The sequence below is a fragment of the Tachyglossus aculeatus genome, chromosome X1, assembly GCF_015852505.1.
Source record: "Tachyglossus aculeatus isolate mTacAcu1 chromosome X1, mTacAcu1.pri, whole genome shotgun sequence".
Taxonomy (NCBI): Eukaryota; Metazoa; Chordata; class Mammalia; order Monotremata; family Tachyglossidae; genus Tachyglossus; species Tachyglossus aculeatus.
Window position 1 is genome coordinate 84,628,094 of NC_052101.1, and position 107,383 is coordinate 84,735,476.

The 107,383-nt window shown below is 48.0% G+C and overlaps 3 protein-coding genes across 4 annotated transcripts; 2 read left to right on the plus strand and 1 right to left on the minus strand.

Annotated features, from left to right (window-relative positions):
- Positions 1-551: 551 nt before the first annotated feature.
- Positions 552-15,495, plus strand: PLEKHG4 (pleckstrin homology and RhoGEF domain containing G4). Its single transcript, XM_038772718.1, has 21 exons — positions 552-1,685; positions 1,875-2,003; positions 2,253-2,376; positions 2,498-2,594; positions 3,180-3,254; positions 3,446-3,562; positions 3,869-3,967; positions 4,430-4,578; positions 4,827-4,965; positions 7,297-7,410; positions 7,788-7,979; positions 9,378-10,027; positions 10,424-10,670; positions 11,105-11,194; positions 11,334-11,612; positions 12,244-12,414; positions 12,947-13,124; positions 13,419-13,535; positions 13,674-13,910; positions 14,075-14,241; positions 14,555-15,495. Exons 1-21 carry the CDS (start codon positions 617-619, stop codon positions 14,558-14,560), a joined length of 4,446 nt encoding a protein of 1,481 aa, XP_038628646.1. The 5' UTR covers positions 552-616; the 3' UTR covers positions 14,561-15,495.
- A 207-nt stretch (positions 15,496-15,702) lies between these two features.
- Positions 15,703-55,462, minus strand: KCTD19 (potassium channel tetramerization domain containing 19). The gene is made up of 16 exons (XM_038740137.1): positions 55,396-55,462; positions 47,446-47,910; positions 37,447-37,597; positions 36,546-36,737; positions 34,569-34,700; positions 33,445-33,655; positions 31,051-31,211; positions 29,224-29,327; positions 28,630-28,772; positions 22,548-22,631; positions 22,117-22,336; positions 19,036-19,618; positions 18,047-18,277; positions 16,938-17,092; positions 16,321-16,422; positions 15,703-16,023 (listed from the first exon to the last, which is right to left on the minus strand). Exons 1-16 carry the CDS (start codon positions 55,396-55,398, stop codon positions 15,910-15,912), a joined length of 3,051 nt encoding a protein of 1,016 aa, XP_038596065.1. The 5' UTR covers positions 55,399-55,462; the 3' UTR covers positions 15,703-15,909.
- Positions 55,463-55,635: 173 nt separating this feature from the next.
- LRRC36 (leucine rich repeat containing 36) lies at positions 55,636-87,472 on the plus strand. 2 transcript variants are annotated; one of them, XM_038740067.1, is made up of 13 exons: positions 55,636-55,791; positions 56,459-56,586; positions 62,230-62,422; positions 63,355-63,454; positions 67,171-67,253; positions 71,578-71,654; positions 77,474-77,513; positions 79,792-79,922; positions 80,492-80,657; positions 80,956-81,101; positions 83,060-83,183; positions 83,691-83,805; positions 85,366-87,472. In XM_038740067.1, the coding sequence occupies exons 1-13, from the start codon at positions 55,722-55,724 to the stop codon at positions 85,439-85,441; spliced, it is 1,449 nt and encodes a 482-aa protein (XP_038595995.1). In that variant the 5' UTR covers positions 55,636-55,721; the 3' UTR covers positions 85,442-87,472. The 2 variants fall into 2 exon arrangements, with proteins under 2 accessions (XP_038595995.1, XP_038595996.1); XM_038740068.1 differs by having other exon boundaries at positions 80,956-81,092.
- The last annotated feature ends 19,911 nt before the right edge of the window (positions 87,473-107,383 follow it).

A 107,383-nucleotide genomic window follows, 5' to 3' on the forward strand; every position in this document is an offset into this window, starting at 1 on the left:
ATGAAGGCTGGTGGACCTGTGGGTGAGGGAAGGCGGGGGCGGGGAAAGACCAGACCGGGGTCTCACTGGAGCACACGTCAAGTCTGGCTGCTGAGGGTTGACTCCCAGGGATCCTCCCGACTTCCCTGTGCCCAACACCCCATCTGAGAGCTAACCCCCCCCCCCCCATCCTTTCCTCCAGGGTCAGTACCGGGGCCGGCTCTTTGCACACGCCGGCTGGCCACTGTGCCTCGGAGAGCAGGTGGTGGTGCAGCTGGCCTCGCTGGACTGGCGTCTGCTGCGCCCAGGTGATTTCTACCTGCAGTTGGTTCCCTTTCTGCGTCGCCGACCCCGCCTCGTGCTCACTTGCTTGGCACCCAGTGGGCACGGGGCCCGTCAGTTGCCCTTGCCCAAGGCTACGTACTCTGCTGTCTTCACAGGTCCTTGGCTGGGCTCACTCAACGCAGGACAGGCACCAGGGGCAGGAGCCCTGCACTCTTGCCTGCTGGCAGTACCTGATGGGCAGGTGCTACGGGTTCCCTGGGAAGAAGTGCTGAAGCCCTGCTTCTTGGATGAGCCGGGGAGGCACCTGGTAGAGGCACCCAGAGTCTCCCCTGGCACTGCTGCAGGCGCAGTCATGTCCCTTCCTGCCCCTAGTTCCTCCAGCCCCCAGTCTCTCTCAGATGCAGACAGGGACTCTGCCTCAGGGACTCCAAAAAACCCCACCCAACCCCTTCCCAGTTCTGGCCCTGGCCTGGGGAGCCAAAGAGGCTCTAAGGAATCCATCCAGCAAGGGGGCCCCCTGTTATCCACTACCACTGAGACCCCAGCCTCTTCGGTAGACGGCAGAACCGAAATGTCACGGCCTCTGGGAAAGGAGGATGGGTGGGACCCCGAGGGCATCCGGGATGCCGATGCCCCTAGCGCAGGGCCTGTAGGCACCTGTGGCCATGCTTTGGACCGGAGGTTTGCCCTGTGCAGCCTCAGTAATACTGAGAAGAGCCCTGAGGGCAATCTGCCACCCTCAGGAGCAGGCAACGTTGCCCCCACCCACACTATCCCCCCCCGAGGTCTTGAAGCCTCTGCCCATGAGGACTGTGGCCCAGCAGGTCCAGCAGAAGCCCATTCCGGAGCACCCCAAGGGGGCGGGCAGCAGGAACTGTTGGACGTGAACCCCACCAACCCACCCTCTGGGCAGAGAGGCAGCCTCGATCCCAGAGATCCCAACAGATTGTCAGGATCTGGAAGAGTAGCAGAGTTTGGAGAATTGGAGCAGCCCAGCCAGCCTACCCTGGTGATGGCACTGCCCTCAGATGGGGCGGGTGACTCGTCAGGTGAGGGGGCCTTGGGTAGCACAGATCAGCTAGGAAGGGCCTTGCCAACAGCGTGGCAACCACGACACACCGACCCCCAACTGGCCGAACCAAGTAGGCCCCTGGCCCAGAACAGAGAGGAGGACGGGGAGGGGGCCGGACTCCGCCAGCTTGTGGGAGCCCCATCACAGAGAGACTCCAACAGTCCTGGGTGCAAGCAGCAGAGAAGACAGGGCAGCGTGGGTGTGAACCCTGGTAGTGCAGCCCGGGAGTCGGAGAGCCCAGGCATATGTCCCCTGATCCCATCTGGAGCCAGAGGCTGCTCCATCCAACTTCCCAGGAACTTTGAGGATCCAGAGCAGAAGGCAGTGTGTGAAACATCCACTTCCCCAGGTAACGGGGTATAAGGCTGGGCTGTATTTGTTCAGAAATACAAGGACTGCAGAGAGAGGTGGGTGGGGGCAGGAGGCAGGAACAGGGATGGGGCAGAGAGAGGTGGGTTGGGGTAGGAGTTAGGGGCAGGGAAGGGGCTACAGACATAAGTTGGGCCCACAGGGCTGAGCACTTGGAACTCTTCCTCAGGAGCCTGCCCAAGCGGGCCGAGTGAGCAGGCAGAGTTTCCAGTCCCTGACAGCTCCTCCTCAACCGTGTCCATCATGGCCCGGGACCTGCCTGCCGACCTGCTGGCCAGCAGAGTTGCCACTCTGCCAGGTATAGGGAGAGGACTCGGGTGGGATCAGGTGGGCACCAGGACAGTGTGCGCCACAGAGCCTGGAGAAGGGAATGAGGGCAGTGTTTGTATGTGTGTTGGTGGCGGCGGGGGGCAGGGGGGGAGTGGGGGGTTGGGCAATGAGTGGGGATGGGAAGTAGAGAGGGGTTGTGAGAAGGATGGGGAATAGATAGTAGGGTGAATGAGAGATCATGGGAGCAGTAGGGTCATTGAGGGTTGCCTCCCCACAGGGACCCGGGACAAGAGTGGCCGTGCCGTGGTGCTCATCTCTGGGCACAGCCCAGCCTGGAGCAGCCCTCACTGCAGCGCCCATCAACTGGCCCTCCTGCTCCTCTACCTGCACAGCATCCCCAGGTGGTGGCGAGAGGAGGGAGGGCTCCAGGCAGTGTTCAGGAGAGCTGGGAGGGAGGGCCCGTGGGTTGGGGAGGGACAGGGGACGGATCCTCAATCCTCACCCCGCCTTCCTTTGCCCCAGGCCAGAGGTGCAGGAGCTGGGGCTGACTGTGCTGGTGGATGTCCGCCGCCGCTGCCCACCTGGCTCCACCTTCTTTTCTGCACTTGGGCTCCTTCAGGTCAGCCCTACCCAACTCTGCTCCCCTCAGATCTCCAAGCCCCCATTCCCCAATCTCTGCTCTAACACCCTGACCCGCATACTTCCAACTCCCATCCTTCCCCCTGCCCAGGACTCCTGAGCCTCCCTGGCCCCCTGTTTCCAAGCCCCTTGGCCCTTCTTTCTCCTTCACGCCCCTTCTGACCTCCCTAATTGTTCTCCGCCTCTGTCTCGTGAGACTCTGGCTGTCCCTTGAGGTTCTAGGGGTGGGAGCCCAGAGCTGCCGGGTCTGGGTCTTTGCTGAGACTTGGGGTGGTGTTGGACAAGCAGTGGGGCTGGCCTCGCTCCTCCCTCACCCTCTCTAATTCTTTCTGTCCTTGCTGCCGCGGCTGACAGGGTGGGGGTGACATGGAATTTGTTAGGGACTGGTGGGAGTGGGCAGGGATGGGCACTGATGAGGTGGGGGGGTTGGCTGGCAGTTGTGGGCTGGGGCCTGATGAGGAAGTGTAGGGGCCTGGGAGCGGCGGGGCAGACCAGGGGTTGACGGGGTTGAAGCAAAGAGGAGTGGGGAAGAACCAGGGCTGACAAGTGAGGTGCTGTTTTGCAGGAGATGAAAGCTGGCTGTGTGCACAAGGTGCTGCTTCTGGGGGCGATGCAGGGGGACAAGCCCCGTGGCCTGCAGGTACACAGGGAGCAGGGGCTGGGGCCAGGTGTGGGAAGAGGATGGGCATTACGGGATTGGTGCCTAAATATCCACAATGAGGACATTGACCCAGACCTGCCCCCAGGCCCTGGCGCTGGCACTGGCCCGCTGCCACCACCACCACTGCTGCCGCCGCCGGTGCCACCCTTAACTTCTCTCTCCACTTCCAGCTGGAGGTGGTCCCATCCTGCCGGGCCCTGCTCCACTTCATCCCTGGCTCCCAGCTGCCCTTGGAGCTGGATGGGTCCCTCCCCTATGACCACGATGCCTGGCTTCGCTTCCGCACGGTCAGTGGAGGAGGATGGGTGGGAGGGGTGGCCCCTGCTCAAGGCCCACAAGATGTCTTGGGGGGCAATGGGGTGGCAGGCACCCCATCTGTGCCAGGGGATGATGAAAGCCGCTGGGTTCTAGAGGATGTGGAGTGGCAGGGGAGTTGGGGGAAGGTGGAGCTGGGGAATGCTCCTCCTGCCCTTCCGAGCAGACCCCTGCTTGGGCATTCATCAGCCTCAGGGAAGCCCCTGGCCAAGCCCAGGAGGCAGGGAGGGGCGGTGAGGGTTGGGAGGCCCAGCACCTGCTCTGCTCCACATCCCCAGTGCTTGGAGAGCCTGCTGCAGAGCTGCGAGGATGTCTGTGCTCTCCTCCAAAGTACCATCAAGACTGTGGCCGCTGCCCCAGACCCGGAGGGGCCGAGGGTGAGTGTGCCCGTCTGATCCCGCGCCCCCCTCCCTCTCACCCTGCAAGGTGAAGAAGCAGGGAGCAGCCGGGATGGAAACCTTGACCTAGCCTCGACCGAGAGAGCCTAACTAACGGCTCCGGGCTCCTGCTGCCTCGGCAATCTCCCGGGGAGCCGGTTGAGGGAGTGAAATGCCAAGGAGTCCAGGGGAGGAAGCAGTGCTGTGAACCTGGCTGGCCCAGGAGGGAATCTCCAGGCACACTAAAATCTGGCAAGGAAGCTGGGGCTCAGGGACCAGACTGAGCTAGCTGTGGCCACCCTAGGAATGTGGGGTTAAACTGCTCCCCTGCCCCCCACCAAACAAAAGGAGGTCTCCTTCTCTCCAGGGTGCCCTTTACCCCTTCCCTCCGTGCCCCTTGCATATGGTTATCTCAGTAGGCTCGTGTCCATTCTCCCAGCTGGCTCCTCTGTCCATCTCCAGGCAACGGGCCAGCCGCCGTTGGGTCCCCAGGCGCTGATACAGAGAGTGCTGGAAGATCCTCGGCTTGGGCAGCTGCAGAACGAGGGTGGTGCCACATTGGCCCGACTGAAGCGGGGGCATCCCTCTGTAACCCAGAGCCCAGACTACAGGTGGAACACGGGGTGGCACCATACAGTGGGAGGAGGGAATGGAAACATGGGGAGGCACATGGAGGAGGCGTGTGCTTAGTTGGACTTCAGCTTCTCCTCTGGGCCTCACTCTTTGCTCTTCCACCTTCCAAGTTTCTGGGCTTTCCCTGTTCGGTCCCCAGCCTGGGGGCCTCTCTGCTGGGACTGAGTGGTGGGGCCCGGGTTGGGGTCAGGCTTCCCATGAAACGGCCCTGCCTGCTGTGTGCCAGGTCAGCGGTGGACATGGCTACCCAGCTGTATGGCCAGGTGGACGTGCTGCTGCACCAACTAGTTACACTCTGCAATCGACGCCTGCGGGCACTGGAGCTGGCACAGGAGCTTGGAGAGCAGGCAGGCATGTTTGCTGAGGTAGGTTGCCTTCCCCGACAGGGCCCCCTCCTTGGGGTCCTGGCTCAGTTGGCTTCCCCCCAAGAGACTGGACAAACGTCCTGAACACCAGGCCACATACAGGACAGAGCTCTCAGTCGATCGATCAATTAATTAACCAGTGATACTTATTTTTTTAAATGGCATTTGTTAAGTGCTTACTATGTGTCAGGCGCTGGGGTAGATAGAAGCTAATCAGGTTGGACACAGTCCACATCCCGCATGGGGCTCACAATCTTAATTCCCATTTTACAGATGAGGTAACAGGCACAGAGAAGTGAAGTGACTTGCCCAAGATCACCCAGCAGACAAGTGGCAGAGTCAGAATTAGAACCCTGGTCCTCTGACTCACAGAGCCGTGCTCTTTCCACTAGGCCACACTGCTTCTTTTGACCACTTACTGTGTGCAGAGCCCTGTACGAAGCACTTGGAAGAGCCCAGGCGTTGGTAGACACGATCCCCGTTCTAAAGGAGTTTTCAGTGTAGCTGGAACCGGGAGGCAGGGTGGACAAGACCTGGGGCCGGCTGGATGCAGGTTTCTGGCCTGGGCAGTGGGATAGGCCAGGCTGAGGTCTGACCCCTCGCCCCGCCAAAAGGCCACTTGTTCTTCTGGCCTCTCAAGCCCAGAAATGGCTCTCTGGACACCTGGTGGCTCTGCAGGTGAGCAGCTGGGGAGCAGAACCAAGCAACTCCAGGTACAAGAGGCAACTGAATATAAGGACATGTACCTAATTGCTGTGGGGATGGGGTGGGGTGAGTATAAGTGCTTAGGAGGGTAAGGACTCAAGCACATAGGTGATGCAATAGGGAAGATGAGAGGATTAGTCAGGGAAGGCTTTCTGGAGGTGATGTGATTTTAGTAGGACTTTGAAGGACAACAGGCCTGTTCCTGTACTAAAGCCTGCCCTTTGAAATCCTGCCTTTTCTGACTCCTTTATCAGGCAATCAGTAGTGTTTATTGAGTGCTTATTCTGGACAAAGCACCGTACTAAATGCTTGGGAGAGTACAATAGAATTAATAGGCATGAGCTCTGCCCTCAAGGAGCTAGAGTAACCTTCTGGTTGCTGTGGATTTGCTGTGGATTTAAATGCTTTAAATGCCTCTAATCCCAGCTCCACCACTTGTCTGCAGTGGGACTTTAGATGAGTCACTTAACTTCTCTGTGCCTCGGCTACCTCATCTGTAAAATGGGAATTAAGACTGTGGGCCCCATGTGGGACACGGACTGTGTACAATCTGATTAGCTTGCATCTACCTCAGCGTTCGGTACGGCGCCTGGCACATAGATCTTAACAAATCCAGTTTAAAAAAAAGTTCATAGTCGAGGCAGAAGGGAGGGAGAATAGGGTGGGGAGATGAGAGGTTAGTCAGGGAAGACTTCCTGGAGGAGATGTGATTTTAGTAGGGCTTTGAAGGTGGTGAGAGTGGCGGGCTGTCATATATGAAGTGGGAGGGAGTTCCAGGCAGGAGGGAGGGCGTGAACAAGGGGTTGGCAACGAGAGAGATGAGATCGAGGCAGAGAGAGAGTAGGTTGTTAGAGCAGCAAAGTGTGTGGCCTGGATTGTAGTGGGAGAGGAGTGAGATTAGGTAAGAGGAGGAGAGCTAATCGGGTGCTTTAAAGCCAATGGTGAGGAGTTTCTGCTTGACGTGGAGATGGATGGGCAACCTCTGAGGATTTTGGAGGAATGGGGAGACGGCACATTACGATTTTTTAGGAAAATGATCCAAGCAACGGAGTGAAGTATGGACTGGAGGGGGCAGAGGCTGGAGGCAGGGAGGTCAGTCTGATGCAGCAGTCAGGATGGGAGTCTTATGGAGATGGGTGAATGGTTCCATTCCTCAATCCTCCCTCTTGGCTAGTTCCAGTTCTCCCCCAACCTCCTTCAAGCCACCTTGCTACTTCCTGTGCCCCTCACTACCCTCACTGAAAAAAGGTAGTGTCCACAGGCCGCTGGACAGATTCCCACTTCTCTGGAGTTGCCTGGTTCTGTTTCCCAGCTGCCCACCTGCAGAGCCACCAGGTGTCCAGGGAGCCATTTTGGGGCTTCAGAGGCCAGAAGAACAAGTGACCTTTTTTTTGGGCGGGGGGGGGGGGGGGGGGAGGCGGTGTCAGACCTCGGCCTGGCCTATCCCATTGCCCAGTCCAGAAACCTGTACCCAAACGGCCCCAGGTGTTGTCCACCCTGTCTCCCTGTTCCACAAGGGCCCGTCCCATTTGCTTCACTGCTCCCCGCTGGGACTCATGGTCCTTCGGCTCCTTGTCCTCCCGCCTGCTCCCCCAGGCCCACCTCAGTTCTCTTGCCTCCCATCAGGTGAGCTCCTGGATAGAGCAGGTGGGCTGGCCGTGGCTGGACAAGCTGCCCAGGGATGAGGAGATGCTGCTGAAAGCCCAGGACACCTTCTGGGAGCTGGACCAGGCTGCTCAGGTAGGGGACAAGGGACCAAACCAAGTCAACAGGGAGGCAGAGGGAAGGGACCCATCAGGTTGGGGGAGGGGACGGGGTAAGGAGGGGGTGAGGAAAGTCCTGGGAGGGAGCAGTGGGGTATAGAGGGCGTTGAAACCCTCGGGTCATGTGGTGAGGTGGGATGGGGGCCGGGCACCGAACAGCAGGTTGGCACTTATCCGAGTGTCTGTCCCTTGGCAGCTGAGTGAGTCCAGCAGGGTAGAGGCCAAAGGGCAGGATGTGGAAGTGGACAGTATACCGGGGCGGGTGCAGGGAGAGGAAAATGTGTGGGTGTAAAGCTCCCCGTGCCCTCATCCTGTCCCTGGCCCTCACCCTTGCCCTCACCCTCTCCCTCACAGAAACACTGTGGCCCAGCTGAGGCAGCCCTGGCCCAACTGTCTAAGTGGGAGACAAGCGAGCTCGGTGAGTTGGGGGCCCCTGGTGCCCGTCTCCTCTCCCTGCGGACTCAGCAGAGTGACTTTATGGGAGCCTTGAATCAGCAAAGGCAGCGACTAGGAGACGCAGTGCGGTTCTTCCACCTCCTGGACTGGGTGAGTGAAGAAGGGACCTAGGACTGGGCCCACCCACCCACTCAGTGCCCAGAGCCCACCTCACCCTGGGGATATGCAGTAGGTCCAGGGAAAGAGAGGGGCACAAGTAACTGTGGCTCAGTCTTTGGTGCCTGGCCTGTCAAAATCTCCCTCTGGATCCGAGCCCTTTCCCCACTTCCCCTCTCGCCAGTCTGCTATTGGAATGCTAAAGAGGCAATTCCACCCTGTGCCTGCCCCTTCCAGCCCTTCTCCTCCCCTATTCACATGGCGTGGACACACTCCTCAGTCCCCTCCCATTGGGCCTCTCAGCTCCCTGAGTCCCATAGTGCTGCTGCCTGCCACCTGCTAGGTGGGCAGCTATTCTGCCAATCCCTCCAGCCTGACCACCCCTTTCTGTTCGGTGAGTATTCTCGAGATGACAGAGTAGCCACTCTGGCAGGCAGAGATTGAGCACTGTGCCTTAGGGTGGGGAGGGTGTCTGGCATCCCTTGGGTGCTGGCTTTTGCGGGTCTAGAGAGGCCCTGTCGGGGGTGATGATGATAATAACAATACTACTAATAATAGTTGTGGTGTTTATTAAGCGCTTACTCTGTACTGAGCTCCGGTATAGATACAAGATTATTAAGGTCCCATATGGGACTCACAGTCTGAGTAGGAGGGAGAACAGGCATTTAGGGTGTTTAGGGGAGGCCCGAAGAAGGGAGTTCCTGCCGCCTCCTCTCCCAGTTCAACCTGCCCTCCCTTCCTTCCCCCTGCCTCCTTCCCCCTTAGGGCCCAGGGCATGGGAGAGACTCACATGCCTCTCCATCTAGGACCGGTTCAGAAGCCCCGAACAGCCAATGGCTTCAGAGTGTGGGAGAAGTGGGGGCAAGCTGGAGGGGATCAGAGAATGGGGCTAGGGCAGCAGGACATAGTGTTGGGCTGATAGTTGGCCCCTGTCTTCAAAGGGTTGGGGGTAATGATAGTAATAATGATTGCATTTATTAAGTGCTTACTATGTGCAAAGTACTGTTCTAAGCGCTGGGGAGGTTACAAGGTGATCAGGTTGTCCCACAGGGGGCGCTCACTCTTAATCCCCATTTTACAGATGAGGGAACTGAGGCACAGAGAAGTTAAGTGACTTGCCCAAGATCACACAGCTGACAATTGGCGGAGCTGGGATTCGAACCCATGAACTCTAAAGCCCGTGCTCTTTCCACTGAGCCACGCTGGTAGACCATGGGAGGGAGCCGTAATGACGGGTGTCCCTCTCTGTCTCCGGGCCTCTCCACCTTTCAGTTGGCAGTGGGACATGGGGCTTGGAGGGTGCGGGTGTAGGGAGAGGGGAGGGAAGGGAAGGATGAGGGTTCCCCCCAGAATCCAGACCCACCCATGATGCCCACCTCTCTGGCATTGCAGGCACTGGCATGGGCACAGGAGGGCCAGAGGGCCCTTGCCGGGCTCAGCGGAGAGGATCCTGGATCTACATCTGAGCTGTTAGCTGGGCAGGGTGCCCAGTGCCCCACCCCTGGCCCAGCTCACTTCCATGAGATGAAAGCACTGGCTGGCCAGCTGGGTTCTGGGCATGCCCTCCAGCAGTGCCATGTTGCCTGGACAAAGTGCCAGGACACCCAGGTGGCACTGGAGGCTGCACTCAAAGCCCAGCAGGTCGTGCCCAAGAGTGACGGGCCCCATGGGGATCCGCACAGTACCAGCGGTGGTGGCGGCAGCAGCAGCAGCAGCAGCAACAGCTCTATGGGCTCCATTTCCTGCCTCCTGGGTGGGGAGGGCAAGGAGAGCCAGTTCACTGGCTCAGCTGGGGTTCCATGGTGCCCAGGGAAATTGCCCTTAAAGAAGACACAGAGCTTCGATCTGGCACTGAGGGAGAAGCCCCAGGGCAGATGTCATCGGACCTTGAGTGAGCCTGTCCATCACGGCAACGTGGGGGTCGCCATCCGGGGGTTGGAGGTCAGCACCACCTGGCTGGCCCATCCACCCCCCTCTGAGCCTCCTGACACCAACAGAGCACCCCCCGGGGGCACCACTTCCAAGACCAAGAACCCTGGCAGGTAAAATTGGCATCAGAACAATGTGAGACTGCGGATTTCCGCCTGGCGGGGGGGGGGGAGGGGTGGGCAGGAAGCGGTTTGGTTTGGTTTGAACCGGGTCCTGGATCTTGCTGGGTTCTGGGAGGGCCAAGTGATCCACCCCGGGACCGAGGACCCTACCGAGAGTGGGCCCGATCCTCTAGGCGGGAGCTGCAGGCGGGACAGCCACTGAGCTCAGGGAGGGAAATGGTAAGCCAAGGACTTACCGGCTCATCACTTCCATCACCTGGTGGTGCACTGGCCCTCAGACCCCTGTGGCCCCATACTCCTGGTTGCCCCTTTGCCCCCTGTTCTCCAGTGTCCTCCAAGGGTCCCCATGCCCACCTGTCCTCTCTGTGTACCTCTGTCCCTGCCTAGGCTTCAGCTGATTCTGGAGGAGATGGTGGCAACAGAACGGGAGTATGTGTCAGCCCTGGAGTACACGGTGCGGAATTATGTACCCGAACTGGAGCGGCCAGACTTGCCCCAGCCACTGCGGGGCCAGCGTGCCCGCCTCTTTGGCAATCTGGAGAAACTGAGCGATTTCCACCGCCACTTCTTCCTGCGGGAGCTGGAGAGCTGTGCTCAGCATCCCCTACGAGTTGCCAATGCCTTCCTGCGTCATGTAAGGCCCCTCCCCTGTCTCCCCCTTAGCCTGTCCTCCCTTGGGCCCAACCCAGCACTCAGGACCCTCTGCACATTGCCCGTGTTTTCTGTGCTGCCTAAGGGCTCCATCTTGACTCTGCCCAGCAGTCAATCCTAGCTGGGCATCACCCTTCTTTCTTGCACCCTGTGAGCGTGCCAGCATGTCCCATCTCACCCCAGGCAACCATCTGGCGACTTCTGACCTTCCCCACCCACCCCACCACTCCTTTCACTTCCTCTCCCCCTTCCCCTCCCTGATTCCCCCTTCCCCTCCCTGATTCCCCCTTCCCCAACTACCCCGGCCACAACCTCCACCCCAACCTCTGCACTCTTCCTCTTTCCATCAACAGTTGGGATGAGGGGGGTGGTTGAGGTGGCAACCCAGGGTCTCACCCTGTCCATCTGTGTCCACAGTGGGAGCAGTTTGGGATGTATGCACTATACACCAAGAACAAACCCAAGTCAGATGTGCTGATGGCCAGTCACGGCAATGCCTTCTTCAAGGTACCTTTGCCTGGCGGGGAGGGTGGCTGGGGGTGGGGGTCGGATGGGGCGGGTTCTGGAGCATTGTGGGGCGAGGAGGGGGTGGGGGCGCATCCTCCAGCACCCTAACTCTCTCGGTAACTTTCCGCCCCATCCCCAGAAAAAGCAGCAACAGCTCGGGGACCGCTTGGACTTGGCCTCTTACCTGTTGAAGCCAATTCAACGCATGAGCAAGTACGCGCTGCTGTTGAGAGAGCTGGCCCGGGCCTGCGGAGAGGGACGAGCGCAGGGGCTGGAGCCAGAGGCAGGGGCAGGGCCCAAGTCCATCTGGGGATGCAAGGATAAACTGGCCGCTCTGCAGGCTGCCCATGACCTCGTCCGATTCCAGTTACGTCATGGCAATGACCTTCTGGCTATGGATGCCATCAGTGGCTGTGACGTGAGTCACTGGGAGAGGGGGAGAGGGAGGGAGGAAGGGAGAGGAAGGAAGGGAAGGAGGGAGGGAGGGAGGAAGGGTAAACAAGCACCATCAGCAGCATGATGGCAAAGACCAGGATGGGCCCACTGTCCCTGGGATGGTTCCAGCTGAGGTGCTCAGGCCCCCGAGCACCCGGAGAAGATGGGCTCCCTCGGGACGGACCAGCCTGTGACACAGGATTGTACCTCAGGGACGGAAATATGCTCCTGTGGTGTTGAAAACCCATCAACTTTCCAATCTGGTCTTGGCAGATTCCTTGGCCCTCTCGGGCATCTCTCTGTGCCCAAGTACTCTGGAGCATTCTTGAGCCTTTAGAACAACCACCAAGATCCCTGGGGAATCCCCAGACTGCTTCGTCTCCCTAAAGCCCTTGTTTGGGCCCTGGATGCCGAACAGTCTGGATTTACGGGGTCTGCTGGATACCCCCAGGGCAGGGGGTGTGACCTGAGGTAGGCCAACTCTGACTTGAACCCAGCAGTTCAGGCAGGATTGGCCTCTTTCCTGGCCCTGGTGGGGTCGGGGGGGAGAGGGTGGTCAGGGCAGTGATGGCTGTAGGCCTATGGCTGACCACCCCTGGGCCCGGCCCCGGCAGGTGAACCTGAAAGAGCAGGGGCAGCTGCTGCGCCAGGATGAGTTCACCATCTGGGGGGGCCGCCGGAAGTGCCAACGTCGGGTCTTCCTCTTTGAGGAGCTCGTGCTCTTTAGCAAACCACGCCGCGCCCCAGCGGGCACCGAAGCCTTTGCCTACAAGCGTTCTTTCAAGGTGAGAACCTTCCAGCCCTAGTCCTGTCTTGGCGTTCCTGACCCAAACAATCAATCAATCGTATTTATGGAGTGCTTACTGTGTGCAAAGCACTGTGTTAAGCACTTGGGAAAGTACAATATAACAATATAACAGACACATTCCCTGCCCACAATGGGCTTACAGTTTAGGGCCCAAGACCCTGCCCCCACCTCTGGCTAGGCCCTTCATAATAACCACTGTGGCATTTGGTCGGTGCTTACCATGGGCCAAGCACTGGACTAAGCCCTGGGATAGAAGCAAGTAGTTCAGGCATAGGCCTTGTCCTACCTGGGACTCTCAAGCTAAGTGGGGAGGGGGAACAGGTATTTTTACCCCCATGATACAGATGAGGAAACAGGCCCAGGGAAGTTCAGTGACTTGTCCAAAATCACACAGCAGCCCAAGTGATGGAGCCAGGATGAGAACCCAGATCTCCGCCTCTGTCCCTGTACTCTGTCCCTTGAGATTCCATCTCTAACCTCTGCTCTCCCCCGCCATCTTACCCCTACAGACGGCCGACATTGGTCTGACAGAGAGCGCGGGGGACAGCGGCCTGCGCTTCGAAATCTGGTTCCGCCGCCGCAAAGCCAGCGACACATTTGTGCTGCAGGCAGCCAGTGCCGACATCAAGCAGGCCTGGACCACGGACATCTCCAGTCTCCTCTGGAGGCAGGCTGTCCGCAACAAAGGTACCCGCTTCCCCATCAATCAGTCAATCAATCAGTCAGTCGATCAGTGGTATTTACTGAGTATTTACTCTGTGCAGAGCACAGGACTAAGCGCCTGGAAGAGTGCTGGAGAGTCAGTAGACCCATTCCCTGTCCTCAAGGAGCCTTCTTCCTTTCCCTGCCACCTTCAGTGAAGGCCCCTAAATTCCACACACACCACGTTTCCCTCTTTGAGCCCGAAGCCCTGAATCCTCAACAGGCCTAGTGCAGGCACTCCCAGCCTAGCCCCAAGCCAGCCCCTTCCTCCTCCCCCAGAGCTGCGAATGGCCGAGATGGTGTCCATGGGCGTGGGAAACAAGCCCTTCCTGGACATCACACCCAGCGAGGCGGCCATCTGTGACCGGTCTGTAGACTACATCATGAAGGGCCGAGGTGAGGGGGAGTTGGTGGGCTAAGATCAGTGAGCAGAGGAGGAAACAAGAGAGCCTTCTTCCCCTCCTCCTGCCCTCCGCTCTCTGCCTCCTGCCCACCCAATAGGGCCTGAACTGTTGGGTACTGTATCATTTCCAGGTGCACGGACAAGGGCATCCATTGCAGTGTCCCTGTTTGATCACTCCAGCCCTTACCCGGGAGCCCCATCCTCTCTGCCCACCAGTCCATCCTCGTGCTCCCTCCTGGGGCCCCTTAACCTCCATCTGAGTGGAGACCCTGCCCTCCTGGCCCTCGGGCGTCCCCTCTGCTCCGCTGCCTGCCTGGAGGAGGATGAGATGGAGCCTGCGACAGAGATTGGCGGCCAGCCCTCCCTGAGTGTGTACCTCTGGGAGCGGGGAGTGGGAAGTGGTCGGGGGAGGAATTATGGGGAATAGGCTGGGAGTTGGGGGTGGGGGGGAAAGGCGTGGAGCCAGCCTGTGCCCACGTTGACCTCAAATCTCTCCACTTTGCTCTCCTCCACCCTCCCGCCCCCCGCCCAGCTCTTGAGGGCTTTGAGATTTCATCCCAGTCCCCATCGGCCAGTGGCTCCACTGGCTCTGAGAGCAGCTGTGTGCCTGGCCTGCCCTTGGGCAGCAGCTGTGAGGAGCAGCTGACTTCCCAGCCAGAGAGCAGATCTTCCTGCAGCCACAGCCAGTACATCTCTGCGGTGAGAATCCCCAGGCTGCCCTCTCCGGGCGCTTCTCCCCCTTCCCAGTCCCAGACTCCCCTGCTCCAGGCCCTCCCCCCTCACCTCGGCCCCCGCTTTCTCCAGGGCCTCGGAGCTCCATCGGGGACTCCTTAACAAGGGCCAGGTCCCTTGCCAGGCCCAGGGACCCCGGGAACACCCATCGTTGTTCCTGGGGGACACTGCAAGAAGCCAACCTGGCTCCTATATGAGGGCTGCTGGTGGAGAACGCAGAGGGAGGGATTGGGGATGGAGGCCAAGGGTGTGGTCGTGACAGTGCCTGGGGCTGTTGCAGGTGTGAACTTGGCCTCTGCTGGCTTAAATGGGAATCCTGGGTCCTGGCTGCCGGTGGCCTTGCAGAAAGGAGACCCCTCCCAAGATCTGCTCTGCTGTGGGGGCAGAGTGTCCCAGCCTAGGAAAGGTGCCCACTCCCCTCTGATTTCCCTGCCCTAGGGCAAAATGTTTCTCCACTGCTTGTTCGCTGTTGCCCTTGGTTATCCTGTTTTGATGTCCTGTTTTTGATGTTTTGAGCAGCCAGGTGGCCCCGGAGCTCCGTCCCTGCTGGGGAGGGTCCATTTCACTGTCACCGAGTATGGGGAGGGAAGGGGGAAGGGAGAGGGAGAGGCCAAACTTGTGAGCCCTGCCCTGGGACCAAAGACGTGTGCTGGACAAGTTGGGGGAATGAGAGCTCCCCAGGTCAGAGAGCCTGTCCATCAGTCAATAGGCAGGCAGAGAAGTCCAGCCCCACCTCTACTTAGAGCAGAAGAGAAGGGTATTGAGTTTCTAAGTGGGGCAGGGAACAGCTTACACAGAGTAGTCAGTGGCATTGGGCAGCTGGCCAGGGTCTGGTTGGCTGACAGACCCTTCTCCCTGCTGACCTGGTCAGTTCTTGCCCCACCCCGGGAAGGGAGGCGCAGCCTTACCTCTGGGTCCTAGCTTAAGCCCGCACTCTGTGATACAGCCTTCCCTCCCAGTCCCACTCCCACTCCCAAAGAATCCGGTTCCTGCCCTGCCCAGGTTTCTTAGTGCTCCTGGGGGACCCCTTCCCACAGTGTTTCTTTTTTTTTTCGTGGTGCATTACCATTCCATTTTCTTTGCCTCTTCCTCCCTCTGGAAGGAAAGGAAGAGAAGGGTGGAGTTGCCGAGGGGGGTTCCGGGTAAGCGGAAGGGCCAGGATGAGGCTACTGTTCCTTCTGGGTTCCTGGGGGCCTTCTTCCTCGACCTATCTTGCCCTGATAGGGTCTGTTTGGGCGAAGGAGCCCGGCAATAAATGTTTTTTTTTTCTCCTTGGACAAGATGTGTTTCAGACTGATCCTTCTCTCTAGAGGTTAGGGGTGGGAGAGAGGAGGGGTGGGGGGAGGGGCGAAGGGGGTCTCTCACTCGTGCTCTTGCTTTCATATTTTATTCATGAAAATAGGACAGAGAGGATCAGGCACACACCCATCTTCCCCAGCGGAGTTAAAGCACTCTTAAAGCAGTTGAAATCTTTAGAATATAGTCCAAAGGGTTACAAGTTCCAACACGACTAAAAGAGTTAAAACATAGCTCGGTTACAGTTCAGTTATGGCAGTCAAAAGCATACAGCCTAAGCAGTTAAAATTGTGAAAACAATTCAAACTCACTTAAACAGTTAAAACAATCCCTGGGCGCTTACATCTCCAGAACATCCTTATTGAGGTTGGTGTGGGAGACAATGTGGGCCAGCCCCTTCTTGATGAGTAGATTAATGCAGCGGCTGTACTTCTGGGCCAATGGCAGCGTTAGCTGAAAGACCAGGGATCACCCCCCCACCCCCGTCAGTACCCCGGTATCCACAGGTACTCCCTGGTTACTCGGGTAGAGGGTGGGCTCAGTGCTGTGGCCCAGAGCCCCAGTTCCTCTCCCCGGATGTACAGTGATGGTCTGAATCCTCGGCCGTAGGCTGGGCTGGTCCAGGCCTGCTTCCCTTCCCCTCCCTCAACCAGACCAGTCCTAAGGCTGGTTTGTTCTGTCTTGGGGCTGGGGCAATGCTTGACTTCCCCCTCCCACACCACCCCAAACCCAACCCCTAGGGTCCCTCACCTCCACCCATCTGTGCAGATGCTCCTGAGTCGTCTTGTCATTCCGGAAGCCAGGAATGGTCAGCAGATTGGTCACAAATTGTTTGGTGGTGATATGCAGGGTCTGATGAATAAACTACAGGTCGGTACTGAGTCTGGCCTAGAGCAGTTGCTCTGGGGCCTGCCCTACTCTGAGGACACGCCTTCTGCAGAACCAACCACCCAAGGACTGTTAGAAAGCAGCAGATCTGATGAGATTGACCTGGCAGCTTGAATGGCTCAAGAAACATGAGGTTACTCAGGCAAGTGCTCCCAGAGCAGCAGCAGCAGGGCAGTTAGCCAAACTCCCATCCAGGTGTCCCCAACCCAGCAGGGCCCTCTAGTCACCTCCCTTAGAGGGCCTTGTTTCTCATGTCTCCCCCCACACCACTCCTTCCCCATCCCAATGGGTTATTCTTGCTCTCTGTGGGTGAAAGAGATGGAGAAGATGGGAGGGTGTGTTGGTTGCAGGGGGTGGTGGGGGGTTTGTCCTATCCTTTGGGTTCCAGTCCTGGAGTGCCTCCTGGTGTTGTGGGCAACATCTCCCAACCTGTGCTAGCAGAAGCCCTGGGGCAGCAGGCGGGGGCAGCTCTCACTTACCCAGACCTGGTGGGTCAGGACCACCACCTTGGTGGTGATCATTTTGGGGTCCCTCTTCCGGATGGACTCCAGGATGATGTCAGTCAGGAAATGGTGGCACATACGGGCATAGAATATCTCCTCTCGGGACAGAGAGAGATTCAGGAAAACTACCTCTGCAGAAAGGAACCAGGTCCTATGAGCTAGCTCCAAGTCTATGACCCAGTTGCTGCCCCCCAAGACACTAAATAGTCTAGGGTCCCTCTGGTACACTATTTCCATGTCGTGTCCTAGAGAGAGCCCTTGGAAGGGCTCTTCATATCCGACAGACAATTACTCTCCCCCACTTCAAAACCTTATTGAAAACACATCTCCTCCAAGAGGTCTTCCCTGACTAAGCATTCATTCATTCATTCATTCATTCGTATTTATTGAGCACTTACTGTGTGCAGAGCACTGTACTAAGCGCTTGGAAAGTACAATTTGGCAACAGAAAGAGGCAATGGCTACCCAACAACGGGCTCACAGTCTAGAAGGGGGGTTAGGGTTAGCATTAGAAGAGTGAAGTGTGCCGGCTGGGTCGTAGTGGGAGAGTAGTGAGGTGAGGTAGGAGGGGGCAAGGTGACTGAGTGCTTTGAAGCTGATCCCATTCCCTTCTGCGCTGCCTCGACTTGCTCCCTTTATTCATCCCCCCGCCCCCAGCCCCACAGCACTTCTGTACATATCTGTAATTTTATTTATTTATATTAGTGTCTGTCTCCTCCTCTAGACTGTAAGTTCGTTGTGGGCAGGGAATGTGTCTGTTATATTGTTGTACTGTCCCCAGCACACAGCGCTCAATAAATAAATACGATTGACTGACTGACTGACTGACTGACTGACTGACAATGGGATGCCTGCCAGGAAAGAGACTGTGGAATTCTCCCCACCCACTCCCCACTGCTCCAGCCTGCTCTCTGTTTGGAAGATGGATTCAGGGTGGGTACAGCTCACCTCCCCCTGCCCCTTAGTGTGTCTCCAGGGTAGTCAAAGCTGTAAGTCTAGGGAGACTGGATCCTCACAGGCTTTGGTGGCTTTGAGAGCCTCAGGACGCTGCCTGGAGCAAACCACCCCGAAGCCCGAGCTCAAACCTTTGGACGGAGTCTCAGTCATGGTTGGGATCAGCAGGGGGCTGTAGATGATGCTCTCTTCATAGGCCGTGGGGTAACCATCATTCCCCATTACTGGGGGGTGGCTCACTTTGAGGACAGCTCCCAACTTTAGTCCAACTGCTGCTGCAGGGACAGATATTTTTGCAATAGGAAAGAGAAGACTTGGACGTTGTCTTGGACTTCTGGCGGAAGGCTGGTCTCTCGCTAAACCTTTTCAGGGAGAGAGGGTGGAGTGAGAAAGCTTGTGCTGTACTCTGGCAGGAAGCCCAAACCCCTAGGGTGTGTTTGAAGCCCAAGATCAAGGCTGGGTTATGGGGAACAGAATGGGAAAGTTGAACAGAGAGGGGCAGGAAGCGGAGTAGATGAAGGGGGGCGATTTTCTGGAGATGAGAGTCAGAAGAAGGGATGAGAGAGTGGGAGAGTTTCCTTGCCGGGGCCCTGCCACCACACAATCATCTCCACACTGACCACATGAAAAGGGCTTCTTTTGGCAGGTGCTTAAGATTTATCTGCCAATTTAAATGGCTCCCGGGATGAGAAGTGGAAAGAGCATGGGCCTGTGAGCCAAGGGCCCTGGGTTCTAATCGCAGCTCCGCCACATGTGTGCCGTGTAACCTTGGGCAAGCCACTTCATTTCTCTGGGCTTCGGTTTCCTCATCTGTAAAATGGGAATTCAATACCTGAGCTCCCTCAGCTTTAGACTGTGAGCCCCAGGTGGGACAGGGAGAGTGTCCAATCTGATGAGTGTCCAATCTCCCCAGCATTTAGTACAGTGCTTGGCATTATTATTTTATTATTGTTGTTATTGTTGTTAGCCCAGAGGCCCTGGTACAGAAGACGGGGGAGAATTGAGGCCATGCTTTCCCTAGCTTCCCAGGAGGCAACCTCACAGTACAGTGCTCTGCACCCAGTAAACACTTAATAAATACTCTGACTACTAAGTGGGACTGCTTGCAGTGAATACTCACATTTCTCAAAAGGCTTCTGCCTCCCCAAGAATGTCAGAGGGATGGAACTTATCCCAGGGAACTTGGGATTGAATTTCTGCTCCAGGCCATTGGCTTGGAAACCAGTCTTGAATAAGGGTGCGGGCATCTCTGGGGTAGCGGGTTGGGTCGTCCAAGGCATAGCAGTCAGTTTCGGTTGGTAGGCCACCCCAAGCATGGGAGTGAGGTTCATAGTCACCCCTGCTGGGGCAGTGCTCACAGGCGTGATCAGCCTCTGAAGGTTCCATTGTTCGTTGTTGGCCATGCCCCAATCTCTGACCAGGGTGACAATTTTCTGCATGGGAGTAGTGAATACAGTTTGGCTAGGGAACCCCTGGGGGACGTTGCTTCTTCTGTAATCCTTGAGGGGAGGAGCCAGGCGGAGCCAGTCCTGAGGAGCAGCATACAGTCTTGAGTATGGGGGGCACAAGTCAAAGGCGTAGTTTCTGGTCAGGTCCACAGATATAAAACTGGTAGATGGCTCATCCTCCTGGGGAATCACCACCCGGTGACTGAAGCTGGTCGAGAACTTGTCCGGGAGGTCCACAGGCACACGGGCTGTGGGCTGGAATGGAGAACATCCATCCATCCTAATCCTCCTTGAGCTCTCACCTGCCTGAGACACTGTGGACCACCCCTTTCTCCTGGAGACTTTATCCAACCTTGGCTTCACTGACCCTGCCTGCCCTCTCCTGGTTCTCTTCATTCATTCATTCAATCGTATTTATTGAACACTTACTATGTGCCGAGCACGGTACTAAGCACTTGAGAGAGTACAATAAAACAGAGTTGGTACACTTATCCTTCTCGGCCTCCTTAGCGGGCTCCTCTTCTGCCTCTCACCCTCTGACAGTGGGGCTTCCTCAAGGCTCATCTCTGGGCCCCCTTCTATCCTCCATCTACACCCACTCCCTTAGAGAACTAATTGGCTCCCATGACTTCAACTAACATCTTTATGTAGATGATTCTCCAATTTACCTCTCCAGCCCTGACCTCTCTCCTTCAACTGGACTCTCACATTTCCTCCTGCCTTCAGGACATCTCTACCTTGATGTTCCACTGACAACCCAAATTAACCCATGTTCAAAACAGAACTCCTTATCTTCCCAAGTAACTCCTGTTCTCCCCTGTTTTTCCTATCATTGTAGACAGCACCACCATCCTCCCTATCTCACCGGCCCATAACCCTGGCAATAGACTCCACTCATCTCTCTCGTATAACCCACATATTCAATCTGTTATCAAATCCTGTCAGGGCTACCTTCACAACATTGCTAAAATCTGCCCTTTCCACTGCTACTCTGCTGATCCAAGCATCTATCATATTCCACCTTAAAAACAATAATAATAATAATTGGGGTATTTGTTAAGCACTTACTACATGCCAAGCACTGTTCTAAGCGCTCAGGGAAATACAAGGTAATCAGGTTAGACACAGTCCTTGTCCCTGATGGGGCTAACAGTCTTGATCCTCATTTTACAGATGAGGTACTTGAGGCCCAGAGAAGTTAAGTGACTTGCCCAAGGTCACACAGCAGACATGCGGCAGAGCTGGGATTAGAACCCACAAACTCTTTCTCCCAGGCCTGTGCTCTTTCCAGTAGGCATGCTGCTTCTCTAGACTTTAGTGATTTCACCTTGACTACTCCATCCGCCTCCTCCCTGACCTCCCTGCCTCTTGTCTCGTCCCACTCCATCCATACTTCACTCCGCTGCCCAGATCATTTTTCTAAAAAAAAAAACGTTCAGTTCACATCTCCCCACTCCTCAAGAACCTCCAGTGGTTGCCCATCCACCTTCGCATGAAACAGGAACTCCTTACCATTGGCTTTAAGGCACTCAAACAGCTTGCCCCCACCTACTTCATCTCGCCAATCTCCTACTACAGCCCAGTCCTCACACTTCACTCCTCAAGAGCCAGCTTACTCACTGTGCCCCGATCTCCTCTTTATCCCTGCTGACCCTTTTACCGTGTCCTCCCTCTGGCCTGGAACTCCTGCTCCTTCATACCCAATAGCCGATCACTCTTCCCATCTTCAAAGCCTTATTACGGTCACATCTCCTCCAAGAAGCCTTCCCTGATTAAGCCCTCTTTCCCCAACTCCCTCTCCTTTTTGGGTCAGCTGTACCCTTTAAGCACTTGATATTCACCCCACCCTCAGCCCAAAGCACTTATGTACACATGGGCAGGGAACATGTCTACCAATTCTGTATTGTGCTCTCCTAAGCAGGTAGTACAGTGCTCCGCACACAGTAAGCGCTCAATAAATACCACTGATCAACTCATCCGTAATTTATTTCTATTAATGTCTGTCTCCCCCTCTGGACTGTAAGCTCATTGCGGAAAGGGAATGTGTCTACCAACTCTGTTGAACTGAATGTATTCTCCCAAGCAGTTGGTACGGTGCTTTGCAGACAGTAAGTTCTCAATAAATACCATTGATTGATCGATACAAAAGCTGTGCCAGTTTCCCATCTCCTGTTTATGTCTGGCCCCCTGGCTTGTTTTGACTCCAGCTAGTCCCACAGCCCCAGGAGCTGCTGCCCCTCACCCACCCCAACTCTATAGCTCATCTCTGATTCCTGGACCTTCAGTAGTGCTTCGGAGGCAAGCAGAGTTGGAATCCCTAGGGGTACTAAGACCAGTCACTTTAGAACATCACTGTCAAGGGTCAGAGAGGCCAGACCCTTCCTCTAATATCAGTCAGGTACCATGGATGCTGTCCAGGAATCAAGAATCACTACCTCTCAGGGTGGGGTCAGGAAGCCCGGGGGACTAGTTGTATTTTTATGGGGGCCCTCCATGGAAGGAGACAGCCCTTGGCGCTTAGCATTTGGCCTGCTAGATTTCTCAGCCTAGCTCTCCTCTACCCAGGGGCACTCTCTCTCCCTCTCCCCTTCATTTCTTCCCCTCCCTCCCTCATTCCTTCTCCTCCTTCCTCTTCCCCTTCCTTCCTTCCTCTTCTCCTTCCTTCCTTCCTTCCTCTTCCCCTCCTTCCCTCCCTCCCTTCTTCCCCACCCTCTCCACCCCCACAGCATAGATCTGGTTGGGCCAGGGCTTACCACTTTAAATTCATGAAACTCTTCTTGCAGGTCCTTCAGCTGACTTCTGTTGACAGATGCTGCTGCTGCTGCTGCTGCTGCTGCTGCTGCTGCTTCAGCTGCTGCTACTGTTGCTCTTTCCCCCAGTTCCTTCTCTGAGACCTCCAGTCTGAAAGACTTGGCTGGATTCAGCAAGGCAACAGGGACTTCCAGGCCCTGAGCCTGAGGCTTCGGCTGGTATCTAGAAGTGGTCCTCAGTTTCAGGATGTAAGGAAGAAGAACTCTGAGAGCACCTCCCCCACCCCGACCCTCACTGACAGAGATAGAGAGCAGGTCTTGGATTTTAGAAAACGCGCCTGGAAACATAAAAACGCTTAGGCCAGCGCCTGGCCTTGAATGTCTAACCTCAGTTGGCTGTGAACCCCCTCATTAGTATGTCTGGATTCCCTCACCTTTCGTCTTCAAACTTAGCCATAGCATCCATCAGGGCAGCGATTTTGAACTCCTTAACCTCTTGGCAGAAGAGTGGCCACTCTCTGTGAACAACAAAACAACCTCTAAACTGGGAAGGCCCACAACCAGTGCAAGGTGGGCTTTCCCGGGGTGGACTGGGGAGTCAGATGGGGTATAGCAAGGCATGAACGCTGAACACTAGGTTTTGGATCATACCTCCATGCCTGCACCAGGCAAGTCGGGGACATGAGAGTGGATGCCAGCGGGATGCCTAAATAGTTGCTTTAGGGTGAGCTATTATTATTATTAGTAGTAGTAGTATTGATATTATGGCATATGTTCAACACTTCCTGTGTGTCAAGCACTGTTTTAAGCACTGGGGTAGAAACAAGTTAATCAGGTCAGACGCAGTCCCTGTCCCACACAGGACTTACAGTCTAAATGGGAAGGAGAACAGACATTGAATCCCCATTTTACAGATGAGGAAATAGAGGCCCTGAGAAGTGCAGTGACTTGTCCAAGGTCACACAGCGGACAACCGGCAGAACCGGGATGAGAACCCAGGTCTTCTGACTCCTAGGCCTGGGCTCTTTTCACTAGGCCATGCTGATCTCCGATGAGAAAACTCATTGAGAACTAAAAGCCCTAATTTCAAATCCTCCCATCATTAGCAGGTTCCTGAATGAGTGGCTACTCCAAGGGGTCTTCCCCATCTAAGTCCTCATTTCCTCTTCTTCCACTCCCTTCTGCATCACCCTTGCACTTGGATTTGCACCCTTTATTCAGTATATTAATATAATAATAATGGTGTTTGTTAAGCACTTATGTCAAAGCACTGTTCTAAGAGCTGGGGGGATACAAAGTGATCAGGTTGCCCCATGTGGGGCTCTCAGTCTTCATCCCCATTTTACAGATGAGGTAACTGAGGCACAGAGAAGTTAAGTGACTTGCCCAAAGTCACACAGCTGACAAGTGGCTGAGCGGGGATTAGAACCCATGACCTCTGACTTCCAAGCCCGGGCTCTTTTCATTGAGCCCTGTTGCTTCTAGTAATATCTAGAAGCATTTTATTATATTAGAAATAATTTATAATATCTGTCTCCCCTTCTAAACTGTAAGCTCGTTGTAGGCAGGGAACATTTTTACCAACTTGGTTATATTCCACTCTCCCAAGCACTTAGTACAGTGCACTGCACACAGTCAGTGCTCAGTAAGTCTGATTGATTGATTGGTGCCCCAGTGTCCACTTGACTCCTCATAACCATCCAATTAAGAGCTCTAAACCCAACCCTGGAAAGACCTCTGAAAATATGACTCTGAACCTGTCAGAACCCAGTTAGAGTAGCACACATTGTAGACATACCATGGGACCAAGAGGAAAAGCAGAGATCAGTTATGTCTTGGTGCTGCTCCTTGCACTTGTCTCTTTTTTTTTAATGGCATTTGATAAGCGCTTACTCTGTGTCAAGCACTGTTTTTAGCACTGGGGTAGATATGAGTTTATCGGGCCAGGCACAGTCCCTGTCCCGCAGGGGCTCACACTCTAAGTAGGAGGAAGAATGGATATTTAACCCTCATTTCACAGTTGAGGAAAATGAGGCACGGAGAAGTTAAGTGACTTGTGCGGCTTAGCGCGTGGCTCAGCGGCAAGAGCATGGGCTTGGGAGTCATGGGTTCTAATCCCGGCTCCGCCACATGTCTGCTGTGTGACCTTGGGCAAGTCACTTAGCTTCTCTGAGCCTCAGTTACCTCATCTGTAAAATGGGGATTAAGACTGTAAGCCCCCCGTGGGACAACTTGATTGTCTTGTATCTACCCTAGTGCTTAGAACAGTGTTTTGCACGTAGTAAGTACTTAACAAATGCCATCATTATTATAGAGAAGCAGCGTGGCTCAGTGGAAAGGGCACGGGCTTTGAAGTCAGAGGTCGTGGGTTCAAATCCCAGCTCTGCCAATTGTCAGCTGGGTGACTTTGGGCAAGTCACTTAACTTCTCTGGGCCTCAGTGACCTCATCTGTAAAATGGGGATTAAGACTGTGAGCCCCCCGTGGGACAACCTGACCACCTTGTAACCTCCCCAGCGCTTAGAACAGTGCTTTGCACATAGTAAGTGCTTAATAAATGTTATTATTATTATTATTATTATTGTCCAAGGTCACACAGCAGGCAAGAGGCAGGGCTAGGATTAGAACCCAGGTCCTCTGGCTCCCAGGCCTATGCTTTAACCACTAGGCCACGCTTTATCCACTTTATCCACTAGGCCACATTGCTTCCTCTCTGTGAATGCCTCTGGGTAATAATAATAATAATAATGATAGTATTTGTTAAGTACCTACTATGTGTCAAGCACTGTTCTAAACCCTGAGGTAGATACAATCTAATCCAGTTGGACACAGTCCCTGTCCCGCATGGGGCTCACGTGGCTCAGTGGAAAGAGCCCGGGCTTTGGAGTCAGAGGCCATGGGTTCAAATCCCGGCTCCGCCAGTTGTCAGCCGTGTGACTCTGGGCAAGTCACTTCACTTCTCTGGGCCTCAGTTCCCTCATCTGTAAAATGGGGACTAAGACTGTGAGCCTCCCGTGGGACAACCTGATCACCTTGTAACCTCCCCAGCGCTTAGAACAGTGCTTTGCACATAGTAAGCGCTTAATAAATGCCATTATTATTATTATTATTAATCCCCATTTTACAGATTAGGTAGTTGAGGCACAGAGAAGTGAAGTGACTTGCCCAAGATCACATAGCAGACAAGTGGCAAAACCGGGATTAGAATCCAGGTCCTTCTGAATACCAAGCCCATGCCTCTATCCACTAAGCCATTATGCTTCCGTGGGCCTCAGTGTGATTGATTTAAAACCGAACTGTGATTCCAGGAGCATCCGGTCAACGATCTTCTTCAGTGATCAGTCCAAGAGGAGTCTGGCGAGGACCTTGCTGTCAATGGAGATTAAGGTCTCAATCTGATTTTTCAGCTTTCTTTTTGAAGATTAGACTGGTAGCCCCTTTGAGAAGCTCTTGAATGTCTGTTTATTGTTGTTTTGTACTCTCCCAAGTTCTTAGTACAGTGCTCTGCACACAGTAAATGCTCAATAAATACGATTCAATGAATGAATAGAAAGAGCTTGTGTAAGTGTGGAAACAAGGTGTGCCTGCCATACTTTGAGATCTTAGGAGGTATGCTATCAGGTCTAGGTACTCTGCCATTTTTCATGGCTCAGGCTGCTGTGGTGACTTTCTCAATAGGACAAGTGCTGTGTCTTTCTTCGCCTATTGGAAAGTTGCCTGTGTTTTGAAGGACCTCAATCAATAGTAGATGTGTGTTGAGGAGATTACTGAAATGGCAACAACACTGCCGTTCCCCTCTCTTCAAGATTTCCTCCTTGAATCTGCCCTTTCCCCTCCATCCAAACGGCTACTATGCTGATCCAAGAACTTATCATTGCCCTCCTTGACTACTGCATCAGCCTTCTTACTGACCTCCCTGTCTCCTGTCGTTTCCCACACCAGTTCTGACTTCAAACCACTGTTTGGATCATTTTTCTACAAATCAATTCAGCCTGTATCTCCCCAACTCCTCGTGAACCTCCAGTGGTTGCCCAGCCACTTCCACATCAAACAGAAACTCCTTACCATTGGCTCTAAGGCACTCTATCACCTCTGGCTGATCTCCTGTGACAACCCAGCCCACACGCTTCACTCTTCTAACACCGACCTACTCATCTATCTCACAATCGACCCCTTAACCATGTCCCTCCTCGGGCCTGAAACTTCCTCCCCCTTTGACATCCCACCACCTGACGTGGATGTTCTGGACCATGTCCAACCCAATTTCCTTGTACCCACCCTAGCGCTTAGTACAGTGCCTGGCACATAGTAAGCGCTTAACAAATACCATAATTATTATCATTATTATCATCAACTCAATTTGCATGTCAATGAGGCAAGTTTCTGCAAATCTGACATGTTTAGGAGTCATGGGATGCTGCAAGATATTGTTGGTTCAGGAATTGTTTAGCAGTAAGTAGACTTTTTATCTCCAACTCATTGTTATCAAACCAGCCTTGGTGACTTCGCTTGACCATGCCCAGTGTCTCAATGACTTGGTGGGCAGCTTGTCTATTTGTTGTTCCCACTGAGGACTGTGGTTGGAGTTTCATGTGCCCAGTGGGCTATTACTAAGACTGCTGCAGAGCTCCTTGCAGATGTTGCCTTTCTCTAGGAGTTTAACATTTAGCTGTTTTTGGCAATTTGGAGGCCACGTTTCAAAGACAGAATCAGACGCCAGTCAATCCAACCCTCTGCTCCACGTATAAGTGCTGGTATACCAGTTTGGGGAAGCTTTGCCAATTTCCGTCACATTTTCAAGGTATTGAAGACACTCCTGAGCAAACAACTAAGAAAGCTGTTCCCTCTAGACTGAAAGTTTGTTTTGGGCAGGAAACGTGTCTACCAACTCTGTGGTATTGTACTCTCCTAAGTGTGGGCAGAAAATGTGTCTGTTATATCATTGTGTTGTAATCTCCTAAGTACTTAGTACAGTGCCCTGCACACAGCAAGTGCTAAATAATTATGATTGATTGCTTAGTACAGTGCTCTGCACACAGTAAGTGCTCAATACATACCATTGATTGACTGAACTGGGGGAACAATTTAATTCAGAAATAGATAATGCAGGTGTCAACTAGTTAGATGCCTCTCAGAGGAATCACGGTCCACCAAGGACCTCATTGAATTTCGATAATCCAGTGCACGTTGTATAAGATGCCGAAAGGGATGCAGAAGTAGTTATGATTTCTCCACCACTATTAGAATCTTGGGATTAAAAAGTCTTCATCAATATTCAAGACAGCAGAGGAACTTAGAAATACGATTGAAGAGGACCTTATACAGTCCTTTCTACTTAGTCTGTGAGGCCCCTGTGGGTCAGGGACTGTGTCCAACCCAATGATCTTGCATCTCACCCAGCACTTACTTCAGTACTTGGCATATAGTAAGTGCTAAACAAGTCCTATTATTATTATTATGATTTATAATAATAATGCCATTATTATTAATAGTAATGGAGAGGAGTACAGAAGTGCCCAAGGGTGTTCAGAAGGAGTTTGCCTGCTACAAGGTGCTTTAAGAAGAAATGAAGAATGCTGCTGTTCTACCTAAATCTGACAAATTCTTCACTGAAGTAAAAAGCCACAGCCAACATAACAAGCTACTTCTGCTGCCTCCAGCTAAGACTCACAATCATAGTCTAACTCTTCATGTGTTTAATATTGTGATGCTGTTTTGAAAGGTTAGTGATCTTATCATTACAGTAAATAACACATAAAGGAGTTTCATATTACTTCTTCAAAAGCTCTGGAATGGACCCTAATTTATAGCAGCTTAAGCGTACGGGAAAAGGCAGCCCACAGTACAAACACATTTTCAAGGAACATAATCCAGTTGTAGCAGAAGGAGGATATGCCTGAAATCCAATTGACCTAGTCATTTATGTTTCCATTTATTCAATCTCTCCAGAATTTTGTTGTTACCCATCATAGCTACGATTTTTCTCTTGCTCCCAATGTAAATATATAATTTGTTTCTGCCCATCTCCACCTCAGGCTCTAGGCTTCTGGAGGGCAGGGACTATGATGTCCATGGCTATTCTGCTCTCCCAAGCACCTAGTACAGTGCTCTTCACACAGCAGGCAGTGAAGAAATCCCACTGAATGAATGAAATAATATAATGATGGCATTTATTAAGTGCTTACTATGCACAAAGCACTGTTCTAAGTGCTGGGGAAGTTACAAGGTGATCAGGTTGTCCCACGGGGGGCTCACAGTCTTAATCCCCATTTTACAGATGAGGGAACTAAGGCACAGGGAAGTTAAGTGACTTGCCCAAAGTCACACAGCTGACAAGTGGCGGAGCCGGGGTTTGAACCCATTACCTCTGACTCCAAAGCCCGTGTTCTTTCCACTGAGCCATGCTGCTTCTCCCAAATTCAAATAACAGCCCTACATTCCCATTTCCCTTAGGTGCATTAGGGAGTTTGGTTCTGGTACAGGAAGCTTCCCTCCCATTCAGTCCCTTGGGGCTTACCTAAATTTCGGTGGTAAGAGTAGTTTGCCAAGTCTGAGGAAGTTGAGGATATGTCTGAAAATTAGACCATCTCCATGGACGAAGAGACTCTTTCCAAACATAATCCAGTGCACCTTCTTGGAGTTGGTCAGCATTTCTGGATACTTGATGGGGAGAACCCAAAAGGCTTAAGTAGTACCCTCAGGACAAATCTTTGTACCTCCCCTCTCTTGGCCCAGATCGCAGGATCTCTGATCTACCAGAGGGCTTATACCTCATCCGGGCCCTGGGTATTCAAACCCAACTGAGGCTGGCCAGTAAGGTCGTGTGAGCAGGAAATGTGTCTGTTTATTGCTATAGTGTACTCTCCCAAGCGCTTAGTACAGTGCTCTGCACAGAGTAAGTGCTCAATAAATACAATTGAATGAATGAACCTCCCCACTCCCAGGGACCAGTCTGGCTATGGGGAAGCGCTTAGCCCAGTGCTCTGCCCACAGAAAGTGCTCAATAAATATGCTTGATTGATTGACATGGCCCCATGTCACTTTGTATGGTTCTTGGGAAGCAGCCCCAGAAGAGAGAGGGAAAAACTTTCCGGCCCCCAAACAGCAGTACCTTCAGCAAGGTCTGCAGCGATGTCTCATACCAGTAGTTTCCTACGTAAACCTTCACAATCTGGTGAATTGAATAGACCGTGATCTCGGCCTTCCAAGTGCTGGCTGAAGAAAACCAGACAGACAGAGATGTCACCACACCACAAGTAGCAGTGGGAACTAAGCAAGAATCTTGGACTTACAAGTTCACCTTAAGACTCAATATGTTATTAGACAGAGTGGACTGCTGGCTCCCTTGATAATAACAATGATAATAGTAATCGAGGTATTTTTTAAGTGCTTACTATGTGCCAGGCACTGTACTAAGTGCTGAAGTAGATACGAGGTAATCGGGTTGTACACGGTCCCTGTCCCACACAGGGTTCACAGTCTTAATCCCCATTTTACCGATGAGGTAACTGAGGCACAGAGAAGTGAAGTGACTTGCCCAAGGTCACACAGCAAACAAGTGGCAGAGCCGGGATTCGAGCCCAGGTTCTTTTGATTCCCAGGCCCCTGCTCGATCCACTAAGCCATGCTGCAGAGCCCCAGGCCCCTCGTGCCGTTACAAAAAGCTCCTGCTCTCCAGGACCTGACTTTCAGTTTAACCGGTTAAGGGGGAAAAACCCATTGTAGGAACTCTGAAGGAAAAGGTCACTGGGCTCAGGATGCTTGGTTCCCCTAGGGCTTCCTCTCCCAGAAGCAACCTGCCTTGGTCCAGAAAGAATCAAACTGACCTCATTATTAGCAGCTCCCTCTGGTCCATACTTGCTTCCTTGCGTTACAGGTTTCTCAAAAAACCATTTAAGTTGGAGCTCACTGTGGCCAGAGAATGTGTCTGTCGTGTTGTACTATCCCGAATGCTTAGTACAGCGCTCTGCACACAGTTAGTGCTCAGTAAATACAGCTGATTGATTGATTTTAGTGAATGCGATCTGGATGGCAATCTGAAGTCATAGACTCTTTCCAGAGTTGCCAAAGGGGTGAAGGGGTGGAGATGAAAGCTGGAGAATGGGATCATTTCTGGGAGAATGGCGACATAGAATTCTGGGCTGTAAAAGCCCTTCAGGATGGACCTGTCCCTAGTTCATCCAAGGCCAAGAGTAGGTGGTGGGGTTGAGGGGAGAGTAGGAGAGGGGAAGCAGAGTGGAAGGGGCAGGGGGGAAGGAGTCTTTTTTAATATTAAAGATATTCAGGAATGGATATTCCACTCCTCCCTGGATAACTTGTTACAAATCCACTATCTCTTGCTCTGTCCTCAGTGGAAACAATGGCAGCTCACCCTCCTCTATATATTTGATGACTCCTGTGCTCTATCGGCTGCAGTCTGGATTAGCCGAACTACCTGGGATGACCACAGTTAGGTCTCGGACTGAAATTTGTGAGCAAGTTTCACCTGGAGCTTTTCTTTAGCTAGAGGAAAGGTATGGCCAGGACTGGCTGTGTAAGAGGAGTTGATGTGGGTACATTTCATATAGCCTACAGATGACCTAAATAATTCACGAATATGGGGTCATTTGGGGTTAGGTTCCCAGGGCTCTGAGGATAGAGTATCAGCTCTCAGGGGGCAGAGCATGGGCTCAGGTAGGACAAACAGATGTGGAGAATGATCTTGTGGGGGACCCAAATTCCAGGTCCAAAGGTTTGCTAATTGTGATCCAAAGCTGTTAGAGTATGGACCGAATCTGGGGCACCTTAGCTCTCCAATTGAGAAAAGGCCATAGTAGGGAACTCAGTTTCTGATTTGCACACCCTTGCACTCCACCTTTTCTCCCCCACCCTCTCCTCCTTAGCTTCCACCCTCCTTGGACGTTTGCTGACACATCTTGCTGACACTTTGTTGACTTACGGATCTCCTTGCAGAGAGGCTCAGCCTTGGACTCGAGATAGGTTTTCAGAGCCATTTTCATGTTCCCATACAAGATGCTTTCGGTTTCCAAGAAGGAGCACAGATGGCGAAGCTCTGTAATGGACTCAGTCAGGGGCATCCTGGAGATTCCCAGCCAATTCCTAGCCAAGATGACATGAGAGATCCAATCATGGAGATCTATTTACTCCTGCCAAAACTCTGTCTGACCGCGCCTGTTCCAGGGCTGGGAATGTGTTGGAGTGGCTCTGGCTGAGTTCTGATTCCATGCTCACACAAGTTGGAAACTGGGGGCTAAGACCAAGCCCCCTCCTTTGAGAGCTGGGTTGTGTCTCCCCAAGATGATCACCTGTAATTAGCTAATTGCCAAGCTCTAATTATTCCTGTCAGGCAGGGACCACCTTGCCTGTTTGAAGAACGATTCCTGGGAGAAAGGGCACTGCACAACACCCTTGATACCCTTGTGCGCTGGGGTCGTGTCTACCACCTCTATGGTACTGTACACTCCCAAGCGCTTAGTACAGTGCTCTGCACACAGTGAGCGATCAATAAATGTCATTGATTGGTTGTCTGGGGGCCAGGGGAGATACAGGCACCAAGACAAGATGTTTTGACCCTCCTTTGATTATTTTCATTTGATTTGATTATTTTCTCACCAACTTCTCCCTCTCCCCACTGCACCCTATTCAGCAAAAGTGTTCCAGATAGGCTCCTCTGTCAAATAGGAGGAGTGATGTGCTCCCTAGCCTGGATCTCCCGGGTCCAAGGGAGGGACGGGCAATCACTGCTTCAGGTTCCTGTTTACTGATGGCCTCTGGAGTGAGGACTGATCTGTTCTCCGTGCTCAGTGAGACCTCAGTGACTAGGTGAATTTGCATACTGAGGATGAAACTCACCAAACTACCCAGAGGCAAACCGGGGGCTTGTGGAGGGGGCAAACTGGGGTCTGGAACCCACCTAATTACTAAACTTGTTCCCTTAGATCTGGGTTCTAGTTTCTTGTTGTTTTTTCTGCTTATGTCTAATACTGTGACCTCGGGCTAGTCTTTAGCTATTCCTGCCTCAGTTTCCCCACTATAAATGCCTGAATCTTCCTACTGCCCAGGGAAGTTGTGAGAACAAATGAGATCACAGATGCCAAAGCGTTGGGAGGTTTAGGGAGGAAGAGACTTCATAAGCTAGAGCAAGGACTGGCAACTTTTTTGTGCAGAAGGATCAAAGAAAACCGAAAACTTCGAACAGTTGGTGTGGAGCGAGCCAACCATACAACTGAAATGCAAGTTAACATAGCTTACGTCATGGTAATGTGATAATGGTAATAATAATAATGAAAAATGTTAATTTAAAGTTCATATTGAATTTTCATTGCTATTTTCTAATGAGACTTTGGCCGCTGCATTGTTTGAACCGCGTTGCCCTTCATCCCACATGCTGGTGGTTTGAAATGCTTCTTCCTCCCTCTCCCACCACCATACCGAGCCCCCTCCAGCCCCGCCTCCAGCCCCATGCAATTCCTGTCTGTGCCCTAGCCATCAACAGCAACATCAGTGGTTTGAAATGCCTCACCCCACCCAGCTCACCCTCCTGGCTCCAGAACTACATTTGGTTCTGAGAAGCACCAGATATGGCTCATGAGCTACTGTAGGTGGGTGACCCCTGAGCTAGGGCAATAGGATGAAGAGGAGTTGGTACAGGCAAAACCTTGTCAGAAGAGCAAGAAAGATTAGCCCAGGGAGTAAATTTCAGGACTTGGAGCATCAGGAGGTTGAGATTAGGGACCCAAGACACCTGCCTACTAATCCTGTCCTCCCTGTGTGGACAAACCAGACTCCCCTCCAAGGGCTTGGCCAGCAGAATAACAATAATAATAATAATAATGGCATTTATTAAGCGCTTACTATGTGCAAAGCACTGTTCTAAGCGCTGGGGAAGATTACAAGGTGATCAGGTTGTCCCACGGGGGGCTCAGAGTCTTCATCCCCATTTTACAGATGAGGTAACTGGGGCTCAGAGAAGTTAAATGACTTGCCCAAGGTCACACAGCAGACATGTGGTGGAGTCGGGATTCGAACCCATGACCTCTGACTCCAAAGCCCGAGCTCTTTCCACTGAGCCGCGCTGCTTCTCCACTGCCCCGACACCTGGTCCTAAGACAGTGTGGTGGAAAAGTGGCAGCAGACCCAGGGTGAAACAGGCAAAGAAGTAGGGACCTGGATGGGACTGGAGGAAGGGGCCTCTGCGGTCTGGGGGGTGGGAAGGGGGTCTTTTTGCGGGGCCCACAGGATCCTGACTTTAGAAGAGAAGCATGACACTGCTTTCCCCATCCTCCTTCTTCCTCATTTCCCCTTCTCCATCTCATTCCTCCAGGGAACCTACCTGACATGCTCGAAGAGCATCCCATTGCCATCAATGAACAGTTTGCTCCCATCTAAGTTGCCCTCAATATGGAGCTGTCCTAGTGCTGAATCCGGGTACTTGACCAGCAGGGCAAGGGTCATTTCAAACAGGGATTTCTTGGAAACAGAACCAGTAACACGCTTAGTCCTCTTCGTTTGCAGGAGAGGGGAGGTACTTGAGGAGTGGTTACCTACATAGGAGGAAAAGGCAAGGTCTCAGCGTCGCGTTCTGAGGCTTTCGTGTGAGCACCCGCCTATCACATTGTTATATTGTACTCTCCCAAGTGCTTAGTACAGTGCTCTGCACACAGAAGGCACTTAATAAGTATGATTTACTGACTGACTGACTGATTGGAGCAAATGAATTATTGATACCTCTGTATGATTAGAGAGATGATTAGAGAGACGATGTTAGGGTGTCTACTCAGATCTGGCTGTTCTCAAAAATGACTTAACCTAGTTTGAGAAGTGCCTCTGGGAGGCCAAGACCTTGGGGAAGGAATTCGCTTCCTTCCCCAGGGGAGACTGAGGCTCAGAAATGATGTCCAATGGGGCAAAAATCTGGCCCATCACCTGCAGCCCAACACAGCCTTAGAGCCTGCTGGGATCAACTGGGGACAGGAAAGGTCAAAGATCACAGGAAAGGGCCAAAAGAAAAGGAAATGAGTTCCAGGAATGTAAGGCTGGGGCGGGGAAGGGTGAGGGGGCAGAGAGACAGGAAATATCCTGGGAGAGATTGACCCTCTGCTCCCATTTCAGCGGCTGCCCCCACAAAGGAAAGCTGGGCTGGGAAAGTTAGGTCTGTCACTGGACTCAGAGGCCTTAGCATAGAGTTGAAACGGGCCATCAAGCCCAACTTTCTCCCAAGTGTCTTTTCTCAGTCACCATCCAGCTCGAGCTCCCCTCTGATGTCCTTACTGTTCACAACTCTGGATTCTATTTTCTTTTAGTGAACTTCAACTCCGTGTGTCACCAACTGCTTTAGGAAATAGGCCTAACTATTTTGTGAGGTGCCTGCGGATTGTTTGTGTTCTGTGTGGGGTCAAATCTTTCTGCAGTCATCACACTTCACAGGAGGCGGAACGTTGGTACTCACATACATACCCACAGTCATCTTGTATAGCTTCACTGCTTCACTCAGCTCAGGGAAATCGAAAGTTTTCGCTTCTGATTCTAAAGCAGTCATGTTTTTGAAACGACTTGGCAACAAAATCCTCTCTGAGCGGAGAAAGTTCGCTTGGAAAATAAAGGGGAAATAGCAGCTGATTAAGAGGACTGTGCCTTGGCCGTGGTCCATTCATATCCTTACAGTTGCCTTTCTTCTCCTTTATCTTTGGCCAACCCCACACTTGGAAGTCCCTGAATCAGAGGTCTGGTGAGCTTGAGGAAAGGGAGTCCTGGGGCCAATCAGAGAAAAGAGGGCCAGGATACGAACCCCTGAAGGGCAGGTGGACCTGAAAGCTGTTCCTGCCTGCCTAGACTCCAGTGTTTTAGGCTGCTAAATAGTCATCAGCTGACTCACATTTCCACAGAGGAGTCAGGTCAAGAGAACGTTTACATAATGAAGAGTGGCCACTTGTCTGCTGTGGGCAAGTCACTTAACTTCTCTGTGCCTCAGTTTCCTCATCTGTAAAATAGGGATTAAATCCTATTTAGACTGTGAGCCCCATGTGAGACAGGGACTGTGTCCAACCTGATTATCTTGTCTCTACCCCAGCGGTTCAGTATCTTGTATATACCCTACTAGCCCTTAACAAATATTACCAATACTGTTGTCATTGTTATTATTATTATTATTATTATTGTTGTTAATATGAATAATATCTGGTGTTTCTTCTCACCAAAGTGTATCCCTGGCATGGAGGAGGAGGAGAAGGAGGAAGCATTGTAGTTAGCCCCCATCCCTGTTCCACTATTGCGAGATACAGTCATTTCTACAATACTATCAGAGACCTGGAAGAATTTCAATAGGTCATTCAGGTTTTTGCTTGTCATCCAGGGCTTGCTTTACTGGGGGGCGGGGGGGGCTGTTTGAGGAGTGTATTTGAGGAATACTTTTGGAAATCTGTTGAGTCTCTTTAAGGCAAAGGGGTTTCACTGTTAATGTTTGCTCTGTCCCATAACTGTTGATTTAGTTCTCTCTTCTGGGATTAACAGCCATTAAGCGCTTAGTACAGTGCTCTGCACACAGTAAGGGCTCAATAAATGCGATTGAACGAATGAACGGCCACTTCCTCCTTCATCCATCTATCCATCATTCCATCGAGAGGGGCTTGGGTGGAACCCCAAAGGTGCCCAAGTATCATCTGAGTGAGATTCTCAAAAACAGATTAGAACTCCCTGTTCCAGCCACCCCTCTGCCTTCTTCCTTAGCTTAGACCACGGGGGAAGTTGTGTGGTTGGGAGGGGAAGTGGGAGAAGAGGAAGGCTCTATCCTGCTCCAAAAATCTCTAGGAAAGGAAATTCTAGACTCTTTCTGTTTGTTGCCTGTGCCGGTGTCTTGCCCTCACATCTAATCTGCAGCAGTTTTCTCCCTTGTCCTCTGAGGATGTGGAAGGCAGCTGTCCCCATTTTACAGGGAGATAAACTGAAGCTAGGAGAAGGGCAGAGGCTTGCCTGAGGTCACACAGCAAGGCGTAGGCAGTCCCAGAAGAGACCTTAGGCCTCTTGATGCCCAGCCTATTGGACTTCATTGACCTCCAGAGACACCTGGGCCCATGACTGACAGCTTCAGCTGTTGACTTTATTCCCAGGCACGAAAGAAACAAGAGGCCAAAATCGTCCTGAGGACACCCAGGATCCCGATGCTCCAAGTCATTTCCAGCTCTGCTGAGCCTTATGCTTCCCATGGCTCTGAGGTGCAGTCCAGCCCCACCGGTCACATTTCCAGACCGGTCCTGCCAGGGGAACAGTTGGGGTGGGGGAAGGAGCTGCTGCCAGCGATTCAGTACCCGAATAAATAACGTGCCACTTCCTATATCTGTGAGAGGACAGTGCAAATGAGCAACTGAGTGTCTCTGATTTGGGAAGTAGGCCAGAAGTCCTCCCTCCCTGCCACTTGCCCAGGAATTTATCACTTACCTAGGAAGCGGAATTCGTTGCGTCTGCACTTAATCAGAACCATGATCTCAGTCATCCACAGTAGGCTTTTCTCAGTCACCAGAGAAGGGTATTTCATCACCAGCTCCAGAGGCAAGAAGCAGTATGGCACTTCTGATTCACTGTCCAATAATGGTTTGTCCAAGAGACCGAAGGGAGCTCTATCATTCCGATCTGAAAGGGAAACCTCACTGATACCAGAGAACTGAATTTCCAAGGTACCTGGGGGGACTCTGAGAGCTTTTTTTAAGAGACTCATCAGAACACCTGCCCTCCAGAGCCAGCACAATGGTGAATGCGAATGCCACGGCCTCAACCCCGCTGGGGATCTCCAGGTCCAGGTGCGGGATGGGAACGGACTGGAAAGAACGGTCGTTGTCACACACTCCCCTTGGAGTCTACCATCTGGGATATTCCAAGGGCCACTGGAATTCATGCAGGGCTGGGAATAAAGGGATCAGCGGGATCCCAGTGGGCCACACCCTCATATTGGCTCCAGGAGGGACAAGGATAGGCGACAGTCTGGTCGCTGGCCAATTGGGTAGCAAGAAGGTGGGGCAAAACTAGTACGAGTGGACAGAGCGGGGTGGGGGCAGGCAGACTTCAGAAAGGAGGGACCAGAGCCTGGCGACTGGAGAATCCCTGTCTTGAACCCAATAGGATTAGCTCAAGAATCAGCAGGGAATGTAAAAGCAGTGAATGCAAAAGGCAGAGTGGCTCCAAGCCAGGGAAGGAGTCACGGGGAGAGAACACTCGGCTTTAGGCCAAGCCAAGTCCCTCAGCACAGGCAGCTCCTTGCAGGTGGGGAATGTGTCTGGTGTATCTTTCGTACTGAAATCACTGAATTCACTAGGCACCCTAGAAATACCATCACTACTGGTACCTGGGAAAATTGGGCTCTTTGGTGAGTGGCTTAATTTCTTGTTGGTACACTTCCCAAATTTCCATAAATTCATGGATGTGCTCTCTGCCACGATGACATCAGAAAACTTCATATTCAGATGGTGATTGCCATCCTTCAAATTCTCAAGTGTCTGTTGGGTAGAGTAGAGGAATAATGACTCCAGCGTTTTACATCCCACTGAGCAATTGCGAAGGCGGAGACGGGGAGCTGGGGAAGTGATTTTGGAGCCACTCGGAAGGGTGTTTTGACATTTTGTTTTGGCCATTCAATACCAATCAGAAACACCAAGGCAACGAGATCGCTGAAAACCACTCATAATTGTATTTACTTTACCCTTTTTGTTTTAAAAAACAAGTTTTGGGATGCTAATTTCTTCTCAAGGATTACTGGGAAACCTCTATCTAGAGCATGGGCTTGGGAGTCAGAGGTCATGGGTTCGAATCCCAGCTCAGCCACTTGTCAGCTGTGTGAACTTGGGCAAGCCACTTAACTTCTCTGTGCCTCAGTTGCCTCATCTGTAAAATGGGGATTAAGACTGTAAGCCCCACGTGGGACAACCTGATCACCTTGTATCCCCCAGCGCTTAGAACGGTGCTTTGCACATAGTAAGTGCTTAACAAATACCATTATTATTATTATTTACAATTTACAGAGAAATTTATCACCATGGCTAATCAGTAATGACTTGAGATTTGTCCAGAGTTTTTGCCCTAAAGAGTCCAAAGCACATTCAGTCGATCAATAAATCACTCCATCAGAAGTATATATTGAGGGCTTTACTCTTTGCAGAGCATTGTATACTATACTAATAGAATTAGTAGGCATGATCCCTGCCCTCAAGAATCTTACAAGCTAGTGGGGGAGACAGATACTAAAAGAAATTGCAGCGAGGAGGAAGCATCAGAATATAAAGGTATGTACAGAAATGTGAGTACCCAAGTGCTTAAGTGATGTGCAAGTGCCAAAGTGGGGGATATAGTGTGGGGAGATGAGAGATAAATCAAAGAAGTTCTCGTGAAGGAGATGTGAGTTCAGAAGGGCTTGAAGACGGAGAGAGCAAGGGGTCTGCTGGATGTGACAGAAAAGGAGTTTCAGGCAGAAGGGAGGGCATGAGCTAGAGGTTCATGGCAGGAGAGGTGAAAATAAAGCACAGGGAGTAGGTTGGTTTTAGAGAAATGAAGCATACAGACTAGGATGCAGGGGGAGAAGAATGAGAATAAGTAGCATGGGCGAAGGCTAATTGAGTGCCATAAAGCCAGTGGTCAGAAGTTTCTGCTTGATGCAGAGATGAATGAGTAACCACTGGAGGTTTTGGGGAAGTGGGCAGACGCACAGTGAATGATGTTTTAGAAAAATGATCCAGGCTACAGGGAGAACCATGAGGAGGTGGATGCAAATTGGAATATGATTAAGTGCCTGGACCAGCGTGGTGGCTGTTCGGATGGAAAAGAAGGGGTGGATTCTGGAAATGTTGTGGAGGAAGGATCGACAGAATTTGATGACAGACTGCATATGGGGGTCGAAAGAGAGGGAGGGGTCGAGGATTATGCCAAGGTTACAGGCTTGAGAGATGGGGGGGATTGGGGTATTATCGACTGTAATGGGAAAGTTAGATGGAGGAGAAGATTTGGTAGGGAGGCTGAGGTGCAGGTGGCACCTTCATGAAGAGGTATCCTGGAGGCAGGAGGAGATGTGAGATTTCAGAGAAGTAGAGAGCTTTGGGCTAGCAGGGTAGATTTGGAAGCCTCTGTGGAAGAGATAGTTGAAACTGTGGGAGGGGATGAACTCCCTCCCCAAGGGAGTGAGTGTAGATTGAGAAGAAAGGGAGAGCCAAAACAAAACCTTGAGGGAGATCTGCATTTAGGAAGTGAGAGGCAGAGGAAGAGCTGGGGAAATAGATGGAGCAGGATCAGCCACAGAGGTAGGAGGAGAACCAGGAGAGGTTCTTTCCTGACCATAACCCATTCATCCTCACTGTGGGCCAGGGAGTGAACTCAGGCATGTCAGTGATGCACTGGTTTAGACCAGGTGGCGAGACTGCAAAGTGGAAAAGGGGCATTTCTGCATTCTATTGGAAAAATCCAATTGGATGGCCTGGCTTACACCCTGACAACCCTTCAATTCTCTGGGCAAGGAGGAGTCTTCCAGCCTTGGGCTCATACCAATTTTTCCCTAGGGAGAGAATTTCTTGTCTGTTTTCTGTGAGAAGCGGTGAGGACTAGAAGAAAAAGCATGACCCTGGAGTCACAGGACCTGGACTCTATTCCTGGCTCTACCCCTTGTCTGCTGTATGACCTTGGGGAAGTCATTTAGACTTCTAGACTAGACTGTGAGCCTGTTGTTGGGTAGGGACCATCTCTATATGTCGCCAACTTGTACTTCCCAAGCGCTTAGTACAGTGCTCTGCACACAGTAAGCACTCAATAAATACGATTGAATGAATGAATTTAAATGATCTCTGCCTCAGTTACTTTGTCTGTAAAATGGGAAGAAAATATATGTTCTCCTTCTTACACTGTGAGCACCATGTGGGCAGGGACTGTGTCTGATCTGCTTGTATTGTATCAGCCCTAGGGCTTACTACAGTGCACGGCACATAGTCATCACTAAACAAACATTATCATCATTGGAGCAGCATGGTCTAATGGAAAGAGCATGGGCCTGGAAAACAAAGAAACTGCAATCTAATCCCAGCTAGGCCGGTTTCCTGCTGCGTGACATTGGGCAGGTCACTTAACTTCTTCGTGCCTCAGTTTCCTCATCTGTAAAAGGAGGATTCAATGCCTGTTCTCCTTCCTACTTGCACTGTGAGTCCCATGTGGAACAGGGACTGTGTCCAACCGGATTAACCTGGGTATTATTCTTATTATTCTTATTATTAGCGTCACCTGCATCTGGGCGCCTCCTCCAGTTATCCGTCTTGTAGGAAAGGCACGAAACCCTCTAGTGGCAAAGGCTTTGAAGTGCATTTTGCATTTTGAGGGAAAGGTGGTGGGGGCCATGAGCAGTTTAGGCAACGAGGGAAGTGACCAAACGCGGAGCTTTGAGCAATATAGTGAGAGAAAATGTGCTGAAGAGCTTTGCACAGGCACTTAGTACAATGCTCTGCACATAGTAAGCACTCAATAAATACCATTGATTGACTGCAACACAGCAAAGGACAGACTTTTTTGCGGACAGCCACACTGTGGCTGGGGCCGTAGGCTCCACCTCGTGTTTTCATTCCCTCCCCATCACTCCACACAACCTCCTAGGGGAACGTCATGGTCAGCAGTGTCTTCTTCTAACACCAAGGACAACTCTATACATACATTTTCCCCAGAGCAACCCACTGAGCTCGAGGAGGGAGGGCGGGCCTGAGCTGAACCAGGTTTGGCCTGGTGAGCATTCCCTTCTGTGCCTCCACCTCTGGTTATCAGCTGGTAACCTCTGGTTATCTGGTTATCAGTTGTACTTCCCAAGCGCTTAGTACAGTGCTCTGCACATAGTAAGCGCTCAATAAATACGATTGATGGTGATGATCAGCTGGGGGCGCCCAGTCGTTCACAGAACTCCTTCCTTATGCGAGGGTCTGGGCCTAAATCCCACCTGTATAGTCTCTCCCAGCACTTAGGGGAAGCAGCGTGGCTCAGTGGAAAGAGCCTGGGCTTTGGAGTCAGAGTTCATGGGTTCGAATCCTGGCTCTGCCAGTTCTCAGCTGTGTGACTTTGGGAAAGTCACTTAACTTCTCTGTGCCTCAGTTACCTCATCTGTAAAATGGGGGTTAAGATTGTGAGCCCCCCGTGGGACAACCTGATCACCTTGTAACCTCCCCAGCGCTTAGAACAGTGCCTTGCACATAGTAAGCGCTTAATAAATGCCATTATTATTATTAGTAGTAGTAGTAGTGCAGTGCTCTGTGCACAGCAAGCACCTAATAAGTAGCATTACTACTACTACGACAACGACTACTATGTGAAGGGGTGAGGGTGCAGTGTGGGCAGATCACCCGTCGGTATTGATGGCAACGGCCTAGACAAGATCTGCTGCCCAGTCAGAGCAGAGAGGCATTCTGTCTTGAAAGAAAGCTGCTCAGGAGCAGGATCTCTGAATCCACACAAAGGGGCCTCTGGCTGTATCCCTGAGGAAGAGTAAGTTTGGTTTCAGTGTTTGAAAAGCCAACCAGTTGAAACAGCTGGGTAACGATCTCTACCTGTTAGGACCCATTGGCTAAAAGGAGGGGTCCTGCCCTAGGCTTGGAAGTAAAACAAACTGGAGTTTTGCTGGACTTGGAAAGACAGGGAGCTCCTCCCTGTTTTACAGGCCTGCAATGGAGACTGCCCTGGATTCTATTTCCAGGAAGATGAATCTTGGAGCAGTCAACAGAAGTACTTGGGTTGATTAGAGTGGTGATGAGAACAGCAAACAAGGCTCACATTGGCTAACTCTCTAGAAGTGATATTAAGTTTCACCTCACTATTCCAAAGGTTGAGTTTTTACATGTCAAATGTTGGTATTTATGAGGGCAAGCAGGCACACTGGTTTGATCCACTGTTGGGATAGCTTACCTCGCTGATTTCTTGCTTCAACCAAGCCCACTCACTTCAATCCTCTAACACCCTCCTGCTCACTGTACCTCAATTTTGTCTATCTTGCCACTGACCTCTGGGATGGAACCCCCACCCCCTTTCATATCCAACAGACCACCTCTCCCCATCTTCAGAACCCTTCTAAAATCACATGTCCTCCGAGAGGCCTTCCGTGACCAAGCCCTCATTTCCCCTGCTCTCTCTCCTTTCTGTGTTGCCCTGGCACTTGGATTTTCACCTCTTATTCACTCCACCCTTAGCCCCACAGCACTTATGTACCTATCTGTCAAGTATTTTCATGTCTTTCTCCCCCTCTAGACTGTAAGCTCCTTGTGGGCAGGAAACGTTTTCCAGCTCTATTGTACTGCCCTCTCCCAAGCACTTAGTCCAGTGGGCATGTAGTAAACATCCAATAAATACCATTGATTGATTGATTGATTGGACTAACCATGTGCAGTATTGGCGGTACCCAGAGCCATTTCAGGGAGGTTCAACCAGCTTTTTTGAACTAGGATCCATATCTCTAATGCCAGCATAAATTTCTCCATGGTGGCCATCCGGCCTTACATCACCATCCTGAGTGCCTCTGGAATATGTAATCCTGCTAATGCCATCCGCTTGTGAGGACCTAGAGGGCCAGGGACTGTGTCTAATTCTCACCTGTGCATTTTTTCCCAGCACTTAGTACAGTGCTCTGCACACAGTAGAAGCTTAATAAATACCATGACTACTATTACTACATGTTCCAGAAATGTTACCACAGTCTACAGACAGTGGCCCCGGGAGTACCCCAGACCGAAAACTTATCAGCTGAGTATAGAGCCACCTTTGTGGAGCTACTTATACACAATGCATTTGGGCTAGTAGTGGGGCAAATGGTTTAAGGCTGCATTACCACGAACTAAATTCAAATCAAGGTAACATTAACTGGAAAAGGGGCTGTAAAGCACAATCCCAGAAATCATGTCATTACCCAACTAGGAGGTGAACGGCAGAAGAAATGTCAAGGTCCAGGAACAAATTGATTCCATGGAGGCTAATCAGCAAAACGCTAGGGTGTGCTGGGGAAGATAAATGAGTCCATGAAGGTAGGGAAAAAGAGCATGTCTTTTAGAAAAGATACTATGGCACTGAATAAATACGTGTCCTTGTTTCCCTGGTCTCCGACTTTTCAGAGAGCCTAACTCTAAGATGAAGGTGAGAGGATCTCTCTTCTGTCTCTAGCCAGCTAAACTCCATCGAACAGAGAAAACCACCACTAAGCAGCCAAAATATTATTCAGGAAATGGAGACAAGACCATTTACTACTGAGAGGGTGATTAGGAAGGGTGTATAGACTTTCGGTGAGATCACTCTATGCTCCTTTTTAAAAGATTTCTTCATCCAAGTTGACAGTGATTCTAATCAGATGGGTCTTAAGTAGGTCTGGCCCCTGACACCCATAGGCCGCTTCCCTGCTGAGAAACAGAAGTTCAGGAACCCAACTCTATTATTACTTGTTAGTGCAGGTAAGTGCACCGTTCACAAAAGAGAGATTTACAATCATTTTGACTTCCAAGAATTCACCGGGAATGAAGGCTGAGTGAAGGGATTGCAAGGCTTTGAAACAGAATCTGATTTTCATCAGACAAACTGCATGGTAGGCAAGAATTTGCATCACTCAAGCAGAGAGGCAGCTGGTCTAAGTGAAGAGAGTACAGGCTTGGGAATCAGCAGACCTTGGTTCTAAGCCCGGTTCCTCCATTGTCCATCTTGGGCAAACCACTGCATTTCTCTGGACCTCATCCATAAAATGGGGGTTAAAATCCTCCTCCCACAGTAACTTAGACTGTGAGCCCCATGTGGGGCAGGGACTGTGTCTAAACAGTTTATCTTGTATCTATCCCAGGGCTTAGTACAGTGCCTGGCACATAGTAAGGACTCAACTAGTACCATTAACAACAACAACAAAAAGCTATGAACTGTCAGAAAAGGAAAAGGGATCTGCTGTAGGTAAATCAAGGGCAATGCATATTGTGTGGTTGGGAAGGAGCTAAAGGACCAAAGCTGGAGGACAGATCTGGCAAACAGATGCAAAGCAGTTGGTGTCTCCCCAGCAGTATTTACACAGGTGCTTGCCAAATGAGAGAGATGCTGCATTTGTTTCAGCAAACATGTTTCAGTTAGGTAGTCCTAACAGCCCAGAGGATTGTTTGGTTGGCAGTAATATCTCATGTTTGTGAAGCAGGATGACCTAGTGGAAAGAGGTTGGGCCTGGGAGTAAGAGAACCTGAGTTCTAGTCCTGGCTCTGTTACTTACCTGCTGTATGACCTTGGGAAAGTCACTTCACTTTTCGCTGCCTCAATTTCCTCATCTGTAAAATGGGGATTCAATGCCTGTTCTCTCTCCTACTTACAGACTGTGAGGCCTGTGTAGGACAGGGACTGTGTCTGACCCGATTATCTTGTATCTACCCCAGCGCTTCTTACAGTGCTTGGCACATAGTAAGCACTTAACAAATGTGATTATGATTATTATTATTATGTTTGGGGCAGATGGGGCCACATGTTTCTGAAAATGTTTCACTGCAAGTGTAAATGTTACTCATCCTTCTGCAAACTATCCAGTGTCCAAAATTATTTATGCAACCGGGGTGGCCCAGGTAGTTTCGAAAAAGTTGCCTTGGCAAAAGACCAGTTGCAGCTGGGACACGTTGATTTAAATGTTTAACAAGACATGGGTGAGACATTTCAGAACTCTGTTTCCCAGGGATGATGAAGCAAAACTGGGCTTTTTTCTGGCTAGCTCTCACTTCTTCTGGACAAGTGTTCAGACAAGAAATGTGGTGAACCCACAAAAAACTGCCTTAAATGGTGATTGTTCATGACTTCTCGAACAACAACAAGAGACTCACCAAGGCCCTGTTGCACTCTACTGAAAACAGGTGATTGCTGACCTGTGGGGGCGGAGCATGGAGGGAGGAGTGTCTTTCTCTCCCTGCTCTACCCAGTAATGGGCCTGGACCAATCACTGACTGCTACGTAGAGCCACAGTTGAAACACCTAAGACAGATAAATGGCGGTCATTTTGAATCGTGAGGAAGTAGCACTGAAGCACCTGGAGCAGGAGCATGCACTGAGGAAAGCACACATTGAGGAAAGGATGCAGAGGAGAAGCAGGAGGGAGAAGCATGCAAAGCAGAATCAGCAGGAGAGCAGCACTCAAAAGCGGTAGCACTTGGAAGCAGCAAGCACGCATTGAGGAAAGCACGCATTGAGGAAAGCACACATTGAGGAAAGCATGCAGCGGAGAAGCAGAAGGGAGAAGCATGCAAAGCAGAATCAGCAAGAGAGCAGCACTTGAAAGCAGTAGCACTTGGAAGCAGCGTTTGGGGCAAGCGGTGTGTGGAGGGGAAGGCTTGCAGCGCCAGTGGCACCTGGAGTGGGAGCACTCATTGAGGAAAGCACACATTGAGGAAAGCATGCAGAGGAGAAGCAGAAGGGAGAAGCATGCAAAGCAGAATCAGCAAGAGAGCAGCACTTGAAAGCAGTAGCACTTGGAGGAAGCGTTTGGGGGAAGCGGTGTGTGGAGGAGAAGGCTTGCAGCAGGAGCACGCATTGAGGAAAGCATGCAGAGGAGAAGCAGAAGGGAGAAGCATGCAAAGCAGAATAAGCAGGAGAGCAGCATTTGAAAGCAGTAGCACTTGGAAGCAGCATTTGGGGGAAGCAGTGTGTGAAGGAGAAGGCTTGCAGCATCAGCGGCACCTGGAGTGGGAGCACGCACTGAGGAAAGCACACATTGAGGAAAGCATGCAGAGGAGAAGCAGAAGGGAGAAGCATGCAAAGCAGAATCAGCAGGAGGGCAACACTCGAAAGCAGTAGAAGGCAGCAGCACACGGAAGCAGCGTTTGGGGGAAGCGGTGTGTGGAGGAGAAGGCTTGCAGCATCAGCCGTCCTTGTTGCCAGGAACTTCTCCCAACCTTCCGACACGGGATCTACTGAAGGGCTCCCTTGACCAGCGGATTGCTATTGGACCCTTGGTGGAGTGGACTGAGTGTGTGTGTGTGTGTGTGTGTGTCACTCCCTTGCACGTTAGTAAAACTAAGTAAACTTTTCAAGGTAACATTGATGGCTGGTGGTCTGGTTTGACTCTATTACATGTCACTGAGGCTTCCCCGGTCCAGGAACGTCCTGGTTGGTACGAGCCTGGGGGACTGGAAGATAGGCTGGAATCTCAACTGGATTGTACAATGATGTGTCAACAGCTTTAAGTGTAATGTAAAGAATTTTCAAGAAAAATTATTGGACCAAATGTGTTAATTAGGGAAGTGGTGATAGAAATGCTTGCCATATTGTTTTCCTGTTCTTACAAGATCTAAATAAGCATTGATCTGTCCCAAGTGATTTCCCATGAAGGAAGTATGGCTGGTTGGTATGGAATGGTGAGCAGAAGAGAGATAGGGAAGCTCTCTTAAGAGAGCTGAGTGAATGAGGCTCTGGCAACTGAAGACTACATCTTCATTTTTTGAGAACTTTACCTGCTTCATGCAGCTCAAATTGTTCTGTGGGGTCATGCCTAAAGGGCCTATTTCCATTTTAGACAAAGGCAATATAAAGTTTTTTTTACGCTAAGCTGCTGAAGTCAATCAATTTTACTTTTTGAGCACTTACTGTAATGTGCTTGGGAGAGTACAATATAATAAAGCTGGGTGACACGTTCTCTGCCCACAGTGATGTTTACAGTCATCTCTGCAGGTCTCTTTAAGACTATTTTATATTCTATGATATAGAACAGAAGAAACTGTTACTATAGGAGCCTCCAGTTTTTCTCTGTTGAGCATGGATATCAGACAATGCAGAAATTCTGCCAATGTGGAATTTTTGCCCTTCCCACTTAATGTCACCAGTGAATGTATTAGGGTAAGAGGGGGATTGTCAGGAGAAACAGGCACAAACCGTTTTATCTGTTACTAAAGTCATGCTCAGTGATGCCTTTAGGATTCTAAGTTACTTGCATTCTGTGCCTGTGTCATTGCATCTGTAACAAAGCATCTTCCTAATCTTTCCACCTAAATCCACCCATAGAGGAAGGGAAAGAAAGGACCTTCAACAAGGTGCTTAGAAGGGGCTGCTGGGTTTTGACAGCTGTTAGACTCTCTCTTTTTATTCAATGGCACTCCTTTCAAGCATTCCTTCTAACACCGCTCTGAGGGATCAGGGCTGTCCTGGACTCTGGCTGGGATCAATAAGGCTTAGAAGAAGGCAGTGGCAAATTATTGCAGATATAATTCTATCCTATGTTTACTATATGCTAAGAACCCTCCCTCTAAACATTTGCACCCTAAAATATTTGTCACACCAACACAGACAGACAAACAAATCTGTCTGGTCAGTAGTTTACCAAGCTATACTTCTAGGGGAGATTCCATACCTGCAGTAAAGGTGTTATCTGTAGTGACTGGGCTTGCTCATGCAGCAGATTCACCTCAGTGTTGCTGATAATGGGGAGTTGGCTGGTGAGCAGATACGCATGCACATATTTAAATATGAATCCATCCCTGTCGATGAATAACTGCTGGTCGTCGGAAAGCATTGCTTCAGATGCCTTTTTCCAAAGGATTGAGTCTGGAAACTGGGCAAGCTTTAGTTTAGGCACAGAAAAAAACCAGCCCCCTATGTTAAAATTCAGTAGGTCTTCGGGTTCCTCTGAAAGATCATCATCTTCATCTGTGAGCAGATCAGCTTCCTTTTGAAGCATTTCACCTAGATTTTCTTCGGGCACTTTGGCTTCCTCTTGAGGCATGCTGGCTTCATCCTGAAGCATTGAAAAATCTTGAGGGATTTCGGCTCCATCATAGGGCATTATGGCTTCATCAAAAGGCACTCTGCCTTCCTCCTAATTGGAAAAGAAGAGATCAGCTCCTGCTGGGCAGGGAATGTGTCTACCAATTTAGTACAGTGTGCCGCACACAGTAGCACTCAATCAATCAATCAGTGGTATTTATTGAACATTTACTATGTGGAGAGCACTGTACTGAATGCTTGGGAGAGTTCAATACAATTGAGTTAGCAGACACATTCCCTGCCCACAATAAGCCCACTGAGGGATCAATAACCTGAAGTACACAGCTAGAGTGAGGAAGTGGGTGGCTCTTCTAAGATCATTTCTCCAAAGTGAATCCACTAAGTCTTTATAAACTCCTTCATGTGCTGCTCATTAAAAATCCACAGTCACCTACTTGGAACTGCATCTCTTTTCCCTCCCTTGAAACGTGGAAAAGGAGGTGGACTATAAATGAAGACAGAGGTCAATGGAGAAGCAGTTAGCGAAGCAGTGTAGTCTAGTGTAGTGTAGTGTGGAAAGACCACAGGCCTGGGAGTCAGAGGAACTGGGTTCTAATCCTACTTGCCTGCTGTGTGACCTTAGGCAAATCACTTCACTTCTCTGTGCCTTAGTTTCCTCATCTGAAAAATGGGGATTTAATACCTGTTCTCCCTGCTGCTTAGACTATAAGCCCCATGAGGGTCAGGGGCTATTTCTGACTGCATTATGTTGTACCTATTACAGTGCTTGGCACATAGTAAACACTTAACAAATGCCTTTATTATTAATACTAATAGCTGTTAAAAAATAGACCAAACCTCTTCAGAGCAAGGAAGGAAGGTGGGGGTGAGAGGACAGACTTCCCTGAGATGTTTAAAGTATTTAAATCAGGGTGGAACCATTTTTTGGAAAGGGTGGGAGAAAGGACTTGGGTGGGGGTGGGAGGCTGAAAGAGGGCAGGCCCTTTTTTCTCCTTAGCACAGCCCTAAGTGGCACTGTCAATGGTCAGTATTCATTCATTCAGTCGTATTTATTGAGCATTTACTTTGTGCAGAGCACTGTACTAAGCACTTGGAAAGTACAATTCAGCAGTAAAAACAACCACAAAAAGGGAATGTGGCAGGAACGGCCAGAAGTGGGAGTGAAGATAGGCTGAAAAACGGAATGAGTTCTAGAACCATGGCATCCCAGAGCTGGCAGGGATGTAGAGAGGTCATCTAGCCCAATCCTTTTGTCTCCAGGCAGGACTGGCCCTCAAACAACTAGGCTATATGGGGTTTTCTTTTTGGTCCCTAGAGATGAGAAGGGGAGGCAATCACACTGCAATGAATTCTTCAAGAGGGCAATTGGATACCTGACTGATCTGCTGGAGGAACTGGTGAGGCACCTGATGCCAAAGAAAATAGACTGCCTGGTGAGTTATCTCTAGTCACTGAACTACATCTACCCTCGCCAACCCTGAAATTCCTCTTCAGACCACAACCTCCTCACCTGCTCTCTTTCCCACACACTCACTCCCTGCGAATCTGTCCTGTTCCCCCACAGAGACTTCTGATCTTTTGATCCCCTCCAGTATTCTACAGTCGTCAATCAATCAATTGTATTTACTGAGCACTTACTGTGTGCAGAGCACTGGACTAAGCGTTTGGGAGAATACAGTGTAACAGAGTTGACAGACACATTTCCTGTCCACAGCGAGTTTATAGTCTCGAGGTGGAGAAAGACATGATATGAATAAATAAATTATGGATATGTACATAAGTGCTGTGGGGTTGAGGGACGGGTGAATTAAGGGTGCAAATCCAAGTGCAAGAGTGACACAGAAGGGAGATGGGAGAAGAGAAAATGAGGGCCTACTAGGGGAAGGTCTTTTATTTATATTAATGTCTCTCTCCCACTCTAGACTGAAAGTTTGTTGTGGGCAGAGAATGTCTGTTGATTGTTGCATCGTACTCTCCCAAGCACCACCCTCTCTACTGAACTCAATTACTTTGCTCCATCACTAAATCCTGTCGGTTTGTCCTTCACAACATCGCTAAAATCTGTCCTTTCCTCTCCTTACAAACTGTTACCATGTTAATCCAATCACTTATCCTATCCCTCCTTGATGACTATATCAGCCTCCTTACTGACCTCCCTGCCTTCTGTCTCTTCCCACTCCAGTCCATACTTTCCTCAGCTGCTTGGATCATTTTTCTACAAAAACATTCAGGCCGTTTCCCTACTCCTCAAGAACCGCCAATAATTGCACATCCACCTCCGCATCCAACTCCTTACCATCGACTTTTTAAAGCACTCAGTCACCTTGCCCTCTCCTATCTCACCTTGCTACTCTCCTACTACAACCCAACCCACACACTTCACTCCTCTAATGTTAGCCTTCTCACTGCATCTTTATCTCATCTATCTTGCTGTTGACTTCTCACCCACGAACTGCCTCTGGCCTGGAACGCCCTCCCTACTCATATCCAATAGACCATTATTCTTCCCCCTTCAAAGCTTCATTGAAGATGCATCTCTTCCAAGGGGCCTTCCCTGACTAAACCCTCTTTTCTTCTTCTTCTACTCCTGTGTTGCCCTGACTTGCTCCCTTTATTCAACTCCCCCTCCCAGGCCCACAGCACTTATGTACAAATCTGTAATTGATTTATTTATATTAATGTCTCTCTCCCCCTCTGGCCTGTAAACTTGCTGCTGGCAGGGAATTTGTCTGTTATACTGTTATACTGTACTCTACCACACACTTGGTACTGTGCTCTTGACACATTAAGCACTCAATACATACCACTGACTTTTAGACTGTGAGCCCACTGTTGGGTAGGGACTGTCTCTATATGTTGCCAACTTGTACTTCCCAAGCGCTTAGTACAGTGCTGTGCACACAGTAAGCGCTCAATAAATACGATTGACTCTTTGATTGATTGAATGACTGACTGTCCCTCCACCAACCTCTTACCACTGATCTGCAACTCTGGATCACCTCTGCTCCTGTGCTCAAGCTGCAGATCGCTGTTGGCAGAAATCCAGACATCTGTCTGTCCTTGTCCCCCTTAAATTCATTCTTACCTGCTTCAATTTTGCCCTCTCCTCTGCCCAACAACAATACTTCTTCCTAACTGACTCCCATTCCCATTGCCCCCGCCAGCTACTCCAGATGTTTAACTCTTTTCTCAAACCTCCTATCCCCCCGTCCCCACCATCTTTCCTCTAATGACCGAGCCTCAAACTTAATTAACAAAATTGAAAATATCAGGCATGATCTCCCTAAAATCTTCCTCATTCCTCTCCAGTACCACCTTCCTCCTCCACCCTCTTCAACTCTACCAATATTCCCAGCAGCATTTCAAGAACTCTCACTTCCTCAGAAAATCTACCCCCTTCACCTGCATTTCTGACCCCATCCCTTCATACTTTATTAAAGCACTCACCCCCTCTCTTCTTCCCCCACTTGACTGCCATTTTCAACAATTCACTTTCCAATGGTTCACCATGTTGAGAAGCAGCATGGTGTAGTGGATAAATCCCGGGCCGGGGAGTCAGAAGGTCATGGGTTCTAATCCTGCCTCCACCACGTGCCTGGTGTGTGACCGTGGGCAAGTCACTTCACTTCTCTGGGCTTCAGTTCTCTCATCTGCAAAATGGAGATTGAGACTGTGAGCCCCTTGTGGGACAGGGACTGTGTCCAATCTGATTTGCTTGTTTCCACCCCAGCCCTTAGTACAGTGTACATAGAAAGTATGTAACAGATGCCACAGTTATTAGTATTATTATTATTGCTCCTTCCCCACTGCTTTCAATCATGCCTATGTATCCCCTAGTTTAAAAAAACAAAAACAAAAAAAACTCCTCTTGACCCCACAGCTCCCTCCAGTAATCATCCCATCTCCCTTCAACCATTCCTCTCCAAACTCCTTGAGAGAGTCGTCTACAACCACTGTCTTCACTTCCTCTCCTCCAATTCTCCCCTTTATCCCCTCCAAACTGGTTTCTGTCCCTTCCACTCCACAGAAACTGTCCTCTCTAAGGTAACTACTGGCCTTCTTGCAATATCTGATAGCCTTTACTCCATCCTAATCTTTCTAGACCTCTCATCTGCCTTCAACACTGTGGACCACCTCCTTCTCCTCAACTTTATCCAGTCTTGGCTTCACTGACACTGTTCTTTCTTGGTTCTCCTACTATCTCTAACTGCTCCTTCTCAGTCTCTTTAGCAGGCTCCTCCTCTGACTCCCATCCTCTGACAGGAGGACGGGAGGGTCCCTCAAGGCTCGGTTCTGGCTCCCCTTCTATTTGCCATCTATACCCACTTCTCCAAGGGAGAACTCCCTTGGAGAACTCTTTCGCTTCCATGGCTTCAACTACCATCTCTATGCAGATGATTCCCAAATCTACATCTCCAGCCCTGACCTCTCTCCCACTCACATTTCCTCCTGATTTCAGGGCATCTCTACCTGGATATCCTGCTGACACCTCAAACTGAACATGTTCAAAACAAAACTCCCTATCTTCCCACCTAAACACCGTCCTTCCCCTGTCTTTCCTATCACTGTAGACAATACCACCCTCCTCTCTATCTCACAAGCCCATAAGCTTGGCATTGTCCTCTACTCCTCTCTCTCTCTCTCTCTCTCTCTCTCTCTCTCTCTCTCTCTCTCTCTCTCTCTCTCTCTCTCCATATTGAATCTGTCACCAAAACCTGTCTGTTCTACCTTCACAACATCACTAAAATCTGCCCTTTCCTCTCCACCCAACTGCTACTACCCTGACCCGAGCACTTATCCTATCCTGTCTTGACTTCTACATTTGCCTCCTCACTGACCTCTCTGTCTCCTGTCTCTCCTTACTACAGTCCATACTTCACTCTACTGACTTTATCGTTTTTCTAAAAAAATGTTTAGTCCATGTTTTCCCACTCCTCAAGAACCTCCAGTGGTTGCCCATCCACCTCCATAACAAACAGAAACTCCTTACCATTGGTTTTAAAGTACTCAATCACCTTGCCCCCTCCTACCTTCCCTTTCGCCCATGTCCTGGCTCTGGCCTGTGACTCTCCCCACCCTGGCCTTCATCTCCGACAGATGATCACCCTCCCCACCTTCAAAGTATTACTAAAAATACATCTCCTCTAACAGATCTTCCTCAACTAAGCTCACATTTTCTTTTCTCCCACTCCCTTCTGCATCACCCTTGCACCTGGATTTTCTATCCTTAATTCATCCTACCTTCAGCTCCACAGCACTTACGTACACGCTCCTTGTTTATTTATATTAATGTGTCTCCTCTAGACAACAGGAAATGTGTCTACCAACTCTGTTATATTGTACTCTCCCAAGCATTTAGTACAGTGGAGAATCTGCTTTTGTGTCAGAGCAGGCTAGTGGGGTTCCTGGAGGGCAGGCCTCTATAATGAGGGGGATCCCTGCCCTAACCACAAACCACATCTAGCGGGCCTGAATGTTAGGGTTTACAGTTCTGGAAATCTGAGGCCCTGCAGCTTGAGACCCTCTCTGAGGAGCCCCTTGCTGGGGGAAAGTGGAGCACACAGTTGAGGAGGCAGCTGTGATTCCAGTGGGAGAGAGTGCTTCATGGATTCCTTTGTCTCTGACCCTTCTCCCCCTTCTAGACTGTGAGCCCGTTGTTGGGTAGGGACCGTCTCTATATGTTGCCAATCTGTACTTCCCAAATGCTTAATATAGTGCTCAATAAATACTACTGAATGAATGAATGAATGGTCTGCACACAGTAAGTGCTCGAACAATTGATTGATTGATTGACTTTGTCCCACAGCACTTATGTACATATCTATAAATTAAATTACATTATTTATATTAATTCTGTCATCTCCTCTAGACTGTAAGCTCATTGTGGGTAGGGAACAAGATAACCAACCTTGTTGGATTGTACTCTCCCAAATAATAACAATAAGAATAGTTATGGTATTTGTTAACTGCTTACTATATGCCAGGCACTATACTAAGCACTGGGGTGGATACAAGCAAATCAGGTTGGACACGGTCCCTGTCCCATGTGAGGCTCACATTCTCAACCCCCATTTTGCAGATGAGGTAACTGAGGCACAGAGAAGTGAAGTGACTTGCCCAAGGTCACACAGCAGACAAGTGACAGAGCCGGGATTAGAGCCCATGTCCTTTGACTTCCAGGCATGTGCTCTATCCACTACACCATGCGAAATGCTCTGCACACAGTAAATGTTCAATAAACACCACTCATGGATTCACCATGGTGTGTCTCTCAGTTTCTCCCTTCTTCTCTATTATGAAGGCCCTACATGCCTAACAAGAGGGTCTTTGTTCCCAAGTTTGCCTTGTTCTGATGTTTCTGTCCCACCTGGACAGTCCCAAGTGGGTTGGGCTTGTTTGAGGAAGGGGTGATTGGACATTGTGGTCATTGTTGAGTTAGTCTGCAGTGCACAATGAGCTCAGCCCCAAGCCTGCCTGAGGAGCAAGCCCAGGACCAAATAATAATAAATAGTATCGTTATTATTGCTATAATTATTATTAATGACAATACCACCACCACTACTACTACAAATAATAATAACATATGATTTTGAAGCAGCATGGCCTAGTGGATAGAGCATGGGTCTGGGAATCAGAAGGACTTGGGTTCTAATACTGGCTCTGCCACTTGTCTGCTATGTGACCTTGGGCAAATCACTTCACTTTTTTTATGGTATTTATTTAGTATTTACTATGTGCCAGGCACTGAACTAAGCCTAGGGTAGATCCAAGATAATCAGGTTAGACACAGTCCATGTCCCACCTGGGGCTCACAGTCTTCAATCCCCATTTTACAGATGAAGGAACTGAGGCCCAGAAGAGTGAAGTGACTATGTTCAACCCGATTATCTCGTATCTACCCCAGAGCTTAGTACAGTGCCTGGCACATAGTAAGCGCTTAACAGATACCATTAAAAGAAATGTGGTATTTGTAAGTGCTTACCATGACCCAAGCGCTGTACTGAAGGTTGGGGTAGCCCTGTTCTACAAGGGTTTCACAGTCTAAGCATGGAGGGAGAACAGTTACTGAATCCCCATTTGACAGATGAGGAAACTGAGGTACAGAGACATGAAGTGATATGCCTAGGGTCACACAGCAGGTAAGTGGCAGCGTCAGAGAGGACCCAGGTCCTCTCACTACCAGGCCTATGCTTTTCCCACTAGACCACACTGCTTCACAGGTCCTGCCCATAGGGCTTGCGTGACCGAAACAGGGGGCAGGCCTTCGGGACCCAGAATCTGACCTGAGGACCAACTATATTCTGGCCCCCGGCAGCCAACCGTGGTTCCTGGAGAAGACAACTGTAGAATTGAAGCTCCCCTGTCAAAGCTGCTCTCTCGAGGGCGGGCACGGAATTTGCCTTCACCTGCACACCGATTTCTCCCGCCCGCAACCTCTCAGGCCCAGGATTCCCACTGCCACCCAATCCCGATGCCCGGATCCGCTGTGGTCCCTGTTAACCTCCCCAGAAGCGGGCCCCAACGCATCCCCTTCTTTATGTCCAGATTGGGGCAGCACCGGGGGTAGGCTCCGTACCATGATCCGGGTTCCTTCGGATTCACGGGGCTGCAAATTAAGGCTACCTCGGTGGGACCGTGATGATCGCGGGCGACGGCCAGAGGGGGATTGAGGAGGGCGAGGAGCCGGGAGAAGGGGCTTGAGGAGGGGGGGAGCGCGAGGGGCCGGGGGGCGGGGCTGACCGTTTGGACCGTTGGAGAGCGCGAGGACCCGGGGTCCGTTAGACGGGTTGGGAAGCGCGGGAATCCGTTTGAGGGCACGAGGCAGCTCGAGATCTGAGGCGAGGTGAGAGACAGAGAGAGGGTGCCACTCGAGGCGTCGGAGGGCACCGACGACCACCCAGAATGGCGGAGATCTGGGACCTGGACGAGGAGGGGCTCCTTCGCTACGGGGCGCTAACCCAGGATGAACGTGGTACGAGGCCGTCGGGGAAGCTGGAGAAAATAAGTGCCCAGGAAAGGGTAACGAGCCCGGGGGTGGGGAGGGAAATACCACAGGAAGGGAACCTTAAATGCCAGTGGGGCGGGCGGGGCTGAGATCCCCCCCCAGAGAAAACAGGCCCAAGAAGGGGAAGCTGGGCCAAGAAAAGCTGTGATCCGCAGCAAGGGACGAGGGAAGATCCCTGATAAAAAATAATAACGGTATCTGTTAAGCATTTACTAGGTGCAAAGCACTGTTCTGAGCCCTGGGGAGGTTACAAGGGGATCAGGTTGCCCCACGGAGTGGGGGGGGGGGGCACAGCCTTAATCCCCATTTTACAGATGAGGGAACTGAGGCACAGAGAAGTTAAGACTTGCCCAAAGTCACACAGTTGACAGTTGGTGGAGCCAGGATTTGAACCCATGACCTCTGACTCCAAAGCCCGGGCCCTTTCCAATGAGCCATGCTGCTTCTCCACGCCTTTCCTTCTTTCTCTCCACGCAGGGGGTTTGGGAGGAGAGGAAAGATAGCCTTTTTCATTTGACTCCGTTATGTACCAGAGGACTGTAGTTGATGGTGAAGACAATAATCCTCTTATTAATGATCTCTTTACAGAATGATGGTGAAGACAATAATCCTCTTATTAATGATCTCTTTACAGAACTGGTGGAGACCCTTTCATTACAGGGATCCTATGCGGGAAAAATCCGCACCATCGGGAATGCCTTCAGACATTTTAAAAGTCTTCGATCGCTAGACCTTTCCAGAAATGTCATCTCTAGCCTGGAGGTAAACTGCATATTTTGACACCAGCCAGGCACATCTGGCCTGGACTCCAAATGTAACTGTTAAATAATTTTCTAGGAGGAAATAAAGTATAGCTAATAGTGGATGGAAGTAGACGGGGGTCTCTGCCTTCTAAGTACAACCAAGCTAAGTAAGGCAGAAACCCAGGTTTGAAAATGCTCAGCCAAAAATTGGGTGTGGTCTCAGAGGTGAGATTTTTTTTCCAGGTAGCTGTTACTTCATTTATTTTATCCCATTTAATGGTAAATTTTCATTAAGGTATTTGTTTCCATGAAGAGGTGAATTTCCAGTAGGAAAGGGAGAGGGTCTGGAAGACAAGGAACTTTTTCCAGGCTTAGGAGTTTGAGAACATGGGAGCGGAAGACAGCAGGCCTGGACAGAGCAGAGGGAATGAGGATTAACTAACATACACAAAGAGTTACATAAACATACACACACACACACACACACACACACACACACACACGCACACACACATATGTTGTGTTCTGTGTATACCAGATGCCATACAAAGGTGGTTCCTCCCACATTTCCCCATTTCCCCCTGAACCTGTCCTGGCACAACCTTTCTCTGCCAACTCACTATGGAAAACTCCCAAAGATACTATCCAGGCCTAACTCGAGGTCTCGGGGAACATTTCCCTAAAATTTGCAATTCACGAAGCATCTGCTCAACTGAGCGATTCCAAATTAATCATAATTATATTTGTTAAGTATTTACTATGTGCCAAGCACTGCACTTAGCGCTGGGGTGATACCAGGTACCTAGGTTGGACACAGTCCCTGTCCCACATGGGGCTTAAAGTGTAAGTAGGAGAGAGAACAGGTATTGAATCCCCATTTTACAGATGAGGGAACTGGGACTCAGAAAAGGTAAGTGACTTACCTGAGGTCACACAGCAGGATTAGAACCCAGGTCCTCTGGCTCCTGGGCCTGTGCTTTTTCCACTTCACCCAAGTCAGCATCTAAATAGCCCCATGACTGCAGTTCTCAGGGTACCAAATAGGTAAGCTTTGAGTGACCAGTTTTTGTTGAGCGCTTACTATGTACAGCATACTGTACTGTACTGTACTCTTGGGAGAGTACAATTAATCAGAATTAGCAGACATATTCCCTGCCCATAACGACCTTACAGTCCATCAGCTTTATTCCCCAGCCTTCATTTAGTTCATAGCCCAGAAAGCTTCCAGGTTGGGGACTAAGACTGTAGCCCCATGTAAGACAGTAACTGTCCAGCCTGATTACCTTGTATCTACTGCAGGCTACAGTGCCTGGCACATAGTCAGTGCTTAACAAATACCATAAACAATGCCTTCTTTGAGTGCTTTTCCTTTAAATCGAGTTTTATAACAAAAAACTGGTCTTAGACCATTGGTTCCGAAAATAGGAGCTGTTGGAATGCTGTTATGGTGCCAGAGGTGAATTGGAGGTGAGTTCCCCCAAATTTAAATGGATTAGGTAAGCAACTTCTTGTCACAATAGCTTAAAAATGTATAGAAACCTTTACTCCAGGTATCAGATCTCTGGAAACTCTTGCTTTTAGCAGATCTGCGTGAATATTTCTTTTTATCAGATGTGAATGTTATTGAGAATTCCTTCATCTCAATGTACAACCAGTAAAGAAGGAAATACAGTGGTATCTTGAAGAGTCGTATGTATATTTGACTAAAGACCTTTATAAATCTCAATGCTGGGTGTGTTTGAGAGAAATAAGAAAGATCATTATAGGTTTCATTAATATCTATATATTGACTTGTAATTGGATTTTTAAGGATTTTTAAAACTATTTTTAACAGCAGAAAATGAAGGATCTGGAACTCCCTCCCCTTTGGTATTCATTCATTCATTCAATCGTATTTATTCATTCATTCATTCAATTGTATTTATTGAGTACTTACTGTGTGCAGAACACTGTACTAAGCGCTTGGGAAGTACAAGTTGGTAACATATAGAGACTGTCCCTACCCGACAGCGGGCTCACAGTCTAGAAGGGGGAGACAGACAACAAAACAAAACATATTAACAAAATAAAATAAATAGAATAGTAAATACGTACAAGTAAAATAGAGTAATAAATACGTACAAACATATATACATATATACAGGTAAATGCCACTGAATGAATGAATTGATTTATTGAGCACTTACTGTGTGCAGAGCACTGTACTAAGTGCTTGGAAAGTACAATTCAGCAATAGAGACATTCCCTGCCCACAACGGGCTTACAGTCTGGAAGAGGGGAGACAGACATCAAAACAAGTAAACAGGCATCAATATAATTAAATAGAATTATAGATATATACACACCAAAACGAGTACACAGGCTTTAATATAAATGAACAGAATTATAGATATGTACATAGATACACAAGTGCTGTGGGGTGGGGGTGCAGCAAAGGGAGCGAATCGGGGTGACGTGGAGGGGAGGGGGAGCTGAGAAAAAAGGGGCTTAGTCTGGAAAGGCCTCTTGGAGGAGGCCTTCAGTAGGGCTTTGAAGGGGGGAAGTGTGATTGGTGGATTTGAGGAGGGAGGGCATTCGAGGCCAGAGATAGGACATGGGCCAGGTGAGAACAAGACACAGTGAGAAGATTAGTACCAGAGGAATGGCCTGTGCAGGCTTAGATGTAGAAGGAGAGAAGGGAGGTGAGGTAAGAGGGGGCAAGGTGATGGAGAGCTGTGAAGCCAGTAGTGAGGAGTTTTTCCATGATACAGAGGTTGATAGGCAACCACTGGAGATTTTTGAGGAGGGGGATGACATGCCCAGAATGTTTCTGTAGAAAGACAATCCTGGCAGCAGAATGAAGTATGAACTGACAGATCACAGACCACCATTTTTCCCATCTTCAAAGCCATACCAGTTGATATTCATCCCCCACCTCACTTATGTACATATCCTTATATTCTTCCATTTCTCCTATCTATAATTTTAATGTCTGCCTCCCCCTCTATACTGTAAGCTCCTTGTGGGCAGGGAATATGTCTACCAACACCATTGTATTGCCCAAGTGCTTAGTAAAGTGCTCTGCACACAGTGAACACTCAATAAATATCATTGATTGATTGACATTAAAATCCATATATAAGAAATTGCAATCAGCACCACTTTTACCCAATTTGCTGTGATCTTCTTTCACTCTTCCATGTTTGCTCATCCTCTACTACCTCCCCTTTCCCCCAACACTCCCACCTCCAGCGACAAAAAAGGAGAAAACCTCCTCCCCAAATGTGACAGCCAGTATGACAGGCAAACAGGAAAGGAAGGAACTACTCCTCTTCCTCTCCCCGTCACTCTTCACACTGAGGACAAAAACACATATGTCAGTATTTTTAAAATAGTTTGAGTCTGTCTCCCAGCTAGATAGCAAACTCCTTGAGGGCAGGGATTGTGTCTTTTATCCCTGTTGTACTCTCAAACACCTAATACAGTGCCCTGCACATAGCAGGCACTCAGTAAATACTATTGATTGATTGATTGATTTTCCCCTTAGATTGTAAGCTCTTTGTGGGCAGGGAACTTGTCTGCCAACTCTGTTGGATTATGCTCTCCCAAGCACTTAGTACAGTGCTCTGCACATAGTAAGTGCTCAATAAATACTGACTGTGTTGATTCCAGTGTACAAACAATGGTATACCCACATAAGATGGCTGAGAGCAAGGCCTTCCCAGGGAAATGTAGGGACCAGGGCAGTTAATCTATTGTGGGTCTTTGTTAAGGGGTGAATTTAAAGAACAGAATTTTCACCTTTAAATCTCCCCCCCCACCCCCAGCCCTCCCACCATTCTGGATGTGTCTTCTTAAGCCTCCCACTCATGACGCTCCCTCCCGCAAGGAGGAATCGAGGAAATGCGGAAGAGAGAGCAAGGGGATGTTTGATCTTGGGCTTGGGTGCCTGACTTCCCACTCTGTCCTCTACCCACATAATGACAGGGGTCTGGAGGCCTGCTCAGTGGCAAGGTTTTGGGGAGGGCCTAGTGTGAAAGGCCCAGGGTGATTGCCCTGATTGGCTCAATCTGGTTGGCCCAGATTTTGGGGGTTCCCCTTAAACCTTGACTTGATTTTGGAGCAGTATGGTACAAGTACAGCAGAACCTCAGTTATTTAGGATCTATAGGATTGAGATCAATCTGAATGTCTGGATATTCTGGGCAGCTGGCATTGCAGTTCTCTCCTGGTTCTCCTACCTCCTTAGAACTTCCTCAGTCTATTTTCACTGGCTCATTTTCTTCTGCCCCTCATCCCCTACCTGTGGGTGTCCCTCAAGGCTATGCTGGGTCCCCTTCTCTTCTCACTTTGTACTAACTCCCTCACAGAGCTCATCTGCTCCAATGCCCTCAACTACCACCTCTACATGTAGGAAAAATAGAAGAGAACTATGTCAGTAAAAGCCAGATTGGTTAGCACTTCCAGGAGTGATAGAGAAGCAGCATGGCTTAGTGGAGAGAACATAGAACAGGGAATTAATCAAGAGGCCTAAAATCTAGTTCTGGTTCTGTCACTTGCCAGAACTTTGGACAAATCACTTGTGTGACTTTGGACAAGTCACTTAACCTCTCTGTGCTTCAGTTTCCTCATCTGTAAAATGGGGATAAAATATTTATTTTCCCTCCCTCTTAAACTGTGAATCTTGCTTGGGACAGAGACAGGATCTGATTATCCTAGCGCTTAGCACAGTGCTTGGCACATAGTAAGGGCTTAGTAAATACCATCATTATCCCTAGTGTCAAAGGCAGCTGAGAGGTCAAGAAAGGTTAGGATAGATTAGCCCATTTAAATTTGACAAGGAGATCTGGGAGAGAGGAGTCTCAGTTGAGGAGCTAGAAACCAGACTGTAGTGGGCCAGGGAAGTTGGAGGAGAGGAAGTGGAGGCAGTTGGGGATTACAACCCTTTTAAGGAGCATGGACAGGGAAGGGAGTGGGGATATGGTGCAATATTTGGAGGGTACAGTGAGATCCAGAGAAGGCTTTTTTTAGTATGGGGGAGACTTGTGTGTGTTTGAAGGCAGAGGGGAAGAAACCATCAGAGAATGAATGATTGAAGATGGTGATTAGGAAGGAAAGAACAAGTGTTTTTAAAAGGTGAGAAGTGATGGGTCAGAGGCAAGATAGAGTATTTTTTGAAAGCAATGGGGAGGAAAGGTCAGGTGGGGTATAATGGCTCGGGATAAGTAGGGAGCAGGAGTCTTGAGATTGGAGATTTCTGGGTAGAGTGAGAGCTGTTTACCTTGCCATTGAAATGGGAATGTTTGCCTTTATTTAAACATCATGGATGCCTCTGAGTTTCAAGTTGAGGTGGATTGATTGATGGATGGATGGATGTGGAGGCATGGTGAGAAACAGGTGTGTTTGCAGTGGGCCGGGGGGATTAGGAGGGAGGTGGGGGTGTGTTCATAAGCATTTCAATATTCCAAGAGGTCACTTTACAAGTATTTTATACCAAGTACACAGCTTTAGGGAATAACAGAAGCTAGTTTATGCAGTATGCCTTGAGGTGGTAAAGAAGTTCAGTGGCAATCGAATATGCTTGGGGGGGTGAAATGCAGCTGAGAAATAAGGCATTTCTACTTCTGTTTCAGAGATGTCTATTCCTTTCCCGCATGTATCTTATGACAGTCTTCTCCTTGCAGGGTATCGAGTATTTATGTTCACTACAAGTCCTGAATTTGTATTACAACAACATTTCTTCGGAAGTGGAGGTGATTCGCCTGCAGAGTTTACCTCTTCTCCAGGAGCTAGATCTGAGACTCAACCCTTTCGTCAATAATGACGCAAACTCTAGGCTCTTTATTGTGAATATGCTACAAACCCTGAAAAAACTAGGTGAGAGAAACATGACCAGTCCTTCCAAAGACTTTTTTTCATTTGCTACCTTAATCCCTGTTGGATGCTTGTCAGGTTTGTGAACTGCCTGGGGATGTTTTGTTTTACCTATTTATCTCTGACATTTGTTAAGTGCTTGCAGTGTGCATGGCACTGTACTAAGCGCTTGGGGAAAGGTACGAGGATAGTGAATGAGACACATTCTGTAGTCCACTGAGGGCTGTTTATTAGAACTTACACAGCCCTTTTATGTTTGCAGGATGTTCTAGTAATCTAATTCATATTTCTTTTTTATGACAAATAATCCTTTAGACGATTAAGTCCTGTTTTTATATTTCCAGTTTGTCCCTGGTTTGATCTCCAGGCTATTTTAGTTTATGGGTCACTGAAGTAGGCAACTCTATGAGCTCCGGGACGAAAAGCAAACATTTTTTCAAACCAGGCTGGGATTACCTTATACTGCTTGTTAAGTAACATGACACTTCATGGTCTTGGGAAGGTGATTGTCTTCCAAGGACAATGAGAAACTGAGACTTGTTTGGGGGGATTTTTTTTTCCCTAAAGGGGGCTGCAATTCATTTCTTCCCTGAGTTTTAGGCCGTTTGACTCTTGGCCCCGACCTCTTTCAGTCATCAACTGATTTGGATGAGGGATCTCGTCAGTTGTTTCCTGCCCTGGGCTCTGCTTTGTTGAGGTGTGGTTGTGCTTTGTGGCAGCTGTTGCCATGACATCTCCTGCAGACTCCTACAGGTTCTGCTTGTCCTAGTGTTAGGTAATAGTAAAGTCTGGATGCTTGTCTCCAACCCCAGCTGCATGGCACGAAGGAAAGGAGATCTGTCTCCTGCTCTCCCTTTTGGGGATTTGCCTTATCCCACTAGTGCTCTCGCTCCATCCGATAACAAACGTGCTCAGGCCCTCTTTTCTGTTTGCAGATGAACAGGAAGTGCTAGAAAATGAACGGAAAGTTGCCAAGCTGCGTTTTATTCAGCTAGGGAACCGAGGAAATGTCCTCTGTGACAAGGACAAGAAAAGGTAAGATGGATCGATAATGTGTTTAGAAGCATCCTGTTTCTGTTCAGGACATGGCAGTAGCAAATTGAATGATGAAGCTGAAGATTCATTCAATCGTATTCAATCCACCCTACTCCACTTCCTAGAGGAACTTTTCACGTAAGATCAGCACTGAAAGGCCCTGTCCTTGGCCTTGATCCTTTTCCTTTAACCCAGAGAATGACTTGGGCTGAAAATCGGATCCATTCTTTATTTTCCTGCCTCCCCAGATGGTTTGTATCTGTCTTAGAGCTAATTGCCCGGAAGCTTCTCTGATGTTCACAGCTGCACCTAGGTCACAATATTGACGTGAAGTATGTTACGCAAGGTACCGACAAACCCTCTTTGTGCTCCTAACTAGAATTCAAATTTCGCCTTTTCCCAATTGGCCTGAAGGGTCCCGTTCACCAGGGCAGGACTGTGAGTTGAGCTTTTTTGTTTATTGTTTTGCTGTGTTACCATGTAAGAGGGAAGAGCAGGAGAAGGGCTTTCCGAAGAAACAAGAAATGAACAGATCCTGGTGCTGCTGACTCAGGTGTGACACCTGAGTGTCGAATTCTTGGTCCAGTTGGTCATCTCCCAGCTCTAGTTTCTGGTTTCCTTCCAGGAATTGCAGCCAACAAGGGGGTGGGGGGTCGCAGGGAGAGGATCACACTCAGGAGCCCCAACATGAACTCCTGAAAATTACACAGCAGTAGAAAAAAGCTGCAGTTAAAGCAGGGCAGAGGGACCTCGTGATTTGGGGTCTGGAAATATGGGTTTCCTGCTGCTGGCTCCCTGAGAGACTTGTTGGCTGCTTTTGTTTTTCCACCGATGAAATGGGAAAAGGACATATTACTTGCCGCATAGGGAGGTTGAAGGACTAATAAACCATGTGTGAAACTCTTTGAAATTCACACAAGGCAGGCTCTTACCATGGTCAGTTTATTCAGATCTTGAATACTTTTAAACTAAAAAGTGATCAAAGTAGAACTGTAATTCTTGGCCTTTACTCTTATATTTGTGGTGTTCACCCATTTTTCTCAAATGCCATGAACATTTCATTTCATGGGAGACTTTAATACCAGTTGAGCAAAGGGCCTGAATATGTGTTAGTACAGCTGGTTACCGTTAGGGTCCTTACACTTCCACTCTATGACTACAATTAAAAAATCCAATTTGTCATAACTTTTAGCAGTTTTAATAAGAATTACAGATTTATATGTAAGAAATCCATTCTGTTTTAGGCTTTAAAACAGCACTTTTTAAAGAGTCCATAAATTAAAAATATCTATTTATCTCTCTCAAGCCAAAGAACCTCTCTCTTTGTTTTCTCTGCTTCAGGAAAATATTTCTATTGCTAATAAATCAAGAGCAGGGACTATAACTAACCCTTTTGGTAATTAATACATATTGAAAAATCATATTTCCCTTCATGATGAACAATATTAATATTTCTTGCTACAATGACTGTCATGGGATTGTTCAGAAAAATGTGATTCTAAGCCACAATGCTTTGATTTGTACATGTTCTAATCGTTAATCAGAATTTGACAACCTGTGAACATAGCCACCACGTCTGTAAGTGTCCAGTTGGTCACAGTCTTCTAGACTGTGAGCCCACTCTTCTAGACTATGAGCCCACTGTTGGGTAGGGACCGTCTCTATATGTTGCCAACTTGTACTTCCTAAGCACTTAATACAGTGCTCTGCACACAGTAAGCACTCTATAAATACGATTGAATGAATGAATGTAAGTACATGCCTCTCCTCACATTTTCTTTTCTTTGCCTTGAGGTTATCAGATAAACTTCATGCAGTCAGAGCAGTTCTAAAGAAATACTCTGAACAAACTTCAAACTTTATCTCTAGTAAACAAGCATGTTAGGATTTTGCAGTTACAGTGTTAATTAAATGCTTAGTGTGAGTGCCTGTTTTTGCCATAAGCTTCCTCTCCTCTTCCTAGTAGTAGCAGCAGCAACCTTTATTGAGCGCTCCCTTGGTGCAGTGCACTGAACTTGGGAAATACAGAATAACAAAAGGGGCATTCCCTGCTGAAAAGGGAGCTTATACTCTGGCATATGGTGTTAATGAAAGATAAACACTGCTTTTTCCTCTGGGTTTCATACAGGTTTTTTTTTTTTTTTAGAATCTGCCTTTATTGTTGGAAAACACTCCAATACTCCAGCAACACCTCTTTTTCTACCTGCTGTGCAAATATCTGGGTGCCCAAAATTAGTTCTAACCCAGCCCAGGACCTCTTGGTGTTGGTCTGTTCCTGAGAGCACAGTCCAGTGATGGAAAGTTTGAAACAATCACCATTCACATTAAGTTTGTTCATTCATTCAATTGTATTTATTGAGCACTTACTGTGTACAGAGCATTGTACTAAGCACTTGGGAAGTACAAGGTGGCAACATGTAGAGACAGTCCCTACCCAACAACAGGTTCACAGTCTAGAAGGGGGAGACAGACAACAAAACATGTGGAGAGGTGTCAAGTTATCCGAATAAATAGAAATAAAGCTAGATGCACATCATTAAGAAAATAAATAGAATAGTAAATATATACAAGTAAAATAAATAGAGTAATAAGTCTGTGCAAACATATATACAGGTGCTGTGGGGAGGGGAAGGAGGTAGGGTGGGAGTGATGGGGAGGAGGACAGGAAAAAGGGGACCCAGTCTGGGAAGGCCTCCTGGAGGAGGTGAGCTCTCAGTAGGTGGCTAAATTGGAGGCTCCTCTGATCTAGAGGATTTGAATTCCTTGCAAAAATTCTTTTTTGCATTTGTCCAATTGGCATGCCACAGCTGGCAGGTCCTGGAACAAAGCTGGTGAGAAATAGGGATGGCCATGTCCTGCACAGACGAAATAGCTTCCAGTCCAGATCTGCCAATAGCTAATCCTATAGTATTCAGCATCAGAGCTCAGATTGTAATTAGGCCAAGTATTCAGCAGCTTAAACTCATTGTGGGCAAGGAATGTACCTACTCTGCTGTATTCTACTCTCCCCAGTGCTTAGTAAAGTGTCCCTCCTACCATAAGTGCTCAATAAATACCATTGGTAATACAGTCGTTGAGTCCTCCACTACTCTAACTAGCACAGCTCTCATAGATTAGAGACTCAAATGCAGGTTTCCCTTGTTTATGGTTTAATTAATCACTCTTCTTTTAATCTCTCTCAGCCTGCACACAGTGAAAGCCTAAAAAAATATTTATTAAAGCAAGACTTTTTTCTGTAGGAATTTATGGTATCTCTGCTAATAGAGGAAATGAAAAGTGCACAGTAGGTGCTCAACAGTCTTCTGAGTAAAAGATTAAACACCTAGGTAGAGCAAGGTAAGTGATGAGAGAGGATTTTTAGAGAGCTGCTCTCCTATGCCACCACTAAAGCTGTTCAGAACTACCTCACCCTTTTTTTCTAAGAAAAAAAGAAAAAAAAAAAGAAAAGGTGCCCTAGGGAATAGGTAGCTAGATACCTGGGTGCTAAATATGGCTTCAATTCTTTCAGGACTTTGATAACTATTCAGACTGTGAGCCCATTGCTGGGTAGGGACCATCTCTATGTGTTGTCGACTTGTACTTTCCAAGCGCTTAGTACAGTGCTCTGCACACAGTAAGTGCTCAATAAATACGATTGAATGAATGAATATTTATTGCTACTGTCGTTTTCTTGTTTCCTGAAAAGCTTTAGTTTTAGTAATGTTTTGTTATTCTAGGGAGAATTCTGGGAAAGATTCTGCAGAGATTGAAAAGTCTTCCTTTGAAGCCGCTTCGGATTCTGATATCAATATTGAAACTAGTAAGATTTCTTTCCATAAAAAGGGTGATCAGAAGGGTGTATATGTGGTTATTAATGGTCTGAAAGTTGTTGACACGTTTCCATCAGATGATAACCAATCAATAGTATTTACTGAACACTTACTGTGGACAGAGAACTGTAATAAGCATGAGAGAGTACAATAAAATGAGGAGACATGTTCTCAGCCCTCAAGAAGTTTGCAATCTAGTGGGGGAAGACAGGTGCAAAAGAATTTACAGATAGGAGGAAAAGCAGAATGAAAAGATGGATATGTGGATGAGAAACTGCTTAAATACAGTATGTAAAGTTGATGTGTACAGAAGTGCTACTGGTGAGGAGGCTGAAACACTAGTCTAGCTGGGCTATGACAAGATCCTTGATTGGGGTGGAGGGAGGGGAAGGAGCAGATCCAGGAAATATTGTGGAGGAGAAAATGGGTTAGCAACACTGAGTAGGGTGAGTGTTGAAAGAGAGGATTCAGGGGTAACACCAGGGCTGTAGGCTTCAGAGCCTGGGAGATTAGGAGTGGTGTCAATTGGGACTGGAGAGTTTGGCAAAGGAGAAAAATTGGAAGGGGAGTTCAGTTCTAGACACATTAAGCTTAAAATGCCAACAGGACATCCATGTGGGAATGTCCTGGGGTGGGGGGTGGGGGGGAAATGTGAGCTTGCAGGGTGGGAGAGAGGAGCAGGAGCAGAGTGGAGGAAGTATGATGTGGAGGTGATCCAGGGTTGGATCTTGGTTGTGGGAGATTGACAGAGGAGTGAAGGAGTTGAGTTGGGTGGGAAGGGTGGTGGTGAGGGGGTGGATTTGTTCATCAAGCATGGGGAGGGTGGGTAAGAATCCAAGTGGGGCCTGATGGCCTGAGATAAGAGCAGGAAGCCTTTGTTAGGGGACAGAACAGTTTTGAGGGAAGGGGGTATGTGGGTGAGGGGGCAGGTTAAGAAGTTGTGGTGTTGGTAAGGTGAAAAATGGCACAGTGACTAGTCATGGTGAGATCCAGTGTATGTGCAGGTTAGTGTGTGGGTGAGCTGGGATGGAGCAGGAGGTTTGTCAAATTGATAAGTGAGAGGAAATGGGCAGTTGTGGCAGGGGGGAGGGATGGTCAAGTCATCTGAAACATTTGCAAGGAGAAGCCCGGAGGATCAGTGTCAGAGAGGAGGAGAAAGAAGGTGAGAAAGGTGTTAAAATCACTCAGGAAAACTGACGCAGGGCCAAGCCAGTTTATAAAATAGGGCTGAGTGATTTTAACATGATTATTATTGGTGCTCTCTTTCTACTGAGGACTGGATTTTCTCCCACGGTGTCAGGATGCATACTGGGAAAGTCTCTCGTTGCACCTAAACCTAGAGTGCATGGAGTTTTGCATCCATTTTGAGGCAGGGATTACATTAGGGTGTAAATTATTGACTTCTTTTCTTAACTGAATTATTGCTTTGAAAAATTCCCTCCATTCGACTAGAAAGTGTTCTAAAGGGCCCAATCAAATTGCCTTTTTGGACAGAGTGCCCATTTCCAGAGGATATGGAAAACCCCAGCTGCTGCCCGGGTCTTGCTCTTCTGAAACACACATTCACATTGCTGCTTTGAAAGGTTTAACAGCTTTGCTTTCCACTGAAAGCCATATTTATGCTGGATCCCTAGGGAGCGCTGCCTGTAAGCAGTGTGGGTAATCAGATATGACTAACAGTTATAAACACTCACTTGCGCTGCCCCAGGCTGACAAGGGATTTACTGGAGAATGGCTCCCTATTAGTCCAGTTGTTTTAAAGTAATATCCTTTCCCCAGTCCTACTCATTAGGCAGCGAAAATGTGCCCACTCACTTATCACCCTTGCAAATGACAAGGAATATACTAACCCACAGGTATATATATATATATATATATATATATATATATATATTGCCAAACAACCCTTTCCTCCTTGCCAGGGGAGGTGGTGCCCAAGAAATCATATAAATGAAATTAGCAAAACATGATACTCACGGCTAAATGCCTAATTTTAAGGCTGATAACCTCTCTGGACCTCAGTTTCCCCATCTGTAAAATGAGAAAAATGATATCTGCCTTCTCAACCTCAAAGGGAGGTTGTGAGTATGACTGAGTTCATCTCTGTGAAAGCATTTGGAATAAGGCTCACTGTATAGGGACAGCCTCTCAAAAAGGAAATCTTAAAAAAACTCTCAGAAACTGTTAACAAGAGTAATAGTGCTAATGAGCTGACATCAGCGTCAGGAAGACCTAAGAGTGTCACTACTCAGTACGTGTTTTGAAATTTTCCACCAAGGAAGAAAGACTGGAGGGACCAAAAGAGGAGAAGGGAGGTCCCGCTACATGACAGAGAATTCCAGCACTTTCTTCCTAAAGGCTTTAGGTTTGGGCCTCACTTCCAAAAGCCAGTAGATATTCCACACCTGCTAGTCTTCTGGCTCTGCAGATTGGCCCACTGAAAATCCCAGGCCAGGCAATTGCATTGCAGCCCTGTCTATTCAAGACTCCAATTAATAGCATGTAGGCCTGGAGGAGATCTCGTGAGTTCATCCAGTCAGTCCAGCCATTGCTCTAAATTATCCCAACACATTTTACTTTTCATTATTTATCCTACTTCTGAAGACTTCTGGAGAAGATCCTTCTTTAACAACTTGTTAATAGTCTTTAACAATCCTCATTTTCTTTTTCTAACATAAATTCCTTGTACAGTATAGCCCATTTTCTCCTTTTCTATCCTAAATGGTCACCATTTGGAAACTTACACCCAGTTCTGCCACAACATGTCTTTTTGTTGCACAACTTGGATAGAACACAATGGAACAGTTCTCTTCTGACTCTCCTCTTACTTTTCTGGCTGATCCTTCTCAGTCTTTTTCACCAGCTTTTCCTCTGCCTCCCACTTCCTAACTGGTCATCCCTCAAGGCTCTCTTCTGGGTTTCCTTCTCATTTCAATTTACACTCCTGCCCTTGAGGAGCCCAACTGATCCCATGGTTTCAACTATCACTTCTCTGTGGATAACTCCCAAATATACCCAATTAGCCATCCCCATCTCTGCAATCATCATCATCAAGATATTCATTGAGCACTAACTGTGTGCAGAGCACTCATTCCTGCATCACCTCCTCCTGCCTCTAGGACATCTAAGCACCCCCTAGCACTCTGTCCATATCTTATATACTTTGTTATTTCCTCCTATCTGTAATTAATTTAGGCTCTTGTCTCCCCCTCTAGATTGTAAGCTCCTGGAGGGCAAGGATCATGTATATTCCATTGTACTCTCAATCAGTCAATTATACTGAGCGCTTACTAGGTGCATATCACTATGCTAAACGGGTGGCAGAGTACCATACAACGGAATTAGCAGACACATTCCCTTCCCATAACAAGCTTAGTACTCTGCATACAACAGGCACCGAATAAATGGTACTGATTGATTGGAAGTATTATACAACCAAAGTCTGCCATAGTATGATCAATCAGTACCATTGATTGATAGCATAATGTGATCCACAGCTGGCACAAGTAGAGTTGGTGGAGGAAGAAACCATTGAGCGCATGCACAGCGCACAGTGTAAGATCTGGTGCTGCTCTGTTTCCCAGTCTCTGCCTCAGCCTAACCATACTGTTCCATACAGTTCTTTGTGTTTTTGCAACTTAACAGTGCTTAAAACAGTAAAGTGACAGTGAGTGGAAAGGATGTAAAGCACCCTGCTGGTAGACATAAATAACAATAATCCAGGAACTTGTATCAAAAGCTGGCAACCATGGTGGTGTCTTTGGAGCATCTACCCCCCAATCTATTAATTCCCATTCAATTAGTAGTAGTTTAATAAAATTTTCCCATAACATGAGGCTCCTTGAGAACACAATACTTCAGTCTAGGGGAAACTCCCTTTACTCTTGTTTTGGAATTTAGCTTGGCTTTAGGGGTCTGCCTTGCTTTTCCTGTGATGTTGCTGTTGTAAGGAGTGAGACAGCATTGGGCCCAGAAGTATTGGGAGGTTTGGGGAAAAGCAGCTGGTTTTAGAGTAAGTACAATAACTGCAGGGAAATGCTCTGTGTTTTGGAAGCCCCTTGCAATCCAAGGAACACCGAGGGCCTCAGAAGCATTATATGTTCAGTGCCATTTGTAGGTCATTTGGGAATTTGTTTTCCTGATGGAGGGGAGTCTGAAAAGGGTGTAGCACTGCCTTAATTATTTGGGTTAAGGCCAATCCACCTGGGCCTCCCCGGGGTGGGGCCTGGGGGAGGGAAAAGAGGTGGTGGTGGTGTGGGGGGGCTATATCTGTTGGCAAATGATGAAGCTGAATAATGCTGTGATTGTTTCCAGGTGTTGATTTCTTGGCTAAGTGCCTTGTAACTGGAAGTTATGGACATGGGGGATTTAAAACCTGTCATCAGGATGGGGTAGGTGCAAGGAATCATTCTCTAACTGTCCATAGTTTTCTGTGATCACTTTCCTTTTAATCCAGAGTCAAGGAGAAGATGTTTCTTTCCCTCACTTACAGAGGAAGAATCAGATGTGTCGTTAAGTATTTTGGATACCCCGGTAAGCAATCCCGTGGAACAGAATTTAGGTGTTTTTAGGAGTTCAGCTAAGATGCTTACCCTTCTTGCTTCTCTGTAATGATCAATCAGATTATTTCTGATTAATAGTGTCATCATCTCATAACTATCAGTGGTAAAGGGGTGGTGAGCTAACGTGGATAAGCAAAATCATCATCAAACATTTTTAAGAGCCCAAAGGATGTGTGCCAAGATCACTTTTTAATTTCAACCTTCTTCCGACCTAATTTAAAATTAGAGCGAGTATTATCAATGGTTCTAATGAGCATTTAAAGGCCTGAAAGGTAGGCAATCAATACATCAATGGTATTTATTGAGCGCTTATTGTGCTCAGAGAACTGTACTAGGCCCTTGGGAGGGTACAGTACAATAGAGTTGGAAGACACAATCCCTGCCCAGGAGGAGCTTATAACTAGAGGATGAGACATACCTTAACACAACATGTATATAAATGCTGTGGGGCTGGGGGTGGAGTGAAATAGTAGTAGTATTTGGGTTGTGCTGTGTTCCCTCAGACAATGATTTTGATACATTGATATATATATATAGTTGGTTTTTGGTAGCTTGGAAGTTTTTTGTTGTTAAACTCGGCACTGATGAATTTACTCTGGAAGAGGGGACTCTGCAGGCTTCATTTTCAAGTTAATCAGAATTCCTAAGGTTATAAAACCTATGAGTCAGACTTGGGTTTACCCATTTCCAAGGGATTGCTGGTATCTCCTGGTGGTAAAGCTAGGAGTTTGCCTAATGGTAAGGAGAGTCAATCAGCATAAAAAGGAATTTTCCTTTTTTTTAATGAGAAGATGAAGTCCTGTCAAGACCAAGGTAGAGACATCATCAATCGTATTTACTGAGCACTTACTGTGTGCAGAGACAGTGCATTGTGCTCAGACAGTGCTGAAGTTCTAGGAGGGAGTGCAAAACTACCTGTCGATAGTTGCATGGTTCCAGTGATGAAGCTATAGCTTAGAGTCATCCAGTTTTTCTCCTCCTTGAGCATCCTGGAACCACCTGTGGGATGAAAGAGTGTGATGTTTAGTACAGTGCTCTGTACTCACTAGGCACTTAATAAATACTATTGATTTGATGTAAAGGGCCTGTGTCACATGTGTTACTAGGCTGTAACCCCATTGGCCTCACCTGGGACTATTCCATGCCTGTTCTGTATAGCAGCAGTCCACAGGAGCTTTCCGAGATGGAACATGTCAGTGTCTGTAGTCTTTCACTCAACTTCTTGTGCAGAGACCCTTCTTTATGGTGTTTCTATCTAACTACTTAAATAGATCTTTCAAACTGGCAGTGGGAATAATTTGGGATCACCTTCTTGAGCCTAGGTCTTTCTGTTAGAGATCACTACCTTAATTCTAGGGCTTTCTGCCTTATCCACATGTTAAAGGGAAGCAGTGTGGCATAGTGGAAAGAGCACAAGCCTGGCAAATCAGAGGACCTGGGTTCTAATTATGGCTCTACCATTTGTCTGCTGTGTGACCTTGGGCAAGTCACTTAACTTCTCTGGGCCACAGTTCTTTCATCTGCAAAATGGAGATTCAATACCTGTTCTCCCTCCTTCTTAGACTGAAAGCCCCATGTGGGACCTGATTGTCTTGTATATGTCCCAGTGCTTAGTACAGTGCTTGGCACATAGTAAGCATTTAACAAATACTATTATTATTTAGAAGTGTGCGTTTATTAATAATAATAATAATAATAATGATGGTATTTAACTGTGTGGATTTACTTTGGACATATACTTGGACACAATATACCCAAAAACCTTCTTTAAAAATGTGTACTATGAACCAACAATAAGCCTGAAGAGAAATGAGGTTCTGTACCAACCTGCACCAGGGTATCTCCAGCAACATGGGACTTAATGCTGCCACCGGATCTTCTATCTAGGCAGTAATCTATCTAGGGATGTACAGTTAGACAAAGAATATGGGAAAAGTCATTACTGGTTAAATAAGTGGCCCGTTCAGGATTAGAACACATGACCTTCTAACTCCCAGGCCCGTGCTCCATCCACGAGGCCATGCTGCTTCTCATGACAGCAGCAAATAGACTGGCTTTGTGGGCAACAATTAAGATGGAGTGGTACTCCTCGAACAGAGTCCTGGGAAGGTCAGGAAACCAAGGAGCAGATGAGAAAACAATGGAAGAGCCGCAAGTGGAAAATGCATCAGTGGGGCAAAGGATAACTTTTACCAGTGTACAATTTGGAATGGATTATCAGGCATGGACAGATGTCTTTATAAGGCACATCTGCACATTTGAATAGGATCTCACCAGCAGCTGTAGCATCCTTGAATGTGAGCTCCAGCTCACCTATTATGAACAAAGAGTGAGGTAAAGTGCTAGGTAAACCTATGGTAGCATTTCACAAATACAGCATTCAGGCAATCCTTCTAAACACCGTTTTGTTTTTTTTAAAAAAAACCCTAGTTCAAAATCAATCAACAGTATTTGAGTGCTTACTGTGTGCAGAGCACTGTACTAAGTGCTTCAGAGAGTCCAGTACAACAGAGTTAGTAGACACGGTCACTGCCCACAACAAGCTTACAGCCTGGAGGGGACAGCATTTACCTTCTCTCTGCTTGTTCCTAGGCTAGAATTTAAATGGTGTTTCACCAACGAGGCCCTCTAGTTGAATGTTCTTGTAGCTCAAGGACTCCAAATTTCACGAGGCTAGCTTGGAGGAGCTCTGCCTCTGGGCTCATCTGTCTTTCAGATTGATAAAGACCCCAAATTTCCTGTTTCCTTTTATTATTTTTTTTGCTAGATCTGTTGAGGTCTGGCATTGGTCCAAGGTTCTGGGTGTCATGGCTCTAGAACACCTTCAGGGATTTGGCGAAACTTCAGACCCTGATGTCATCTGTGAGGCCCTAAGCAGCCAAGTCCCTACTTGAGTGTGTCTCCAGCAACAGCCTGGTCCTGGCAGTCGTGGTCTTCTGAAATGACCTGACTCCAGTAGCTTGTCATCTCTTATCTCAAAAAGAGAATCCTCTGCCAAGAATTTGGTGTGCATGACAAGAGGCACAGAGGGAGGGAAAGGGCAAACAATATTAACCAAATGTGAGGCCATAAGCAGAGCTTGTGTCTTCCTACTCTATTGTATTGTACTCTCCCAAGCACATAGTACAGTGCTCTGCCCACAGTAAATGCTGTTGACTGATAAAAAAAAACAGAGAGAAGGGGTTCAAGGACCAGGGAAGGGGCTTCCAGGTTGAGGGCCTGGGAGAGTGGAGAGCTAAAGGAGAGGGTTTCCTGGAGGCCTGGGAAGGCCAACACCAAGTTGGGGGAACAGTAAAGGTGACTGTAGATGGGCAAGTAGACTGTGAGCCCGTTGTTGGGTAGGTACCGTCTCTATATGTTGCTGACTTGTACTTCCTAAGTGCTTGGTACAGTGTTCTGCACACAGTAAGCAATCAAATGCGATTGAATGAAGTAGAGGAAGAGAGAAAGCCAAGAACTGAAAAGTTCCCTGAAAATTATTTGGGCGTTTCAGCTAGTTTAGCCTGTTTTTTGTTTCTTTTTTTTTACACCAGTGACCCAACCATCTTCTGCCAAAAGAAGAAAGAAAATATTCCCTTGAAAAAAGTTACATTTTAAAAATTCAGATCTTCCATTAGATATTGTATGAAGGAATATATTTGAACCTGGTATAGGAAAACACTTACCTGTTACTTTTGTTTTACAGAAATCATTTATTCAACACAAAGAGTCCTTTCTATAATAATTGCTGGAGCTTCCAAGAAAGCTTCTTAACATGCATCTGGCCATTTACATCATTTCCAGCATTTTGGGCCAAACCAATAATGGTTTGCCATATTTGGGCACTTTCACAGAAGCACAATTTATTCATTCATTTATTCAAACGTATTGAGTGCTTACTGTTTGCAGAACATTATCAATTAATAGAATTTATTTAATGCTTATTGTGTGGAAAGCTCTGTACTAAGAGCTTGGAAAAATATAATAGAGTTGATAGCTATGTTCTCTGCCCATAAGGAGCTTACAGTCTTCAAGGGAAGACAGACATTTTGTTTTCCCTTTGTTCAAGCCTTGAGCATGTCTAGTAGTAAGTATTCAATCATATTTATTGCGCGCTTACTGTGTGCCAAGCACTGTACTAAGCTCTTGGGAGTACAATGTAACATTGTACAACATAATACAAGCATTGGTGGTAGTGTGACATGTTACCTTCAAGACCTTGAACCTTGATTTTTTTTTTACCCAAATGAAAGACTGACTCATTGTTTTATTATCAGTCAGTAGTATCTATTGAATCTACTCTCTGCAGAGTACTATAATAGCCAATGGGGAGGATATAGAAGAAGGCATAGTCCCTGCCCTTGAGGGGCTTGTAATCTAATGAGTCACAATCTACTATATTGAATACCCACATCATGCTAAGTTTTTTCTGACCAGACCCTGCCCCCCAGGAAGCAGTGTGGCCTAATGAAAAGAGCACGGGATTCTAGTCATGGCTCTTCCTTTAGCCTACTTTGTGACCGGTATTGTTTAATGCCTTACCCCACGCTTAGGGAGGAGAGATGTTGGATCAGTTGTGGCATGCGGAGGGTCCTTCAGATCTTCTCCACCTTTAAATCACTACACTTTCAGGACAAATGGAAGTACGTGCTGGGGCCTCCAAGGGATGTAGTCTGTGGTTGATTGAGACTCACTGGCCCGGGACATATCACATCCTGCATATCACCACCTGAATGAGACAAGAGTGGAGAGGTGCCATAGATGGGAATTTGTAGACAAAATTCAGCTGCCTAATGAGTATCCAATTCAAAACTCCCTTTTAGTCTGTTTTAATATGCAAAAAGCTTTGAGCTAAATGTAACTCTTAACAGCACATCTTCTATAGTCACCAAAATTGGTGCATTAGGAACATTGGAGCCCCTAAAAGTTTTGCCTGTCTTTGGTATTTTCTCTGCAATCAGTGGTATTTGGGGGGTTCTTACTATGTGCAGAACACTGTACTAAGCTTGGGAGAGTACAATAAAATTGAATTGGTAGATGGGATTGCTGCCCTTCTCCAAAGCATTTTGACTATCCAGATGATATGAGAAGAACCATCTGATTAGCATTAAAAACTTCAGGACTGTGTAGTAAACTAAATCTGATGTCAAAGTAAAGCAGACCAGTTATACAAAAAGTTAACTTTTCCACTAGGTGGGTGGCCAGAAAGACAACTCTTATAGTACAGCAGCCTCCTCAATACAAAAAGGCCTAAAATAAACACAAGGAGATAGGTGGGCATTATTTTAATGTCTGTCTCCCCCTGCTCTAAGCTCCTGTAATAAGCTCCCCCTATAGCCTTATGTTGGCAAGGATCATGTCTGTTGTGTTGTATTTTCCCAAGCGCTTAGTGTAGTGCTGTGCTCAATAAATTCCATTCATTGAAGAAATTGGGAAGTATGGCCTGAGTAGAAGTTCTGACACTGAAGTGGGTTTTAACTGAGGGCCTTGATATGTGCTGAAGCACATTTTGGAAGCCCCTGGGTTTGTTATCGGTTTGGTGGATTGTACACTGGGCCTTTGTCTGGATTTTTCCCAGTTTGACGGAAATTCTTGGTAATGGGAGAGTGATTTCCGTTTCTTTACCTAGCAGTTTTTCAATTGCTCTTTCAAATCTCCTTCTGTTACAGGATTCAGCAAGATTGGTTCTGCAGTCTCATGCCAGTGAAGGTAAATGTCCAGCCTGTGTTTCCCCCTCCCATCACCTGCCCAGTTCAGATAATTCCTAGGCTTTGAGGAATGGGCTCAGGAGGGTGATTTGGTTCTGGAACCCAATCAGGACCGTTCTCTCCCATTCATTTTTTTTTCTGGCCGTTGGGGGCCAGTCTGTTTGAAGAGTGAATTTAGGTTCTCCTTTTCTCATCCTGAATATGGCAGTTCATCCTAATAATGAAGAAGAGGTTCAGAGTTGGCCGGTGCCACCTTTGGTCACTGTTAGTTTCCTCAGATTTTAAAAAATGCCTACTCCCCTGCATAGCCAATAATTCTGGCTCAGGTAGTAACTGTGGGACAGTTCCAAGGCTGCACTTCTAGGAGAAACCCACCAGAAAAGACAAGTGCCATCCCCTCCAGTGGCTATATTCTTTATGGGGCAAGGAGCCATGTGCCTCTAGGGGCTCATGCCCTCTCAGCTCGACATTACTCATCAAACTCACTAGCCTGGTGGCAAAGTGCGAGGGCTAGGATTGGGCTGTGCCCAGGCAATTCAGACCCTTTAGTGCAAAGGGCAGGAGGATCAGGAATAGTGCGTGATTGGTTCTCAAAGGCCAGCCACTCAAGTCTGTTTCCTGCAGGCAGCATTCCCTGTGTGCTTGCTGTGGCTATCTTGTTTCTCAAGAAGGCTTTTTAAAACTCTAGAGCCTCAGAAGTATAACCCTCACAAGAGGTTTCTCCTTGCATTTTGTTATGACCCTGGAGATCAATCAATGGTATTTATTGAGCATATACTATGTGCACTGTACTAAGTGCTTGGAAGAATACAGTACAACAAAATTAGCAGATATATCCTCTGCCCATAACAAGCTTGCAGTCTAGAGATAATGAGCTTACAGTCTAGAGATCAGCAGGACTCTTCTTGCAGGCTGGCACCAGATTTAAATTTGCGGAGGGACCTGGATGCAGTGGGGCTTATCTGGGGAAAGTCCTCACTTTGAATTTCTCTTTCTGACCTAACAGGGCCAGAGTCTGTTGGGCTTTAGAATGCAGTTACCTTGGGGCCGGGTCTTAACTGAAGTAGTGGGAAGGCCGTGTTCAAGAAATTGTTTGCCCATTTTGATATTTAATCAGGATTTCAAGCCATGTAGGAGCTCAGTGTCTCAGCTCCAGCACCTGTTTTGAGGAGCTGGTTAATACCATGGAGGGCCAGCTCCTTCCTTACACTTGTGCAGGTATAATGGAGGATTCACTAGCTGGTTTTCCTTCTACTTAGACTGTGAGCCCCTTGTGGGGCTGGGACTTTTCTGATCTGATTAACATGTAGTTACCACTAAAGTACTTGGCACATAGTAAATGTTTAACGGATACCATTATTATTAGGCTGTCATGCTTTTTCTTTGACTGGGGATGTTATTTTGGGGGTCCGGCAACCGGGCTAATTAATAATAATAATGATGGCATTTATTAAGCACTTACTATGTGCAAAGCACTGTTCTAAACGCTGGGGAGGTTATAAGGTGATCAGGTTGTCCCACGGGGGGCTCACAGTCTTAATCCCCATTTCATAGATGAGGTCACTGAGGCACAGAGAAGTTGTGACTTGCCCAAAGTCACACATCTGACAAGTGGCGGAGCCGGGATTTGAACCCATGACCTCTGACTCCGAAGCCCATGTTCTTTCCACTGAGCCACGCTGCTTCTCTAGGGTTTAGGGTTTGTTTCTCTTTTTGTATAAATTCACTCACTCCTGCTCTGTCATTCTTAAATTCATGGAGAAATGACTTGTATGAATAAGAAAGTGAAGTAATGAAACTCTCTTTTGGACAGACTAATGTCCTGTTTTCTTTTACAGATCTGTATTGCCCCCCCCCCCCCCACCTCTTTCTCTCTCTCTCTCTCTCTCTCATAGAGGAACAGTTAGCCCCAAGCCTTGGTCATGAGACACCCATACCTTGTTCTTTCTCAAGCAACAGGAACAGAAGCAGCAGCATTGCCTAGTGGAAAGAGCAGGGGCCTGGGAGTATGAGGACCTGGGTTCTAAACCCAACTCCACTACTTATCTGCTGTGTGACCTTGGGCAAGGCATTTAACTCCTTGGTACCTCAGTAACTTAATCTGTAAAATGGGGGTTAAGACTGTGATTCCCATGTGGGACATGGACTGTGCCCAACCTGATTATCTTGTACCTACCCCAGCGCTTATTACAGTGCCTGGCACATACTGCCTTATAAATACCATTAAAATAAAAAAAACCCACTACCACTGGAAACTCTGAGAACCCTTTTGCTTTCAGATTCTCTAGAAGACAGGGAACACAAGAGCAAGAAGTCTGTGAGCCAATCTCGAGGGGGATTTAAGCAAGAAGAGTGTCCCCCAGCAGCTGCGATGCCGAAAGATAGTTTGCGAGGTGCCACCTGTAGTGAGGCAAGTATTTTCTTGTTGACGCTCTGGAAAGAAGAACACTATGAGGTCTCAGATCAGCACAGGGTTCCCTTAGAGGGAGGTATTCCTGGCTTGTCACCCCAAGTAAACAGGAATGGGAACCAGTAGCTTAGGACTGGAAGGCAGAAGCTTATGATCTGTGTGCTCTGGGTCCAGTTCTCTCCCCTCCCTGTGCTTCAGCTCTTTCCCTGCCCCAGTGTGAGGGCAGAGGCAATGGGAGAGACAATCAGTGGTATTTATTGAGCATTAATATGTGCAGAGTACTGTACTAAGTGCTTGGGAGAGTACAATACAACAGAGTTGGCAGACATATCCCCAGCCCACAACAAAGTTAATAAACAGGGTCAGGAAGCTTTTGGAAAACAGGAAGTTTTGACTTAGGTGGATTTCTTTTCCTGTTGAATATTACTGGACTGCCGGCCACAACTGAAAGATGAAACCAAACAGTCCATTGTGTGGGCATTATAATTTCCTGGCCTTCCCTGCCTTTCCTGATGCTTTTGAAGAGGTAAGACTGACGTCTGGCTGGTGTTCTTTCTTCTTTTTTCAAGCCTCATCCCCGGGGCCAGGAGAGTGCGCAGGATATGCCAGGACACCAGAGTACCCCCAGCTCTATAAGAATCTCACATGTAGCCTCTGTCCTCAGCCAATTCTTGGAGCTGATTGATCAGCACTGGAGGGGTTCTGCCTCCCTGCTCCTCAACAATAAGTTTCTTGGTGAGTGGATCAATCCTCTGTCTCTAGAGCAATTGTTTGGTTTATCTTGTAACTGATACTATAACCTGACTATAATTTTGAGCGCCTAGGAGCAGTCTCAGGGGAGAGAGGTGGGCACTTCTTTTTCTTTTCTTTCTACTTGGAAAGATGGAAAGTATTTTCCATTCCAAAATTTCCAGAAAATGGATGTGCCCATATTGATTTTACAAAAATTATTTCCCAGTAAGGAGCTCCCGACCTGAAAATCCATACTGTTGCTTTCAGAGTCCTTCTGTTTTCTCCACTGATTTTTTTGCAGATGTGGCCAAAGATATGATCTTGAGCTTGAACCCTTCCCCTGCTTATCAGGATGCTCCTATCCTGGCTGAAGAGAAGCTGAAAGCCTCATCCAGAAGAGATCCTGAAGTTGAGTCCACAAGGCCTCTTGACAGCCCTGTAAGCCTGGTAGGCATGTTCCTTTGCCCTCTCATCCCTTGGTATGCAGAGTAAAGTGATGAAGCAACCTTTTGCTCGAAAAAAGAATCACCCCTAAACCTTTATGGACAATGGAATCCAACAGCTGGAATGCCTAAATGAGTGGTATAAAGTTTCCAATTCAGTCGGTTTCCAGCTGCCTGTTCGATAAAGTGGATGAGCCCACTGCTGGGTAGGGACTGTCTCTATATGTTGCCAACTTGTACTTCCCAAGCGCTTAGTACAGTGCTCTGCACACAGTAAGTGCTCAATAAATACGATTGATGATGATGATGATGATGATGATGTGATTGGGGGGGGGGGCGAGGGGGACGTTTTTTCGGTATCACACCTCTCTGTTGAACTGATCCAGGATTCTCAGTTAAATCCTTTCCCTGACCCTAGATATTTCAAGGCAAGAACTGAAGCAGAATAGAAAACCCCTAGAACTCAAGGTGATTCAAGACAGAGACCACTGGAGGTGGTGGTTGGGTTTGGAAAAGGAGAAGGGTCCTTCTTTCCTGTGGGAGGAAGCCGAGGCTCTTGGGCCATCATTGCCTGCTGAGGGAAAAGAGGACTGGTTCCTGCTCACCTTATTTATGACTTTGGGTGAAGCACTGTACTAAAAACTGGGGAAAAGTATGAGGATTGTCAGGTGCCATCCCTGGTCTTTAGAGGATTTATCACTTCCTAGTGGTAAGAGCACAGGCTTGGAAGTCAGAGGTCATGGGTTCTAATCCCGGCTTTGCCACTTGTCTTCTGTGTGACCTTGGGCAAGTCACTTCACTTCTCTGTGCCTCAGTTACCTCATCCCACATGGGATAACCTGATTACTTTGTGTCTACCCCAGCACTTAGAACAGTGCTTGGCACATAGTAAGCACTTAACAAATACCATCATTATTATTATTATTACGAAGGGGGGAAATGACAACAGAAACCCAGCAAAATAGATAAGTTATGGGGTAAATCTCAGCCAAACCAACAATGGGACCACAATGAAAGCAGCACTCATGGCTACTAGGAGGAAGGAGGCCCCAGGTTAAGTGGCGTGGCTCAGTGGCAAGAGCCCTGGTTTGGGAGTCAGAGGTCATGAGTTCTAATCCCGGCTCTGCTGTTTATCAGCTGTGTAACTTTGGGTAAATCACTTCTCTGGATCTCAGTTCTCTCATCTGTAAAATGGGGATTAAGACTGTGAGCCCCATGTGGGACAACCTCATTACCTCGTATCTACCCCAGCGCTTAGTACAGTGCTCGGCACACAGTAAGCACTTAACAAATATCATCCTAATTATTGTTATTATTGATCCCAGCAGGACTACCCTTGGTCCATCAATCATAACCTTCCCAGGGTCCTAACGGTTTGGAAGGCAGCTTCATTCTGTCTGCCTGTCCTCCACTTTTGGGGTAGGGGTTTCCTCCGGAGGGAGGGCAACATCCCACAGATTCCAGAGCCCTGATGAGCAGGGAACTCCAGGACCAGAACTGTGGACTTAGCTTTTGCTCGCCCAACTTCTGTGGGCCGAGGTTTCTCCCCAGTGGTGGCAGGCAGGAGTGGAAGACTAGCCCACTAACTCACAGCCTTAATGGAGGATTTACTGCCTCTTTGGGATCTTTGGAGCCTTAGTCATTCTCCAGCTGAAGAAACATTTAGTGGAATGCCACAGAATCCTGATCTGGGGATTGACTGACTGCTTTGCTCTGGATGGGCAGTTCAGGGTTTGGTGTGGTGGAGCTATCTCTTCCAGCCACTTACGGTGTGTAGTTCTGGTGTGGGCTGGCATTGACACTTCTGTTTGCTGTCACTTGGACTGTTTCTGCAAAGGAGTTGGTGTCTGACTGAGAACTCAGGATGAGCTACTTTCTGTTGGTTTCTGGTCAGGTGGAAGATGCTCACAGTCCCAGAAATCCTAAACTTTGTGGGTGCTTTTTTATTTTTTTTCTCTGAAGGAAATGTTGAAGGAAAAATTCATCAGACTGCTGAAGGAAAACCTCATTTTGAATGATCAGGCTCAAAAAATGGAGGGAGCATCTTTAGACTCTAGTAGTAGTGGAAAGTCATTCTTGTCTTATGGTGAGTTTAGGTAAACTGTGTGTGTTCAGCAAGGCCTGTCTTCTTTGGCCCTTGTTCTCTCTCTCTCTCTCTCTCTCTCTCTCTCTCTCTCTCTCTCTCTCTCTCTCTGTCTCTCTTTCTCTCTCTCTCTCTCTCTCTTTCTCTCTCTCTCTCTCTCTCTCTCTTTCTCTCTCTCTCTCTCTCTCTCTTTCTCTCTCTCTCTCTCTCTCTTTCTCTCTCTCTCTCTCTCTCTCTCTCTCTCTCTCTTTCTCTCTCTCTCTCTCTCTCTCTCTCTCTCTTTCTCTCTCTCTCTCTCTCTTTCTCTCTCTCTCTCTCTCTCTCTTTCTCTCTCTCTCTCTCTCTCTCTCTCTCTCTCTCTCTCTCTCTCTCTCTCTCTCTCTCTCTCTCTCTCTTCCCCCCCCCCCCAAATCCCTTTTTCTGGGGACCTGGAACATGGGGAATCTGTTCACCTTATTGTAGCCTGGTAACTTGGGATCTTGCTCACCTCAGGCATTCTGTTCTTTCTAGATGATCTGCTCAAAAAAAATCAACAGCTCAATTTTCAGGTAATATATCTGACCCAGGAAGTTGCCCGATTGAAGAAAGTGGAAGAGGCATCACAACTTCTCCACCTAACTCAGAGGTATGGGAGAATCTGATTGTTACTCTTTACTCATTCTGTGTTCTTGAAGTTCACATATGTGCAGAAATCTTTACACGTACAAACTAACCTTACTGGTTGGGCGAAGCAGGTCCCAGGTTAGTGCCCAAGAACACTGGCACATTTCATTGCAAGCTGTTATGACTGTTTATTAGTAGTAGTAATGGTTGTGGTATTTATTAAGCACTTACAGTGTGTGGGCACTGTACTAAGTTCTGGGAAAGAATTATTATTATGATGTCACTGAATCATTTCCAATTTATAGCGACTCGCAAGTGGAAATCAGATGTGGCCCCTGGCCCTGGAGGGGCTTGAATCTAAGAATGTAAATGGAGAGAGGAGGCTGCCTAGCTGTACAGGGAGAAATGTTTACGAAGCAAATTTTCCTGAGACTTGTTAAGATTGTCCACATATTCTTCGCAAGCATCTTTTCCCGCCTGTCTCACCTTCTGCCTCCAATGCTTAATTCTCACCTTCAAATAGTCAAAGGAGACATGCAAATGCTAAGCCCCGGATAACTCCCTAAGATAATTAGAATATTGAAGAGCAAAGAGGAACCACAATAAATTGTAGGATGCAGAATTGGAGGCTGAGGAAGAATCTACATGGGACAAAACTGACATTTATTTAGGAGGAAAAAAACCCCCACCTGCATATTAATGAAGCAAATCTTTTCAGTTCTATTTCTAATTGACCAAAGTGGAGTTTGGCAACTAGCTTAATTGTTTTGTCATTTTGGGATCAGTGGCAATCCTATTGCAGGCACTGATTTTTTTTTTTTTTGGCTGTGAAATTGCATTCGGGCATATATACCCGTATTGGTCTGGGAGTCTGCCCAATTGATGCCCAGAAGTGTTGGGGGTTCAGCAGTTCTCCCCTCACCCTGCTGCCAGCCAGCCTGGATTTGGGAAGCTGCTGTGAGGCTTCCTGGGGGGGAAATGAAAATTAATCGATCAGTCATATTCATTGAGCACTTACTGCGTGCAGAGTACTGTACTAAGTGCTGGTAGAGGACAGTATAACGGAGTTGATAGACACATTCCCTGCCCACAAGTTTACATTTTAGAGGGTGGTGGGAAACTGGGTTTGGGATTGAAAGAAAGAAAAGGCTACTGGCCAAACAGGTATACGAACTGATCAGTGTTCCTGAGGTGGAACTAGGGAGTGGTAAGTGGCTCTTTTTGCATGACACTCTCCGAATAAATGTTTGGACCTGAGGATTTTGATTTTGACTGGTCCCAAAAAGCCATTTTCCTCACTTAAATCCCTTCCATAAATAGGCTGCACCCAATTCTAAAGTCTTTTGTTCCTTGCCTTCTGTTTCCTACCTATGTCCTCTTCCCCTGGGGCAATTAAAATTAGAACTGTCCCCAAACAGGTTTTTTCTGCCCAAGAAAGAGGGAGGGCAGCTGGGGCTGCTTTGCCTCTGTCATCTGTTCAAAATAACTAATTCTAATGAAGGTAACAACAGTTTGGGTTTGGTGGAAGTTAGGGATGTGTCTTTGTGCTGTTGTTTCTGAGTGTCTTCTTGCCACTGTTCAGGTGCCTAGTGAAGACCAATGAATACCTGCTGCAGCAGTTGAATAAAGACCAAGTCCAGTCCTCTGAGAAGATTTAAGGGTTCAGTTCCAAGTCGAGAAGCATTGTTGTTCCCGTTTATTTTAAGTTGTTATTAAGCTCTTTATAGGCAACATTGTATGTTTGTTCTAGATTAGAAAGTTTTTGTTCTTTGTTTCTTTTAGAAATAAGCAAAGGTATTTGACAGACCAAATCTCTTCACTGGCATTACTCTCTAGTGAATCTGTCTCTGTCCATATTCCCATCCATCCAATTGTAGATTGGCACTAGTGGCACCAGTCACTGGTGATGCTGGTCAGCATTGCAGGAAACAGTGACTCAGCAGCAACTGCCCACTCTAGTGGGAACAATAGGTCTGGTACAGGGCTCTAGCCAAAAAGGCTAGATTAGATTGGATTTAAGGATTCAGTTCCAAACTGAGAGGCCATGTCATTTTTCCAGTTGGTTTAATGCTGTTATTAAGCTCTTTGGCAGATGTTGGCTACAAAGATTTGTGACAGACCAGACTCTTTTGCTGGAATTACTTGCCAGAGAATTTCTCCTCTTTCCAACTTTCCATCCACCCATGGATACCAGTGGTACCATTCACTGCCAAATGCCCCATGATGCTGATCAATATTGCAGATCCCAGTGAATCAGCAACTTCCCATTCTACAGGGCACAAGAAGTCTTGGTGTAGTGCTCTAGCAGAAAAGACCTCAATTAGATTAGATTTAAGGGTTCAGTTCCAAGCTGAGAGGCTGTGGCATTGTTCCAGTTTGGTTTTAGTCTGTTATTAAGCTCTTTGTAGCCAGCATGGGCTGTTTTGTTCTAGATTGGAAATGTTTTTGTTCTTTGGTCCTTTTAGAAATAAGCTAAGGTGTTTGACAAGACCCTACCCCTTCACTGGCATTACTCGCCAGTGAATTTGTCTCTGTCCATCTTTCCATCCACCCATGGATAACAGTGGTACCAGTCACTGCCAGATGACCCGTGACTCTGGTCAGTATTGCAGATTCTAGTGACTCAGCAACTGCCCACTCTAGGGGGTGCAGGAGGTCTAGATTAGATTTAAGGGTTAGGTTCTTAGTCGAGAGGTTGGGGCATTGTTTCAGTTTGTTTTTAGCCTATTAGTGAGCTCCTTGTAGTCAACATAGTATATTTTTGTTTTAGAATGGGAAGGTTTTTCTTTGTTCATTCTTTTAGAAATAAGCTAAGGTTTTTGACAAGACTGTACCCCTTCACTGGCATTACTCGCCAGTGAATCTGTCTCTGTCCATCTTTCCATCCACCCATAGCCATCAGTGGCACCAGTCACTGCCAGATCACTCGAGATGCTGGTCATCATTGCAGGACAAGATGACTTTGCCGCTGCCTACTCTAGAGGGAGAAAACTGTCTGGTTTAGTGCTCTAGCTGAAAGGGTCCATCTTTCCATTCATCCACGGACATCAGTGGCACCAGTCACTGCCAGATCATTTGAGATACTGGTCATCATTGCAGGACAAGATGACTTAGCAGCTGCCCACTCTAGAGGGAGCAAGATATCTGGTTTAGTGCTCTAGCTGAAAGGGCTAAAATAGGTTTAAAGGTACAGTTCCAAGCCAAGAGGCAGTGGCATTGTTGTTCCAGTCTATTTTAAGCTGTTCTTTAGCTCTTCATATCCAACACTGTATATTTTAAATTGGTATGGTTTTTGGCTAGTTTTAGTCCTTTCGTACTTTTAGAAATAAGCAAAGGTGTTTGACATATCAAACCCCTTCACGGGCATTACCCACCAGTAAATCTATCTCTGTCCAAATTTCCATCCAACCCTAGATACTGGGGCACCAGTTACTGCCAGATGATTCTTGAAGCTGGTTACTATTGCAGAACACAGCAACTGCCCACCCTAGAAAGAGTAGGAGGTTTGGTTTAGCATTCTAGCTGAAAGGGCTAGATTAAAGAGTTCAGTTCCATGCTGAGAGGCAGTAGCATTTTTGTTCCAGTTAGTTTAAAGCTACTAATAAGCTCTTTGTATCCAACACTGTATGCTTATTCTTGATTGGAAAGGTTTTGGACTGATTTCTCATTCTTTTAGAAATAAAGGTGTTTGACCCATTATATCCCTTCACTGGAATTGCTCTCCAGTGAGCCTGTCTCTGTTCTTCTTTCCAGCGACCCCTAGACAGCAGTAGCACCAGTCACTAGGGTTGAGAGCCATGGGCTCAATTGGGAAATACATAGCAATGATGAGATGTCCTTTGGCCTCTTCCCACAGACCTAGGCCTGCTGAGTGATCATCAGCCCGAAGACATTTTCCTGCTTCCAATTTTCCTGGTGTGCGGGTCAAGGGTAGGGTTGAGTCTGAAGTCTCTTCCTAAAGCTATTGAACCTGGTAGTAGTTGTAGTAGTAAAAACATGTCTTAAGCACTTACTGTGTTCAGAGTACTGTAGTAAGTGCTGAGAAAGAATACACATCTGGGAATTGCATATGGTCTCTGGCCCTCAGGGGGCTCACAATCCAAAAATAAAAAGTTGGGGGCTGGCAGCACATAAGAAGAGATGAAATGAAACACTAAGACAACATAAAGACAAAAAACAAAGATCGGTAGGGTACTGGGGCTAGAGCAACAGAATTTCAGGCTCCTTGTGTAGTAACCACGGTGACTGCTACAGCAGCAGCCGCCACAGACTTCCCAGGGTTTTAAGGAAGTGGTGCCAGGCTGCGGCTGCTTTTTCCCAACCCATCGGGGTGGTGCCAGGTAAGTAGGGATGGAGGTTTCTCAATGAATCGAAGGGGAGGTTGTACGGGATGCCGGGGAGGCAGTGTGGCAGTCTGGTAGAGGAGGGTGCCAAGGGCGCTGGGTGTTGCGGCAGGAAGGCAACAGCCGGGGTGCATTCGCTCTGCTGCTTGTGAGTGTCGGAAGACCTTGGGATGCGTTTGAGGGGTGCTGTGATTTCCTTCTCTGGAGAAGTAGGTCTGGTGGTGAAAGTTGTCCTGAAATGGTTTCCATGAACATCATGTGCTCAACACTTGGGAGACCTGTTCACCGTCAAAGCTCCACTTCTCATATTTGTTGGGAAATAACCTAGTTCCCCTTAAACCACCCACGTTTCCCACCTTTGTTTCTGAAAGGTAAAATGGGGCAATTTTTCAATCTAGCTTTGCTCTGACTCCCTCTTGGTCTACAGGACATCCAGGAGAGTTTTTTTAAAGTAGCCCTTTATGTCAATATCCTATTTTTTAAAAGACCCATCTCCCAATCTCTTGAAGTCACTTCACCAACCTGTGCAAGTTAAGGGGAGCAGCCCTGGGGGTGCTCAGCACAGTCCAGGGAGGTTAACCTCAACTTCTGCTTAAAGATTTCAGCCACCCGGACTCTGCAGGGGTGGGTGGCAGGGATGGATAATCTTTCAAAGTGGGTTGGGTTTTAAGAGAGAAACAGCATGGCCTAGTGGAAACACCATGGTCCTGGGAGTCAGAGGACTTGGGTTCCAATCCCACCACCGCCACAACTGCTCTATGATCTTGGGTAAGTCCCTTCACTTCTCTGTGCCTTGGTTACCTTATCTGTAAAATGGGGATTAAGACTGGGAGCCCCATATGGGACAGGGACTGTCTCCAACCTGATTATCTTGTATCTACCCCAGTGCTTAGTAAAGTACTTTGTCACATAATAAGTATTTAACAAATATCATTTTTAAAAGAGGCAACATCAGCCCAACACATCTATCCCTTTTTAGGTCAGAGAGGGTGAAACAGAAGAGACTGAATGATAATGATGTACTGAATCTCAAGTATCTGCTAGGTCATAGTGCTTAGGTGGGAGCTGTACTCCAGATCCAATTTATTATTAGACACAAATAAACCTTTAAACTATTTGGTTTCATGCTGAGAGAGGGTATCCATCATTCATTCATTCATTCAATCGTATTTATTCAGCACTTACTGTGTACAGAGCACGGTACTAAGCGCTTGGGAAGTACAAATCGGCAACAGCTAGAGACGGTCCCTACCCAACAATGGGTTCACAGTCTAGAAGAGGGAGACAGACAACAAAACAAGTAGACAAGTGTCAATACCATCAGAATAAATAGAATTGCAGCTATCTACACATCATTAATAAAATAGAGTAATAAATATGTACAAATATATACAAGTGCTGTGGGGAGGGGAAGGGGGTAGGGCAGAGGGAGGCCAACGCCTTGCAGACTAAGCCTTAACTACAGTAGCAAAGTAGCCCATCATCGTAATCATCATCAGCAATGGTATTTATTGAGACCTTACCGTCTGCTCAAAGCAAGAGAAAGACTTTGTAAGAAATGAGTCTGAGAGCTGTATTTCCATCTCTGGAAAATACCAGCCTGAACATTGAGGTTGGCTAGAAAGCTGAAGTGAATCCTATAGGTGTTCATTTCCTTTGGTCCAGGAACTCCATGATTAACTGGGAGAAACTGGCACCTCCTTTAATCCCCCCTCCCCCTGGGTGCTGTAGACCAGTGCTGTCCCCCCGCACTTCCCTTGCAAAAAAAAAAAAAAAAAAGGATTTGTAGAACACGTGAGTTTCCAGTCTGGGGCCCTGGTCTACATGCCTGAAGGTTTAAGGCAAACACCCTTAGCTGCTGAGTTCCACAGTGCCCAATATCCTGGCTTTGGGCATGGAGTAAACTCCTCACTCTGTGAGAGTGAGTGTGGAACAGGCCCAACCCTCTGGCATCACCACCCCTCAGTCAGTCAATTCATCATCATCATCATCAATCGTATTTATTGAGCGCTTATTATGTGCAGAGCACTGTACTAAGTGCTTGGGAAGTACAAATTGGCAACATATAGAGACAGTCCCTACCCAACAGTGGGCTCACAGTCTAAAAGGGGGAGAATTGTATTGTATTTATTGTATTTATTTATTGTCAATTGTATTTATTGAGTGCTTACTGTGTGCAGAGCACCGTACTAAGTGCTTGGGAGAGTACAATATAACTCTGTTATATATTATATACATTATACACATATGTACACATGTACATATATATTATGTACATGTATATTATATATACATATATAATATAACAGAGTTATATTGTTATAACAGAGAAGCAGTGTGGCTTAGTGGAAAGAGCATGGGCTTGGGAGTCAGAGGTCGTGGGTTCAAATCCCGGCTCTGCCACATAGCTGTGTGACTTTGGGCAAGTCACTTCTTTGTGCCTCAGTTGCCTCACCTGTAAAATGGGGATTAAGACTGTGAGTCCCATGTGGGACAACCTAATAACCTTGTATCTGCCCCAGAGCTTAGAACAGTGCTTGGCATATAGTAAGTGCTTAACAAATACCATTATTATTTTTATTTTTATTATTAATAATAACAGAGTTGGTAGACACATTCCCTCCCCACAACAAGCTTGCACAAAACCATCTACCAGCAGCTCTTCGAAGTGGGGAAGGAGAGTCTCAGCCCTGCTCCTTCTTCCATCAATACAAAACAGGGCTCATCCTAAATCCAGGAGTTTGTCTCTCTCTCTTTAGACACTCCCAGCATCCTTCAAGCGAATGTCCCTCCAGGAAGTTCCCATTAGCTCAGGGTAAGGGATGGAACAGGAGGTACTCAGAGGAGCTGCAGCTGTAACATTAAACTCAGTTTTCCTTAGAGAAGGAGTTGTGGGCATAGTCATGCAGGTGGATTCGTGGTGGAAAGCATGAAATAGACGAGGTAGCTCTGGGCTTCTGATAAAGCTAAGGAAAGCTAAATCCCATTGATTGAAAGATAGATTTTTCTGGGAGTGGGTTAACTGAAGCTGGGGAAGAGCCTGATTTAATGTGGAAGTGGGTGCTATTGTTCTACGGGGGCTGGGCTAGGTGGGATGGTTGCTGAGGTGTCTGCCCACCAGACTGTAAGCTCTTTGGTGGCAAGGAATGTGTCTGTTATATTGTACCTTCCCAAGCACTTAGTACAGTGCACTGCACACAGTGAGCACTCAATAAATACGATTGACCAACAGAACTGCATTGAATTGATTCACAGTATCTCTCAGCTACCCCCAGTTCCTGGGAGGCATGTTGCCAAGGTTGGGTCCCCCAATACCCTGTCCCTGCCCCTCTCAACCACCCCTAACCTCCATTCCAGAGGGTGACGGGGCTCCCTCTTTTAGATCAAAGGTGCATGTAGGAGTGGCAATCTCTCCGGGCTTGCTGATAGTGTGCTGCCCAACTCCCAAACTTTAAAAATTCTGTACGTACAACTTTTCTCCAACTGAAGAGTCATTAAAATATTGTGTCCATTCCAGAAGGGTTCATATTTGCGGACAAGAAGCACTGACGGAGGGGAGAGTGTCTCGGTGCCCGCTTGCAGGGTTTCCGGCTGAATTCAGCACCAGTTGAAAACTAGTCAGAATTAAGTCCCAAAGCTGTTAGGTCCCAAAGCTTTTAGTTACTGCTTTGATACAGATGGGAATGCATGGTTGCTAATTGCCACAGAATCAATCAATTGTATTTATTGAGCACTTACTGTTGCAGAGCACTGGACTAAGCACTTGGGAGAGTACAATATAAGAGAGTTGGCAGGTGTGTTCTCTGACCATACTGAGCTTACAGTCTAGAGGAGGAGACATATTTAATGTAAATCAATCCCAGATATGTATATAAGTGCTGTGGGGCTGAGGGAGGGGTGAATAAAGGGAGTAAATTCAAGTGCAAGGGCAGTGCAAAAGGGAGTGGGAGAAGAGGAAATGAGGGTTCAGTCAGGGAAGGCATCTTGGAGGAGAGGTGCTTTTAATAAAGCTTTGATGGTCGGCAGAGTGACCGTCCATCAGATGAAGTGGGAGGGTGTTCCAGGCCAGAGGCAGGAGGTGGGCAAGGGGGTGGCAGCGAGATAAATGAGATCAAGATAGAGTGAAAACGTTGGCATTCGAGGAGTGAATTGGGGTGGCCAGGTTGTAGTAGGAGAGTAGTGAGGAGCAGTAAGAGGGGAAAAGGTGACTGACTCCCCTCCCCACAGCACTTGTACATATTTGTGCAGATTTATTACTCTATTTTACTTGTACATGTTTACTATTCTATTTATTTTGTTAATGATGTGCATTAATTAATTAATTAATATAGCTATAATTCTATTTATCCTAACGATTTTGACACCTGTCTACATATTTTGTTTAGTTGTCCGTCTCCCCCTTCTAGACTGTGAGCCCGTTGTTGGGTAGGGACCATCTCTATATGTTGCCGACTTGTACTTTCCAAGCGCTTAGTACAGTGCTCTGCACACAGTAAGTGCTCAATAAATATGATTGAATGAATGAATGAATGACTGCTTTATTAAAGCCTATGGTAAGGAGTTTCTGTTTGATGTGGAGGGGGATGAGCAACCATTGGAGTCTTTTGAGTAGTGGGGAAACATGACCTGAACGTTTTTGTAGAAAAATGATTCTGGCAACAGAGTGAAGTATGGACAGGAGTGGGGAGAGACAGGAGGCAGGGAGGTCAGCAAGGAGGCTGATACAGTAATCAAGGTGGGATAGGTTTAGTGCTTGGATCAACATAATAGCAGTTTAGATGTAGAGGAAAGGGTGGATTTTTGCGATGCCGTGAAGGTAGATCTGACAGGATTTAATGATGGATTGAATATGTGGATTGAATGGGAGAGATGAGTTGAAAATATTGCCAAGAACAGAACAGGGTCTTTCCCTACTGGAGCCCTCCCGCAACCCCCTCTGAGGGGGTGGGGTTTGCTTGGTGGGAACTTGGGGTATAGTCTAGGCCCACATTACCATACCTTTGAATGAGGATTCAACACTGGTTTTCAGAGGGTAACTGAGGCTCTCTCGTAAGGTGAACAAGGAGAGAAAATGGCTTAAATATCCCTTTCCAAATGACTACCCTCTAACTCGTGTGCTCCCAGCCCAGTTGGACACTCATTGGCTGCATCTGTCTGGCTTGGCATATTGGTTGAAGATACTCTTTCAAAAGAAACTTAGGCTTTGGACCAGATTAGCATAGGATAAGCATAGCATTAATGGTGATTGATGCAGCCAAGACCAAGGTTTTTGAAGTTGTTGTCTTACGCTGTCGAGTTGTGTCCGACCCATAACGACACAATAGACACATCTCTCCCAGAATGCCCCACTTCCATCTGCAATCATTCTGGTAGCGTATCCGTAGGGTTTTCTTAGTAAAAATACATAAATTATTATTATTAATAATAATAATAATAATGGCATTTGTTAAGCGCTTACTGTTCTAAGCACTGGGGAGGATACAAGGTGATCAAGTTGTCCCACGTGGGGCTCACAGTCTTAATCCCCATTTTACAGATGAGGAAACTGAGGCTCAGAGAAGTGAAGTGACTTGTCCAAAGTCACACAGCTGTCAAGTGGCGGAGCCAGGATTAGAACCCATGACTTCTGACTCCCCAGCCCGGGCTCTTTCCACTGAGCCAGGCTATTACATACCACTAAGTCCACTTGTGAGCTCTCCCTAGGAAAATTTGCACTTGTTCTGCACACATCCATCTCCCTTCTCTTACCAAACCTCTAATGGTCACCCATTCCTCTCCATGTCGACCAGAAACCCCTGACCATCAGCTTTAAGGCACTCACTGTTTCCCTCAATCTCACCTACTGACTATGCCTATGCCTCATCTCTCCCTCCTCTGACCCTTTGCTCATGCCCTCTCATGAGCCTGGAACGAACTTCCCCTTCATATCTGCCAAACCACAGCTCTCCCCATCTTCAAAGCCTTCTGAGATCACATCTCCTCCAGAGGACCTTCCTTGATTAATTTCTACTCTCTCACAGTTTCATCCTCCCAACCGCCATTGCGCACTTCTGCACCAGTTACAAACATAAGTATTCAATCAATCAATCAATTGAATCTATTGAGCACTTGCTGTGTGCAGAGCACTGTACTAAGCACTTGGGAGAGTACAATGCAACAATATAACAGACACATTCCCTGCCCACAGCAAGCTACCATCTAGATGGGGAGACAGACATTAATATAAATAAATTATGGATATGTACATAAGTGTTGAGGGGCTGGGAGGGGGGATGAATAAAGGGAGCAAGCCAGGGGAATACAGAAAGGAGTGGGGGAAAAAAAAGAGAAAGAGGACTTAGGGAAGGATTCTTCACTCCACCCACAGCCCTATAGTCTGCCACTTCCCCTGCCTGTAATTTATTTCAATTTTGGGTCTCTCCTTGCTACAGACTGTAAACTCCTTGAGGGCAGGGAACATGTTTATTAACTCCTTTGACTTGTACCCTCCCAAGTGTTTAATACAGTGTTCCACGCACAGTAAGTGCTCAACAACCATTTGATTGATTGAATAAATACCACTGATTGCTAGGAGAGAGAATCCTCCAACAGCTAACTTGGGTGAGTACAGAGATGGGTGTTAGTTTGACTTTCAAGTAAAAAGAAAGCAAATCCCATTGAAAAATGAAGCAAAGCTATGGCATAGAGCTGATGGCCATCAACAGAGCTGGTGGGTTGAGGGAGGGAGGAGGGGTATCCAAGTAATGGGGTTCCTGGTGTTTGCACATGCAGGGGGTTGTGCTTGGCAGAGGAGAAAGTGTTCTGGAGGGATATATATACTTCTGCACTGTGTGGGATATGCGGTGTACTGTGCCAGTACAACACATACAAAAACCAGGGCCTGGGACAAATGTCATCTGTGTGTGGTCAACAGAAAGAGTTCCTGGCCCTCAAAACGAGTAGAGGAAAAGAGTGGCTGAACTGAGGGATACCAAAAGGGTCACTGATGGACAATCCTACTTAGACTGCGAGCCCCATGTGGGACAGGACTGTGACCAGTCGGATGATACTATATCTACCCCAGCACTTAGTACAGTGTTTGGCATATAGTAAGCACTTAACAACAACATAATAATAATAATTGAGAGTAGGACTGCCCCATCTGTCCCATGGCAACTATTAGGTTGCTGAGGAGAGAAAGGAAAGCTCCAAGAAAGAAAAACATCCAGCTAGTTGCAAAGGGGGAGGAACGAACTCTAATATGGGACCTACCATCCTGCTCCTATTATGGTGCCATCTTGCCCTGAGGGCACAACTCCAAGGTGTGTCCCCTCAAGGATAGACAGAAGCAGATAGTGGCTGTGGACATGAGGCACATAGTTGACTTTGGGATATGCAGGAAGACCATATGGTGACCTTCTTGCTGGGCGCAATGATGTGTAGAGAGGGTATTCGAGGAGGAAGGGGAGGGGAAAGATCAGGAGCTGATGGCCAGGTTCCAGAGACATAGGGAAGTAGAGCAGGGGGGTGCTGCAGTCCCAATTAAGGTGGTTAAGCAGGAGACTGAAGTCAAGGATCGCCATATAGTATCTCAGAGGGAGGCGGAGAGTCGGAGCCCCAGTGCAAGGATGAGCCAATGGTGCAGAGAGGAGCAGTTTAAAAACATTAGCAACTGGGAAACTTTGAGGCAGATAGAACTTGCATAAGAGGGACAGGCTCCATCTGAACCAAAATGGTGCCAGGCTGCTGGCAGGAAACAATTTCAAAAAGGCGTCTGGGTCAGTCAGTCAGTCGTATTTATTTAGTGCTTACTGTGTGCAGAGCTCTGTACTAAGTGCTGGGGAGAGGACAATTTAACAGACACATTCCCTGCCCACAACAAGTTTACAGTCTAGATGGGGAGACAGACATTAATATAGCTAAATATAAATTACGGATATGTACATAAGCGCCGTGGGGCTGGGAGGGGGGATGAATAAAGTGTGCAAGTCAAGGTGGCTCAGAAGGGAGTGGGAGAAGAGGAAAGGAGGGCTTAGTCTGGGAAGGCCTCTTGGAGGAGATGTGCCTTCGGTAAGGCTTTGAAAAAGGGGAGAGTTATTGTCTGTTGCATATGAAGGGGGAGAGCGTTCCAGACCAGAGGCAGGACATGGACGAGAGATCAGTGGTGAGATAGATGAGATCGAGGTAATAATAATAATAATGATGGTATTTGTTAAGTGCTTACTATGTGCCAAGCACGGTTCTAAGCGCTGGGGTAGATACAAGATTATCAGGCTGTCCCATGTGGAGCTCACAATCTTAATCCCCATTTTACAGATGAGGTGACTGAGGCACAGAGAAGTTAAGTGACTTGCCCAAAGTCACACGGCTGACAAATGACAGAGTCGGGATTAGAACCCACAACCTCTGATTCCCAAGCCTGGACTCTTTCCACTGAGCCACGCTGCTTCCCCAAAGGTTCGCATTAGAGGAGCAGAGTGTGCGGGCTGGGTTGTAGTAGGAGAATAGTGAGGTGAGGTAGGAGGAGGCAAGGTGATGGTAGCTTTTTTAACCAGAACTAAATCTGGTGAGTGTGGAAAACAAAAGTCCCAGATTGACCCAGTTCTTGGGATGAAAGTGACTCGAGGTCAAAGGAATGCTGGGGTGTGGGGAGGGGGGATTCAAGAAGGACATTTGAGGCAAATGATGAAGACAGGTTAGACTGCCCACTGAACAGGGAAACTGGCAGATGTGGGAATAAGGCCAAAATATACAAATGCTTTAAAGGTAAAAGGATGAATTGGAAGCCTTCGGCAGCTAGTGAGGAACTTGACACAACTGACATCTCTGGGATTTGGTGGGAAGAAAACCAAGGGGATGCAGTGCTGTGGGATTATAAACTCTAGAGGAAAGATTGAGATTGGAACTAGGGTGTGGCACTGTATGTAGGGGCCAACGTCAACAGCATAAATAGCATTAAAAATCCCCCTGGGTAAAGAGGAGTGATGTGGAATTCCTTGGGATAATTGGAGCATTTTCTAGACCACCTGACCCAGAGGTGGAAAGTAAGCAGGAAATGTTCAGTGAGACTGGGAAGCTGTGAAAATAGAGCTGGTAATGCAGTAGGAGACTTCAATTATCCCGACTAAATAATTCATGAGGGAGAGGAGTGGAGAAGCCAAGGAGCCAATTCTACCTCTCCAGCCCTGACCTCTCTCCTTCTCTGCAGTCTCGTATTTCCTTCTGCCTTCAGGATATCTCTACTTGGATGTCCCGCCAACCCCTCAAACTTAACATGTCCAAAACAGAACTCCTTATCTTCCCACCTAAACCCTGCCCTCTCCCTGCCTTTCCCATCACTGTAGACTGCACCACCAACATCTTCTCTGTCTCACAAGTCTATAACATTGGCATTATCCTCGACTCATCTCTCAGTCAACCCCCATATTCAATCTGTATCTAAATCCTGTCAGTTCTACCTTCACAACATCTCAGGAATCTTTCTTTTTCTTCCATCTAAACTATCACATGATCAAACCATATGTCATTTCCCACCTTGACCACAGCATCAGCCTCCTCGCTGACCTCCCTACCTCCTGTTTCTCCCCCCTCCAGTCCATAATTCACTCTGCTGCCCAGATCGTTTTTCTGAAAAACTGTTGAGTTTACATCTCCCCATTCCTCAATAACCTCCAGTGGTTGCCCATACACCTCTGCATCACACAGAAACTCCTTACCATTGACTTTAAGGCACTCGATCAGCTCTCTCCCTCCCACCTTACCTTGTTGGAATTTTGGAATATTACCTTGTTGGAATATGTGCCAGGCACTGTACTAAGCACTGGTGTAGACACAAACTAATCGTATTGGAAACAGTCCATGTCCTGGATGAGGCTCACAGTATTAATCCCCATTTTTCAGACCAGGGAACTGAGGCACAGAGAAGTTAAGTGATCTCCTACTACAACCCAGCCTGCACACTTCGTTCCTCTAACGCCAACCTACTCACTGTACCTCAATCTCATCTATGTGGCAGCCTAACCCTTGCTCACATCCTCCTTCTGGCTTGGCACTCCCACCCTCTTCATATCTGACATATCCTTTGTATCTCCCCACCTTCAAAATCCTCCTAAAATCACATCTACTCCAAGAGGATTACTCTAAGCCCTCATTTCTCCTACCTTCCCTCTCTCTGCATTGGGTATGCACTTGGTTGTGTACCCCTAAAGCACTCTGATATTCACCCCAGCCCCACGGCACTTATGTACATATATTTATACTCTACTATTTCCTCTATCTGTCAATGTATTTTCATGTCCGTCCTCCCCAGTAGACTATGAGCTCCTTGTGTTCAGGGATCGTGTTTACCAACTCTATCGTAAAGTACTTTCCCAAACACTTAGTACAGTGCTCTGCACACAATAAGTGTCCAACAAATACGATTGACTGCAATATGGATGGGACTCTGCAATAGTGATCACAACTCAATCAAATTTAACATTCTTACTGAGGGGAGGCCAAAAACACAATACAAGGATACTGAATACTAGAAAATGAAACTTCGACAGAATGCGCATCTTAGGAAGAAGATGAACAGAGTAAAAACAAATTACTTACTAGAGGTCTGGAGGCACCGGTAAAATGTGTGTTAGTATAAACCAAAACAACACCTGTCCTCCAAAACAAACAAAAAGCAGGTGACCAAACAGAAACCTCCTATGGCTAACTCCTTTACCAGAGTCTTCAGAGGGGAAAAGTCACCTTTTACAAAGTGGAAGGCTTACCTGAGGGGGTTTTTTGTTTCTTTTTTTTGTATCTGTTAATAATGATGGCATTTGTTATGCGCTTACTATGTGCCAAGCACTGTTCTACGTGCTGGGGGGGTACAGATAGTCAGGTTGTCCCATGTGGGGCTCACAGTCTTAATCCCCATTTTACAGATGAGGTAACTGAGGCTCAGAGAAGTGACTTGCCCAAAGTCACATAGCTGACAAGTGGCAGAGCCGGGATTAGAACCCATGACCTCTGACTCCCAAGCCCGGGCTCTTCTCACTGAGCCACGCTGCTTCTCTGTTAAGTGATTACTATGTGCTAAGCACTGTACTAAGCACTGGCGTAGATACAAGCTAATCAGGACACAGTCCCTGACCGACATGAGGCTCACAGTCTTAATCCCCATTTTACAGGTGAAGTAAATGAGTCCCAGAGAAGTGAAGTGACTTCCCTAAAGTCACACAGTAGACAAAAGTCGTTCTAATTCCCAGGCCCATGCTCTGACTCCACTAAGCCACACTGCTGAGTGAGAACAGGAAAGCCTACAAACAGTGACAGGTGAAGTGCCAGTAGGCTTAGGACTGCCCAAAAAGGGAGTTGGAATAGTACCTTGCAGGAGATGCCAATGGTAGTAATAAAGGATTCTTTATATATAACAAAAGCAGGAAGCCGGATAGAGAATCACTGTGGCCCCTTGATGACGGAGGGAGCAGGGATGCAGTCGGGGATGAAGGAGATAGCCGAGGGGCTCCTTACTTTAGAAAATTGAAGATTGTGAGAGATTCTCACACCTAAATTATCTTTTGTGGTAGATTGATCAGAGGAACTGGATCAACTTGTGGTAACCACGCAGGATGCTCTAGACCAAGCTGCTAAACCAAAAGTAAACAAATCACCAGTTGCAGAACTTTTGGATCAAGTTTTCCAAGTGGCTGCTGTACCACAGTAATGGCAGATTGACAGGGCAACCCCACTCTATAAGAATTCCAGAGGCGATTCTGGGAATTACAGACAGGTGAATCTCTCTCCTATACCTGACTATTGGGAAGACTCTGTAATTCAGTTTACGACCAGTGACCATTTGGGAAAACATGACCTGTCGAGGTCATGGCTTCTTTTAGGGGAAATTTCACCTCACTAACCTGCTGGAGTTCTTTAAAAAAAGAGTCAGTGCGTATATGGATGGAGTAGAGATCACATTAGATTTAGATTAATCTATTTAGATTGAGATTAAACATTGGGTTTAGATTTTCAAAGGCCTTTGACAAAGTTCTACCCAAGAGGTTAAAAAAAAGCCAGAGTAATTATGGAATTGGAAGGGATAATAGAAGTCCTCCAGGGGTGGGGCTAGGACCAGTTTTGTTTAACTTCTCCATAAACAATCTGGAAAAGGGAGGGAGTGTACAGTGAAATCTCCAGGCTTGCAGATGGCACTGAACTCTCTTAGGTGGTGAAATAGCATGCAGATAGAGAGAGAATGCAGGAAGACCTTTCATTCATTCATTCATTCATTTAACCATATTTACTGAGTGCTTACTTTGTCCAGAGCACTGTACTAAGCCCTCGGGAGAGTACAATATAACAATAAACAGACACATTCCCTGCAAAGCTGAGTGCATAGGATGAAAAATGACAGGTGAATGTCAATGTGAGCAAGTGCAGACAGAGAAGCAGCGAGGCCTAGAGGCAAGAACACAGGACCTGAGGACTCAGGACCTGAGTTCTAGTCTGAGCTCTGCCACTTTCCAGTTGTCTGACCTTGGACAAATTACTTGATTTCTCTGGGCCTCCGTTTTGGGGATAAAATACACATTAACAATAATAATAATTGTGGTATTTGTTAAGCACTTACTGTCTGCCAAACACTGTTGTAAGTGCTGGGGTAGTTACAAGATAATTGCATTGGACACAGTCCCTGTCCCAACAGTCTGGGTCTCACAGTCTTAATTCCCATTTTACAGATGAGGTAACCGAGGCACAGAGAAGTGAAGTGACTTGCCCAACATCACACAGCAGACGTGTGGCAGAGCCAGGATTAGAACCCACATCCTTTGACTCCCAGGCCTGTGCTCTTTCCTCTAGACCGTGCTTCTCCCTTCCCCTTGGACTGTGAGCCTTATGTGGGACAGAGATTGTGTTTGAGCTGACTTTATTGTACCTAACCTGGTACTTGGCACGTAGAAAGAGCTGAACAAATACCACAGTTATTGTTGTTGTTATTATTGGAATGCACCTAGCTGGAAATTATCCAAATTCCAATGGTGCAATGCTATGCTCTGAGCTATCCATTACCAATCAGACTCACTGCTGACTAGTCTGTCAAATAACTATTCTGTCAAATTGGGCTAATGGACGGCAGCAACCTAAAAGGCTGAGCATCGTCGGCAGCAACCTAAAAGGCTGAGCATCATCGGCAGCAACCTAAAAGGCTGAGCATCGTTGGCAAGGGGATAGAAAATCAAACCATAAGGGCATAGTTTGTCCATCGTATAAAACCATGGGACACCCCAGGAATACCGTGGATACTGGTTGCTGCGTTTATTAAAAACAATGAAGAGACAGAGGCAGAGAAGGATCACCAAGACAATCAGGGAGATAGAGGGTAGACTGAAATGATTAGGAAAGATGAAGAGTGAGAGGGGACATGATGGAATTGATGAAAATCATGAAGAGGATTGTTCACAATCCCCACAATCTCACAATACCTATCAAAGACCGATGGTGATAGGTTCCAAACAAACAAAAGGAGACACTTCTTCACAAAGGAGACAGCAAGAATATGGCATTAATTACCACAGGAAGTTGTATAGTCCAAAAATAGCAACAGGCTCAAGAGAGGTTTGGATCAATGAATCTCCAAGCAGTCCATAATGAATTACGGTCATCAATCTTACACTTACTGTATGCAGAGCACTGTACTAAGCACTTGGGAGAGTAGAACACAACAATGTAACAGATACATTCCCTGCCCAGAATGAGCTTACTAGATGGAAAGTTAGGGTTATAGATGGTAAGGATTAGGTGTGTTATATGGAGGCAAGCCACTATTAGCACCACTAACTCTCGGTCGACGGATGTTGTGGCTGTCCTCAACTGCAGCCCTTGGCCCTGAGGGGCTGTGGACCCTGACGGGGCCAGATAAGGAAGTGGCATTCGCCCATGTCCCTGAGCTAATGAGGAGAACAAGGTGGGGCCAATCAATTAAAACTACTGAATTTGGCCAGACGGAGGCCTGGAGCCTGGATTCCATCTCTTGTTTGATCAAGCTGAGGCAGGCGTGTCATGTACACCACTAGCCTTCACCGGGCTCTGCAGATGCCTTTGGGATACCCCCGGCTGCCCAGATCGCAGTTGCTGGTGGTGGGAAAAATTAGGACTGTTGTCCACTAGCAGACTTGACATGACTGACTCCATTTTGTGTATGCTGACAGTAACACTCCATTTTGTGCAGGCCGTGAGAACAACTTCTTTTTTTGTATTTTATGCAAGGCTCAGCAACAGATGTTTTCAAGGCCAGTAACACCTATCTAGGCAAGGCCATAGGGCAGATAACAACAACCGGCACAAGGCAGTGAAAACAGAGAATAATTAGAATTTATAGCATCCTGTCAGTCCTAATTGGATTCCTGAAATTCCCAGGTGCTCCGCTCCCATGTTGCTGTAACTCAATAAAAGACACAGTGAGAATGGGATTGGGGCTGCTTGTCACTTGTACCTCTCCCGGGAGGTGAACGGGCAAGTAGCCACTTTCCTTCTTTTCTGCTTTATCTGAACTCACGTCTCCGAGTCATTTTTCCTATCTGCGTCACCACCCTGGGTACAAGAACCCTGCAGCTGATTTACACCGATTAACCTATTTTGCACCCTACTTGTCGATAACAGGACACAAGCCCCAGATTGGCAGGTGCCCATGGATCACAGTTGCCCATGGAGGGGCACGATACTATCCCTCGCTCAGCAGACATTGTCGACGTCCTCGACTGCAGTTTTTGACCCTGAGGGGCAAGATAGGGAGGTGGTGTTTGCCTGTGCCCCTCACCTTAATGAGCAAAACAAGGTGGAGCGCAGCCACCCCAGGCCCCATAAAAATCAGCACTGAGGAACAGCCTTTTGTAGTGGGATGAGATCACTTTTAGCTGGTCTAACCCTTTCCTCTACCTAGAGTGTGGGATGCCCTCTCTGCAATGGCACCGTTAGGAAGACAGGGCACCTGGTTTGTCTTCGTTTGTATGTGAGTAGAACCTGCTTTGACCTAAGTGAGCCCAGGAGCTCTGGGCCACATTTGCACTGAATGCGTTTTAACCCGATTGAGCCCGAGTAGCTCCAGACTGTGATTGGGATGGTTACGGACATGATTCACGCTATAGTGCCTTGGCCCTAGGTGAGCCCAGTGGCTGGGGCAGCGTTGTAGCTTGCTTCAGTGATTACCATGGTTGGATCTGAGCTTGGTGAGCCGAGTGGCCTGGGCCGTGTTTCTCATGACTTTTACTATGAATGCTAGCATATTAGATAAACTAGATGAGCCTGGCTGTTGGGCCATTATTTAATGTATTCTACTGGTATATTAGATGGTCTTGGAGGCCCCGCTTGTTGGACCCTATCTGCGTCCACCTTTCCGTGATTTTTGCTTTGGCTTGTGTGTGAGTGGGACCAAATAAAGAAATCAAGATTCTTCTTTCAAACGTGTCTAGGCTTGTTCTGTCTAGCACCCGGTCAGGTGGGCATAAGTAGGATCCCGGAAGCCAGGTCTTATCGACCGGTGACAGACAGACCAAGAGCTCGTTGTGGGCAGGGACGGTGTCTACCAACTCTATAGAACTGTAGCAGCATGGCTCAGTGGAAAGAGCACAGGCTTGGGAGTCAGAGGTCATGGGTTCAAATCCCAACTCCGCCAATTGTCAGTTGTGTGACTTTGGGCGAGTCACTTAACTTCTCTGTGCCTCAGTTACCTCATCTGTAAAATGGGGAATAAGACTGTGAGCCCCATGTGGGATAACCTGATCACCTTGTATCCTCCCCAGCGCTTAGAACAGTGCTTTGCACATAGTAAGCGCTTAACAAATACCATTATCATTATTACTCTCCCAAGCACTAAGTACAGTGCTCTGCACAGAGTAAGTGCTCAATAAATATGATTGGTCAAAAGCGTCACCATTATTATTCAGTTTGGCAACCCATCAGCCATCTTCTAGTAGTTCCCGCCTACCTCACTTAGGTTGGGAGCCAGATTACAACTTGAGCTTCTTGCCCCAGGAAGTTGGGCTAGGGGTGGAGCCCAGTGGCCTGATGGACTCACTCCATTAACTCATGCTGTAGTTGCTATAGAGTTGGCTACCGATCAATCAATCAATCAATCAATCGTACCGATCCTGACTTCTGCTACAGCTGATAAACGATGAAAAGGAAGCAGTGTGGTCTAATAGGTAGATCATGGGCCTGAGAGCTAGAAGGACCTCGGTTCTCATCCTGGCTCTGCTGTTTTTCTGCTGTGCGACCTTGGGCAAGTCACTTCACTTCTCTGTGCCTCAGTTACCTCATCTGTAAGATGGAGCTTAATACTGTGATGTGGGACATGGACTGTGTCCAACTTGCTTATCTTGTATCTTCCCCAGCACTTTGAACACTGTCTGGCACGTAGTAAGTGCTTAACAAATATCATTTTAAAAAGGTGGGGGATGGGGAGGCAGGGAAGGAGAAGAGAGACTGAGGGGAGGAGATCACACCAGTGCAGGAGCTTCCATACTCCAGCAGGGATAGGAGCCATAAGGATCATGGGGGGTTGGATTTGAACATAATTCAGCACTGATGGGGTTAAGCCCATTGGATTTCCTGCAGTCATTCACTGGCGCCTTGGAAAATCGATCAGAGAGCTGTCCTGGCCCAGAGGCCAGTTGGACTTTTTGAGCGTGTACTGTGTGCAGAACAGTGTACTAAGCACTAGGGAGAGTAAAATACAACTGAAGTGGAAGGCATGTTCCCTGCTCACATAATAATAATGACATTTATTAAGCACTTACTATGTGCAAAGCACTGTTCTAAGCACTGGGGGGGGGATACAAGGTGATCAGGTTGTCCCGCGTGAGGCTCACAGTCATCATCCCCATTTTACAGATGAGGTAACTGAGGCTCCGAGAAGTGAAGTGACTTGCCCAAGGTCACACAGCAGACACGTGGCAGAGTCGGGATTCAAACCCATGACCTCTGACTCCAAAGCCCGTGCTCTTTCCACTGAGCCACGCTGCTCCTCTATAGCCACGCTGCTCCTCATGGAGCTTACAAGTCTAGAGTTTACATGTATTCCAGAGGGGCAGGGGCAGAACGTCTCCCAGGCTCTGCTCCCAGGATCAGCAGTCCAGGTGCTGTGAAACCTGGGCAAAGTGGAGTGTGTGGCAGTGGAACCTCTCTCCCCCAGGTCCCCACCTCTCTAGGCATGTGGAGCACATGCTTGGACAAGACACCAGGGCTGGGCTGCTCCAGGCTTCAGCCAGGACAGTGACAAATCAAAGGCCCAGCTTGGTAACGAGAAAATGAATGTTTGTTTCATGAAAAATTTTAAAACTGGATTCTTCCACGTTAAACCTGATGAGCAAGGAAACAGGCAGAATGGCAGAACATTCCGGGCTGCCAAGTGTGGCAGAGTCAGCCCGTCGCGCTCAGCCTCGGTGCGGCGCCCAAATGGCCGAAGCTGGGAAGTCGTCGCCCGCGGGTCCAGCTGGGATTGTTTAGTCACGTCCCGTGGCTGGTTCAGTGCCACTTGGCAGTGGGTTTACACTATTGAAGTGATTCGTAAATAGAGAACCTTGGAGGCCCAGAATTCTAGACCTTGGCTGGCTAGTGTGGCTCAGTGGAAAGAGCCCGGGCTTGGGAGTCAGAGGTCGTGGGTGCTGCAGCTTGGCTCAGTGGAAAGAGTACGGGCTTTGGAGTCAGCGGTCATGGGTTCAAATCCTTGTCAGCTGTGTGACTTTGGGCAAGTCACTTCACTTCTCTGTGCCTCAGTGACCTCATCTGGAAAATGGGAATTAAGACTGTGAGCCCTCGTGGGACAACCTGATCACCTTGTAACCTCCCTAGCGCTTAGAACAGTGCTTTGCACATAGTAAGCGCTTAATAAATGCCATCATTATTATTATTATTACTAATCCCGGCTCTGCCACGTGTCTGCTGTGTGATCTTGGGCAAGTCACTTCACTTCTCTGGGTCTCAGTTCCCTCATCTGTAAAATGGGGATTAAGGCTGTGAGCCCCACGTGGGACAGCCGGATTACTTTGTATCTACCCCCAGCATTTAGAACAGTGCTTGGCACATAGTAAGCGCTTAACAAATACCATCATTATTATTATTAGTGGAGTCAGACGACCTGAGTTCTAATCTCAGGTCCATCACTGGCCTACCTGCCTAACTTCTTTGTGTCTCAGTTTCCTCATCTGTAAAATGGGGATTCAATGCCTGTCCTCTCGTCTACTTGAGCCCCATGTGGAACAGGGACTGATTAACTTGATTCTACCCCAGCGCTTAATATAGTGCTTGGCACATAGTAAGCACTCAACAAATACCACAATTGTTGTCATTATTATTACTAAGCCCAGAGCATTTGCCCTGAATCAGGGCTCCTTGGAATGATCTGTCCCTAGGAGCAGTGGACATCAAGCTCTTTGGGATGGGGGAGGGGGTTGGCTCACTTCAGGTCACCTTGGGGATGGCAGGCAGAGAATGTGAGCCATGTAGCGGCCCTGGAGCAGTTGGGGGTTGGGGGGAGGGAGTGCTGCAGGGAAGGGGTTCTCAGAAAGAGGCTGAGAGCTGCTCCCTGGAGCAAGCAGTACCCCGGCTCCCAGGCAGGCTTCTGATGATTTCCTCCTGCTGTCCCCATAGAGGGGATTGCCCCATATTCCCTACCTGGCCATACTCTCTGCTCTCTAGGGGAAGGGGAGGACCAGGGGCTGTCCCAGCCCAGGGTTGTTGGGGGGTGGATCCAGCGGAACTGGGTGCCAGAGCTCCCAGCTGCTCAACTGCAAGTGGGCTGCTGGGAGCCGAAGACCGATAACCCATCCAGCCTGTGTCATCCCGGGACCCTCAGGTATCCCATACCAGACGCACCCCTCCCTAGGACTGACTGGATGTTTGGGAGCACTCGAAGGGTGTCTCGGAGCTCTCGGGCAGAAGAGCAAGCCCCAAGTGGCTTACCAGCCAGAGAAACAGGTCAACCCCCTAGAGCCTGGAAAGCAAAAGGGCCGAGGAGAAACTGAGGAGTTCGGTTGGTGGGAGTGGGGGTGGACAGGGAGGAGTTGTAGATGAGAGAGTGAACCAGGGCTCCTCTAACTGCCCTCATAGGATGGCCCTTGCCAGGGGGCCCCTGGGACCTGAGCGGGGCACAGACAAGACCCAGTCACTTGGGTCAGTGGGCCGTAGGGGCAAAGTCAGATTGAGGTCCCAGGCATGATGGGGCCCAGTTGGCACAGAAGAGATGCCAGGCTAGGCAATGGTGTAGGTGTGTATGGCTGGGGTGGGGAGGGCGGATGGGGAAATGGT

Excerpts from the sequence above, each read along its gene's own strand:
- PLEKHG4 (XM_038772718.1), top strand. The coding sequence starts at position 617 with ATGTCCCTTCCTGCCCCTAGTTCCTCCAGCCCCCAGTCTCTCTCAGAT. Across the intron at positions 3,563-3,868 it reads CCTGGCTTCGCTTCCGCACG|TGCTTGGAGAGCCTGCTGCA; the intron begins GTCAGTGGAGGA and ends CCACATCCCCAG. Across the intron at positions 13,536-13,673 it reads CTACATCATGAAGGGCCGAG|GTGCACGGACAAGGGCATCC; the intron begins GTGAGGGGGAGT and ends TATCATTTCCAG.
- KCTD19 (XM_038740137.1), bottom strand. Across the intron at positions 28,773-29,223 it reads CGCTGCAGACCTTGCTGAAG|TATCCAGAAATGCTGACCAA; the intron begins GTACTGCTGTTT and ends CTCCCCATCAAG. Across the intron at positions 17,093-18,046 it reads GACTGAGACTCCGTCCAAAG|AGGTAGTTTTCCTGAATCTC; the intron begins GTTTGAGCTCGG and ends TCCTTTCTGCAG.
- LRRC36 (XM_038740067.1), top strand. The coding sequence starts at position 55,722 with ATGGCGGAGATCTGGGACCTGGACGAGGAGGGGCTCCTTCGCTACGGG. Across the intron at positions 63,455-67,170 it reads TGTGACAAGGACAAGAAAAG|GGAGAATTCTGGGAAAGATT; the intron begins GTAAGATGGATC and ends TTGTTATTCTAG. Across the intron at positions 77,514-79,791 it reads GCAGTCTCATGCCAGTGAAG|ATTCTCTAGAAGACAGGGAA; the intron begins GTAAATGTCCAG and ends TTTTGCTTTCAG.